The sequence below is a fragment of the Saccopteryx leptura genome, chromosome 3, assembly GCF_036850995.1.
Source record: "Saccopteryx leptura isolate mSacLep1 chromosome 3, mSacLep1_pri_phased_curated, whole genome shotgun sequence".
Taxonomy (NCBI): Eukaryota; Metazoa; Chordata; class Mammalia; order Chiroptera; family Emballonuridae; genus Saccopteryx; species Saccopteryx leptura.
Genome location: NC_089505.1, coordinates 301,182,446 through 301,326,624, shown reverse-complemented (window position 1 = coordinate 301,326,624; position 144,179 = coordinate 301,182,446).

Sequence of the window (144,179 nt, the reverse complement as noted above, 5' to 3'; positions counted from 1 at the left end):
CGAACCCAGGACTTCCACATGCTGGGCCAACGCTCTGCCACTGAGCCAACTAGCCAGGGCCATGAATTTTTAAATTCTCTCTTGGAAGAAGTTATTTAATTATAAATGGACAGCTGACAACACTTCCACAAGCATAATTTCTGCAAAAAAATTCAATCTGGAAGAGAAGGAAGACTTTTTTTTTAATCTTATTTTTTATTAATTTTAATGCAGCGACATTGATAAATCAGGGTACATATGTTCCGAGAAAACATCTCCAGATTATTTTGACCTTTGATTATGCTGCATACTCCTCACTCAAAGTCAAGTCATCCTCCGTCACCAAGAAGGAAGACTTTTGAATTATCATTCTGAAGAAAAATTTTATTTTCTCACTGAAAGCACAATCTCTTAAAACCTACCTTTTACTTTTTACTTTTTATTTTCCTCTAAAAGAAAATAATAATGAAACATCAATATCCCATTAATAGAAACATTTAACTAAGAAATCCAAGCATCATTCCCTATCTTCTGATTAATAATTATTTATAGTTAGGTAAGCCAGCTATTGAAGGCAGTGTTCAAATGATCTGGAAGCATTTGTCTGTAAAAATCCATGAAATCATATATAAAGTAGCGAATTTGAGGTAAAAAAAAAAAGAAATGTACAGTTCATTTCCTTCTGCTGTTTCACAGATTCTTATTCTATCTTTGTACCAATAGTTAATTAATTTTGTAGAAGGCAAACCTGTTGCTGAAATGTCAAGCACACCAGCTTTCACAGTGTGCGTCTGTGTCCCTTGTCTCTGTTAGTAACATGTTTATTGTGTAATTACTATGTAACAGGCATTGTCCTGGTCCCTACAAATACAGAAACGCTCTTTTTCGTCTTTGAGCTCTCATTATAATGACAGACTACAAACAATAAGTATATTTACAAAATATCTGAACTAGATAAGTAGAAAATATATAGTCCATGGAAAGTGTTCAAAACGTTTTTAAAAAACAAAGTTCAAAATTAAATTGACTTGGTCTAATTTTGAGAAGGAAGCTGTAGACCCCTAATTCACACTACAGTTTAGCGAACCTGGTGGCTAGTGACTTTCAATACATAACTCATTTTATTGCATATACTTCTTAAAACTGCATTGAAACTAAGTGACTGGCAGAGCTGAGGTGTGACATTATCACGAACACAATGGCAACAGCATTGCTCTGTGTTTCATCCCAGCCACTGGTGACTTCTGGCTGAGGGAGTGGTGTGTGCCTCCTCAGAACTGAATCATCTTTTGTCAAGCTGGGAAAGAAAGCGCGGGTGCCGCCAGGAGTTCCTCCAGGCAGACGTCATTTGGGTTCTCTAATTTAATAGGGTGCAAATAGATCCTAAAATTAAAAACCCAGTCCTCTGTTTATTTCTTCTGTTTGGGAAGCAGTCAGTAAACTCCACAAAACATGAGCTCTGTGCTGTGTTTCCAATGTCAGCGGCCCCTGTAGCCAACTTCTGCTTGCTATGAAAGGATTCCATTGACTTTGACCAACCGAAAACACAGAAGACGGACTATCCAGGAACCCTACTTTATTTTCAGTCATGGCTTCTTCTGTTTCCATATTTAAAAACAAAAAGGCTTTCTTACCTCTGGTTTTCCAGGTTAGCCAGGTCTTCAATTTTACTAACAATAATGTGTTTATATGGTGTATAACCCTAAGGAAGCCTAATTCCTTATATGAATATATACATAGCCTTTCCTGCTCCTTACCTTCCCATGCCACAAACCTATACACACAAATCACATCATTCATGAAATATGAACTCGCGGGTGGAGCATGCTTGCTACTGAAGCAGCATATAACCATATAACATTGAGTACAAGATTGACTTCACATAGGGCTGCTAAAAGACCAGCAGGCAAAACAAAACAAAACAAAAAACCCAAAAGAAATTGGAAATAGAACAAAGCAAAGAATTAAAAAGAAATATACATTTTCCAATTTAGTATTCAAAGAGAAAATTATTAGCTAAGGATTAAAGGTAGGAATGAAAAGAGGAAATCACCCTATTAATTGGCAAAAATAACAAAAATATACTTTATGATTGTGGAATGCAAATTTGTGAAAATTTGAGAAAAATAAAATAAAATTTGAGGAAGATACATTTTAATTCTCAACTATTTCCTGGACACTAGATTAAGTAGATAGAGTTTCCAGTGGCTGCCAGAGTAGTTTAATTAGATTCTGAGCAGAAGTTTAAAGATATGAAGGCGAGCAATTAATAAAAGGCAACAAAAATTTCACACAGCAAATTTTGATGGTAACAGGGAATTATATGGATTTCTAATTATAAAACTGATCTTGGATTTGTGTAGTGAAGAAATTGAAATAAACACAAGCCCTTCTGGCAATTTTAGTATTGAGAAAAATAATCCTTAAAAAGTTATAAGGCCACAAAAAGAAATCATTCCGGTGCACTTTCAGGTTCAACAACAAAAACAAAAATAAAATTCATCATCTACAATAGGAAAAAAAAGTGAAAAAATTATTTATATTTATCTTCCCTAAGTACTCTAGTTACATCATATGCTTGTCCAAAATGGCAGTGACTACTTGGTGTATATCAAAAAGAATAACACATTTTTATCCTAGTAATTAAGCTCTCTTAGATGACAGTATAATTTATTTTTCTTGTATTATCTCCCACACTTCTTGACATCCTTCATATTAAAAAAGAAGAGATCTTACCCTGCATGTCAGAAAACACAAATTCCACTCTCCTACTCAAACATTTTGTATTTAATAAGTTGCTCCATCTCATAATTCAGTTTTGCATCTGGTATTTATTTTTTTATACCTAATCTAAAACTTTTATTTATATTTTAACATTAACCTTTCAGAAAGCCACAGGCCCACAGCATCTTAGTTCTTAGATGCACACAGAGCTTAGAGGACACGACATTAAGTTCCTTATATTCAAGTCCAGAGAGGGCAAAGAACTTTTCCAAGTTCACATGGTAAATTAAGGCAACGGAATAATGACTAAACCCAGGTTTTCTGTCTTCCTATTCTGGGCTCTTTGCCAAACACACTGGATATGCCCACCAACCTTTCTTTTTATAGATGTTTGTTGAGAACCAAACAATAAAAGGACTACACCAATCCATAAATAGATATGCTGTAATTTATTAAGTATCCAGTGTAATGTAAACGCTTCTCTACATGGAAATTTATTTTCTCTGATCTGGATATAATGAAGAATTTTGTATATTTGATGAATGAGTATTTTTTCTTTTTTAGACTCATTTGTATTTTTTAGATTTTCTGTCACAGAACCATTATTACTTTTTTGATTTGAAAACATAGAAGATTTAAAATTATTTTTTTCTTTTTTTTTATAATATGGGAGAAATTGCCACTAAGGAACAGTAAAGTTTGTTTACTGATGAAAGAAATAAATTATTTTTAGACATTCTATTTAGTGTGGATATTTTCAAAATTTGTGTGTTCTTGGCTTTGGGTCATGCAGGGATTTTACAGTAGGCCAACAAAAATAGGGAAAGTAATCTGTTTCTCTAGCACAAGAGGAGACTCACATGGGGTCGGGGTTGACTCCCATAGAAATGGCACAAAGTCCCAATCATAATATGCATTGGACTCTGGCAAACTCCTGTTTGAACAGGGCTGAGATTGAGAACCACTGGTTCCTAATTTTGTTTAGGGCAGCAGGAGTTATAAGCTGTAGTGATACTAATAATCACAGTCAACAAAGTCCTGACTCCAGGCGAGTCTCTCTGGGTTAAAACAAGAACCTAAACCATTGATGTTCAAGGAGAGACAGGCAGAGGGAAGGAGGAAGGATAGAAAATGTGGATGGTATATGATAGAAAAAATAGAGTTGATTAGCACTTTTCTCGCTACCCTTTCCTTTCTCCTTAACTCAACCTCTCTATTAGTATAAATTAGGAGTTTAGGAAAGGTGTCCAACCCCAGAGGGCAGAGTAGCCCAGAGGTTTGGGCAGACATTGCGATGTTGGGGATAGAAAGGGATTTGGAGTCCTGCAACCCTGGAAGGAAAATCCAGGTCGGGGAGCCACACTAGCCTTGCCTGGTAGTAGAATTCAGTGCCAGACCTCACCTGTTGGACAGCATGCACTCTGAGTAATTTGGGTTTATGTCCTAAACAGAGCTTTGCCTGCAAGTTGAATAACTTCAATTCATGTATATTCACAAAAATGAGAAGCTAGAGGCCTACAAATACAATAGGACTGTTTCCTAAATGCAAAGACAGATTAGTCAGTTATATTTTTCACTATTATATACATAATAGTAGGACATTTGAGATGAAGGACCTTCCTTAAAGCTGTCCTTTATTTATGTTGTATCCATCTGTATAACTTATCATATACATACACATGTTTAAATTATAAATTCACCAAAAAGAACTTGTCACTAGCCAAATTTGTTTCTGTTTGAAGAGATAAAATAGTGTACTGAAAGTACTTTAATAATCTGGAAAAATCTTCCAGTCTGAGAAGTACTATACTCAAAATCATATTGAATATCACCAGCAAGTTTAAATAGCTAATATTTGTACTTTCCTAACATTTTTATACATGTTTGTACATATTAACTCATTTAATCTTTGCAGTAATCCTGAGGGTAATTATCAGTGTAGTCACTTCACAAGTGAGGAAGCTGAAATTTAAACTCGTTGTTCAAGATCACACAGCCAGTTTATCTTGCATTTTGAGGTTCAGCCAAGTTCTCCTGCTTTGAAATAACAGTTTAACATAAAAAAAAAAGATCTTTCTACAGCCCTCCCTAGCTAATGTCCTCTTTTCTATTCCAGTAAAGGAATCCATTAGAAATACAGTAGATGAAAACATTTTTGTATAAATATGTTACACATCTTTGCTCAGTTCCCAGAACTAAGTGGAAGACAAAATGAACCTAAATGTGCTTGAGTTTCACCAAACGTGGGTCCCTGTGAGTCTCTGGCCACAGAATTCCCTCTTGGCTACTTCTCCCATTTATACAGCTTCTAAGTCCTCAACCGCCATCAAAACATTTCTTAAGATGTCCCAGAAATATATTTATGAACAAAGCCCTGCAAATTTGGTGCTGAAATCCTCTGAGGAGGACATCTTGTGCTTTTGTAAATTTGAGCTGGAGTCTGAGCTCCATCCTAAAGCGGCATGTATGGTGAAAACAATATCACACTTGCAATCAGGATATCCAGGTAAATTTGCTGCACTTTCTTCCATGACATCTTAGGCAAGCTAGTTTATCTTTTTGAGCCTCAATCTATAATACTGGTATTGTAATAATGCTAATCAAAGGAGCTGATACAGAGATATATTGATAAAAGAGATAAATTTGAGACAATGTGGTCTACCCTATACTTTGAAGTAGGTTTATTGCAGTGGTTCCCAACCCCTAGGCCGCGGACTGGTACTGGTCCGTGGGCCATTTGGTACCGGTCCACAGAGAAAGAATAAATAACTTACATTATTTCTGTTTTATTTATATTTAAGTCTGAACAATGTTTTATTTTTTAAAAATGACCAGATTCCCTCTGTTACATCTGTCTAAGACTCACTCTTGACGCTTGTCTCAGTCACGTCATACATTTATTCGTCCCACCCTAAAGGCTGGTCCGTGAAAATATTTTCTGACATTAAACCAGTCTATGGCCCAATAAAGGTTAGGGACCACTGGTTTAATGCATTAGACGAGGGTCTTTTGTTTCCAAGCATTAGGAAACATTTTATTCTACCTGACATGAAAACAAATTGCATTGGAAGTTTCAGTGCAGTACGCCTGCTGCTGATGCTTGCCTTGACTTTGTTTCCCCATGTGTCTTGCCTCTTTTCCTGGCCCTGCTCTGTTGCTTCACATATGCTCTCTGCACACAGAGGACAATGTAATAGCCCACAGGCTCACAGTTTGAGATCTAAAAGGAAGAAAGATCTTTTACCCTCTGAAGGTGGTACACTTTAAGAAAAGATTGTAATTGGATCTAGTTGAGTCATGTGCCCATTTCTTTAATTTCTACACACAGCTTGGGTCACATGGTTATAGTTAAGGGAAGGTACATCCTATGGGTATGGTTCTGCTCTGAAAAGAGGGATGCTCATCAGAAGAGAGACAGCTGCCCACTACAACTCTGCAACTAGCAGATATTAAACCCACCTCCTCAAAAAATTAAGAATAGAACCACCATATGACCAGCAATTCCTCTACTGGGTATCTAAACAAAAAACTTGAAAACTGTATGGAAAGACACTTGCACCCCCATATTCAATGCAGCATTATTCACAGTGGTCAAGGCATGGAAACAACAAAAGTGTCCCTTGATAGAGGACTGGATAAGAAGATTTGGTACATATATACAGTGGAATACTACTCAACCATAAGAAATGATGGCTGTGTCCCTATGCTCAAGCTGGATGAGCCCGCACTCAAGCTGGTGACCTTGGGGTTTCGAATCTGAGTTCTCCGTGTTCCAGTCTGACACTCTATCCACTGTGCCACTGCCTGGTCAGGCCCATCTGATACTCTTTGCTACATGTTTTAGCCTTCTCCAATTTTGATTATCAAATTTTTTTTTTAATTTTAGTGAGAAGAGGGGAAGCAAAGCGACAGACTCTTGCATGTGCCCCGACCAAGATGCACCTGGAAAGCCCACTAAGGGGCGATACTCTGCCCATCTGGGGCTGTTGCTCTATTGTTCAGCAACCAAACCATTTTTTAGCACCTAAGGCAGAGGCCATGAAGCCATTCTCAGTCTCCAAGGCCAAGTCACTCAAACTAATCGAACTATGGCTGTAGGAGGAGAAGAAAGAAGAGTAGGGGGAAGGGGAGGGGTGGAGAAGCAGATGGACACTTCTCCTGTGTGCCCTGACAAGGAATCAAACCCAGTACTTCCACACACTAGGCTGCCACTCTACCACTGAGCCAACTGGTCAAGGTGTCAATTTCTTTTTTTTTTTTTTATAAATTTTTATTAATGTTAATGGGATGACATTAATAATTCAGGGTACATATATTCAAAGAAAACATGTCTAGGTTATCTTGTCATTAAATTATGTTGCATACCCCTCACCCAGTCAGATTGTCCTCCTTCACCCTCTATCTAGTTTTCTCTGTGCCCCTCCCTCTCCCCCTAACTCTCTCCCTCCCTCCCTCCCATGTCCTCCCTCCCCCCACCCCTGGTAACCACCACTCTCTTGTCCATGTCTCTTAGTATCGTTTTTATGTTCCACCAATGTATGGAATCATGTAGTTCTTGTTTTTTTCTGATTTACTTATTTCACTCCGTATAATGTTATCAAGATCCCACCATTTTGCTGTAAATGACCTGATGTCATCATTTCTTATGGCTGAGTAGTATTCCATAGTGTATATGTGCCACATCTTCTTTATCCAGTCTTCTATTGAAGGGCTTTTGGTTGTTTCCATGTCTTGGCCACTGTGAACAGTGCTGCAATGAACATGGGGCTACATGTGTCTTTATGTATCAATGATTCTGAGGTTTTGGGGTATATACCCAGTAGAGGGATTGCTGGGTCATAAGGTAGTTCTATTTGCAGTTTTTTGAGGAACCACCATACTTTCCTCCATAATGGTTGTACTACTTTACAGTCCCACCAACAGTGGATGAGAGTTCCCTTTTCTCCGCAGCCTCTCCAACATTTGCTATTACCCGTCTTGTTGATAATAGCTAATCTAACAGGGGTGAGGTGGTATCTCATTGTAGTTTTGATTTGCATTTCTCTAATAACTAATGAAGCTGAGCATCTTTTCATATATCTGTTGGCCATTTGTATTTCTTCCTGGGAGAAGTGTCTGTTCATGTCCTCTTCCCATTTTTTTATTGGATTGTTTGTTTGTTTGTTGTTGAGTTTTATGAGTTCTTTGTAAATTTTGGATATTAGGCCCTTATCTGAGCTGTTGTTTGAAAATATCAGTTCCCATTTAGTTGGCTGTCTGTTTATTTTGATATCAGTTTCTCTTGCTGAGCAAAAACTTTTTATTCTGATGTAGTCCCATTCATTTATCTTTGCCTTCACTTCTCTTGCCATTGGAGTCAAGTTCATAAAATGTTCTTTAAAACCCAGGTCCATGAGTTTAGTACCTATGTCTTCTTCTATGTACTTTATTGTTTCAGATCTTATATTTAGGTCTTTGATCCATTTTGAATTAATTTTAGTACACGGGGACAGGCTGTAGTCGAGTTTCATTCTTTTGCATGTGGCTTTCCAGTTTTCCCAACACCATTTGTTGAAGAGGCTTTCTTTTCTCCATTGTGTGTTGTTGGCCCCTTTATCAACGATTATTTGACCATATATATGTGGTTTTATTTCTGGGCTTTCTATTCTGTTCCATTGGTCTGAGTGTCTATTTTTCTGCCAATACCATGCAGTTTTGATTATTGTGGCCCTATAATATAGTTTAAAGTCAGGTATTGTAATGCCCCCAGCTTCATTCTTTTTCCTTAGGATTGCTTTGGCTATTCGGGGTTTTTTATAGTTCCATATAAATCTTATGATTTTTTGTTCCATTTCTTTAAAAAATGTCATAGGAATTTTGATGGGAATTGCATTAAATTTATATATTACTTTGGGTAATATGGCCATCTTGATTATATTTATTCTTCCTAACCAAGAACAAGGAATATTCTTCCATCTCATTATATCTTTTTCGATTTTCCTTAACAATGGTTTATAGTTTTCATTATATAAGTCCTTTACATTCTTTGTTATGTTTATTCCTAGGTATTTTTTTTTGTTGTTGCAATCGTGAAGGGGATTATTTTTTTGAGTTCGTTTTCTAATATTTTATTGTTGGCATATAGAAAGGCTATGGACTTTTGTATGTTAATTTTGTATCCTGCGACCTTACTGTATTGGTTTATTGTTTCTAGTAATCTTTTTGTGGAGTCCTTCGGGTTTTCGATGTATAGGATCATATCATCAGCAAAAAGTGATACCTTTACTTCTTCTTTTCCGATATGGATGCCTTTTATTTCTTTGTCTTGTCTGATTGCTCTGGCCAGAACTTCTAGCACCAAGTTAAATAAGAGTGGAGAGAGTGGACAACCCTGTCATGTTCCTGATTTAAGGTGGAAAGCCCTCAGTTTTACGCCATTTAATATGATGTTGGCTGATGGTTTATCATATATGGCCTTTATCATGTTGAGATATTTTCCTTCTATACCCATTTTGTTGAGAGTCTTAAACATAAAATTGTGTTGTATTTTATCGAAAGCCTTTTCTGCGTCTATCGATAAGATCATGTGGTTTTTGTTCTTTGTTTTGTTGATATGGTGTATTATGTTAACCGTTTTACGTATGTTGAACCATCCTTGAGATTCTGGGAAGAATCCCACTTGATCATGGTGTATTATTTTTTTAATATGTTGTTGTATTCGATTTGCCAGTATTTTGTTTAGTATTTTAGCATCTGTATTCATTAGAGATATTGGTCTGTAGTTTTCTTTCTTTGTGTCATCATTGCCAGGTTTTGGTATGAGGGTTATGTTGGCCTCATAAAATGTGTTTGGAAGTATTGCTTCTTCTTCAATTTTTTGGAAGACTTTGAGTAGAATAGGAACCAAGTCTTCTTTGAATGTTTGATAGAATTCACTAGTATAACCGTCTGGGCCTGGACTTTTATTTTTGGGGAGGTTTTTAATAGTTTTTTCTATTTCCTCCCTGCTGATTGGTCTGTTTAGGCTTTCTGCTTCTTCATGACTCAGTTTAGGAAGGTTGTATTGTTCTAGGAATTTATCCATTTCTTCTAGATTGTTGTATTTGGTGGCATATAGTTTTTCATAGTATTCTACAATAATTCTTTGTATATCTATGATGTCTGTGGTGATCTCTCCTTTTTCATTTTGGATTTTATTTATTTGAGTCCTTTGTCTTTTTTCCTTGGTGAGTCTTGCCAAGGGTTTGTCGATTTTGTTGATCTTTTCAGAGAACCAGCTCCTTGTTTTATTGATTTTTTCTATAGTTTTTCTGTTCTCTATTTCTGCTCTGATTTTTATTATCTCCTTTCTTCGGCTGGTTTTGGGTTGTCTTTGTTCTTCTTTTTCTAGTTCCTTAAGGTGTGAAGTTAAGTGGTTTACTTCGCCTCTCTCTTGTTTGTTCATATAGGCCTGAAGTGATATGAACTTTCCTCTTATTACTGCTTTTGCTGCATCCCAGAGATTCTGATATGTCGTATTTTCATTTTCATTTGTCTGTATATATCTTTTGATCTCTGCGCTTATTTCTTCTTTGACCCATTCATTTTTTAGAAGTATGTTGTTTAGTTTCCACAATTTTGTGGGTTTTCCCCCCTCTTTTTTACAGTTGAATTTGTTTCAAGGCTTTATGATCAGAGAATATGCTTGGTACAATTTCAATTTTTCTAAATTTGCTGATATTGTCTTTGTGGCCCAACATATGGTCAATTCTTGAGAATGTTCCCTGTACACTAGAGAAAAATGTATACTCTGTCGCTTTGGGATGAAGTGTCCTGTAGATGTCTATCATATCCAGGTGTTCTAGTATTTCGTTTAAGGCCACTATATCTTTATTGATTCTCTGTTTGGATGACCGATCTAGAGCCGTCAGCGGTGTATTGAGGTCTCCAAGTATGATTGTAATTTTGTCAGTTTTTGTTTTAAGGTCAATAAGTAGCTGTCTTATATATTTTGGTGCTCCTTGGTTTGGTGCATATATATTAAGGATTGTTATGTCTTCTTGATTCAGCGTCCCCTTAATCATTATGAATTGACCATTTTTGTCTCTGAGTACTTTTTCTGTCTTGTAGTCAGCATTATCAGATATGAGTATTGCTACACCTGCTTTTTTTTGGGTGTTGTTTGCTTGGAGTATTGTTTTCCAGCCTTTCACTTTGAATTTGTTTTTATCCTTGTTGCTTAGATGAGTTTCTTCTAGGCAGCATACAGTTGGATTTTCTTTTTTAATCCATTCTGCTACTCTGTGTCTTTTTATTGGTAAGTTTAATCCATTTACATTCAGTGTAATTATTGACACTTGTGGGTTCCCTATTGCCATTTTATAAATTGCTTTCTGTTAGTTTTGTATCTTGTTTGATTCTTCTCTTTTGTTTTTCTATCATTTGTTTTTGTTTGTTTGTATTCCATACTTCTTTCCTCTGTTGCTACCTTTTTTAAGTCAAGTGTTTTTGTGGTGGTTTTTTCAAGGGTGGTTACCATTAAGTAATGAAAAGGGTACCTACCATATTCATTGTAGTACCCTTTCTTATGAGTATTTCTGCGCTTCATCTTCCTTTGCTACTGTTAATCTCCATCTTTTCTCCCCTTTTTTTCTTTTGTTGTCACAGTTTAAGTTTGGTTTTATTGTTTTCTTGGTGGAGCTGTTACTTGTGGTTTTGTTTTCTTTTGTTCTTTGAATCTGGTTGGAAAACCCCCTTTAGTATTTCCTGGAGTGGGGGCTTTCTGATGATAAATTCTCTCATCTTCTCTGTATTTGTGAATGTTTTTATATCTCCTTCGTACTTGAAGGATAGCTTTTATGGGTATAGTATTCTTGGCTGAAAGTTCCTCTCTTTCAGGGCTTTAAATATTGGGGTCCACTCTCTTCTAGCTTGTAGAGTTTCTGCTGAGAAATCTGATGATAATCTAATAGGCCTTCCTTTATATGTTGTATTCTTCTTTTCCCTGGCTGCCTTGAGAATTTTTTCCTTGTCATTGGTTTGTGTCATCTTCATTATGATGTGCCTTGGAGTGGGTTTGTTGGGGTTAAGAAAACTCGGTGTTCTGTTTGCTTCTTGAATTTGAGGCTTTAGTTCTTTCCACAGGCTTGGGAAGTTCTCATCTATCATTTGTTTGAGTATATTCTCCATTCCCTTTTCTTTCTCTTCTTCCTCTGATATACCTATTATTCTTATGTTATTCTTTCTGATGGAGTCAGACAATTCCTGTAGGGCTTTCTCGTTTTTTATTATTTTTGAGTCTCTTTCTTCTTCTCTCTGTTGTGCCTCAAGTTGCTTGTCTTCTATTTTACTGATCCTATCTTCTATCTCGGCTGTTCTATTAGCTAAGCTTGTTACCTTGTTTTTCAGCTCTTGAATTGAGTTTTTCATTTCTGTTTGATTTGTTTTTATAGTTTCAATTTCCTTGGTAATATATTCTTTGTGATCATTGAGTTGTTTTCTGATTTCCCTAAATTGCCTTTCTGTGTTTCTTATATATCTCTGAGTATTTTTAAGATTTCTATTTTAAATTCTCTGTCATTTGGCTCCAAGGCTTCCAATATGTTAAATCTTTTCTCCATAGACTTTTCCACATCTGTTTGTGTTACCTCTCTATCTTTTGTATCCATAATATTCTATTTCCTTTTTCTTATTGGCATCTGAAGGTGGTCTTGTTGATAGTGTTAATTAGAATTAATAAAAAAAAGGAAAAAAAAAAAAAGGAAAACACTCCACACACAAAAAAAGTAATAATTTATTATTTCCCCCTTTTTTCTTTCTTCTCTTCACCTCCTCTCACCTCCTTAGGGAAATATCGTGATGACCTGTGAATTATATTATGCTAAATGGAACAAAAACTGCATATAATGGAGGGCCTGATTTGGGGTGAAGAGTTCAAGGGGCAAAAAAGGGAGTAGGGACCTACTAAATGCAAAAAAATAAATAAATAAAAAAAGGAGAAAATCTTAGACAAGCATAAAATGATTTGCTTGTAAGTGATGGTCGACTAAGAGATATAATGAGAGGGATAAGAGGGAAACAGAAAAAAGGAGAGAAAAAATAATAATATTTAAAGAAGAAAAAAATAAATATAATAAGTAAAAATCTGTTGTATTAAGTGGAGCGAAGACTAAATACAATGGAGACCTTGGGTTGGGAGGAATGCTAGTGAGTTAAAAAGCAATGTAAAAAGTACCCAAAATGCCACAAAAACAAACAAATAAAGGAAAACCAAGAACAAAAGCAGAAAAAAAAAAGAACAACAACAACAAAAAAACTTGAGTCCCAAATTAAATAATTTGTTCGTGATTGAGGATTAAATGGGAGGAAAAGTAAAAGGAGAAAAGAAGAAACGAATAGAAAGGAAAAAATAAGAAAAAGAGAGAAACGAAGGAAGAAAAAAAGGAAAGGAAAAAAAAACACAAAAAAACCCCCAAAAGGTGAGAGAGTGAGAGTTAAGGGTTTTGGAGTGTAACCCTAAAGGAGAGTAAGGATGAAGAAAAGAAATAAAATGTAACACTCATGGGTAGTGTAGTTCAAGAAAAGGGTAGCATAAGATGGGCAGAGAATAAAAGGACCGAGGTGGAGAAAATACAAATAATAATAAAGGCAAGAAGAAAGAAGAAAGAAACAACAACAAAGAATTAGTGGAACAAGTTATAAAGTCTGTGGATTTTTCTTGATTTTGAGAGGTTAACTTCTTCCTTTTTCTTTTCTCTCCCTCTTCCTGGTCAGTGACTCTGTACCCCAGGTTCTGCCCCTGTGTCATGCTTAGGTAGGGATTTGCAGTTGATGGGATTCTATGGCAATGTCATATAATTGGCTTTAGTCTCGCTGGTAGTCAAAGCTTGTTGGCGTTTGCAGAGTCCAACAATGAGAGAGTTTGCTTTCCTGGAGTCTCTCTCCTAGTCTCCACTTCCTGAACTAGCAGCCTGGTGATCCAGCTATGAGGCTGCCACTGCTTCTGTCTGGGGAGTAAGAGGCTCAAAGATCTGGGAAATCCCCACTCTATCCTCACTCAGCGCAAGGCTCTGGGTAAGGTTCTGGCAGTCAGAGCCTCCAGCGTAGTCAGGTAGGGCTGGGAGTCAATTGTTGTCAAGGTGACTGTTCAGCGCCTACCATTCAGTTGGACCACTCAACCCAGGCTTTCCACACTTTGTAGCCTGTTTTGGCTGGGAAGAAGATGCACTATTCACTGCTTGCTGTATAGATCTTAATATCTGCCAAGTCCCTCTTGTTAGGTATATCCCTGAATATGGAGGCTCTGTCAATCAGAAGTTGCCCCCACCCCTTTAGCGAAAGGCACTGAAAAATATCATGCCTCTTGTCTTGGATCGCTGAACTGGGAGAGATCTTATCAATTAGAGCCCTGTGGGTGCACAGATTTTGTGGGTTAAGCTAATTTCAGTGATTGGATCCGCAGCTGTGCTCCAGAAAGTATTTCAGGCTGCCTGCGCGCCCCTCCCCCAACGCTTGCCCCCACCCCTTTAGCGAAAGGCACTGAAAAATATCATGCCTCTTGTCTTGGATCGCTGAACTGGGAGAGATCTTATCAATTAGAGCCCTGTGGGTGCACAGATTTCGTGGGTTAAGCTAATTTCAGTGATTGGATCCGCAGCTGTGCTCCAGAAAGTATTTGAGGCTGCCTGCGCGCCCCTCCCCCAATGCTTGATTGTTAGCTTGAATGGCTGGGTGAGGTGCCCCGCCCACAGAGAGAATCTCCCGACTAGGAAAGACAGGCTTGGCGCCCCTCCCGGACCATGGCACGGGGCGCGCACGTGGTTTCTCAGTGCACGCCTGTGGCCGGGACTCTCCAGACCGTGGCACCTGGCGCGCGTGCGGTTTCTCAGGGCACACCGGCTGCCGCCAGTGCCCAGGCTGCCGCTCCCCGAGTGTGGGCGGGCAGTTGCACGTGTGGGTTGACTCACCACAGGCGTACTCCCTCCTCGGCAACAGTCCTTTCGCTTTCAGTGTGTGTGTGGAACTCTGGAATGCTCCGAGGATAAATTTTTCTGTTTCTAGTTGATAAATTTGTTGAGATTTTAGGGAGATCTGTTGGACGCGCTGCTCACGGCGCCATTTCCGTGACGTCACTCCATTCTCAATTTCTTGATAGTGATCACATCTTATAATTCTTCTGTACTATTGACAGGGCTCACACAGTGCTAACTACCTTATTGACTCTTGCTGTCTAACATATTTAATGTTGGTAAGTGTTCATTGTCATTACTGGACATCTGGAACAGTATTTTTTTTTTCCTTAGGAAAATGAGCTAATCACTAATCATTATGGGGTGGCTAGGAAACAGATTGTTTGTTTTCCTGGAGAGTTTTTCAGATTTCACCAAGTTTTTTATTTTTTTCACTCAAGGATTCTTTTTTTTTAAATTTATTATTAATTTTAATGGGGTGACATTGATAAATCAGGGTACATATGTTCAGAGAAAACATCTCCAGGTTATTTTGACATTTGATTATGTTGCATAATCATCACCCAAAGTCAAATTGTCTTCCGTCACCTTCTATCTGGTTTTCTTTGTGCTCTCCCCCCCCATAAGCACCACCCTCTTATTTATGTCTCTGAGTCTCATTTTTATGTCCCACCTATATATGGAATCATATAATTCTTAGTTTTTTTCTGATTTACTTATTTCACTCAGTATAATTCTTAATGTTACTCTAGTAGTGCCATTTTAACCAATTTATGAACCTTAATGCATGACAACTTCATGTGATGCCTCCTCTGAAACACTCCCTCAACTGAAAAAATAAAATCTGACTTTTGCCAACTGCTTTGGTCAAACTTTTGTTCAAAAAATTCTTAGCATAGGAAAATAACAACATATGGCTATAACATGGAAGTCATAATACTACCATGTCCAGGAAATACTGTCATGGGTAGCTTTATTTGCCCAGAAACCCTAATTAAATTCTTTCTTCACCCAACAACATATTCACATACATCAACTGTTGCTAATAATTTATAAGTCTATTAAACCACTTATCTCAAATTAATTCACATGCAAGACTTAGATGCAAGAAAGACAATCCCAATTTTGAGTGAGACCAGAGTCAGTTCTTTCTCTCTGTGCATGTTTACCTGTCTACACTTGTGTGGTACCATCAGCTATACTTGTACATAGGCTGACCAGAGTATTTATCTTTAATATATCAGATATTAGGAATATTTTTATATTTAATTATATCAGTTAACTCAACTCTCACCTGTGGTTGGAGAACCACAGATAAATTCTCTGTGAATGTGGTATAACTGTCACTTATTTATTTGTTTCTGATTCGGATGGGAGAAGAGAATGAGCAGTGGTGACATGCCACCTCTGGAAATGTTAGGCAGCACTCTGCATTGTCCCAGTCACTTCATCATCCCACTGCTGGTCCTGTGCATATTTTCTGTGCACTCATTTTTCATACAAAGAAATGTGGACAGTCGTATTCATTGACTCCAAGAAGTCATTGGTAGCAATATCTTTCTTTGAAATAATTTAGTTCAATTGTATCCAAGATATTTTGGGAAAAGTTGAAGGAAGTTGTAAAGCCAGTACCGGCAGCCACCATCATAGCCGCCTGGCCTGTGCAGGTTCGCATTGGATTTGGACAGATGGTAATGAGCCAAGAACTGGTGGGCCATCATCTTTAATTCTAACTTGCACCTGGTGGGCAAGTAAAAATACACACTGGGCTCCAAAACCCATTCATTCAGTGCTCACAAAGCTACTGACTTATCTGAGATTCCTAGAATCAAAGGTTTCTAGCTCACCAGACTTACTCACCTCTGTTCCCCATCACCTTCCTCCTCCCTGCACAAACTCTGCACAAACTAGTTTCTCCCTCAGCATTCCACCATCTTGGCTGCTTCTCCTGGCCTCCTCTATGTGGCCTTTCTCTGCTCTCTCCTCTAATGTTAATCTCAGGAACTGAGAGAGAGCAAGCTCCCGGTCTGCCCCACTTTATAGTGTAGAAATCTAAACCTTTAACCCAATATACAAACAAGGAAATCTCTGATACAAAGTCACTTATCTGAGGCATAATGGGATTCCTCATGAGAGTGCACCAGCCCACATCAAAAAGGGTGGGAAAGGCCCTGGCCGGTTGACTCAGTGGTAGAGTATCAGCCTGGCGTGCAGGAGTCCCGGGTTCGATTCCCAGCAAGGGCACACAGGAGAAGCACCCATCTGCTTCTCCACCCCCCCTCCTTCCTCTCTGTCTCTCTCTTCCTCTCCCGCAGCCAAGGCTCCATTGGAGCAAAGTTGGCCTAGGCGCTGAGGATGGCTCTATGGCCTCTGCCTCAGGCACTAGAATGGCTCTGGTTGCAACAGAGCAATGGCCCAGATGGGCAGAGCATCGCCCCCTGGTGGTCCTGCCGAGTGTCATGTCAGGCGCATGCGGGAGTCTGACTGCCTCCTCCTTTCCAACTTCAGTAGAAAAAAAAAAAAAAAGGGTGGGAAAGGCTTAGTCCCAAAACCAAGCCCCAGGCTACAAGGATCCTGCCTGCCCACAGCCCGCCCCCAACACACATTAATATAATTACACCCATTCCAAGCAAGAAGGGCAATCAATACCATCACCTGGGCAATGGGCTTCCATGTGGGCAGCACCATCTTTAACAAAGTGAGCATAATATATTTTATCTGTCCAACAGAGGTCCTTGTTGGTATTTTTTTCTTTTTGTATTTTAAGAAGTGAGAAGCAGGGGGCAGCAGACAGACAGACTCCCACATGTGCCCGACTGGGATCCACCCAGCATGCCCACCAGGGGGCGATGCTTGGCCCATCTGGGGTGTTGCTCCACTGCAACCCAAGCTATTCTAATGCCTGAGGCAGAGGCCATGGAGCCATCTTCAGCACCCAGGGCCAACTTTGCTCCCATGGACCCTTGGCTGCAGGAGGGGAAGTGAGAGATAGAGAGAAAGGAGAGGGGGAGGGTGGAGAAACAGATAGACACTTCTCCTGTGTGCCCTGGCTAAGAATTGAACCTGTGACTTTCACATGGGCCGACGCTCTAACACTGAGCCAACCGGCCAGGGCCAGGAGGTTCTTGTTTTTTAACTTATATTTTCCCTCTGAGACAATTATGGGTCCGGTGGTCCTTCCTTGGCAGGTGTGTAGAAATAGAAATACATTGATCTGTATGGCATGAGCACAAGGGAACCCACAACAATAAAACGGAATGTCCTTAATAAAACAAAACAAAAAACATAAAAGACAGAGTGCACATGACCTCAAGACAGGACAAGCCAAAGGAGAAGTTCTGAGTCAAAGGGATGTGGAGGCCTTGAATAGGAACATAGAAGAGGGACAGAGTTCAGTGCCCTGAGGCAAAAGCCACAGTGGCTTTACTGACAAAAGTACTGAATGCAGTACTGTGCTGAATGCAGTACAATAGGAATAGAATTAGCAATTTTGAACAATCAATAGGTGGGGACATTTGAGCTACTTCACTTGCCATTTAATCTGGTTTAAAGAAGTTTTCCTTCCTGACTTCCTCATTCTCTTCTCCTCATTCTCTTCTCTGCTTCTTGACTTCTTCATTCTCCTTCCTGCTTCTATTTAGTGTGTATCAATAAATACCCATGAGGACTGGGGATCAAGGCCGTCTCATGAAACCTGTATAGGGGATTGTTAGGTCATCTCCCCTAGGTCCCTTGATGCACACCATGTGACCAAGTAGTCATTGTGTCAACGACAAGGGGACAGCCTCAGGCTAAGGTTTTTAGGTTGCCGAGGGTGTGTTCCTGAATCAAGAAGGTGTTGGGAATACTCTGGCAGCATAGAATGTTTCATGAATTGTGTGAGGTCAGGTTCCTTCACATTGATGAATGTTTTTAATATACTGGGGACCATTCTCAAGACAGGAGGCCTCTTCCCACCACTGTTCCGTTGGGCTAGGCTTATTCCTCTATGATAGGCAGGGGACCAGCTATGGAACCAGAGGATGGTTTACAGAGCTGTTGGGAAGATAAAATGTATTATGCTCACTTTGTTAAAGATGATGCTGCCCACGAGGCCGTCGCCCAGGTGATATTAATGTGTGTTGGGGTGGGCTAAAGGCAGGCAGAATCCTTGTAGCCCGGGGCTTGGTTTTGGGATTAAGCCTTTCCTACCCTTTTTTGATGTGGGGCGGTACAATCCAATCATGCCTCAGAGAAGTGACTTTGTAGTAGAGACTTCCCTATTTTGTATATTGGTTTTGGTCAAATAAGTTTGTAAATATGATATATATGTTTGCTCGCTTGTGACTTATATTGGGTGTGGGGGACAGGCTGTAAGCAGGCCAGGTCGTTGTAGCCTAAGGTTTGGTTTTGGGACTAAGCTTTTCCCCACACCCTTGACTGATTGTATGATCTGGGTGGTGCACTCTCATGAGGAATCCAATTATGCCTTGGATAAGTGGCTTTGTATCAGAGACTTCCTTGTTTGTATATTGGATTAAGGGATTTTGGTTTTCTACACTATAAAGTGGGACAGACCAGGAGCTTGGACACACAGTTCCTGCTATCACAATTGCAGGGGCTTCCCTGATCCCTGGCCCTTCATGGGAAGAGCTGGTTTTCTGCTTTTCCCTTGTCTTCTTTTGTGGTTTTCCTGTCTTGGTGAGACACCAATAAATAGGATGGCCCTCCATCCTCTGACTCCGCCATTTCTTTATCGTCTGCCCGAATCCAATGGGAACCTGCATGTGAATGGCCACGATGGCGGCTCCTGGCCTTACAATTGGATTAAAGGTTATGAATCTACACTATAAAATGGGGGCAGAACAGGAGTTTACGCTCTTGGTTCCTGAGATTATCATTAGAGGAGAGAGCAGAGCAGAGAGCAGAGAAAGGCCACGTGGAGTAGGCCAGGAGAAGCAGCCAAGATGGCGGAGTGCTGAGTGAGATGCCAGTTTGTGCAGTTTATGCAGGGAGAAGGAAGGAGATGGGGAACTGAGGAGAATAAGGCTGGTGAGCTAGAAACCTTTGATTCTAGGAAACTCGGATAAATCAGTAGCTTTGTGAGTACTGAATGTGAGTGGGTTTTGGAGCCCAGTGTATGTTTTACTTGCCCGCCGGGTGCAAGCTAGAATTAAAGACTATGGCCCACCAGTTTTTGGCTCCATTGTTTCTTTACCGACTGTCCGAATCCAATGCTAACTTGCATGGGTCAGGTGGCTGTGATTGTGGCCATGGCTACTGGCTTTACACCCTTTGACTACATACAGGTTGGGGGAGGCATGACAGCATGACACAATTATTAACAAGATTATAACATTTGTCTAGGGGAATTACAAAGAACGTTAAAACTTTCAAGGTAACACAATCAAAGACATTCATAAATCCTTTTAGTATCTATCTTTTCTCCTTTGCCTAGAGATACTTGTTAATCTCAGATTCCAGGAAGGGAAGGAGAGCTAAGATCAGTGTAGGGTGGTATGTAAATTTTGCCTCTTATTGAAAGCAAAAGGGAGTTTATCAGATAACTTTAATTCTTTCAGAGAACTTAAAACCAAATGACCCTAGTCATCCTTGTAAGTCAGGAGACTTCTATATTATTTTTCCTCCATTTTGCAAAGAAAGGACAGGAATGCCTGATACTTTTCCTCCTAGAATATCAATATTAATTTTGCAGCTTTTTGGTACCTTACAACAGAATGGAAGTTGAGGAAGTCTGAAAACAATGGGAGAATGACCTCATTAAAATGAAAAGGCTCTGGGAGCCATTGTCCTCCATCTCACAGGTCAGATTATCCAGATAATATACTGACGGTCAGATGGTACCTTCCACCTAGATGTCTTTTCATTGGCCTTGTACCAGTCAATGTGTTTATTTTATGGTGTTTGAACCCTCCTTTACCTATTTTACAAAAATAATTCTGAGCAGCCTACTTTTTGCTTGGGAACTGATTAGCAGTCAGTATTTTAGGGCTCTAGGAAAAATTGCATGGAGTAGAAACACTAAGTCTGATGAAACAGGGATATTAGATAGAGAAGGACAGACAGTAAGGCAAGACTAGATAGGTGAAGTAGTTCTGCTATTAATAGAGATGTTTGTTCTGCACAGGGATGGTGTTAGGCTGATAAGTTACTTTATGCTCACTCTTATTATTAAAGATGGCTGCTGCTCTCATGTGGTGATGCTCTCACATGATACAGCTGATTGCCTTTCATGTTGGGAAGGGGCTTGGTTATGCTAATGTGTGGTGGAGGAGGAGCTTTCATGCCAAAAGGTTTTAAAAGGTAGAGCTAGGAGGCCATTTTGAGAAAGAAACCATGTTCTTGTAGAGAGAGGAGGAGCCCATGTTGTAGCAAGACAGAGAGGCCACATAGAGGAGAGGAGGCAGTCAAAATGGCGGAATGCTGAAGAAGAAACCAGTTTGTGCAGGAGAAGGAGATGGGGAGCAGAAGTGAATAAGACTGAGTGAGGCTATTAGGCCTTTGATTCTAGGAAAACCAGAAAAATTTCCCTGGTTGTGGGACTGGAGAAATATGTCAGTAGGGCAGTGGTTCTCAAAGTGTATGCCAGGGTGCCTTGGTGCACCCTTGAAGATTTCCAGGTGCACCCTATGGTATTCCCGAGAAATATGTATCTGTTGGGGACCAAAAAACCAACAGGGTTATGGGAGTTTAGATATTTGGAGGACAAAGCTGTGGGAAATTTGCTGTAAACTAACAATCTGCCCAACCCCCCACCTCAATTGCCTGATTAGGTTGCAAAAGGCTGTTAAGCTGTGGCGCTGAATTGTTTACACTACCCCCCATGTTCCCTGGAAAGACTGGAGGCAAGTTTCTTCTATCCTGAGTTTGGTGTAAAGTTAAGATGATATATATGGTGTGGGTTTTCTGCACTCAACATAATTAAGAGTAAAAAGAGAGGAATTCTTCAATGTACTCACAAGAAAATGAGAGTTTCCCTTTCAAATATATGCCCAAACATTGAAGAAATTGTTAGGACACATCAGGCTCATGTTTCTCATAAACACAAGAATGAAAAAACTTATCACATTTGTGTCAGGACCTGCTGAATTTACTAAATCTTACTAAGAATGTATCTATATATATATATAAAGATTTGTCATTTTTTAATTTTCTAACCCCTCCTTTTTTATGAATTCTAAAAAGCATAACTCAAAAAATGTAACATAAAAATATTTTAGTGTCAGAATACATTTAATTTTGTCGTATTTTGTTTAATTACCATAAAAGCACACTTGGACTTTGTATTTTTTTCTTTAATATTTGACGTAATTATTATAACATATTTCTCAGAAACTTGTATATAGTATGCCTACAGTTATTTGTAGGATTTTAAATGCACCCGGACTTCAAAAAGTTTGAGAACACTGGAGTAGGGTTTGGGTGCCCCGTGTGTTTGTTTTTCATTCTTTGGCTGGTACGAGTCTAGAATAAAGGAAAATGGCCCACCAGTTTTTGGCTCCACTGTTTCTTTACAATCTGTCCGGATTAAATGCGAATCTGCACTGGCCACGTGGCTTTGATGGTGGCCGCGGCTACTGGCCTTACAGATGGAGTTCTCTTTTTAGAGATTTGTGTTTGTATTGTGGGTTGTGGAATGTGGAGATAAACTTGAAAAATATGAACTTCCTCCAAATGCAGGAACCTATTGAGACCCAGGGTTGGGGAAATGATGATTGTAGGAATGGTGAGTGTCCTAGATAGGGACTGTGTGAGTTTATAGTAGCTTCTTAGGCGTGGCTCATGTACCTTCACTTACATTTGTGCCTTGGCTGGAAGCTTGGAAAGGAAATGTGCCTGCTTTGGGAGCATAGAGGCACTGGGTTCTTGGAACAAATTTAATTGCAGTCTTCCTCACATAAACATATAACAGTTCTTGGCACATAAACATTTGTTGAATTCTATTAAAATAAAACTGAAACCCAGACATTTTACTCTTAACCTTATGTTTATTCCAACACTGCTTCTAGAGGCTTAAATGATGCTTTTAATCACTCTTTCCAGCCACTTCTATGAAACTCTTTGTAAAGTGGCCTAATGTTTTCTTATTATCTTATAGCTGGGTAAAATATCAGCAAGCATCTCCAGGCTTGTGCCTTTCAACATACTGGCCTCATGAGAAAGAGACCCTTCTCTGCTATCTCTAGTGGAAATTTTCTGAGAAGACCACTGTTTGAATAGACTTGGTCAATGGCCATTTCTGGGACAATCATACCCTGAGTGGCCAGACTTAGGTAACCTGCCCATTGCCATGGTTCCTGGAGATTGGTAGGCATGTTACTGTGAATGGCAACTCTATTTAAACATCATGGGATGCTGGAGGATTTCTCCAAAAGAAAGAGGTTATTTTCAGTTCAAGGGGAATGATGTGGCATCCTGAGTAGATAAAACAAAGCTACCACAGTCTACTACAAATATATCCTTAAAACTGGAAAATTTATATTTAGAACTAAGAAAAGGAGGTTCTCAATTTCTCTTTATGAAAAATTCTAGTATAAGCTAATTTACTAGTGTGATATACCATTTAACAATAGAGCTATGTTCAGAGAAATGCATTATTAGGTGATTTCGCCATTGTGTGAACCTCACAGAGTGCTGTACACAAACCTAGACGGTTGAGCCGACTGCTCACACCTAGGCTCTGTGGTACAGCCTGTTCCTACTAGGCTACAAACCTGCTCATCATGTTACTTGACTGAGTACTAGAGGCAATTTAACACAATATGTGTATCTAAGCATACCTAAATGGAGAAAAGATACAGTAAAAATTGTGGTATAAAAGATACATATGGTACACCTGTATAGGGCCCTTACCATGCAGGACTGGAAGTTGTTTTGGGTGAATCAGTGAGTGAGTGGTGAGTGAATGTGAAGGCCTAGATGATTAGTGTGCACTGATGTGGACTTTATAGACTCTAAACACTTAGGTTGCACTAAATTTATAAAACAACATGAGATTAAATCAAGCACAAGAGAAAAAAATGATGCAATCGAGAGACTCAGTAAACATGTATGAGGCTGCTGCCCACATCACACGACACACTGTTTTACAGCAGAATATTTTCCTTTTGTAAGTAGAAAGCATCCACTAAAATAATGATGGAAAGTATAGTATAGTAACTACACAAACAAGTAATATAGTTGTTTGTTATCACAGTCAATTATTATGTATTGTACATAATTGTATATGCTATACTGTTATATGACTGGCAGTGCAGCAAGTTTGTTTACACTAGCATCACAAACACGTGAGCAACGCCTTTGTGTAGGATGTTAGGATGGATGCAACATCACTAGGAGATAGGAATTTTGCAGCTCCATTATAATGTTATGGGACCACTGTTGTATATGTGGTTCGTTGTTGACTAGAAAGTCAGTATATGATTCCTGATTGTACTATTTATTTCATCCCAGACATTATAGGCAATCAGCAGTTAATATTTTTCAAGGTGATTTTAATTGGACTAGAAAAAAATACAAAAGTAAAAAATTATAGGGATATGGATAAGGTTAATGAAATAATGGAAGGTAAACTCAGACTTTGCAACTGTACCATATAAAGACCCAGGATCTGGTGCCTCGGGAGATACAAGAAAAGAGATGGGAATCAGGATATAAAGCATAGTGAGCAGCTGGACGGTGATGGCAAGAGAGTGACCATTTTGTGTCTAATGTTTTCCTAGGTCAAGGCCAAAGTATGTCTTGCCTCGATGATGTAAATGGAGTTCTAAATAGTCTCCTTGCCTCCAGGTTGTCCCCATCCAATCTGTTTGCCATTGTTTCAATGACAATTTAGCAATGATATTATGAGCAATGACAATTGCTCAAATACAAATTTATGATCATTATAATGTCTTGAAAGTCTATGGGTTGGAAATACTAACCACAGTGGGGAATAGCAAACTGATGTGTCCTAGAACTGGCTCTGTGTTAGAGGAGTGCTATAAGAGAGGTCTACAGTCAGGCAGAACATGAAATTGAGATGATTGGGCTGAGATGTCTTTCTAAGGCAACTAAATGAAATTAGGCAGGGCCATAAGAGCCAGCAGTGTGCCCCAATAATGAAAAAGATGAAGATACTAATAAGATATTGAAACAGGAATACAGTATTAAAAAAGTGTGGCAGCAGATGTCAGGTATAATCATGTGGTAAGGTGAGTGTTACAGTAAATGCCTTAAGCAGGGTTCATAATCCATAGAGGTTCATAAAGAGACATGAGGGGCCAGGAAAAGTGATAGGCAGAATTTACTGGATAGGTGGCCCATAGCTTCATCAGTTTTTTTATGCTCCATACAAGACCTCAAATATTCACACTGAAACCAAATCTTCCTTATTCTATTTGCTTTTAATGAACAGCACTTACTCACTTTATTTATGGAATATTTAGAAAAAGGTACCATTCAAATTATAAACATAATATTTGTTCAATATTTATATGTGATTTTTACCTCAGAATATATTTTGGAAATTTTATGTTCTAGTTTCAGTAACAATGATAATTTAATACCATAAGTGTCTATATTCTCTAATTTTGACTTATTTGGAAAAAATAAGCATTTTATAAAAATGCATAATTAATCATTCCATTTGGAATGATTTTATTTAAAAATTTTTTGTCATCTTAAAACAGAGACATTCTAGAAGAAACACTTCTTATGGTTACAGTATTATCATATAGAAAAATGCAGCTTTAAAAGTTTTTAACCTTAAATTTATTCACAGTGCCGGTTGTTTTGTGGAGGCTGGGATAATACACTCATCTTTATGCTTTCACAGTCCAGTGTTGGCCTGCAGTGCTGTTCAATAAATATTTGTTGGACTGAATTGAAATGAATCAATTTGTTAATATTTTCTGTTCACATGAGTGAAATTAAGAAATATACAACTTCTCTTCATTGAGTTTAGAAGCTATTCTGAAACTAATAATTAAACATTTGCCTTTGGACCAGATTTGAAATTTTAGTTGAGATCACTAACCACACAAACCTATTTTATTTCTGGAATATATGATGAAAAATTTCAACTCCTTGCCACTTCATTTTTTTTGGAAGAGAAATGTCAGATTAATAAATGTAGAGAAAGCAATAATGTACCCGTTCTGAAACAGATTCTTCATTAAAATTGTTGCATATTAAAATTTATCAGTATTTAACTCATTCATTATAGTGATATGTGGCACTATGTAGAAGACATAGGATTCTTAAAATCAAAATGTGTGGCCTTGACAGGCTGTGGCACAGGGAATAGAGTGTTGGACTGGAATGCAGAGGACTCTGGTTCGAGACCCGGAGGACGCCAGCTTGAACGCAGGCTCATCTGGTTTGAGCAAGGCTCACCAGCTTGAGTCCAAGGTTGCTGGCTCAAACAATAGGTTACTCCATCTGCTGAAGGCCCATGGTCAAGGCACATATGAGAAAGCAATCAATGAACAACTAAAGTGTTGCAACAAAAAACTAATGATTGATGCTTCTCATCTCTCTCCATTCCTGTCTGTCTGTCCCTATATATCCCTCTCTCTAACTCTCTCTCTGTCCCTGTAAAAAAAAAAAAAAAATCAAAATGTGTGCTACAGTGGATCAAAAATCATTTGCCCTAAGGAACAAAACACACCCCAGGTGTGTTCAGTCTTATTTGTTCAAATTCTGTAGTCAACAAGCAGCCTTAAGTTTACTCATTTTGTTCCTCTCTTTTTTTCTCTCTTTTTTTTAAATGAAAGGAACAAAGGTAGATAGACTCCTGCATGTACCCTAACCAGGATCCTTCAGACAATCCCCTGTCTGGGGCAGTGCTCTAGTTAACCAAGCCATCCTCAGCGCCCGGGGCCAATGCTTGAACCAATGAAGCCACTGGCTGCAGTAGGGAAAGAGAGAGAGATGGTGAAAGGGAGGGGGAAGAGAAGCAGATGGTCACTTCTTATATATGCCCTGACCAGAGATCAATCCTGGGACATCTGCATGCCCAATCAATGCCCTATCCACTGAGCCAGCCAGTCAAGACCTCATTTTGTTTCTTAGGCATTTAATTGATGCTGGGAAGAGCTATCTATTACTATAGTAATCAATATTCTTATCATTAGTATGGCATTATAAATGAGGAAGTTAATATTCTGTCATTTTATTAGTTTACTGTTATATGGTATATATAGAAGTCTGGTCCCCTGAACTGAGTTCTCTTATTCAGGATAAGAGATGAAATCTATAAAGCTGAGGATCAGATCTTAGAACAGTAGTTAGACTCTGAGACAAAATAACTAGGAGAAACAGAACTCGAAGTGGCTTATGTTCTCTCCTGATACTCTGAATTACAAGTTTTTTCTTATAGAATAATTTCTACCAAAATCTGAAAGTTAATAAGGCCAGTTATTAGTGATGCATTCTTCTTCACAGGTGTCAATACTTAGGTTGGTGAGTTTGGGATGAGGCTTTCTCTTGTGAAATTTTGGAAAGGTAATGCCAAAATCTTAGCCTATCTTGTCATCAGTGACACAGTTTTAGATTAAAAAAAACTTAATCACAACCTTTCAAAAGAGCACTCCAAGCTTTAACCTGTCTATTCCAAGAACATAAATAGTTGTATAGTCTGAGCTGAGTGCTTATCCAATTCCGTCTCTGAACTTAATATACCTCACATGTGAAAAAACTCATTTGTTTACATGTGGAAAAAGTGTAAAGCAACCTAATACAAAATTATAGAATGGAAACCTTGTAAAAGGCTGGGCTTTATGCTCCGCCATGTTGGCATGAGGTCAGCCTCGCTTATTATGACTGGCGCAGACCATAGACCGGTGAGTTAGCCTAGTGAGACGGGAGTAAATCTAGCTGTTTACATCATTAAATTTTGAATGATGGCATATTTTTACTTTCTTCTGCCAACTTTACCTTTGATAAATAATTCTTAGGATCAATAATTCGTTAGCTGTGACAATCAGGAATGAATCCAGAAAAACTAATCCCATATTATTTATTTAATACCAAGTTCTCAAGCTCTCCTAAGGGGATGCTGAGTTATTAGTGTGTGTTAAGAGCAGAAACTGAATACAGTCGAGTTCCAGTGAGCCCTGAGCTCACTCCAAAAGCTTATATAAACGTTCTCATTAAGCTGCGTGTAGCTCTACACTCCATTAGAGAGCTGTTTTCTTCTATTCTAGCCCAGCCCTTCCAATGGTTGGTATATCAATCCCCAGACTAAGGCCTTACGGACAATTTTACACCTTTAAAAGCATATAAAAAAGATAAAATAAATCCCTCCCCCCACCTCCAAAAATTACTCCTTTAAACAATCACTCCTACGCAATTTGGATTGTTTTGGTACCACAGGGTGAGTTTACAAAAGAAAGAACTGAAAAATCTCCTAAATTTCTTAAGCCTGCCTGGAAAAATATTGTTGACATGAAAATCTGATAAATGGAGGTCTGAATGCTAGCCCTGCTACTCCTTGGCCCTGTGATTTTGAGCCTCAGTTTTCACTTCCCGGTATTGTTCTGAGTATAAGTGAAAGGGAGGGTGCAACTGACTAATAAACAGCATGGTGTAGTGTAGATACTTCACTGTGGCTACTGTCTGTTCTATCCTGTGGTAATATAGATTACTTGAGGATGGAAATTTTCATCTTTTTAGATAAATGCTGCAACAATGCCAGGAATGTTTCACCACATAAGAGTGCTCAGTATATGTTGAAGAGAGTAAGTCTTAATTTCTTCATTGCTAAAATGGAAGGAGGAAATAATTTGTTACATATATTCTAATTTAAAGCTGTATCATAATTATCTTTATTACAGGCCATTTCAGTTTTAGGATATGTGTGTGTGCATGTGCATATTTTGTGATGTAAAGTTTTAAATTCTATTGCAGATGATTACCTAAACATAAATAATTATTGCATCAGAATGAAATAATATTTTAAAGCTCTCAATACAAAATAAGGCACTTAATAACAAAAATATATTTCCAAGTGTATTGTATCAGTTTATGCCCTCAAAATAGTGCATGAGAATATCTGTTTAACTACATTCTTATCATATATGAGTATTTTATTTATTTATTTATTTATTTTTGGTGACAGAGACAGAGAGAGTCAGAGAGAGGGACATATAGGGACAGACAGACAGGAAGTGAGAAAGATGAGAAGCATTGATTCTTCATTGCGGCACTTTAGTTCTTCATTGATTGCTTTCTCATGTGTGCCTTGACTGGGGGCTACAGTGTGGACAAGGCCCACCAGGGGTGAGGACGACGGAGATGCAGAGACCTGACTCTGGAGACCAGGTTCACTGACGCAGATCCACTTTATTCAGGAAGTAAGCTAGCTTATATACACAGGTTCAGCCTATAGGGTGTTACAGTGTGTTCTTCAAAGCCAATGGCTAAAAAGATCAGGGAGCTGCCTGGTTGGCACTGAGTCACTTCCTTATAGCGGGTGAGCTACCTCCTGGGTGTGCCTAGGAGGGTTTCTGGCACTGGAGTGTTCTCACAGCATTGCATCAGCCACAGCTGCTAGGAATGCGCTCTGCACTCTACCTACATTTCCCCTTTCTCTCTTTCTCTCTTTTTTTTTTTTTTTTTACAGAGACAGAGAGAGAGTCAGAGAGAGGGATAGATAGGGACAGACAGACAGGAATGGAGAGAGATGAGAAGCATTAATCATCAGTTTTTCGTTGTGACACCTTAGTTGTTCATTGATTGCTTTCTCATATGTGCCTTGACTGTGGGGCTACAGCAGACTGAGTAACCCCTTGCTCGAACCAAAGACCTTGAGTCCAAACTGGTGAGCTTTTGCTCAAACCGGATGAGCCTGCACTCAAGCTGGTGACCTTGGGGTCTCGAACCTGGGTCCTCCGCATCCCAGCCCAATGCTCTATCCACTGTGCCACTGCCTCGTCAGGCTCCCCCTTCTCTTTTAATTAGGGCCAGTTGGACTTGATGAATGATAGTTTGAGGTTGTTGTTTCTATGGGCAGGATAATGCCAGGGTGGGGAAAAGCAGCCCAGATGTGGGGGTCTGCCTGCGTCTGGGAGTTAGCGGTTATTATAGCACACATAAGTAGGAACAGAGTACCAGGGCCTGAAGCCTTGTCAGGGGCATTCTCTGGGCTTGCTCCTTTAAAGCCTTCATATTCCCCTAGGTGATGGGGTGTGCACATTGGCCACAAGGTCTTCTCCTGGAGTGCTGAGGACCTCCTCCAGGCAGCCGTTCATCAAGGGCGAGGCTCACCATCTCCTGGGTCAGGAGGCTCATTGGAGGCGTCATGTTGGGACACTGGAATTGATTGGATATTCCATCCCTTGATCCAAATGGGCTGTGGGCTGTTTTCTGGACAGATACATAACCTCTCCCTTGCATTAGAAGAGGGTGTGATCCCTGCCACTGAGCCAGGGCTGGGTCCCTCCAGTGCACCAACGGCAATGGGGTCGGCTGGCCACAAAGGCCTCCCCAATGCTTGCAAGCGGGAGCCATGCCACCAGCATCAAAAGTTAAATAACTGAGAGCGAATACAGCACTGATGAGCACCTCTCCATGTAAGGAGCTCCCTCTCCATCTGTGTTTTGACCTGGGCCACATACCGAAAATGGAGTTAACTTTTAAAATTTTCAGTTCATGGCAGTTTGGCGGCAGAGCTGACAGCACAGTTATTAATTCAGTTGGTTCCATTTCTACGTGATTGGCCGCAATTTTATCAAACTCAGAGGCCCAATTACCTTCGTCCTCTGCAGGGGGAGGCAAATATGGGGATAGGGGCTCCTCCGAAAGAGGAGTAGCCTGTAGGACCTTAGGGACCGGTGGAGGGTCCTCAGCAGGAGCACCGGTCAGGCAGGCATGTATTGCTAATAGGGCAGGAGTGAGGCCAAGAGGGAAGGTTTGTCCTTCATGTACTTCGGCCGAACGAACACGTCGAAGAACTCAGGCCGAAGTGTCCGGGTCCCAGAGAGGCATGTCCCCAAGCCAAGGATTGAAACCAGAGAGGATCTCCCAGTAAGTACAAAGATCCTTTTCACTAACTCTAACTCACCTACTCTGCAATAGGGCATGGAGGGCTCAAGCTTGCAGGTCTCAGGAGTGAAGGAGAAGGTTTCCCATTGCAGAGGGTCACTCATCCATCCTTTGAATGCTGGTTGGGTCCCTGTCCAGGTGCCAGCTGTGGACAAGGCCCACCAGGGGTGAGGACGATGGAGACGCAGAGACCCAACTCTGGAGACCAGGTTCAGTGACACGGACTTGCTTTATTCAGGAAGTAAGCTAGCTTATATACACAGGTTTAGCCTATAGGGTGTTATAGCGTGTTCTTCAAAGCCAATGGCTAAAAAGATCAGGAAGCTGCCTGGTTGGTGCTGAGTCACTTCCTTACAGCGGGTGAGCTCCCTCTTGGGTGTGCCTAGTAGGGTTTCCGGTGCTGGAGTGGTCTCACAGCATTGCATCAGCCACAGCTGCTAGGAATGTGCTCTGTGCTCTTCCTACACTACAGCAAAACCAGTGACCTCTGGCTCAAGCCAGTGACCTTGGACTCAAGCCAGTGACCTTGGGATTCAAGCCAGCGGCCTTTGGGCTCAAGCCAGTGACCATGGAGTCAGGTCTCTGATCCCATGCTCAAGCCAGAGACCCCTCACTCAAGCTGGTGAGCCTGTGCTCAAGCCAGATGAGCTCACACTTAAGCCAGCAACCTCGGGGTTTTGAACCTGGGTCCTCTGAGTCCCGGTCTGATGCTCTATCCACTGCGCTACTGCCTGGTTAGGCAGAAATGAGTATTTTCATTTTCATTTAAAAAGTTTTGCTAATGTTAAAGACAACTTAATTTTGATTAAAAATATTTTGCAAATGTTAAAGACAATTTAATTCAATTGTCTCTGGCTACCTTTGATTAAATAAAATAACTATGCAGTCTGATGACGAAGTTTGCTGAGCTAACTCACAAGTTTTGACCACTAGTAATTAAAAAGGCCTAAATATTCAATCAGTGCTCAGTAGAAAGGGTCTGGATGGGTGAGTGAATGAAGTTCTGGATCTCATGTCAGCAACTATAAAACATTGTGTTTTCCAGACCTAATCTTCTCCAAATAGAGTTGTTACATCCCTTGCATTATAAGTATTATGTATTGTTAGTATTTTACTCATCTACTTAATGAGCATTTTTCACAAAAGTGGGATATGATAAGTAGGAATTAATGAGCTATGGGAGAAAAGAAAAACCTGGCAGGAAGGAAATATGGGCTTTGATTTGGATCTTGAAATAAGATTGCAGTGGTAAAAATGTTCACTAGTAGAGAAAAGGAATTCACTGTAAGATAAAAAATAAAAAAAGGGTATCAGATTAGGAGCAAGTTATAAAAGATTTATTATTAGACTACATGTGTAGTTTTTTTTTAAAAAAAACAGTGACTGGTCATCCAAGTTATTTCATCACTATGTGGATTTTATCAGTTACGGTTTGCCAAAGCTAACTGGCAGCAATGCGTAGGAAGACGCAGAGCTAATAACTGTTTATAAGATAGAGCCCGAACATGTAGGTAAAATAGAGGAGATAGATATAGCTTTTTAACTGAAGTTAGAAAAGCCTTTTCTATCTTAAAACAACCCTCTCTTTATTCCTGTGACAACATAAAAAAAGAGGCTACTGGTGAAGAATAGCTGCTTTTAATCTGCAGGATTATTTATAAGCAATACATAAATATTTAACTCGTATCACTTTGCTATGAAGTTAAAGAGTATCCTGGATTTGCACAAGAGTCAAAGTATAGAAAAATAAATGATTTAAGCTATCACAAACTCTGTATTTCTGACAGATTAAAATTTTCCTGAGAACTCTATTTTTTCCTTTGATAACAAACAAACAAACAAAACCCTTCAACGAGTCAAAGTGTTCATAGCATTTATATAATATAAGGGGTTGTGTGGAGCACTTTCTTACATTTTACCATTCACAGCAAGACATCACTTTAATAAAATCTTCTAAGTTCAAAGTCCTTATCATTTTGTCCTGTGCTTTCTCTGTGTCTTGTCCAAGTAGGTTTTATGTGTTCAACTGTCTGTGTAGTTAAAAGTATATAATTAAGGAGGAGTAAATTTCAACAAGTTGTCATTTGTAGGGCGATCATTTCTGAGCAAGCCAACTGTACATGACCACGTAAACATAAGCAGGATCCATGCTGCTGGACAAAACATGTTTTGTTAGCTTGTAGGGTGACCACACAGGTTGGCCTGCCTTAAATGTCTGGGAAAGAAAGCCTTCTTGTTTTAACCTGATCTACCATGGTTCAGGGTAATAAACTCAGTAGTAGTATTAAAAACCAGAATAAGCTTTACAGTCCACCACCTAACTTGATTTCGAGTTTTCTCTGTTCCTTGATTTTAATCTCTTTAATCTCTTGGGAAGGTGTCTTTGCCCTTGCTGACATTGAAGACCCTCAGTCTCAAAGAGATGTGAATAAGGACATTTCTGTACTGCCCTTCAAGTAAGGATTCCCATGAGTCACATGTGAAGTACTCACAGGCATCCTTTATAGAACAGGAAATGCAAGCAAACGGAGAGGTTAAGGAAATTACTCAAGGACATTCAGCAAGCTGGACTACAAGCCAGGAATAGTAAACAGGCCTTCTGACTCCAAGTCCTTGGCACAACTGCCAGATTTCAGTCTTTCTGATGGAGAGCGAATAAGCCATCCTGGCATTATGCCTTTCAATCAATCTTTCAGTTAAGAAAGCAACTGTGTAACAACATGCTTTAAAAGGAAATATGGTGTTCATCTGAAACTAATATAATGGTATATGTTGATTATACCTCAATAACAAAAATAAAATGGCATATAAAAAATACACAAACACAAAGAAAATGAAGAAAAGAAAAAGAAATCCAGAGTAGAAGATCCTTGAGTTAAACTATTAAACCTAAACTTAATTCTTACCCTTTTTAATCTCCTCTTCTGTTCTCAATAGTCTGTAACAAGGAAAAAAAGGTGGAAAGTTAGATCAAGGGCCAATTTGGAATGGCGCAGGTGAGATGGCAGTAATAGTACAGCATCGATATTATTATTCACTTTCTTCAATTCGTTTCAACACGCATGCCTGAAAGATTTACCCAGGGACTGCGTGAAACCTGCAAACATTATTTTGACATTGTCCTTATCTTCGAGGAGATGACAGTGTCTTAGGAGAGATAGACATATAAACACATACGTGTCAATAAAATCAATGAAGTGTTGACATCAAGGAGTATATAGAGCATTATAGAAAGCTCCAAGAAGGGGTTCCAAATTTAAAATAAGCTGTGGGTTCAGAGAAAGGTCTCCTAGGAAAAGGATGCTTGGATTGAAGTTTGAAGGATTCTAGTGTTAGCCAAAGAAAATGTCAGAAAGGCATCCCAAGCAAAAGGAATAATATTCATGAATGCAAAGAAATGTGAGTTACAAATGTCATGCCAGGGAGTTGTGCTTGCTGAAACAAGAGAGGAGGAAAGAGAGTACAGAAGACTTTGCTAAACATCTTGCTACAATATTTTTCAGGACTGGGAGCGAGAGGAGGCGTCAAATAGCCATATTTTATAATTTGCTCTTTAGATAGATTATCCTGGTTGCAGGGTGGAAGAAGAGTTTAAAGAGGGCAAAATTTATTGGGTACTGCAATAGTGCAGAGAGTGCTGATGAGCCATGACTAAGAAAATTGTAATCAGGATGGAGAGGAGAAGACAGATTGAAAAGAGATACAAGGAATCTAGACAAAGATCTTATACTCTTCACAAGAACTAACTCAAATGGATTATAGATCTATGTGTAAAATGCAAAACTATAAAACTCTTAAGAAGATAATATAAGAGAAAAATCTAGGTAACCTTAAATATGGTGATAATATTTTAAATCCGACACCAAAGATACAACCCATGAAAGAATAATAAGCTAGATTTTATGAAAATTAAAAACTTCTGCTCTGTGTAAGACAATGTTAAGAATGAGGAGATAAGCCATAGATTGGGAAAAAAATATCTGCAAAAGGCACATCTGATAAAGACTGTTATCCAAAATGAACTCTTAAAATCCAACAATAAGAAAATGAGCAACCTAATTAAAAAATGGGCTAAAGATCTGAACAGACATTTGTGCCAAGGAGCTATGCAGATGGCAGCTAAGAATTTGAAAAGCTGCTCCACACCATATGTCATCAGGGAGTTGTAATTAAAACAGTGAGATACCACTATATGCCTATTGGATTGCCCAAAATCCAGAACACCGACCACACTAAATGCTAGCAAGAATGTGGAGTAATAGGAGCTAACATTCATTGTTGGTGGGAAAGAAAATGATGCATCCAGTTTGAGAGACAGTTTGATGGTTTCTTATAAAACTAATATACTCTTAGCAGACATATCAGCAGTTATGCCTCCTGGTATTTACCCAAAGGCATTGAAAACTTATGTCCACAAAAAATACTTGTCATTAAATTGTTTTCATCTTTTTAAATTGTTTCTACTTGTTTTATAAATTACTTACCCAAATCGTTTTCCTTAGTATGAAGATTTGCATATCTAACTCTTTATTGAATCTCTTCATCTGAAATTTCATAAATCTTTTCTCTAGATTTTCATCTCTTTCGATGGCAATACTGTTAACCAGTCACCAAAGTTAAAAACTAAGAAATTAACATTGGCGTTCCGTTCCCCTCAGTTCCCGCATTCAGTCAGTCAGCAAAGCCTATCACTTTTCCTTCCTACCTTTCAAGGTTTTCCACTGTTTCCATTCTATCAATGCCTTCAGGTTAGAACTCCATCTTTCTTCCATAAACTGTTATAAAACCAACTCCTTATTCTGCTGTTAATCATTCCCCTTCTTTAGTCCACTGGCAACACTGCAGAGAAAGTGAAGCCCTGTCATTTCCCCCTGCTATCAACCTCCCACTTTTCACCCTGTGTCCTCAGGATCAGTTCTAATGCTCTTTTGGGCATATATGGTTCTTCAAGATTTGGCTAGTCTTACTTCTAAATGCATAAATAATCTTATCTGTATTTTTTAATTTTTTATTGAATTTATCAGGGTAACATTGATTAGTAAAATTATATAGGTTTCAGGTGTACAATTCTATATTACATCATCAGAATATTGTATTGTGTGTATACTTCTTACCCCTCTCCCCTTCTCTCTTGTAATCACCATATTGTTGTCTGTGCCTGTGAGTTTTTCTTTGTTCAATCCCTTCAACTCTTTTACCCATGTCTCTACCTTATGAGGCATCTGCCGGTCACTGAACAAATACGTTTTTGTCCTTGGCTTGCCACTCTATTTCCTTGTCACACTTCTAGTTTCTTCTCTTTTGTGATTTCCATCACATACACACACTTCAGTGGGTAGGCATCCTGGTGCTCCTTCCAGATATTGTCTCTGACAGTGTTCAGTGATACAGCTTCTCATGTGTCTCTCCATCTCAGACCATTTCCAGGCAGCCCAATCTAGGATGCAGTTCGTCTTTGCATGTCAAGTTAGGAAGTCCTCAGTGATGAACCAAGACTTATGAGTGATCCCATTTGAGAATTTATAAATAACTGTATCTGGTATTTATCAACTATTATATAATTGTCTTATTTATTATCCCATAAACAACTCAAGGACAGATTTCATCTTTAATTGTAGTATTCCTTGTGGGTAGCCCTGAGACACGCAATAATTTTTTTTTAATAAATGAATAATATGCCCAAAGCCATTTAAATATTTGGTGACTTAAAGTGCCTGAAATCCAAGTCTGTTGAGAAAAATTCCCACTGTACTACCCGGCAAACTACACAGCACTCATGGGTTGCTCACTGATCTATAGGCAGGAGAGCACTGGGAAGTGCTTGTTGCAGCACTGACACACCTTATCAGATGCAAGTGCCTAACCTTATCAGGTGTGGCTGAATTCTTGGACAGAGATCTCAATTCTTGAAAAGAGAATAGAGGCCCTGGCTGGTTGGCTCAACGGTAGAGCGTCGGCCTGGCGTGCGGGGGACCCGGGTTCGATTCCTGGCCAGGGCACATAGGAGAAGCGCCCATTTGCTTCTCCACCCCCCCTGCCTTCCTTCCTCTCTGTCTCTCTCTTCCCCTCCCGCAGCCAAGGCTCCATTGGAGCAAAGATGGCCCGGGCATTGGGGATGGCTCCTTGGCCTCTGCCCCAGGCGCTAGAGTGGCTCTGGTCACAACAGAGCAAAGCCCCAGATGGGCAGAGCATCGCCCCCTGGTGGGCATGCTGGGTGGATCCCGGTCGGGCGCATGCGGGAGTCTGTCTGACTGCCTCCCCGTTTCCAGCTTCAGAAAAATACAAAAAAAAAAAAAAAAAAAGAAAAGAGAATAGAAATATACATATATAATTAAACATTGGAAAGATTATACTAGTGATCTTTCCTCTTTTAAAAAACTAATAGAATGATACTAATTAATTAAAGAGGCAAATCATAGGTAGTATAAAAAGTATATTATCATTATATAATGTTATCATCTAGTCCTGTGCACAAAGAAATTGGAAGAGATTTATTTTTAATAAATATATACTTTTAAGCCTTATCCAAAATTGAATCTAAGCATGCTTTAGGATTTTCTTTTACTTTATATGTACGTATACATAAATAGTTACTTTTTAAAAATTTATTGATTGATTGATTTGAGAAAGAGAGAGAAAGAGAGAGAGAGAGAGAGAGAGAGAGAGAGAGAGAAACTTTGACTTGTTCCACTTAGTTGTGCACCCATTGGTTGCTTCTTGTATGTGCTCTGACCGGGGATCAAACCTGCAAACTTGGCCTATCTGGATGACATTCTAAGCAACTGAACTACCCAGCCAGGGCCATAAACAGTTACTTTTAACTCAGGTTGTTTATCTACAATCTTACACATCAATGACAATAAAAAGTTAAATTCAAAGTTCTATGTTTTGTATCTGTCGGCCACAAAATTATCACTACATTAAAAAATTTTTTTGTTAGGTTTGCTGCATGAAAAATTAAAACAATCAGATACAAGAAAATGGCATGTGAAAATAAAAGTATTCAAATAGAAATAATGAATATGTGGACGAATGTTCTAAAAATAATGTAGCAATTTAAATTAGGGAAAGGCCAACAAACGTGACTGCTATTAAAAGTAACATCATTATTTTCAGTTGTTTGTTCTATATAAAGTTTTTGTATTCAAAGTTTATATCTTTGATAATTCCTTATATGTATGTGATATTGCCTGACAATTTTAATCACTGAAATAATATTACATGTGAGAAAAAATACATGTTTTCATTTTACTTTTGACTATAGTTGCTGTTTTTCTAGCCAGTTGCTATTTCTAGTTCTATTTATTTTCTCAGTCTCTCTTAGTTTAACATGCTGGTTGCTCCTTCTTTTAGCGTTTCTTAGAAACTGAGGCTCATCACCATGCTCTGTGACTGAAATGATGCCTTAGCTTAGGAATCACGTGCATATATCAGTGTTCTGACATACCAGACTTGGTAGACCAGTCTCCTGCATTGTTTTTCACCCTCAGCAAACCCATTTTAAATAATTTTCAGGAAGTTTTAGAGGTAGATTGAGAAATGTGATAATAACACCGACTTCTTATTTCATGATTCAGTGCAGTTAGACTATTATAAAAAATGCTGGACATTCCCTCTGTGGTAGTCCATTTTTAGAAACACTTGCAGAAATATAGAATCTTTTTAAGTTAAAGCTTGACTACATCTTGGCAATGATCTTCTTGCCCACTGTCTAAGGACATGTAGATCTTCTCATTTCCACTTTGGATGGTATATTTTAGCTCTCCTTTTAATTGTCACTTGTCTAATATTGTTTCAAGTATATATGACTAGACTAAAAGTGATTTTTTCAAAAAGTGGTTCTTTTCATGGTTGAATTTGTGCTTGGCTTAATTTATCTGCATAAGTCAGTAGTTGCTTAAAATATACTTGTTGGCTACAATATGGCTCATCAATTCCTCTACTGGGTATCTAGCCAAAAAATCTAAAACACTGGTATGTAAAGACACACGGACACCTATGTTCATTGCAGCATTATTCACGGTGGCCAAGACATGGAAACAACTGAAGTGTCCTTTGATAGAGGACTAGATAAAGAAGATGTGGTACATATATACAATGGAATACTACTCAGTCATAAGAAATGAGGACATATTGCCATTTCTGACGATATGGACAGACCTTGAGAATATTATGCTAAGTGAAACAAGTAAGTCAGAAAAAGCTAAGAGTTATATGATTTTACACATAGGCGTGATATTAAACTAAGACTCATGACATAGATAAAAATGAAGTGGTTATCAGAGAGAAATGGGGGGATGGAAGGGAGTAAAGAGGGACAAATATATGGTGATGAAAAATGATTTGACTTTGGGTGATGGGCACCCAATGCAATCAACAGATCAAATGCTATAGAGACGTTTACCTGAAACCTATGTGTTCTTATTGACTAATGTCATCCCATTAAATTTAATTTCTAAATAAAAAATAAAATAAAACTAATACAAATTTTTAAGAAATACACTTATTGGAATAATACATAAATAGTCCTTTATTAGTCAGCATCATGATTAAAAAATAGTTGACATACTTAAGCTGTGGATGTGATGAAAATGGAAGTTAAATTGTCCATGATTTTCCGGTAATATGACAAAGCAGCAGTTCTCAAAGCTTCAGTCTCAGACCAGCAAACGTATCCTTTACATTCAATAAAATATATCAACTTTAAGACCAATGTTTTGACAAATGTATACAGTTGTGGGAATCACTGCCACAATCAAGATACAGGATATTTCTATCATTCAATGAATCTGCTGTGCTCTTTGGCATGTGGTTTCCTCTACTGCATGAACCTCTGAAACCACTGCTCTTTCTGTCACTATAGTTTACTTTCTCTAGAATTTCTTATCATTGGAACTAAATAGCATGTAATCTTTCTGTGTCTCGCTTCTTTCACTTTGCATAATGCTCTCAAGACTCCTTCATGGCTGCACGTATTAGGGTTTCCTTTCTTTTAATTGTTGAGCAGTATTTTATTGTATGAAAATACCACCATTTCATTTATCCATTCACTAGTTCACAAACATTTGGTTTATTTTATGTTTTGGCTATTAAGAAAAAAGTTGATATGAATATTTGCATATACTTTGTGTGAAGATGTTTTAATATTTTCTGGTCAAATACCTAGAAATATAATGGCCAGTTTACATACTAGATATATATTTAACATTTTAAGAAAATGCCCAAAATCCCCCAAATCAGCTGTACTTACTATATTTTATTTTCACCAGCAACACCTGAGAGTTTCTGCTGTTTCACATCCTCACCAACACTTGTTCATTTTAGCCATTTTACTGAATGTAGCAGGAACTTCAATTTCCCTGTTGGTATTCTATTCCTTCTCATGTGCTTATTGGCCATTTGTAATCTTTTTTTGGTGAAGTATCCAATTCCTTAGTCCATTTTTTATTGGATTGTCTTTTTACTGTTGTATTCTAATAGTTCTTTATAGATTTGGGGGGAAAGTCTTTATCAGATACGTATTGAGCAAAATTTTTTCTCTCAGTTGGAAGTTTATCTTTAAATCTTCTTCAGGGTGTTTTTCAAAGAGCAGATTTTAAACATTTTGCCAATCCCAGCCATAGCTGAGGTGGGTCGGAATTTGTTGATTTGGTTGCTATGGGAGCCCACACACTCAGACTCCTCTAGGGGTGGCCTGAAGCCACGTTGCCCTCAGTGTGAAGGCTGACATGCTGGAGTGTCTCAGTGTTCCCTACACCCACACCTTTAAGTAGGCTCTGCCTGTTCCACACGGGGTCTGTGTCACCTTGCCCCACCCCAGTTGACAGCCAGCTGTTGCTTGTTCTTTGGCGTTAAGACTTAGGATGGGTGCCGTGTGTATTTTGTGTGCCTACAGGATGCTTTGCCCTGTGTCAGGCAGCTGATGGGCGCGGGGCAGGGGGTAGAAGGGGAGGTTTTCTATCATTTTCTTCCATAGAGGCAGAGGACTTTCCCCCGGGATTGGGGGCAGGAGTACTTCCTGTCCTTCTCCCAGTGGTGGAAGCTAGGTCCGACAGTGGACCAGTTTTTTGCTCTTCCTCCGGAGCTGGTGACTTTCCTTTGGGTCCAAGAAGTGTCCGCCCTGCAGGCAGCTTTCAAGCCTGTGGGCTAGTGGCCTCTGCTCTCCCCTTGGAAGTCTCATGGCCAAGGACTTAAATGGCTTCTCTCAGTCCACCTGCACCACAGACTCTCTCCAGCAGTCCACCTTGACCCCAACCATCCTCCCAGGTACCTCTGGGAGCTGTGGGAGCTGGGTGGTATAGTGTGGACTCCCCTTGGCTCTTGGGCTCTCTGGGTTTCCAAACCGTCATGAGTGCCAACACTCAGCCTTTAAGAAACTGTTTAAACTTGTAGATTTTTCTTCTTACTTTAATGGTTGACTTTTTTTTCCTTTCTCTTCTGTTCTGTTAAGGTGAAATAGTTTATATGCCCCATCTCTCCATGAAGGGACTTGTCATATAAATACTTTGGAATTGGAGTCACTTCTTTGATTTGTGACCTCAGGTCTCTGACAGGTCCTCAAATTACGATTTTGGTGTCTATATACATTTTTCCTTAGGGTCGGAGGGACATTCTTTATGACTGTTTACATCATAAGTCCCATTTGCTTGTACACAAGTGTCTCCTTATAAAAAAAGGAAGAGTATTCTCCAATTCTTCTATCTTATAACTAGTGACCTATATTACTTGTCCCCTCACAGCCATATTTAAAAAAAAAATATGTGTGCCCTGGCCGGTTGGCTCAGCAGTAGAGTGTTGGCCTGGCGTGCAGGAGTCCTAGGTTCAATTCCCAGCCAGGGCACACAGAAGTGCCCATCTGCTTCTCCACCCCTCCCCCTCTCCTTCCTCTCTGTCTCTCTCTTCCCCTCCCACAGCTGATGCTCCATTGGAGCAAAGATGGCCCGGGCGCTGAGGATGGCTCTGTGGCCTCTGCCTCAGGCGCTAGAATGGCTCTGGATGTGACAGAGTGACTCCCCAGATGGGCAGAGCATCGCCCCCTGGTGGGCATGCCAGGTGGATCCCGGTCGGGCGCATGCGGGAGTCTGTCTGACTGCCTCCCCATTTCCAGCTTCAGAAAAATGAAATAAATAAATAAATAAATAAATAAATAAATAAATAAATAAATAAATAAAAATATTTGTGCAGATTAAATGAAAAAAAATGTTTGTAAAACCTTGCAATTAATGTAGGTTTCATAGCACTGTCAAGTATTAGACTGACTATGTGTAAACAACGCTAACTTCTTACATGGTCTTCCTATTTCAACACATGAAATCATTCTTGTTAAATAAAACATTTTTTAGTACTTCCATAGATCACTAGATTGAAATGTAGCAGTCCAGGAGAAATTAAGATAAAATGTATATGATTATACTTGATCTTTACAATAAGGTCATCAGGGTTTGTTGAGTAAATATTAACATTAGAAAAATATATGGGCTTCAATATTCTCATTGATAAAAGAGGTACATGTTTTAAGAAAAAGTTTACTCATATGTCTCAGAACATAAGGAACATACCTCAAAGAAACACTGGAAAAATTTGCACAACTAAATATTTGCTGAAATAAAATATTTTTTTGAATTAAAAATGATCAGACTATCTCCAGTAACAATGCTCAATATGAACTATTAAATGCAAATTTTATAGCTATAATCCATTCAAGATTTGGAGGTTTGGTTTGGGGCATATTCAAGTGTTTAATTAGGAAAGAAAATTTTTAAACATTAGCTCTTTGTGTTTTAATAACCATTTCTATTTCATTTGGCAACATAGAGCATACTTTCCTTTTTACCAAGCAGCTAAATCTGGTTTCCAAACTTTATTCCAAAGAATTATTTTAGGCATAAATTCCTGTAACTTTTTCATTTTTTTTAATGAAAAAGTCTCAATTCAAAATTTAACGAAAACTTTTTAGATTTAGTTTTTGCATGTAAATCTTAATGATTATCGCTAAGCTTTGGAATTGCCAATCAGTATTCCATAGCTCATAGTTTAGAGATGGTTGTCTTCTTTTATGGACATGATTGTGTTTCTCAAACTTGAATGAAATTATAGTTTGCTAATTTATCGAAATAAAAAAGTAATTCAACATATATATATATAATTTACCAGCAGGTTGTAAGAAGTATTCAAGTTCATCATCTTTCTACAATGTCAAAGTAAAACTATATTTTAAACCAGATGCAGTTCTAAAGTGAATTTAAAGAAAAGAGAGTTTGTGTATGTATGGCTTCTCATAAACTCTTCTTTCTACTTATTTTAAATTGTTAGAGGTTAAGCATTATGCCCCAAATAAAGTCTTACATATTGAATTAAACAGTTTTTTCTTTCATTATAGAGCTTTTGTAATGTTTATGAAATAGATTTTAAAGGGTTCTTTATTTATTTATTTTTTCTTGTTGCCTTCTTTAAAACAATAAATCCATATTTCATCTTAAATTCTCAATCAGTTGTAACAGAATTGATATTGGAACGAAACATTATCTTTGATATTCATTAGGTTTGTCACTATTATTCATTCATTATAGGAAAATTTGACCTTAAAGTTTCTTAGGGGCCTTGGAGGGTTGGCTCAGTGGTAGAGTGTCACTGGTTGTGTGGATGTCCTCTTATTTTTCAGTGAGTGACCTCTTGCTCAAGCCAGTGACCTTAGGCTCCTGTTCGACTTCCAGTCAGGGCACACAGGAGAAACATCCATCTGGTTCTTCACTCTTCCCCCTTTCTCTTCTTTCTCTCGTTCACCCCCTCCCACAGCTGTGGCTTGATTGGTTCCAGCAAGTTGGTTTCAGGAGCTGAGAACAGATCCTGTGGCCTCTACCTCAGGTGCTAAAAATATCTTGGTTGCCAAGCAACAGAGCAATGCCCCATATTACACCATAGGGGGCTTGCAGGGTTAGATCCTGGTGGGGCAAATGTAGGAGTCTATCTCTCTGCCTCCTCTCCTCTCACTTAATTAAAAAAAAAGTTTCTTAGGTAGGATTCTTATTTTCTTTATCTAATTAGAATTCCTAATATTGTTAGCCTTTTTATTTTTGTGACAGAAACAGAGAGAGATAGAGAGAGGAATATAGGTAGGGACAGAAAGACAGGAAGAGAGAGAGATGAGAAGCATCAGTTCTTTGTTGCAGCACTTTAATTGTTCATTGATTGCTTTCTCATATGTGCCTTGACTGGGAGGCTACAGCAGAGTGAGTGACCTCTTGCTCAAGCCAGTGACCTTAGGCTCAAGCTGGTGAGCCTTGCTCAAACCGGATGAGCCTGAGCTCAAGCTAGTGACCTCGGGGTTTCGAACCTGGGTCCTCCACGTCCCAGTTTGATGCTCTATCCACTGTGCCACCGCCTGGTCAGGGTAGCCTCCTTATTTTATTTACTCTTATTTTTCAGTACAGTTTTTGACAGTAAATTAATCATATATATAGGATGTTAATATAAGACAATGCTGTATAATAGAGAGACAGAGACAGAGAGATCCAGTTACATCAAAATATTCTTTGTAGTCATATGCACAACTAGTTCTATTTCTGATTGTTTAGAACTAAAATGCTTTTTAAATTTATTTTGACTGTCATTTAAGTCTCAGTTCACTTGATATTCAGGGATTTTTAAACATAAGATATATATTTTTACAGGTTCATCCATATTGTGGCAAATAGTAGAATTTTTTTCTATTTAAAGGCTGAGTAATATTTCATTGTATGTCTGTGCCACATTTTCTTGATGCATTCAATTGTTGATGGATCTAGAAAACATTATGCTAAATAAATTAAGTCAGTCACAAAACAAATATTGCATGTTTCTTGTTATATGAGGTGTCTAAATAAAGAATCAAGATTTAGCCTGACCAGGCGGTGGCACAGTGGATAGAGCCTCAGACTGGGAAGCAGAAGACCCAGGTTCAAAACCCTGAGGTTGCGAGCACCAGCTTGAGCTCAGAATCTCTGGCTTGAGCGTGGGATCATAGATATGACCCCATGGTCGCTGGCTTGAGCCCAAAGGTCTCTGGCTTGAAGCCCAAGATTGCTGGCTTGAGCCCAAGGTTGCTGGCTTGTGCAAGGGGTCACTGTGGCTCAGCTAGAGCTCCCCAACCCCCGGTCAAGGCACATATGAGAAAGCAATCAATGAAGAACTAAGGTGTTGCAACGAAGAATTGATGTTTCTCATTATGTCTCTCCTTTCCTGCTTGTCTGACCTTATCTGTCCCTTTCTCTGTTTCTATCACAAAAAATAAAATAAAATAAAAGATTTAGAAGAGAGTAGACCAGGGGTCCCCAAACTGCAGCCCCCTGAGGCCATTTATCCGCCCCCACCGCACTTCCGGAAGGGGCACCTCTTTCATCGGTGGTCAGTGAGAAGAGCATAGTTCCCATTGAAATACTGGTCAGTTTGTTGATTTAAATTTAGTTGTTCTTTATTTTAAATATTGTATTTGTTCCCATTTTGGTTTTTTACTTTAAAATAAGATATGTGCAGTGTGCATAGGGATTTGTTCATAGTTTTTTTTTATAGTTCGACCCTCCAACGATCTGAGAGACAGTGAACCGGCCTCATGTGTAAAAAGTTTGAGGACCCCTGGATTAGACAGTAGAAACGTTTTTAGCAAAGGTGGAATAGGAGGGTATGGGGAGTTGTTCAATGGGTGTAAAGTTGCAATTACACAAAGTGAATAAGCCCCAGAGATCTGCTGTGCAACATGATACCTAGAGTTAACAATAACATATTATGTACTTAAAAATTTACTAAGAGGATAGGTCTCATGTTGTGTTCTTATCACAAAGGACCAACAAAAAACAACAGAAACACAAAGAAACTTTTGGAAGTGATGGACATGTGTATTACCTGGATTGTGGTGATGGTAAACTCAGTGTATAAGCATGTCCTAACTCACCAGTAGTATACATTAGTTGTACCCAGTGTTTGGTATACCATTTATATCTTATAAAGCTGGAAAAAAGTGTTACTTTTGCTCATATTCTGAAATACCCAATGGTTGCCTACACTAATGTAAATTTTGGACAAGAGGCTTTGAGATTTGTTACTCTTTTCAATTTCTCAGAAACATATTAATGCAACTTTATAATTAAGGGTTTTATAAGCAAAGCAAGTCATTGGCTATCATTTATTCAATGAGCATGTATTAATTACTTGCAATGGGCTGGAGGCTTAGGCATGGATCTGATGTCCTGAAATATTAGGTATTTATAAAAAAAAGCAGTTAGCCTGACCTGTGCTGGCGCAGTGGATAAAGCGTCGACCTGGAAATGCTGAGGTCACCGGTTCGAAACCCTGGGCTTGCCTGGTCAAGGCACATATGGGAGTTGATACTTCCAGCTCCTCCCCCCTTCTCTCTCTCTCTCTCCTCTCTGTCTCTCTCTCTCCCTTTCTTTCTCCTCTCTAAAATGAATAAATAAAATTTTAAAAAAAGCAGTTAATCAGTAGCTGGATTACTTTTCTCATCCATGAATTGACCTTTGATGAAATAAAGTCTCTTTCTGGTCCTGGACTACCTAAATTAAGTCAAATCAGTCTCTTTCAGTGGACTGAAGCTTCTGTTATACATCATTCATTTTTACACAAAGTTTCTGAACCGTTTCTGTACTGGGTTTCTTATACCTGACTTTTGAATGTACTATAGCAAGGCTAGGACTCCAGTCTGGATAATAATTCCCATTATGACCTCTTCCCTGTGACTTCCTCAGCCTTCCAGGATAGTGGAGGAACCCTGGACTAAGAGTCTATTCCCTTACATAATGACAGTTTTATTTTCCTTTTCATAATGAGAAATAAGCAGATCTTAAGGTAAATGATACTACTGACTAGAATCAGGGCCAGCAGCTAGTGCAGAGAGGGGCTCGGTGACGCGGAAGCACATGTCCTCTGACCTGGGTGCGCATTCCCAAGGGGCTCGTCCATTTCCCAGCAGGTTGCTAGATGTGTTCTTACTACAAAGTAGTTAAATTGATACAAAATTCTATGTTTTACAGTTTCATTTGCTTATTGAATAAGCTTTATAAGCCATCACTCAGGTTTCACCACACCATGACTATTTTTTGGGTCATTTTCATATATATATTATATATATATTGCTTTTTGTTAAGCAAAAGTTAGCCTGCAAAGGAAAACCGGAATAGTCTGGCCTCACCTCTGCCACCCACAGAACTGGAAAACATTTGAATATTTTCTTTATTTTTTTCTTCTTCAGAGCTTCTAATGTGGTTGCTCCGTCTTTGACCTAAATCTTAAGTAATTTTTAGAGCAGAGTTCCTTTGTGAAGTCCTGATTTGAGGGAAAGAAAAAGCCCTGTCATTTCAGTAGTTATTAAATTTTATGTAATACTTCTATATGTTAAAACTTGAAACAGAATGTTCTAGGTAACAGAGTACAGAAACATTAACAATTAATTCATTCATTAAAAATACTTATCCAATATTTACTGAGTATTTTTATGTGCTAGACAGGGGCAAACCTGGCTTTGTGGAGCTTAAGGCTCCTGCTATTTGGGTTGCCTCCACTAGATAAGGGGTACAGAAATAGGACTGCTAAGTTAAATATAGGAGTAAAGGTTTTATTTAGAATAAAAAATATTAAAATAAAGCCAAAAGCCTACAAATGCCACAAATATTACAAAATCCAAAATATAATTTATTAATTAATTAAATAACACTATATATATATATATATATATATATATATATATATATATATATATATATATATATATATATATTGGATGAGAGGAGGGGAGATAGAGAGACAGACTTGCATGGGCGTGACCTGAATCCGTCCGTATCCATTTGGAAAACTCATCTGGAGCTGATGCTCAAATCACCGGAGCTATCCCTCAGTGCCTGGGGCTAACACTCAGACCAATCAAGCCATTGGCTGAGGGAGGGGAAGAGGGAGAGAAGAGGAGAGGGAGAAGAAGAAAAGTAGCTAGTCAGTTCTCATGTGTGTCCTGAGTGGGAGTTGAACCCAAGGTGTCCATACGCTGGGCTGACACTTTATCCACTGAGCCAACCAGCCAGGGCCTATAATATTTCTTATACATTTTTTTTACTAAGTTCGAAGCAGGAAGACAGTCAGACAGACTCTCACATGCTCCCGACCAGGATCCACCTGGAATGTGAACCAGGGAGCAATGCTCTGCCCATCTGGGGTGTTGCTCCGTTGTGGCTGGAGCCATTCTAGTCCCTGAGGTGGAGGCCATGGAGCCATTCTCAGTGCCTGGGGCCAACTTTGCTCCCATGGAGCCTTGGCTGTGGGATAGAAAGAGAGAGATAGAGAGAAAAGAGAGGAGGAAGGGTGGAGAAGCAGATGGGCACTTCTCCTGTGTGCCCTGGCTGGGAATCCAGCCCTAGACTTTCAAATGCCAGGCCAACACTCTACCGCTGAGCCAATCGGCCAGGGCCTCTTATATATATATATTTTTAACTGCATGCACTTTGATAGCCTTTTATATAACAATTATTTTATAATATTTTCAGGAGAGAAAAAATATAATTCTATTTTTCTTCTAGCCCAGTGGAGCAATTTTAAAAAATATTACCCTTGCCCTGGCCAGTTGGCTCAGTGGTAGAGCGTTGGCCTGGCGTGCAGAAGTCCCAGGTTCGATTTCTGGCCAGGGCACACAGGAAAAGCGCCCATCTGCTTCTCCGCCCCTCCCCCTCTCCTTCCTCTCTCTCTCTCTCTCTTCCCCTCCCGCAGCCGAGGCTCCATTGGAGCAAAGATGGCCCGGGCGCTGGGGATGGCTTCTTGGCCTCTGCCCCAGGCGCTAGAGTGGCTCTGGTCGCAACAGAGCGACGCCCGGGAGGGGCAGAGCACCGCCCCCTGGTAGGCAGAGCGTAGCCCCTGGTGGGCGTGCCGGGTGGATCCCGGTCGGGCGCATGCGGGAGTCTGTCTGACTACCTCTCCCTGTTTTCAGCTTCAGAAAAATACAAAAAAAAAAACAAAAAACATATATATATATTACCCTTTATCATTTAGAAAGTTTTATTTGAGCCTCACAAATAATGTTTAATAATTTCATAGAAAATCCTATAATTGTTGCCAACTTTGAGAAACCCCAATTAAGTTTATTTTACATCTCTCCTACTAAAGCCAGTCTAAATGTCTTTGCAATTCAAATTCCTATTAGGAGAATTTAAAAAACATAGCCACTCTATCACACCCTGATAGAAGAAGTGTGACAGAGAAGTTAAACTGGGAAGACAGTACTCTTAGCCAAATGTAGTTGAAGTATCTTAGTTTTGCAAATTTTACCAAAAAAAAATGACTGTGGCCTTTCCCATTGTTAGGGCCTTTCCCATCATGCCCAGGTGCAGTGGCTACTCTGTGGGGAAGAGGGCAGCACCCTTGTCTTGTTCCAAATTAAAGAGGAAGAGTTGACCTTTCCCCAGCACATTACCTTAGTTATAGCATTTTCTGTAGACGCCATTTGTCAGATTAAGGAAGCTCCCTTCCATTTCTAGTTTGTGGATCATTTTTATCATAAGTGGGTGTTGAATTTGGTTAACTGCTCTATCTGTATCTCTTGCAATGGTAGTATGTTTTTTTTTCTTTCTTTTTTTCTTTTTTTATTAAGTTGATCTGATTCAGGATAAATCTTGCTTAGTCATGAAGTATTAAACATTTTATACATTTTTTGGATTCATTTTGATAATATGTGGCCTTTTTCCCTATGTTCATGGGGGACTTATCGGTAATACTCTTTTTTTATTATATGTTTGTATAAAAGTATATTTGGTAATTTCTGTGTCAGGTTTTGCTATGAAGGTTATACTAGCCAGCTAAAATAAAACTAAAATAAAATTGTTTCTTTCTAAATGAATTTTGCAACATTGCTGTTGGATTGTTTTTAATATAAATAATTAGTTACCATGTCAGGGGACTCTTTCTTAAACAGGAGTAGCAGTAGAAGCACCGCAGAGAGAATGGAAGTTTCACAAGTAAAGTTTTTTTCTCTTACTCTCTGTCTCTTCTCTCATTTTCTTCTTTCATCCCTCCTTCCATCTCTCTCTAATTCTTTGATTTATTAAACATCTGGAACAAAGCATTTGTCTAGGAATGTTTCATTAAAGCAAGTGAAGCTATTCAACACTTAGCCTTATGTATTCATGAGACTTTAGATTCTATGCCCAACCAGGAGAGTATTTTGAGATACTTAAATCATACATATACTAATTATCTCTGTAGAAAGAGGTGTTTGTTAAACATGCACATTTCTGTTTAACAATCCCTTCTACTCTGACCTGAGTCTCTGATCTGGTGGAAAATCATGTCAACTTGCTCACAACTTACTGAAAGAATGAAAGAAATATAGACATCATAATGCTCACCAATTTCCATACTAGCTCTCTAATCTCCAGGAAACTTTATGTCTTCACTGGAGAAAAGCTAATTTGCATTCTTAGATGGGCTAGTAATACTAATATTAATAGCAGCTAATATTTACTAAATTTTTGGGGTTTTTTTTTCTGACATTGACATATAGTAATTTTCTTCTCATAATAAATCTGTTAAGTAATACCATCTCTATTTTTTAAAGAGAAAACAGAAGTATAGAGAAATTAGATAACCTATTCACATAGCCACAGTGACAGAATTTCTTAGACAATAACTTGTTGTTAAGGAAACAATAGTAATGAGAATCTGACTTAATGTTAACACACTAACTTTGAGAAGAGTTATAAAATTTGGAAGAAAATTATTATATTTTATTTTATTAGTTCCTCCCAATTTTTTAGTAAGATTTTTTTTCAAGTGATGGAAACTCAATTCAAATTAACTTAAGCGATATAATACATTTGTTGGTCATGAAACTTGGAAAAAGCCAGAGAGGTTTGTCACAGAATCAACAATGAAATGATTCCTGGGAGAATGATGGTGTCAGGAACAAGTCTTGGTTTGAGAGTTACTGGATTTTTTTCTCTCTTCTTTCCTCTACCCTTTCCTCTTCATCTCTCCACTTGTCTCTTCTACATTTAAATGTGAGATTCACTATTTTCTATTATGAATAAAAATCTCATGTGATGACTGCATAGCCGCAAGGATTTCTAACTCTGGAGGAAAAGAAGAACTTGACCTTCCCACAATGCAGACCGTTCTGAGAAAAGCTCACATGTTGTTTGTCTTACTAAAAATTCAGCAGATTAAAATGATACAGATTTATTGTTTCTGGTTCTGCAGGTCAAGAATCCAGGCCTGGCTTAGTTGACCTTTCGCTTCACAGTACTTCACAAGGTTGCACTTCAGGTGTCAGTCGAGCCATGCTGTCATCTGACAGGTCAGCTGGGGAGGGCTCTGCTTTGAAGCTCACAGGGTGGTGTGCTGGCTGTAAGTCTCGGAACTCTGTAGGACTGAGGGCCTCCATTTCTTGCCGTCTATCTGAAAGAGACTGCCTCATTTTCTTGCCACGTGGGCCTGGCAGTATGATGGCTTACTTCCTTAAAGCTAGCAAGGAAGGGAGTTAACAGAGGTTCCTAGCAAGATAGGAGTTGCAATCATATGCAATGTAATCACGCAAATGACATCCTATCACCATTGCCATATTCTTTTGGTTAGAAGTAAGGCACAGTTCCTTTTCAATCTTAAGGGAAGGAAATAACCCAGATACTTTAATGCCAGGAATGGGGATGATTTGTTGCCACCTATTGGACAATTATAACCATCTCTGAAGATAAGAGAAAATATGGTCTATGACTACATAAGCTTGAGTCAATCATTCTACTTCTGGATCCACGGCCAGCATGTGTTATCAAAGAAAGATAAGTAAGGCCCTGGATGGTTTGCTCAGTAGTAGAGCATCAGCCTGATGTGTGGATGTCCTAGGTTAGATTCCTGGTCAGGACACATAGGAGAAACACCCATCTGCTTCTCCACCCCTACCCCTCTTGCTTCTCTCTCTCTTCTCTTCCCCTCCTGCAGCCATGGCTTGATAGGAGTGAGGTGGCCCTGGGTGCTGAGGATGGCTCCATGACCTCCGCCTCAGGTGCTAAAAAATGACTCCAGTTGCAATGAAGCAAGGGTCCCAGATGGGCAGAGGATCGCCCCCTAGTGGGCTTGCTGGATGGATCCTGGTCAGGGTGCATGAGGGAGTCTGTCTCTGCCTCCCCATCTTTTCACTGAATAAAGAAAGAAAAGAAGGAAGGAAGGAAGGAAGGAAGGAAGGAAGGAAGGAAGGAAGGAAGGAAGGAAGGAAAGAAGGGAGGAAGGAAGGAAGGAAGGAAGGAAGGAAGGAAGGAAGGAAGGAAGGAAGGGAGAGAGGGAGGGAGGGAGGAGGGAGGGAGGAAGGGAGGGAGGAAGGAAGGGAAAGAAGGAAGGAATGAAGGAAGGAAGGAAGGAAGGAAGGAAGGAAGGAAGGGAAAGAAGGAAGGAAGGAATGAAGGAAGGAAGGAAGGAAGGAAGGAAGGAAGGGAAAGAAGGAAGGAAGGAAGGAAGGAAGGGAAAGAAGGAAGGAAGGAAGGGAAATAAGGAAGGAAGGAAGGAAGGAAGGAAGGAAGGAAGGAAGGAAGGAAGGAAGGAAGGAAGGAAAGAAGGAAGGAAGGAAGGAAAGGAGGGAGGGAGGAAGGAAGGAAGGAAGGAAGGAAGGAAGGAAGGAAGGGAGAGAGGGAGGGAGGGAGGAGGGAGGGAGGAAGGGAGGGAGGAAGGAAGGGAAAGAAGGAAGGAATGAAGGAAGGAAGGAAGGAAGGAAGGAAGGAAGGAAGGAAGGAAGGGAAAGAAGGAAGGAAGGAATGAAGGAAGGAAGGAAGGAAGGAAGGAAGGAAGGGAAAGAAGGAAGGAAGGAAGGAAGGAAGGGAAAGAAGGAAGGAAGGAAGGGAAATAAGGAAGGAAGGAAGGAAGGAAGGAAGGAAGGAAGGAAGGAAGGAAGGAAGGAAAGAAGGAAGGAAGGAAGGAAAGGAGGGAGGGAGGGAAAGAAGGAAGGAAGGAAGGAAGGAAGGAAGGAAGGAAGGAAGGAAGGAAGGAAGGAAGGAAAGAAGGAAGGGAGGATGAGTAAAAAATAGTCTGTGGATTCAAGTCCAAAATTAGGTCTTATCTATTTCCTTTCAAAACTAATTTTAATTATATCATTTTTTATAAATCCTTTTTAAAGTTTATATATGAAGTTATTACTTAGAGATTTTTCATCCTGAGTTTTTACAATTGGAAAAGCATCCCATTGATTTGTCCTAAAATGATTCAGTTGATCAAAGTAACTTGGTTATAACTATATAGTTGTATCATTTATAGAGAAAAGCTGTCTCTAGGCCAAGAGTTTGCTTGCAAAATGGATAGAGTTGTCAGTTAAGGCATCATATCATGTAATAATAAATTCTTGTTTCTACTTAAACATTTTAAATAACATCTGAGGATCTGTTGTATTCTATGATTTTGTGGTAGGGGCCCATCTGTATAATATCTCTTTTATTTCTTACCACAACCCTGGAAAACAAATGGAGTGGTTGCCATTTTATAAAAACAGGAACTGTGGTTAAGGCACCATGGATCTGCATTAGGCAGCAAAGATGACTTAGAGGGAAGTATCAGAAATAGAGGGAGGAAACCAAAGAAGTAAGATATCCCAGAAGGAGTGATGAACTGTACAATGCATAGGTTTAGAGCTGTCATAACATGCAGACAAAAATATTTCCATAAAGTTAAGCAATACCAGAGGTCACTGGTGATTTAGCAAGAAGATGAAGTCAGTGGAGTGATGGAGATAGAAGCCAGTAAAGATTGTGTTGAGAAATTACAGGTGGTGAAAAGGTTGGATAGGGCACATAGTTACTTCAGAAAATTTGGTTCTAAAGGAAGGAAGCAGACAAAGCATGGTTATTGGGAGAAGAGAATTGTATTTCGATCCAATTATTTTTGATAAGTTCATGATTTTCAGATTTGAGAAGGTTGATAAAATTAACTGTTGTTTGGAAGGAGCAGGTAAGCATTGCAAAATAAAAGATACAGGAGAAAATTTAGCCAAAGAAACCCAAAAGTAGTCTGAAAGAATACATGCACCCATATGTTCATTGCGGCATTCTTGACGATAGCCAAGGTATGGAAGCAGTCCTAGTGACCGCCAATAGCTGAGTGGATAAAAACGTTGTGGTATGTATATACAATGGAATATTAGTCAGTCTTAAAAAATATATAATCTTACCATTTGCCACAGCGTGCATGACCCTGGAGGGTATTATGCTCAATGGAATAAGTCAGTCAGAGAAAGACAAATATCATGTTGTTTTATTTATATGTGGAATCTAAAGAACAACAAAAAAAAATGAATGAATAAAATTGAAACAGGCTTATAAACACAGAAAGCAGACTAATGGTTGCCAAGAGAAAGGGAGTTTGGGAAACTGGCAGAAAGAGGTGAAGGGATTAGAAGTACTAATTGGTAGTTACAAAATAGTCATGGGGATGTAAAGACATAGGGAATAGAGTCAATAATATTGTAATAACTATGTATGGTGCCAGGTGGGTACTGGAACTATCAGCAGGAACACTTTATATATATATATATATATGATTATCTAGCTACTATGTTGTACACTTTAAACCAATAAAATATTAAACAGAAACTATAATTGAAAAATAAAACAAAAAAATTAAAAAGACATAAAGATGCAGGAAATAAATTTCCCTTTTATTCTGAAAAGATATTGGGATATAATTTAGAGCACAGGTGGATTAATTGGTCACAAACACCAAATTTTTAAGTTTTGAGGCCAAGACTTGCACAGGTCTTAATCAGAAAAAGGAAAAATTCTTTCCTAGAGGATGACGAGCATTTTCACACTTTCCTCCTCTTTCCATAGACATGGCCAGAAATATTTCTGAGCTAGTTCATTGATTATTTCCCCAGAGGCTCTTTTAATGAACTAAAAAGCTGAATGGAATATGGATAAATATGGGGAAAATCGTGTTGTTGGTGAGTTAACAGTTCTGCTTGAATAGAGACTAGATATTAAGGGAGGAAATTCAAGAAGGTGATAATTATTGAGGAGCAGTTCCAAATCCATCCTAGTTGCAGAGTCCTAATTTTAGACAGAAAATCTGAACAGCAGAAGTGAGAGACAAGTCAGGGATCATAACAGGATTACCGTTAAAGCTTGGATTATTTTAACCAGTCTGAACATCACTAAATTTCTCTGTCAAAACAGTATGCAGGTGGTGTTAGAAAGTGTTACCAGAAAAAGAGCTTACACTTTCAGTGATGATTTAATCATTATTCACTCCCAGGCAATGAAGTTTCCTGTCTCCATTTAGTATTTCATGATTGTTTATATTTTTATTAAAGGTTATAACATTTTAAATGCAATCAAACCACATTCAGTAATGATTTGTTATACCTATAATCATTTTGTCATCTCAACAAGTCACACTATTGCTCTGAACTTCAGATTTTTGATCCACTAAAATAAAAAATGTATATTATCATCTCTAAGTTTCCCTTGACATAATAAAATTGCTTGTTTCTAAGTTAATAATGAAATCTGTTTATAGGAATAGCGATACACCTATGAGACTCAATGGTAAAATCTTTTGTAGGCAGGGTGTCTTGGTGACAGTTGGGGGCAATGAGAAGACTGGGCATTAGCTACATCAGAAGCAGCAGGAGTTCAGTTCTGAGACACTCCATGAATATGTGCATAGTACAAAAGAGCGAGGCCAAGGAGGGGATCACTAACAAGCTGCCCAATGAGAGACCAACAGCAGATTCAGAGAACAAAGGTATGAAGAACTGAGGGAAAAATCCCAAAGCCATAGTCAAGGAGAGAAGTGAGTGGTGAATAGACTCTGGACATGATCTGGGACATAATTGTTGTCTTTGCTTGTATTTTATCTGTTTATTAAGGCATCTTGTGCAGAAGGATTCCAGTGTTTATGGTAGATTTGGCCCTGCCCAGTTGGCTCAGTGTTAGAACATTGCCCCAGCATGTGGTTATCCTGTGTTAGATTCCTGGTCAAGCGCCCACCTGCTTCTCCACTCCTTCCACTCTCACTTTACTTTCTCTCTCTCTCTCTTCCCTTCCAGCAGCCATGGCTTGATTGGAGCAAGTTGGTCCCAGGTACAGATGGTTCCTTGGTCTCAGCCTCAGGAGCTAAAGAACTCGGTGCTGAACAATGGAGCAATACCCCAGATGGGCATTGCACCCCGGTAGTGCCTTACAAAGCTTAGGTTCCAGAATACACACCAGATTGTGGACCATTCAAGAGTGTGATATTTAATAACCAAAAGGAAATGCTATATGTATTAGTTTAGAATCTCTTTTAGAAGTAAACAGCAGAAAAATAAATTCAAACTGACTTTAAAAAGTGAAATTATTGGTATATGTAACTAAAAGCTCAGGATACGGACAGGTTTTAGACAGAGCATAAATTAGAGGCTTTAAAATAATGTCATTTGGGTCTTTTTAGCCCTTGTCACCTTCCCCAATATGACAGTTGGTGAGGGAACAAGTAACCACTCAAAACAAATTGGCTTCCTGTCAATGAAAGAGGGAAAATGAAGGCTTTGGGACTAAACAACCAATTATTTCCTCCATGATGATGAATGTTGGTGTCTGTTCCCCTCCTATACCCACTCAGGGTGCTTTAGAGTGTCTCAGTTCCCCAGTATATAAACACAAAAATGCCCTCCTCCTTACCTCACTTGATGCCCAGTGGCACCCTCTAGGTTCAGGCATACATAGAAAAGGAAGGTATGCCCACAGACTGCCCATCTAGTTAAGAGGGTAGAGACTTGAAGCTGGTAAGATGCTACTTCTGCATGCAGAATTTTAGGCCAGTCGGTGGCCTAAGCTGTAAGGCATATGGAAAACAATATTTATCTTGCTCCATTGGCTGGTGGTCCAGGTGACTTGTCCTCCAATCCGTTGAGCTGGAGTTGGCTCTGTGCCCCACTATGGCTTGTCTTCAGACCTTGTTCTGGTTCCTGGACTGGAACTTCTGGACACAGGATGTCATTTGTGGTGATATTCCCAGGGTGGGCTCCTAGTTTCTGAACCTCAAGATTTAGCAACAGTCTCCATTCCTCTCTCCTAGTATACATCCCTGGAAACCTTTTCCAAACAGAAACTTCAAACTGTAAGTACTTCCATGCCACTGGAACCAAAAAGAATTGACCTTGAAACTCTTTCCACCCAATGCTTTTTTTCAAAGTGAAACTACATTATTCTATCCAACTTAAATGTTTTAAAACTAAATACAAATTTAATCTCAAGTAGGAATATATACCCAAATGAGAAAAATAAAACAAGTAAATTCCAGACCAATAAATTTTGAGGCTAATATGAAATTATGAAACATACCTATGCCCATTTTTCCTCAACAAACATCAACTCACTAGAGGAAGGTCGGAGAGTAAACCTTGGTGATTAAGACAATTGACTTGAATGTTAGACAAATTTAGAGATAACAGTTTTTCATAAAGTTTATTTTTTTTTGTTTTTATTTGTTGTTTTGTGGTTTTTAAATAAAATATTTACAAATCACTAATTCTGTTTTGGAGGCCCAGTAAATTATTAACTAATGATACATGTGATGTTGGTGATGAAATATTGCCAAAATAGGCTATGTTCCTTGGCTAAGTAATCCATGAAAGCTTATTCAGTCCACTAAGGAAGGATGATGCTGCTGCAAAAGTACGACGTGGAATTTCAGCCCTCTCTACTTCTCCATCTCTTGGAATTTTTAGAAATACATTTCTATACTGGAAACCTTATGCCTCATGTAAAGAGCTGATCTGAATATTCACATGGTCTCATGAAAACACACACGCTTAAAAGGCAGGGAAAGTGAGTAGTGGAAGTGATTTCATTTGCAAAGTGGGATAGTTTAATTGCTACCCTTCACTCTCTTCCCTTCTGAGTCACACTTTATTGACATGCACTTGTCCTGTATCCTAAGTTCACCCTTTGCTAATTTTTTGGTGCCTGAAAGGAAGATCAGCTGGAAATAAGGAAGTTGAGGCCAGTGGCTCAGTGGATAGAGCGTTGTCCCGGCATATGGATGTCCAGGTTTGATTCCCAGTCAGGGCACACAGGAGAAGTGACCATCTGCTTCCCACCACTCTTTCTCTCTCTCTTCCCCTCCCACAACCAGTGACTCGATTGATTCAAGTGTTGGCCATGGGTGCTGAGAATAGCTCTGTTGGTCCCAGCATCAGTCTCAGGTGCAAAAAATAGCTCAGTATTTGAGCATTGGCCTTAGATGTCATTGTGGGGTGGATCCTGGCCAGCATGCATGTGAAAGTCTGTCTCACTATATCCCCTCCTCTCACAAAAAAAATAAATAAATAAGAAAGTTGAGATAAAAAAAGAAAGAAATACTGTATCTTGAGGGTCTACCTGTACTTCCAGATATGGCTAAGAAGACTGTGAAATTGCATATGCCACGCCAATGTCCAACACTTCTACCACCTTCAAAATAATCTTTTCCTTTTACTAACAATAAAGAAAGTATGAGGGTGAGGGAAATAATATCTTTACTTACTTACTATGTTTCAGGCACCAATTAGGATAATTTACATATGTTGTTTCATTTAATCCCCAAAGAAATTAAATACTGTAATTTTATCACTATTTAATTTTATAACATCTTAAAAGGTGTTACTGAAACCTATTAATTCTCACAACAAGCCTATGAAGTAGGCATTTTTCATACTCTTATTTTAATAATAAAAACTAAGAGTCAATTTAATTATTAGGTTATTTTGGACAATGATGCTACTCTGGAGTCGTGGCTTATTAGTTTTACAACAGGACCAACCTTCACCAGAGTGATAGAGCCTAAATGGGAGGTGCGGCTGGATCCTTTACCTGTGCAGTGACTGTACTCAAGAAGAGTTCCCTCTGATTTTTCAGTGATAGCAAATGGTTTGCTCAACACCACACAGCCAGAAAGTGGTAGGATTTAAACTCAAAGCACTTCTTGAAACTTCAAACTCTTTCCACAATACTCTTCCTCTTGAGTGAAAGGACCAGCATTCAGAATGCCAGTGTCTTCACCTGCTGAATGTGATCGCAGATGTACACACATCACTCCCTGTGATTCCTCTTATGGGTCTTTGCACATCTCAGTCCTGTAATTTTTAGGCAATCATTTAGATACCTCTTGTGTTAGCAGAATAATAGCCTTCCAAAGATGTCCACATCCTAATTTTTTAAACCTGCGAATATGTTACCTTACATGGCAAAGGAGACTTTGGAGATAAGAATAAGGACCTTGAGTTGGGAAGTTTCTCCTGGACGATCTAGGGAGAAGCCCAGTGTAATCATAAGGGTTCAGCCCAGTGTAATCATAAGGGTTCTTATAGAGGCAGGAGTGTCAGACTTAGAGAAGGAGAAGTGGTGACAGAGCAGAGACTGGAGTGATGGGACCACCAGCCAAGGACTTTAGGAAGCCTCTAGAAGCCAGTAAAAGGCAAGGAGGAAGATTTTCCACGAGAAGCTCTAGAACAGGGGTCGAGGAGAACCTATGGCTCACGAACCAGATGTGGCTCTTTTGATGGCTGCATCTGGCTTGCAGACACATTTTTAATAAAAAAATAATAACATTAAAAATATAAAACATTCTCATGTATTACAATCCATTCATTTCCTACCACTCATGTTCATGGTTGCAGGTGGCTGGAGCCAATCACAGCTGTTCTCCAGGACAACACCAAATTTTTATTGGATAATGCCTAACGTACACGGGTTGTTGTATGGCTCTCACAGAATTACATTTTAAAATATGTGGTGTTCATGATTCTCTCAGCCCTGCTCTAGAAGGAATACAGCTATGCTGCCACCTTGATTTTGGACTTCTTGCCTCCAGAAGAGTTAAGTTCTAGATTTGTGTTGTTTTGAGCCACTAAGCTTGTGATAATTGGTTACAGCAGCAAGAGGAAACAAATATACCTCTCTTCTTCTCTTTTTTTCATTTTTTGACCATACTTCTCCTTACTAATCTACTCAAATGCCTTGGTATTACAGACCAGGTAATTATTAATATTTCTAATAATAGCAAACATTTATTTTTAATTATTTTCTTGTGTTATCCCACTTGATATTCATTAAAATTCTAAATTTTTTTTTACCTGAATAGAATAGTGGTTGCCAGAGGCCAGGGGTTCAGGGTAATTGGAAAATGTTGGCCAAAGGGTACAAACTTCTAGTTATATAATGAATAAATTCTGGGGATCTCATGCACAGCATGGTGATCACAGTTAACAAAGCTGTAGGATACACTTGAATTGCTGAGAATAGGTCTTAAATGTTCTCACCATACAGAAACATGGCAACTAGGTGAGGTGTTATGTGTATTAACTGCTGTAATTTTGGTTATCCTTTCATAGTATATACCTGTATCAAATCGACGTGTTACACCTTAAACATACACAGCGTTTCAAGTCAATTATACCTCTATGAAACTGGGGGATATTTTCACTCCCTGTGGCTACAGTTCTTTTTTCTATGCATAATGTCAAACTAAATGTGAGCCACAGCTTCCATCTGTTCCTACTCACTAACTATTTGGTTTATCCAGAAAGTAAATTAGTAATAACATGGGGTCCTTTGCATAGCTGAGCTTTCCCCAAAGTGAGAGTAAACAGATTGGGTTGATGGCTATAAGCCACCAGTGTATTAATTATTTCAATTAATATTAATACATATTATATAATTAATATTAATTAATTAATATTAGTCTGCTGCTTAGAAAATGCCTCTGCTTTCTGGGTCTCCATTACCTCCTCATATTAATGGACTCTGTGTCTCTTCCTGGACTTCTGCCCCTTTTACTAGTCTGTCCACTAAAAAAAATTGTTTTTTTTCTCATCTAGAGTTTTGTCAAAGCTTTCTTACAACCCCCTACAGGGAAAGTGGTTTGGTTTGAAACTCTCTGTGCAAAGAGAGTGTTAGTTTGAAGGAGTGTCTCAAAATGAGAGTAATGGAAGTGTTTTTATAGGGCTCTGAAGGTTGGGCTATTAGTCACTGACTGGACAGTGGCAGGGCAGAAGTTAGGGAGAAAGGTCTTATAAACTAGGACACTTGCTGGACCAGCCAGTGGTCTTATTTTTGGAACATGTGTGTCCTCATAGGGTTTCTGTTAAATCAATTTGTTTTTAAAAATGCTTAAGCTTTTTTTTTTTTTTTTTTTTAGCGAGAAAGAGAGAGAGACAGACAGGAAGGGAGAGAGATGAGAAGCATTAATTCTTTGTAGCATCACCTTAATTTTTCATTGATTGCTTTCTCATATGTGCTTTGATTGAGGGGCTCCAGCTAAGCCAGTGACCCCTTGCTCAAGCCAGTGACCTTAGACTCAAGCCAGTGACCGTGGTCATGTCTATGATCCCACGGTCAGGTCAGCGACCCACACTCAAGCTGGATGAGCCTGCACTAAAGCTGGCGACCTCTGAGTTTCAAACCTGGGTCCTCATCATCCCAGACCTATGCTCTATCCACTGCTCTACTATCTGGTCAGGTGAAACAAGGTTTGAGGATTTAACTCTCTACTTTGAACCATTTCAAGGTCAACTTTGTTAACCCAAACATGCTTCTGGGGACTTTTTCAAACTAAGAGCACCTCCCTTTGTTTCTGCACACTTTATTGATGGGAAGCATTTCCAGAGGCTTTGTAATTACAGCCTTTTCTTAAATAATTAAATTCTTAGAAATGATATCCTTCTCCTCTAGGCTCTGTTAGGGATATAAAAATTATGGCACCCTAGTAGAAATTAGAATCAAAGGGGTAAGATTCTTTTGTTTAAGATCACGTATTTTCCTTTAGGTGATATTATGAAGTGGGGTTTATTCTGTTTATTATTCTCAACTTTTAGTTGAGGAAACTGATGCTTAAGGATGATAAGTAACTTGTGTAAAGTGTGACAATGGGTTGTGATATCTCTGCTATTTGAGCTATGACCTGTTGAAAACTTCCTATGAGAAGCCTACAATGTGCAAACACCTTGCACACTCTGTTTCCTCATTTCTCTATGCTTTGAAACTTTTTCTGTTGATAAATCATATTATGTATTTTTGTTCATGTCTTTGTTAGGGAAAAATGCAATTAAGAATAATTCTAAAGTGTGAAAGTCTTCAGTATAAAATGCTTCTGAGAGGGAAGCCTCCTACATTTTGCCATGGGGACAGCTGAAGTCAACTGTGGTATGTTCTGTTTGTAAGGAGTGATGAGAAATCTTGAGGACAACTTCTCATACATCCACTCTCCTCATCCTCACTCCCACCGAGGATCTGTCTCTGCCACACCCCAGCACATAGGAAGAAACTCAGACTCGCCCCAGGGTCTATAACAGGGGTGCCCAAACTTTTTACACAGGGGTCCATCCAGTTCACTGTCCCTCAGACTGTTGGAGGGCTGAACTATAAAAAAACTATGAACAAATCCCTATGAACACTGCACATATCTTATTTTAAAGTAAAAAAAAAAGGAAACAAAAACAATATTTAAAATAAAGAACAAGTAAATTTATATCAACAAACTGGCCAGTATTTCAATGGGAACTATGCTTCTCTCTCACTGACCACCAATGAAAGAGATGCCCCTTCCAGAAGTGTGGCAGGGACCGGATAAATGGCCTCAGGGGGCCAGATGCGGCCCACGAGCCGTAGTTTGGGGACCCCTGGTCTATAAGGTCAACTGCAATGTGACTACTTTACCAAAGGTTGACATTGTGACTGGCACGCTCCTGGAACTGGGGCTCTTGACCTGTGTCCCCACCAGATCTGAGCAAATGTGTGGGTGCAAATACATCATCAGAGAGGACATGGCCATCTAGCTTATTAGGAATATACTTGGAGTCCAGTGATTGTCTGAGAATTTTGTTATTGTTCTGGTAAGATAGCCCCCAGACCTACTTGGTGCTAAGATGGGTATCTAGATGTCCATTGTGTGTGTGTCAGGGAGAGATGATAGATAGATAGATGATAGATAGATAGATAGATAGATAGATAGATAGATGATAGATAGATAGATAGATAGATAGATAGATAGATAGATAGATAGATAGATAGATGATAGATAGATAGATAGATACTGATTTTGGTTGCTGATACAGGGAAAATGATTATCTCTTTATTACGGGAGGAAAATGGGAGTCTGCCACGTGCGAGGCATCTTTGTTCCTAACACTGATCACTTCTCCTGGTGTCACATCAGCCAACCAGGGTTGAGGATGATGTGAACAGTGTGCAGCACAGGGCTCCTGTTCTACTACACCTATGTAGGAGCAATCACAGTTACTCCTTACAACACTCCCATGAGCAAGCTATGTTAATAATCATCTCACTAATGAGGGCACTTCCAAGAGAACAATTTATTTGTCAGAGATGATACAACTAAAGTTTGGCTTTGGGAGTTGTATTCAGTTAGGTTAAGTAGGTTGGCCAAAGTTGGTATGCCAGGGTTGACTTTGGAATCAACTTGGTTCAGTGTCAATCCAACACCAGGTTGAAGTCCATTATAATCTCTGCCTCTGCTGTGTATTTTAAGACAGGTGACCACAAGGTTTCTTTCACACCACTGTACTTATTGAAATACAAGTGTTTTAGGGCTTGTTTTCTCTATAATATTTAGTAATGACTCATATTAACCTAGCAATTATATGAAAATATAAGCATCAGGAGCCCCAAATTAATAGAAGTAAATGTTTATCAGATAAATTCATATTTGTCTACTAATTTTCTTTTATGTAAGACAACCCTCTTCTGTGCTGATTTTCCTGGGTTGTAATGACCAGTATTATCTTGTATCATACTTTTCATTTCTCTGGAAGTTCACACATGTCCAAATCTGTTTAGAAGATAATGAGTCAGATTTACAGACCACAGAGAAAGGGAGGAAGGTATTCTGGTCTCACTGAAGGTCTGAATCCATTCCTGTTACAGAGCAGATAGAAACTTAAATGGATTATTTAAATCAATATATAAAATTAATCATCATCTTAAAAACCCTGTTAACACTCTCGAGACCGAATGAAAGGCTGCTGTCTTCAGTCGTGTTTGAAGGTGGTTTTTCTTGTTTGAAAAGTCAGGAAGATAATATTGTTTCTGAAGCTAAAATTTAGTCCCTCATGAGTGGAATTTACCATGTAAATTATGTAGGTCGTGTAAACATTGTTTCTGGCTTTCAAAAAATATCGAGGACTTCACTATTTCCAATTGGAAAACAAAGTCAAGCGAATGGGAATTGGTAAAAAGGACTATGAAAAACACAGTGTTCCCTTTGGCTGGCTTCTCTCTCTCTGCTTACTCATTACAGCCATTATGTTTGCAGGACAATTAAAGTGAGGAAAATGATCATCAGGAAACCTCCTAGACACTCTCACAGCGTCTCATTGAATCCAGGAGATGCAGTTATTACTGTCATTACTTAAGAGACAGAACAGCCTGAAGCTTACATGTTTTGATAAAATTATGGCTTACTTTACTTAGTAAATCCAGAATTAAGTATTATTTTCTAGTAAATACAGAAATATGTCATTAACAAGTTAACCAGCATTTTCTGCCCACCTCCATCAGAACAATCAGGGCACTTACTTCAGGCCTATGTCCTTTGTCCCATGTTTCTCCACTAAACCTAGCTAAAGCAAAGCCCACAGGACCTTGCCCTAGGGCAGGGGTCCCCAAACGTTTTTACACAGGGGGCCAGTTCACTGTCCCTCAGACCATTGGAGGGCCAGACTATAAAAAAAACTATGAACAAATCCCTATGCACACTGCACAGATCTTATTTTAAAGTAAAAGAAACAAAACGGGAACAAATACAATATTTAAAATAAAGAACAAGTAAATTTAAATCAACCAACTGACCAGTATTTCAATGGGAACTATGCTCCTCTCACTGACCACCAATGAAAGAGGTGCCCCTTCTGGAAGTGCGGCGGGGGCCGGATAAATGGCTTCAGGGGGCCGCATGTGGCCCGCGGGCCGTAGTTTGGGGACTCCTGCCCTAGAGGGTCTGATCAGTGAGCTCGAGTCTGGGCCTGAGCATCGGCAATCTGCTTTTTCTAAAAAATCCCAAGTATTGCTGGCACTACTGATCTGGGGTCCACACTTGGGTAATCATAGTCTTAAACCATAAGGAAACTTTTAGAAAATAAACCAGCATTTAAAAATAAACAGTAATTTTGGGGAGAAGTAGTACTGTTTCAACATTTTCTAACTGCTACTCTGTTTTCCACAGTGTCCTTATCCAGGTAGGGTATAGAAGACTTTCCAGACCTTCTCAAATTTATACCAGAAATTTTCACACCTAGAGGGGCCATTTAACCTGAGGAAGAGAGAGGGTTATGGAGAAACAGGGCTTTCAAATATCCGTCAGATAGCACACAGAAAAAAGAGTAGACTGTTGTGTGTCCCATATGCAGAACTAAGGTGAATAAAAAGAAATTATAAGAGGAGTTGGATTTTGGCATACCCAAACTGTCTGACATCATGTGATGGGTTTTCTGTCAGTCAGTAGAAATAAATCAACCAGCCCCTCAATGACTGCCCACCTTGCAGAAAAGTCACTGAGAGGATGCTTATGCTAACCTCTGCTTACTTTTAAATCTTAGAGTCTATACTTTTTGATAATTATTAATATGGAATTTTTGAAGATATGGTTGAGTGGTTTAGCATTTAGAGGAATAAAGCCCTAATATACTCAAACCCCATTTCCATGAAGCATTTAGCCACTCAGGTGTCCTATATGGTGAGGTTTTCTGGCCCCTCTTCAACCTGTTCCTCTGTTTTTCCTGAGAAGAGGGCTCTTCAGCCAGATGGTTTCTCAGCTTCTGTGGTGACTCGGTGTGGCCACATGTGGCACTGGGGCCGAGTTCTGACCAAGAGGATATAATTGCAAGTACACGTATCCGTGTCCACCTCATGTAACAAAAGGCTCCTGCAGTGTAGCGACTGTCCTTCCTCATGGCTGGAGCAGTCGGCCTCTGGGACACCCACGGGAGCCGCGGGTGGATTTCTCTGAGTTTGAGGAGCCAGAGTCGTCTCCTCCTCATCCCTGTCCTTCATGGAGAGGGGAGCCAGCAGACTTGTTTAAATGGTTCCTGCAGAGTTTTTCTCCCTGCCGGTGCACTACAGGTTAGGAGTTTGGAGAGATAGTTACTGCGTTAATCAAGGGGAAAAAAAACAACTTCATTTAGTAAGCTGCCGCAATGGGGTGACAGTGATCTGTTGCACTGTTGACATGGAAAGCACGCTACTTACTTACATTCTGTCAAATGCACTCTGGGTAAAAAGCAATATGTGTGTGAGGAGTGGGCCTGAGGTGGGTTTTACATCACCTCAGCCCAATTACAGCTTCCATCCCATGAGGATACTGTAAGAAAGATAAAAGCCTCTAACCAGGCTGTTTTAAAAAGTTTGTACACTAGATTTCTCATTTCTATATTAGGTGATTATAAACAACGTGTACATTTTACAATTCTAAATAATACAGGAAACATTTAGTTAATTCAGTGGAAATTTTAGCGTAAAACTTAAGAATTTAATAATTTATTCTTATATACAATGCCAATTTATAAAACTTTCTGTGTGCCGACACAAAATTGTCCCACCTTACCTTCATTATCTCTATTATTATTGCATTTACCTAAGAGGAGCTTGAGATGCAGAACTGTCTTTGTGAAGTTGCATGCCCAGTGAGGGGTAGAGCCTTCCGTTTGACCCTGGCACATAGACGGCTCAGTTTTCTTCAGATTTTCACTAATCTCACCACATGAGCGACCTTAGTTGGTGTGAGTGCTAGGTTGTTGCAGTGATGGTCCCCCGTAGATAATAACTGCACTGACGTAGCCCCTCTCTCATCCATCCGGGCTTGCCTATGTGGCTGGCTTTGGTCAATGAACCTTAGCCAGTGAGATGCCAGTAGACATGTGAAAGTCATTCTGAGTGGGGACTTGTGCTGTCTTTTAAGTCACCAACTTTTGGGGTGGTTGATTCACAGCAATAGATAACTGAGACAGCTTGCAATTCAAGGCGATGATGGTATGTTATGTAATCTGGCTAGTTTTCCATGACTTTAGGATATGGTCATCTCTTGGTAAAATTTCAATCTCATTTCTTGTAGTTTTTCTGTTTCCTCTGAGGGTCTACTCAGTATATTATGAGTTTTATTGTTGGCCTCCCTTACAAGATAGCCAGCGTCTGGTTGGAAGGCATGTTATTATTTTAGCCTAAGGATGGTTCACTTACTTATTTTCCAACTTGAGGAAGAAGATGCAACCAAACTGGTTCTTGACTGAGAGTAAGGAATCTCTGACTATTAATTCTCCTAACAGGAAATTGTGTAGATGGTAACATTGCCCCTCCTCCACCAATGCCATGCTGTCTTTGGCATATATCAATATATCACAGGACCTTGATTACTGTATGAACCCTAAAATGCATGTGGGGCTGAGGGAGATGGTATGTTGCAAAGTTTACAGATCAACATGGTTTTAATTTAATGTCTATTTATTTATTTTTTAAGAAAATTATATGCTACATAACAGTGATAAAAAGTTTAGTAGGGTGTGGGGTTGATTTGGGGAACCCAGCTCATGAGGACTCTTACTTCAAATGTCCTTGCAGGTCTGTTGATGTACAGTAAAAATGGCACAAAAGTATTGGATCAGGGGTCCCCAAACTACGGCCTGCAGGCTGCATGCGGTCCCCTGAGGCCTTTTATCTGGCCCCGGCCGCACTTCTGGAAGGGGCACCTCTTTCATTGGTGGTCAGTGAGAGGAGCACATTGACCATCTCATTAGCCAAAAGCAGGCTCATAGTTCCCATTGAAATACTGGTCAGTTTGTTGATTTAAATTTACTTGTTCTTTAGGCCCTGGCCGGTTGGCTCAGTGGTAGAGTGTCGGCCTGGCGTGCGGGGGACCAGGGTTCTATTCCCGGCCAGGGCACATAGGAGAAGCGCCCATTTGCTTCTCCACCACCCCACCCCCCGCCTTCCTCTCTGTCTCTCTCTTCCCCTCCCGCAGCCAAGGCTCCATTGGAACAAAGATGGCCCGGGCGCTGGGATGGCTCCTTGGCTTCTGCCCCAGGTGCTAGAATGGCTCTGGTCGCGGCAGAGCTACGCCCCGGAGGGGCAGAGCATCGCCCCCTGGTGGGCAGAGCTAGCCCCTGGTGGGCGTGCCAGGTGGATCCCGGTCGGGCGCATGCGAGAGTCTGTCTGACTGTCTCTCCCCGTTTCCAGCTTCAGAAAAATACAAAAATAAATAAATAAATAAATAAATAAATAAATAAATTTACTTGTTCTTTATTTTAAATATTGTATTTGTTTCTGTTTTGTTTTTTTACTTTAAAATAAGATATGTGCAGTGTGCATAGGGATTTGTTCATAGTATTTTTTATAGTCCGGCCCTCCAACGGTCTGAGGGACAGTGAACTGGCCCCCTGTGTAAAAATTTTGGGGACCCCTGTATTGGATAGTTGATTTTAGTTTAAAGTCAAAGAAGGTCAGTGTCTACCCACGTTCTGCATGGTAGGCATGTCCTAAAGATAGCTGAGTCTTTTTACAGAGTATCTCTACAATAATATGTCATTTGATTCATAAATGTAAAAATAAATGTCTAAGTGAAATGTGCCTTAATCTTATTTCTTTGTCTTTGGGTTGCTTTTCCTTGCATTACTCTCCATTATTCCAATTTTTAGTGTCTATGGTTACACTAAGAACTGTTTTAAAAACAGACCATATTATTTGAAGACAAACTTTCTGCAGAATAATAACCGAAATTTTAATAGCATGATCTTCAGATTGCAACACTCTTTTGCATCTGTGACAATTAATCTGTACCCTGTCATCTCTAGATTATTTGTAATACCTAATACAATGTTAATGTTATGTAAGTAGTTGTTATACTGTATTATTTAGGGCATAATGATAAGAAAAAAATGTCCGTGCATGCACAGATGCAAGCATTGTTGGCCCAACTACTGGGTGCACATCAGACATCAAATTATCTGCCTGTTGTTGGTGCAGAACCACAGATACAGAACTCTGGATAGTGAGGGCCAACTGTATATCACATACATACATATATAACACATATACATGTTTATAAATGAAATATATCCTACTAAATAGCAGCTAATTAATTGTCTCAAAAATTGTTATTATGCACCCTCATTATTAAAATATTTTGGGGACTTTTCTGCTACCAAGGTTCCCAGGAGCTACAACAATATTTTTTTCTCTGTTTACAACTATTACACACCAATAAAATAGAAACAGATCACCTAACACCAACTGAGTAGGAGTGTCATCTTGAGCAAGTCATGCATTGTTTTTAGTCCTTATGTCTTTCTCTAGAAATTTCTCTCATAATGTGATTTGTATCCTGCTCAGTGCGAAGATTCGTAATTCTTTCCATTGCTACTAAAATATAGGATTATATTTATTGGATAGTTTTTAATAGACACAGACAACATATGGATTGGAGTTTGTATATTAGGCCTCAATAATATGAAAGACTAACGTGAAGCAAGAGGGAAATTTCATATGCTCTAATTTCAACTGACAAAATAAATGAACGCATTTCTCTTTAGGAACAAAGATAACTTCTTTAATTCATAATAATAAAGCTATCATGTGCAGCACTGCTATCTGTGCTGGGACCCAGGGTGTTCAAGACAGCACAGATAATAAAGTAATGCTGCACAGGACCCTGTCTGTCCTTTCACCCTAAACGTGACAAAGGAATGGGGTAGGTAAGGGATGGGAATAGAATGGCTGTGGCTAATGTGCTTAGGCAGGGAAGTATATGGGAGGGACCTCAAAGACACTGATTAGCCAAGGAAGTATTAGTCATTAGAGTGACCAGCACGAAGTTAGCTCAGGGCATGGGTAATGGTGGGCAAAGCTCAAGACTCTCTGCACCTGCATCTAGGGAGTAGAGTTAGAAAACTTGGTTCATTTGATTATTTTTATGGCGTAGAGTGATTGAAGTGAAAGGTGAGGAGGTTGCCGACCCAGGGGAGGGTGCTGGAATGAAGAACGGTGTAACCCTTGATAACAGGGCAGGGTGTTCGAGTGGAAGGTGGCTTTATAATTTGCTGATTTGTTTCTGTGTTCAACTCCCACTGCAGTCAGCGGCCATGAGGGGCCCCTCTGGTGTTCTGAATCAAGAAGAGAATGAAGCTCATTCAGGCTTCACTACAGATAACCTGAACATTTTGAACTTGGTTCCTGGCAAGAGAAATGTGTACTTTTGGTTTATTTATTTTTAAAAATTGTGGTGGTATGTTGGCAGAGTTGATCTCCTTTAAGACTTGGGAATTTATCTGTGATGTAGTGCCTGGATTTAAAAAAAGCTTAAATCCATCTACCTATGGAAGGAACTTACTTCATTTGGAAAAAAGAAAAAATGGCATCTTTGAACAATGGCTACTTAATAAGAAAATAGCTTTTGTCAAGTAATAGAAATTTTGGGATATTGATTGAAGCATCCTCTTAGCTTCATCCTGATCTACTTGGATTGGACTTGTCACTTGAATTTAAAGTCATTAGTAAACAATCAGGAGAAAGAGAAAATGTATGTCTTTTGTATGTGAAGTAATCGCTTTTTCTTTAATTTTTCTATTGATGTGTGACACTTAATATATTAATATACAATATGTACAATATCCTGTGTGTAGCTCAATTAATTTTTACATAATAGTTCCACCTTTGTAACCATGAGCCAGATCAAGATGTACACTATTATTAGAATCTTCCCTTGTACTCTAACCCTTACTTTCCCCTCCAAACCCTGAAAGAAAACAACTATTTTAACTTACATCACACAGATTGCTTTTGCCTGTTTGGACATTTATATAAAGGTACTCATATAGTCAATGTTTTTTGTGTCTAGCTTCTTTCACTCAGTGCTACGTCTGTGAGTCTATTAATGTTGCTGCTTGTAGAAGTAGATTACTTATATTTGTGGCTGTGTAATATTTGATTCTATCAATATTCTAAAATTGCATTTTTTTATTTGTAGATATTTGGGTTGTTTATGGTTTTTCACAAAATAAAATAATGACATTGTTATTTTTTGTAGATAATCTTTCAGTGCACATCTCTACACATTTTGGACATCTAGTGTATTTGCTGTGTGTTGGTATTGGGCAGATAAAATGTATTATGCTCACTTTGTTAAAGATGGCGTTGCCCAGGTGAAATTAATGTGTGTCTCTGTGGGCAGGCAGGATCTTTGTAGCCTGGGGCTTGGTTTTGGGATTAAGCCTTTCCCACCCTTTTTGATGTGGGGTGGTACAATCCCATCATGACTCAGAGAAGTTACTTTGTATTAGAGACTTCCCTATTTTGTATATTGGATTAAAGGTTGTGAAGCTACACTATAAAATAGGGGCAGAATAGGAGCTTGCGCTCTTGGTTCCTGAGATTATCATTAGAGGAGAGAGCAGAGCAGAGAGCAGAAGGAGGCCATGTGGAGTAGACCAGGAAAAGCAGCCAAGATGGCGGAGTGCTGAGTGAGATGCCAGTTTGTGTAGAGAAAACGAAGGAGATGGGGAACAGAGGAGAATAAGGCTGGTGAGCTAGAAACCTTTGATTCTAGGAAACTCAGATAAGTCAGTAGCTTTGTGAGCACTGAATGTGAGTGGATTTTGGAGCCCAGTGTGTGTTTTTACTTGCCCGCCGGGTGCAAGCTAGAATTAAAGAAAATGACCTATCAGTTTTTGGCTCCGTTGTTTCTTTACAGACTGTCCGAATCCAATGCAAACCTGCATGGACCAGTCTGCTGTGATAGTGGCCCTGGCCTTGCCTTCTGGCTTTACAATTGGTTAAATAAGTTTGTAAATATGATGTATATGTTTGCTCGGTTATCATTTGCATTGCGGGCTGGGCAATGCCAGATATAGTGATATAGTGGTCTGTGAGGTTGCACGTTGCCTTCCTGATTGGGAGGGGCCATTGTCTTGCTAATGTTTACTGGAAGAGAGATTCTGCCCCCACCACCAAGAGTAGCAGAAGGATTTCTTCTCTCTGTCCTCCCTGATCCCTTGTCCTCCAAGGGAAAAGCAGGTTTTCTGCTTTTTCCTTGGCTTTTCTTGTGGCTTGCCTGTCTTGCAGCGGCCCCTGGCCTTTCAACTGGAGTAGTTTGCGTCAGGATTCCGATCAGATCAGTATGGAGCCGCCACCCTTGAGGGGTGGGGTAGAGGACTGGTTGCTGTTTTGGTTTCCCATGGTTGTCCTTTTAGTAGCCGTGGGCTGGGTGTTTTATACTCAAGAGGAAACCAGGAGTTCTGTGCGAGAAGCCCCCGGAGGTCAAAAGCTCCAGGATGAATTGCAAATCAAATGGCAGAAAAGGCTGGAATTGGAGCGAGCACTGGAAAAGGAATTATGGGTTCGTGAGTTGCAGTTTGCCCTGGAAGCTGAACATTTGTACCGGCAGTTGTTGGATAAACAACTGCGGGTTCAAGAGCTTGAGTCTCAGTTTCTGGCCAGAGGCCAGCAGCCACAGGAGCCTAAACGGTCGCCAAAGGAGCAGCAGCATCTGTGCTGGTGAACTGGCTTTGAGTCAGCGGGAACAAGCACTTCTAACTTCTCTGCTGAGGATGAGAAAGCTCAGGCTAAAGCTGCCATGCACACATTCAGAGCTTGACCAGTGGTCTCCAAGAAGGTAAAAACCCAGCAACAAAGAGTCCCTCAGGGGTAGCCATAGCCTCCTGCCCAGGTAATAGAACACTCTATGGTTTGGCCCTATACCCAGGCAGAGCTGATGGAGTTGGGGGCACAATTTAGGCAAAACCCTACTGAATCTCTGGTAGCCTGGTTACTATGCTTATGGGACATAGGGGTGGATGGCATCATGCTTTCCAGAACAGAGATGGAGAAATTGGCCGCCATTACCACACATTCCTCCTTGAGGCAGCGTCTTCAGAACTGCCATGACAACCCAGGAAACCATACCCTATTAGAATGGGTGATGGCTGCCATTTGTATGGTCTGGCAGAATGCTGGAGAATTGCCAGGAATAGTGAGTTGGTGGCAGTGCTACAGTAAGTTAGTAAAGCTCCTTCAGGAACTAGTTGTGAAGAATGCAGCTTTCCATCCTGGGTTCCGTGGGCCAGACGAGGAAGTATTTATGGTGAAAATGAAGGACTTTATCCTTGCTAGCACCTTGTCAGCCCTATTTGGGTCACTTGTGGCTATCTTGGGCCCCTATGTGTGCCAGTCCATCAATGAGGTTACACAGATGGTAGCAATGAGGTTACACAGCTGGAGCAGATAAGGGGAAATTAGATGGCCAGTCTAATAAAATTCTTTTGGAGCTCTGGTGGCAACTTAAACCAGAACAGAAGTTCCAGCCGCTGAGAAGAAAGGCCCCAATAGCTACCAATAAAACGTTTGGAGGCCCTGGCCATTTGGCTCAGTGGTAGAGCGTTGGCCTGGCGTGCAGGAGTCCTGGGTTTGATTCCTGGCCAGGGCACACAGGAGAAGCACCCATCTGCTTCTCCACCCCTCCCCCCTCTCCTTCCTCTCTGTCTCTCTTTTCCCCTCCTGCAGCCAAGGCTCCATTGGAGCAAAATTGGCTTGGGCGCTGAGGATGGCTCCATGGCCTCTGCCTCAGGCACTAGAATGGCTCTGGTTGCAATAGAGCAACACCCCAGATGGGCAGAGCGTCGCCCCCTGGTGGGCATGCTGGGTGGATCCCGGTCGGGCACATGCGGGGAGTCTGTCTGACTGCTTCCCCATTTCCAACTTCAGAAAAATACAAAAACAAAACCAAAAACAAAAGAGAACAAAAGTTGGGTGCGCAGGCAATTTGGTTACAAGATTATATGATGGAGACAGCCAAGGGAGAGGAGAACTCCCAAGACCCATTGTACCAGTTCGAATAGGAAAATGGCCAAGGGTCCCATCTAACAAGGATGGGCAGGGACTGATGGCCACATGTGGAATTGGCTATCCAATGATCCCCTTCCAACAATGTACAACGGGTGTTGGACTTGGTGGATACAGATGCAGAATGTTTCCTCCTCTATGGCAGGGGTTGGGAACCTATGGCTTGCAAGCCAGATGTGGTTTTTTGATGTTGCATCTGGCTCGCAGACAAATCTTTAATAAAAAAATAATTACGTTAAAAATATAAAACATTCTCATGTATTACAATCCATTCATTTCCTACTGTTCATGTTCATGGTTGCGGGTGGCTGGAGCCAATCACAGCTGTAGTCCGGGACAACACCAAATTTTTATTGGATAATGTGTAATGTACACAGGTCATTGTGAGGTCAAGAAGTAAACTTTCCTCCTTTTAATCAAGTTGTCAGCTAGCTAATTGCAGAAACCCTTTTGACAAAGAAGATGGCTAAAAGAAAGAAAGATGAAGAGTATCGTACTTTTCAGCAGGAATGGACAGAGGAATTCACTTTTGTGGAGAGAGCAGGTTCTTCAGTGTGTCTAATATGCAATGATAAAATTGCGTTGATGAAACAGCCAAATATAAAGTGGCACTTCGACACATGCCATACTACATTTGGATCGAAATATCCAGTGGGGGGACAGCAGGAAGAAAGCATGTCAAGAGCTACTGTGCAGAGTGCAAGCTAGTCAGCAACAACTCCATGTTTGGACCTAACAAGGTGACTGGAATTCAGCTAGCTTTGCTGGTGCTTTAGCAATTGTGAGAAACAGAACCATTCACAGATGGGGAGTATGCCAAAACATTCATGCTTGATGTTGCCAGTGAATCTTTTGACGACTTTTTGGATAAAGACAAAATAATCAAATGAATAAAAGACATGCCTCTGTTGGCAAGAACTGTTCATGATCATACCATCATGATGGCAAATCAAATTGAGGCAACACAAGTGAAGGACATAAATGCAGCACCATTCTTTTCTCTCACTTTGGATGAGTCAACAGATGTAAGCCATTTATCCCAGTTCAGCGTGATTGCGAGGTATGCTGCTGGTGACATACTACATGAAGAAAGTCTTGCTGTTTTGTCTATGAAAGAGACAAGAGGGAAGGATTTATTCAAGTCTTTCACTGAGTTCGCTAAGGAAAACAAAATCTACCGATGGATAAACATTTCGGTGTGTACTGATGGTGCTCCATGCATGGTGGGGAAAAACAAAGGATTCATAGCGCTTCTTCATGAACATGAAAAGAGACCCATCTTAAGTTTTCACTGCAACTTACATCAGGAGGCACTTTGCGCTCAGATGTGTGGCAAGCAGCTTGATGAGGTGATGTCGCTGGTCATTCCGGTGGTCAACTTTATTGTTGCCTGAGCTTAAATGATCGCCGTTTAAAACACTGCTGGATGAAGTTGGGAATAATTATCCTGGTCTGCTTCTGCACAGCAATGTGCGTTGATTGTCAAGAGGGAAGGTGCTCAGCTATTTAGCGGCTTGTCTGAGTGAAATCCAGACTTTTCTTGAAATGAAAAACATTGAGCATCCCGAGTTAGCTAACACTGAGTGGCTCCTGAAGTTTTACTATCTCGTAGACATGACTGAATATCTGAACCAGCTCAATGTAAAAATGCAAGGTATTGGAAATACAGTCTTATCCCTTCAACAAGCAGTGTTTGCATTTGAAAACAAGCTGGAACTCTTCATCACCGACATTGAAACAGGTCATTTACTACACTTTGAAAAACTGGGAGAGTTTGAAGATGCATGCACAGCAGTAACCCTGCTCAATATCTTGATCTCCAGCAGCTAGTGGGCTTCACATCTAATCTCCTGCAGTCATTCAAAGAGTGCTTTGGAGAATTTTGTGAGTGTACTCATCTTTTTAAGTTCATCACCCATCCACACGAGTGTGCAGTGGACAGCACCTACCTGAGATACATCCCTGATGTCTCCGTCAAAGATTTTGAGCTACAAGCTGCTGACCTGAAGGCCTCAGACATGAGGGTGAATAAGTTCAAGTCACTGAATGAAGATTTGGAAAGACTTGCGTGACAGCAAGCAGAGTTGGTGAGCAAACACAAGTGGGGAGAAATGAAAAATCTTCAACCTATGGACCATCTGATTGTCAAAACTTGGAACGCACTTCCCATCACATACCACACACTGCAGCGTGTGAGTATTGCTGTACTGAAAATGTTTGGCTCTACATATGCATGTGAGCAGTCTTTCTCACATCTAAAGAATGTTAAGACCAACCTACGATCACATTTAATGATGGAAGTCTCAACGCCTGAATGAAGCTTAACCTCACCATGTATCAACCAGACTACAAAGCCATCAGCAAAACCATGCAGCACCAGAAGTCTCATTAATGGTAAGAAGTACTTTATTCATCATTGGTTAGCAACAGCATAACAACGTTATTAAAAAGAATTCAGAGACTAATTGTACTTTAAAAGTGTTGGTCTTACATAAAATGCATACATTTACTTGTATTTAGTGGTAAACATATTGTATGGCTCTCACAGAATTACATTTTAAAATATGTGGCGTCTATGGCTCTCTCAGCGAAAATGGTTCCCGACCCCTGCTCTATGGGAACTCAAAGCGGTTTGCTGGGACCCCAGTGGCCATTGATGGTTATGGGGGCCAAATTGTTCCAGTGAAGCCAATAACTATTTCATTGGGGATAGAAAGACTGCCTCCTAAGGCATATAAAATGTGTATGTATCTCCTATTTCTGAATATACTTTGGGGATAGATGTCTTGCAAGGACTGTGGTTAGAAACTACAGCCAGAGAGTTCTGGCTATGGATCAGGGTTGTGAAGGCAGTGTTGCAGGGACATGCATCACATTTCCTTTTGCAATTACCTATTCCTCGGCGTGTAATTAACGCCAAGCAGTGCTACCTGCCAGGTGGTTATGAAGAAATCACAGGGACAATCCTCGAACTAGAAAAGGTAGGGATCATCCAGCCAGCGCACAGTCCTTATAGCTCCCCGGTATGACCTGTGTGCAAACCAGACAGAACCTGGAGAATGACAGTAGATTGTAGAGAACTTAATAAAGTTGTTCCCCCTTTGCACGCTGCTGTTCCCTCAATAGCTAACATGATGTATCTACTAAGCCATGAGTTGGGGACATACCACTTGTGGCAGACTTGGCCAATGCCTTTTTCTCTATTGATACAGCTGCAGAGAGTCAAGACCAATTTGCCTTCAGTTGGGAAGGCAAACAATGGACCTTTACAGTGTTACCCAGTGCTATTTGCATAGCCCTACATTGTGTCGTGGGCTGGTGGCTGCTGACCTGGCTAAACCAAAGCAGCCAGAGGCAGTTCACATGTACTATTGAATTGATGATATTATGCTAATTTGACTTTCTTCCAGAATTGGAACAAGCAGTCCCTATCATGTTATCACATTTGAAAGCTTGTGGCTGGGCAGTCAATGAGAACAAATTACAAGGACCTGGGTTATCTGTTAAGTTCTTGGGAGTTGTCTGGTCAGGTAAGACAGGTTATCGGTGGTGCAGTTATAGATAAGATTGAAGCATACCCCATACCCACTACGATAAAACAGTTATAGGAATTTTTTAGGGTTTTTGGGGGGGGGTATTGGCAAGCATTTATACTCCATTTGGCTCAATTACTACGCCCCTTGTACAACCTTATTCGGAAGGGGGTTTGTTGGGATTGGACTGAGCAGGCACAAGGTTCATTTGCAGCAGCTAAGAGAGCTGTCAAGGTGGCACAAGCCTTGAGTATATTTGATCCTGCCAGGTCCTGTGAGCTGTATGTCCATATAACCTCAGAGGGGTTTAGATGGGGCTTGTGGCAACTGACAGAGTGCTTCCAGCAACCTATTGGGTTTTGGTCCCAATTATAGAAAGGTGCTGAAGTCCATTACTCATTAGTGGAGAAGCAGTTGGCAGCTGTGTATGCTGCCCTCCTGGCAACTGAGAGTATTACAACCACAACACCAGTTCCAGTCAAGACAACATACCCTATTGCAGAATGGGTGAGAGATTGGGCAACCAAACTACATAGTGGTATGGCCCAAACCTCCACCCTGGCCAAATGGGGTGCCTACCTCAACAACTCTGTGCTCTTAGCACCAACCCATTAAGGGCAGAACTGCAGGAAGTCTTGGGTCCAGTCACCTATGCGACCTTAGAGTCAGGTGCAGCTGAGGCCCAGGAGGCAGAACCTAAAGTCAGTCCCTAACAGGAGGGGTGACACCCATCCCTGAAGATACATATTATACTGATGGTTCCAGCGGGGGCCAACCTGCCAAGTGGATGGCCATAGCCTTTCATCCAGCCACTGAAACTCTTTGGATAGACACAGGTACAGGCCAGAGCAGCCAATGGGCAGAATTAAGAGCTGTTTGGCTAGTTGCTCATAATGAACCTTCACCTCTGGTGTTCTGCACTGACAGCTGGGCTGTCTATCGTGGACTGACCCTTTGAATTGCTACTTGGCACACTAACCAGTGGATGGTAATGCACCACCCACTACAGGGCCAGGCCATGTGGCAGGACTTATGGGAAATAGGACACCAGAAGCAGGTGACAATATATCATGTCATGGGGCATGTCCCTCTAGCCCATCCTGGGAATGATGAGGCAGATACATTGGCAAGGGTGTGATAGTTGGAGACTGCACCTGCAGGTGATGTGGCACAGTGGCTCTACTGGTGCCTCCTCCATGCGGGACAGAAAACTATATGGGCTATGGTTAAGGTGTGGAACTTGCCTATGAGCAATGTGCAATATGTTCCAAGGAGCACCCTCGGAGACCACTGGTGTCACCTGGACAGATCCAGAGGGGACATGTTCCACAGACACGATGGCAGATAAACATCATTGGACCCTTACCAAAGTCAGAAGGGTACCAGTATGCAGTCACCTGTGTAGATACTGCCACCAATTTGCTTGCTGCTTACCCCGCTCATAACCCTGACCAGCCCTGACCAGAGGGCAGCCATATAGGCTCTGGACCACCTGAGTGCTGCATATGGTTGGCCGCTGGTCCTTGAAATTGACAATGGTACCCATTTCACTGGTTCAATGGTGAGGCAATGGGCTCAAGAGCTGGGGGTGGACTGGAAGTACCATGTTCCCTACCACCCCCAGGCTGCTGGTATTACTGAGCGATATAATGGACTCTTAAAGCAGGGACTGTGACAGGAGGGGGGCATCAGCTCCCATACTGGATGGACATTCTGCTTATGGACAGTACTCCGGATTTTGAATGGGAGACCTCAACGAGGGAGCCTACCTCCATTGGAAGCCCTGCTGCACTGGGCAGCTGCCCCCATTCAGTTGCAGATATGCACCAAGGACATTTTACTCAAGCCAGGTTTTGGACAGCAGAGCAGCGTGCTCTTGCCTGCTCCAACAGCCCTCCTTAAAGGCCAATGGCTTCAATGGACTTGGCCCTGGACCATACAGGCCCCCCATCTGAGATGGCTGTCCTTGTTGACACCGTGGGGAAAGGGGCTAGAAGTGGACTTCCAGTTAACTCCTTGGGCAACCAGCACCTGGCCACCTAAGGTAGAAGTATATTATCCCTTGAGTGCTCAGGGAGACAGCATTATAAAGGGCACTTTTGTAATTTCTTTAAGGCCAATAATGAGTTCTCCTATTTTACTACATATAGAACCAACAGATCCTGGTGTATTGGCCAATAAATTTTGGTATGCCAGCTCAGGGCGGCTTATAGTACCAGCTACTGTGCTGTCTGCAGACAAAACTCTGGCCTGTATTCTGCCAAAGGGAAAGATTTGCCTCTCTTTGTGCCACTGACAGCTCTCTCATTTTGCCGATAGCTTATGATTTGGTAATTCTATTGCTGTAGTTTGTACTGTTTCTCTTTATGCAGTGACCTCACTCCTCGCACATTGACCATCATGGAAGATAACCTGTGGCGTAGATTGTAAAGTGAGAAAAAGGGTAAAATATCGGTCAAATAAATTTGTAAATATGATGTATATGTTTGCTCACTTATAGTTTGCAGTGGGGGCTGGGCAATGTCAGATATAGTGGTCTGTGAGTTGCAGGTTGCCTTCCTGATTGGGAGGGGCTATCGTCTTGCTAAGGTTTATTGGAAGAGAGATTCTGCTTCCACCACTGAGAGGGGCAGGAAGATTTCTTCTCTCTGTCCTCCTTGATCCCTTGCCCTCCATGGGAAAAACAGGTTTTCTGCTTTTCCCTAGGCTTTTCTTGAGGCTTGCCTCTCTTGTTGAGACATTAAGAAACAGAATGGCCCACCATCCTCCGACTCTGCCGTTTCTTTACCATCTGCCCGAATTTAATGAAATGTGAATGACCATGATGGTGGCGACGGCCCCTGGCCTTACACATTGTCATAAAGGTATTTGCATGTATTGCTTTAGGAAACACTATCACACAGTTTTCCAAAGAGATTTGCCAGTTTGTACACTTTCCGGCAGATCCTCCCCCAGCATTTCTGCGGGAGTGTAGTGCAACACTGTGTATGCGTTTCATTTCATCTTTTTTTTTTTAAGACTGTAATTTGCTTAGAGGAGTTTTAGGTTCACAGCAAATAAGAGGAAGTACAAAGATTTTCCATATACCCCCTTGCTCCTACACATGAATAAACTCCTCATTATCAACATCTTCCACTAGAATCAGAGGCAGATTTAACGGTGGGCACACTTGGCGCACGCCCTGGGCCCCAACTTCTGAAGGGCCCGCAAAAGCCCAACTTTACACTTTTTTCTAATGACACCAAGCTTTGTTTCATATATGCAATTTTAACATTAATAGTACATAATATTTTTTATTTATTTAAAAATATGGTTGGCCCTGGCCGGTTGGCTCAGCGGTAGAGCCTTGGCTTGGCGTGCGGGGGACCCGGGTTCGATTCCCGGCCAGGGCACATAGGAGAAGCGCCCATTTGCTTCTCCACCCCCCCCTTCCTCTCTGTCTCTCTCTTCCCCTCCCGCAGCCAAAGCTCCATTGGAGCAAAGATGGCCCGGGCGCTGGGGATGGCTCCTTGGCCTCTGCCCCAGGCGCTAGAGTGGCTCTGGTCGCGGCAGAGCGACGCCCTAGAGGGGCAGAGCATCGCCCCCTGGTGGGCAGAGCGTCGCCCCTGGTGGGCGTGCCGGGTGGATCCTGGTCGGGCGCATGCGGGAGTCTGTCTGACTGTCTCTCCCCGTTTCCAGCTTCAGAAAAATACAAAAAAATATATATATATATATATGGTTAATATGGCCTGACCAGGTGGTGGTGCAGTGGATAGAGTGTCAGACTGGGATGCAGAAGACCCAGGTTCGAGACCCTGAGGTTGCCAGTTTGAGCGCGGGCTCATCTGGCTTGAGCAAAAAGTTCGCCAGCTTGGATCCAAGGTCGCTGGCTCGAACAAGGGTTATTCGGTCTGCTGAAGGCCCACGGTCAAGGCACATATGAGAAAGCAATCAATGAACAACTAAGGTGTCGCAGTGCGCAACGAAAAACTAATGATTGATGCTTCTCATCTCTCCATTCCTGTCTGTCTGTCCCTGTCTATCACTCACTCTGACTCTCTCTCTGTCTCTGTAAAATAAATAAATAAATAAATAAATAAATAAATAAATATGGTTAATATTTATTTTTATTTTTCCTGTTTCTCTCTTTTTTTTAAGGAAACCTATATTTTCTTCTGCGCCTGAGGCCTCAACCGACCTTAATCTGCCTCTGACCAGATTTTTACATTTATCCCTAACTGGAGGCCTGTATTAACATGTCATAATCACTCAAAGGCCACAATTTACATTAAGGTTCACTCTTAGTGTTTTGCATGCTGTGGGTTTAGGGAAGTGTATAATGGCATGTATCCATTGTTGCCTCTGTTTTCTGCCTGTTTTTCCCTACCCCATCTCCTGGTAACCAGTGATTTTACAGTCTCCACAGTTTGCCTAGGCTAGAATGTCATCTTATTGAAAACATACAGTATGTAGCCTATTCAGATTGCCTTCTTTTACTTAGTAATATGCATTTAAGTTTTCTCCATGTTTTCATGGTTTGATTGGTCATTTCTTGTTAGCACTGAAATTCTATTGTTTGGAAGTATCACAGATTACACTGGGGAACAAAAATTTGTTGTATCCACAAATACACTTGTTCTTACCTAATGCAAGTGTGCTGATCTCAAATCTGACATTAGTTTTTCTCTGTAAGCTACAGTTTTTTGCAATTCAAGATTTTAGGTTTTCATCTTATTGTAAAATTTTCAATATTTAGTTTAACATAATGGAGTAGAATGTCTTCTTGAACATCATCTTTTTGAAGGTATAATAACATAATGCAGTAAATGCACTAATACACTAAAAGATATGATTGCATCCGAATTTGTCTACAATTTCAAAATAGTACATATTAAAACACTTATTTTAATCATAAAATTTGCGCAAAACTTACTTAAATTCCATGCAGGCAAAAATTTGCGTTTGTAGCTCTTGTGATTGTGTACTTCTTGAGGACAATCTCGTTTGATGCTCCAGCAGTAGTCTGCTCATCACTAACACCTCTAAGATTTTCGGGAAACTTATTAAGGTGACTGTTCAAGAAGTGAATGTTAACGCTCATGTTACATCCAATGTCACAGAAACCAACAGCTTCCTTTTGAACCAGAACTTCATAGTTTTCTGCTTTTTTGTTGCCAAGGAAGTTCTTTGTAACTGCCGCAAAAGACTGCCATGCTGCTTTCTCCTCCTTATTCATCTTCCTGGCAAATTCTTCATCACATATGAGGGTTTGAATTTGAGGTCCATCAAATAAACCTGCTTTTATCTTCTTGAAAAACAAGGCAGGAAAAGCAGAAATAATATGTTGAAAGCATTCACTTTCTCTATTCAAAGGCTGAAAAAACTGCTTCATTAAGCCAGGTTTGATGTGAAGTGGGGGAAAATGATCCTGTCTTAATTAACTACAGGTTTATTCACAATATTTTGCATCCCTACTTCCAGAGCTTCACGTTTTGACCACTCCTTCTGTGTCCAGTGTTTCTCTCGAGCTCGGCTGTCCCACAAACACAGAAAGCAAAGATACTTTGTGAAACCTCTCTGTTGTCCTAGCAGGAAATTTACCATTTACAGATCCACACAAATGATCCAGTTATGCTCCCCATACTTCAGAAAGTCAAGAACAATTTTTATGTCATTATAATCTTCCCACAGATGGTTGAATAACCAATTGGAACTGCTGCATAAACATTACTGTGTGTAGGAGAACATATTTCAGACTCCGTTTAGAGCTGTCAAGAAATAGCCACCATTTTGTTGGACTGTAAGTGGTAACACCTAGCTGGCTGAGAAGACTACTGATATCATGACAATAAACAAAGTGTTTGTCTTTGGGAAAAAAGTCCACAAAAATTTGTTCACACTTCCTGAAATGGGATACTTTAGCTCAGTGGTCCCCAACTTTTGGGGGCCATGGACTAGTTTAATGTCAGAAAAAATTTTCATGGACTGTCCTTTAGGGTGGGATGGATAAATGTATCACATGACAGAGACAAGCATTAAGAGTGAGTCTTAGATGAATGTAACAGAGAGAATCTGGTCATTTTTAAAAAATAAAACATCACTCAGATTTAAATAGAAATAAAACGGAAATAATGTAAGTTATTCCTTCTCTGAAGACCAGTACCAAATGGCCCACAGACCGGTACTGGTCCGTGGCCTGGGGGTTGGGGACCACTGCTTCAGCTGACCGGTGAAATACATTCTTTTCTTGAAGCCTGGAGGCTAATAACTCAGCTGTTTTCTTTGATAGGCCCAAATCTCTTACTAAGTCATTCAATTCAGGTTGGCTAAACTTCTGAGGGGTTAATGACTGCTTGGCATCAGAAGAAGACCCTTCAGATTTTATAACCATTTCCTCATGCATCTTATCAAAAAACACTTGATCACCATGTTCACTTTCTTCGTCCTTAGAAGAAATAAAACCATTGAAAACTGGACCCAGGAGTGTCTCAGAGTGTGGGGTAGGTCGTATTGCTGAAGGAATATTAAGATATGCAATTATATGCCGTTTTTTCTTGTCAGTGCCCTTTGTATGCATCAGACAAAAATAAAAGTCACTACTGTGGTCCTTAGGTTCACGCCAAACCATGGGAATACCAAAAGGCATTCCTTTGCGTTTTCCTTTTGTCTAGTCACAAAGTATTTCCTCACAATTATGACATACAATATGAGGAGCCCAATTCTTGTCTTGATCGCCAAGGGGAATGTGAAAATAGGCAATATATGCACGTGTCACAAATGATGAAATATTGCGCCTTTGATGTTGAAGTGTGTAACAGCCACATATATAACAGAAAGTGCCAGGACTATTTTTACATTTAAGCCTACTTAAAGAAGCCATGATTCAATCTTAAAACAAAATAAGAGGGTGTTTTTATCAGATAATAATTTTTTACATTTAAAAACAACTACAATTATGTAAAAGTGATGTTTGTAAAACATTAATTGCCTTGTGGTTATGTTCAATCCAAGAGTTGTTGCCCTGTAACTCCAATTTAAAAACCAATGCATACCATTAACTGTAACAAAAAAAAATTAAAATTGCATAAAAACTAGACTATGCACCAAAAAACAGATTTCAGATTTGGAATCAGCAATGCAGAAATATATAGAAACATTTCTAAAACCTCATGCAACAGAAAATGAAAAAAATATTGTTCCCCCGTGTTATCAGCCTATTCACCTACTGAAGGAAGTATTGGTTGCTTCAAATTTTGGCAATTCTGGAAAAGCTACTGTAAACATCTGTGAATAGGCTTTGGTGTGGACATAAGTTCGCAACTTCTTTGGGTAATTACTAAAGAGTGTGAATGCTGGATCATATGGTAAGAGTATGTTAGTTTCATAAAAAACCACCAAACGGTCTTCCAAAGTGTCTGCGCCATTTTGCATTCCCTCTAGCAATGAATCAGAGTTCCTGTTGCTCCACATCCTCGCTAGCATTTGGTGTTGTCAGTGGTTCAGATTTTGGCCATACTCATAGGTGTGTAGTTTTACTTTTCTCTGATAACATATGATATCAATCATCTTTTCATATAGTTCCTGTCTGTATATCTATCTTCTTTGTAGCGGTGTCTGTTCAGATGTTGGAGCCCATTTTTAATCAGTGGTTTATTTTCTTAATGTTGGGATTTAAAAGCTCATATTTAGAACTGCATTCATCTGGAATCATTTCTGGTGTGTTAAGATTCATTGGTATTACCTTTTCTCCACTGCAATGCAGTGTTACCTTTATTAATAAGCCGATGGCTGTATACATGACTGTTTTGGGACCTTATGTCATTAGTCAGTTTTTTCATTCTTGTGCAAATCATAAAGTTTTAATTATTGTGATTTTTTTTAAAGTCTTGATATTTGGTAATGTACATACCCGACTTTGTTCTTGTTTAAGATTGCCTGGTGTCATCTTGATGATTTTGCATTTCCATATGAGTTTTAAAATAAATTTATAAATTCTTTTTTCTCTTTTTTGACAGAGACAGAGAGAGAGAGAGAGACAGAAAGAGGGACCGATAGGGACAGATCGATAAGAAGGGAGAGAGACGAGAGCATCAATTATTTGTTGTGGCACCTTAGTTGTTCATTGATTGCTTTCTCATATGTGCCTTGACCTGGGGCTGCAGCAGAGCAAGTGACCCCTTGCTCAATTCAGCGACCTTAGGTTCAAGCTGATGAGCTGTGCTCCAACCAGATGAGCCCACGTTCAAACCGGCCACCTCAGGGTTTCAAACCTGGGTTCTCTGTGTCCTAGTCCAACGCTCTATACACTGCACCACCACCTGGTCAGGCATTATAAATTTTTAATAAAAAGAACCTGTGATTAATTGAAATTGCATTGAATCTATATATAATTGGGGAAAGAATTGATATCTTTACAAACTTTAGCAAATTCCTCTAATTATTTAGGTCTTTAATTTTTCTTAGTATTTTTAAATTTTATGTACAAAGATTTTTCACAGTTGTTATTAGATATATAACTAGGAATGTGATGTGCTTGATGCTAAAATTAATGCTTTGTTTTAAAATTGTTTTTACCTAGCAGTGATGTTAAATGTACTTATTGATTCAAACACATTACAAATGCTTTTGGATTTTTTGTGTGCACAATCATTTCATTTGCAAATAATGTCCATTCATTTATTCATTTCCAAGCTTATACTTTTAATTTCTTTTTATAATATATTGTACAGGTTAGGACATAGGGCATCCAGTACAAAATTGAATAGAAGTGATGATATCAGACTTGTTTTTCATCTTGTTTCCAGTCTTGATAGAAAATTTTTGATATGTCTTTACTAAATATATTTGTTATATTTTTTTGTAGATATCCTGAATCAGATTAAGAATTTTATCCTCTATTCTTAATGAGCTAAGGGTTTTTATCATGAAAGAATATTAGATTTTTCTCAAAGCTTTTCTTGCATCTACTGAGATACGTATTCCATTTTTCTCTTTAATTCTGTCAATGCTATGAATTAGACTGATTCTTTCTGAAAGTTAAAATTTTCTTATGGACCTAAAAGAAACCCTACTTAATGTTGTTGTATTATCTGTTTTATGATTTGATTTCCATCCAATTTATTTAGAAATTTTCAAATATGTTCCTGAAATAAATTGTCTGTAATTTTCTTTTCTCATAATATGCTTTTAAAATTTTAGAATAGATGCTATGCGGACCCCATAGGGTAAGCTTGGAATTATTTCTTGTCTTTCTCTTCTCTGAAAGTGTGTGTGAAATTATTATTTCTTCCTAAATGTGTAGAAGAATCCAATAGTGAAGTCATCAGGACCAGGGTTTTCCTTTTTAAAGGAAAGTTTTAATAATATATTCAATTGTTTTGGTAGGTAATAGGATAATCTAAATTTCTAGTTATTTTTTCTGTGAATTTTAATATATTTTATCATTATTTCCCCATGAGGAATATTATTTCCTTTTATTTAAATTAAAGAAAAAATAGGTAAGACCTTATTTAATTACATAAAGCAAGAAAACTTCTATACATTTTATCAATTGCATGAAATACATTAAATTTTATATAATATTAAAAGCATATTTTACCAAGAGGTGAACATTTTTATACTACTTGGATCAAATATCTGTTTTCCAGTGAGATACTAGGTTAATCAAAATAAGGTGTTTCTGATTACTATTATAGGTAACCCATGTTCTCCGCATTTCAAAAACTATAAAAGCTACACATTTCTAACAAAGGCAAGTATTTCTGTTTGGCATTAGATAATCTTAAGAGTTTATTTCTATCTACTTGATCATGCTTCTTTTTAAGGGTAAAGTGCTTGTTATCATGAAAGGCTTCCTAAGAGTTGAAAGATGAATTGTTTATAAAATTCATAGTTTTATTGCCTTTTAATATATCATAAAATATGCTATATCTACTGCTTATATCCTAGCCACTATCTAGAATTTCAGATAGTTTTATTGAATGTGAATTTATTTTTTCTCATACATTTAGATTAAAATTAAAGTGCACACACAAAAGTTACAAATTTGGTTCAGTATTTTCAAGAGAATTAATACAGATTCCAGTGTCTCCAGAAATATCACCCTAGGTTGTAAAATCCCTTCAGCACTATTTACCTTTCTTTCCTTAGAAAGGGGTTCAGAGTAGAGCAAACCACAGGTAAACTCATACGGTTTCAGTAGGGATGGTGACATGAAGTGAGGAATAGTGAGGGCAACGTTCAGGATCTAGGTCAAGCATATTAGTGAGAGCCCCACCAATTCAAATTTAGGGTAACTTGTATGAGGTCCAGAGGCAAGGACTACACAGGCTGCCTTTATGAGGAGTTTGGTTATACAAGCACTGGGTCAGCTCCCGTTCTTTGTGGCTATGCAGGCAAGCCATCTCACCTATTTAGCTGGCCGGGTGGACCTAGGAGAGCAATGACAACTGGGTGCTTTTCATTGCTAATCCTGGCCTTGACTCATGCCGTGACCTCTCTTGGTGTGTTTCTTCAGCTGGAAAGTGACGATAATAATAATGACCTATTTAACAAGGGCTGTTGTGTGGATTAACAGTTAATAACATGTTTCACAAGAAAAGGCAGCATTGAGTTTGCAAATACTAAGAGAAAGTTTCTCCATACTACAAAGTAAATTGGTGCTTCTCTTGAAGAAAACCCAATGTACCAAAAAATGAACATACAAAGCAGTTGAAATAAGGTGAAGTTTTACTTGACAGAAGTAATTTCATTTTCTAAAATAATACTTCCCAGTTTTCCTTTTGATAGTTGGTTCACCCGTGTGTATTTAAAAGTTATTTTAAAATTCATACATGCTTATTTATTATTTGAGTGTATAGTATTCTGAATATATTTTTCATTATGCTTGAATATTATTTTTTTTTCCAAAAAATTCCATAAAGAATAAACATTTAGCTTGTCATCTGTATATAATTGTAAGGTTTCTCTACAGTCAACTAAATTTATGTAGGCCTTGTTGTTACTTTGGTTGCTTCATCATGAAGGATTCTTGTATTACTTGGAGTAATTATGTTAAACTTAATGATTTTGAATTTATGCATAGCTTTCTAGGACTTGATAACATATTATCATATCAGGTAATTTACTTCCAATCATTTAGCCTTAAGTCAGCTGTTTGCAGGAAAAATTAAATATATCTACCAAATTAATTCTACACTCAATGCATTCTATTTCCTTTATGTCTACTTTTGTTATTCACAATGATGAAGAAAGTCACACATATAAATGTAAAAGAAGTATGAGTTACTTTATTGAAAGAAAATCATAGATAATAATTTCTGTGTTTGTTTGTTTTTTTTGTTGTTGTTTTTTAAGTGAGAGAGCGACAGACAGACAGCCAGGAAGGGAGAGAGATGAAAAGCATCAATTCTTCCTTGCAGCACCTTAGTTGTTCATTGATTACTTTCTTGTATGTGCCTTGACTGGGGGCTCCAGCTAAGCCAGTGACCTTTTGGCTCAAGCCAGAGATGTTGGATCATGTCTATGATCTATGTTCAAATCAGAGACCCTGTGCTTAAGCTGATGAGCCCATTCTCAAGCTGGATGAGCTTGTGTTCAAGCTGGCGACCTCAGGGTTTCGAATTTGGGTCCTCTGCATCCCAGGCTAATGCTCCATCCACTGTGCCACCACCTGGTCAGATGATAATGATAATTTCTAATCACAAAAAAGGACTTACTGAATTTTGGAACTGTTGCTGAGATTACCAAGGTGAAGTCAAATACAAAGACAGCAATTGTACTGGTAAATAAATCTAAAAATAAAAAATTGAATCTTGTGTTTAGTAAATGTTGTTAAAATAATTTGAAAAATATGAAAAGGAATGACTCAGCATGTAGTTGAAATTTTGCCCAGGATATGGCCTAGTTTTTTTCTCACAATGTTATTAACAATTGTCTTTTTTGTACATTTATGGATATTTTGATGAAGATTTGAGAGGATTTATATACAACACATCTCACTGAATCTTTTCAGATGAACTACTTCTGAATACTTTAGTTCACTTTGTTAATTTCTTGAGCAATGTGTACAATACATATACTCTTTTTCTTTCTGTAGGAGGAAAGAGACTTTTAACAGTTTGTTCAGTTATTCATCTATTCATTTTTCCATAAAATGTTTATGAAGCCTTACCCATAGTCACACAATTAGTTTAAAATGATACTCTCATAATTTATACTAAAATTATCTTTGAAATATTAGTCAAGTCCTCCTCCTATGACATTTTGCTTCAATTTTTATCACCTATATTTAGATTGTCTTCTCTCATTCTTCAATCCTTCTGTTCAACTCACTTGCTTCTACTCCATATGTATATAGATGAGAGTTTTCTTACTATTGAGATAGTAAGAAAATACTTCTTTATTTTTTGTTGTCTGTTCATTAAAACATCACACTTATCAGCAGATATCAATTTTCTAAAACAACATAAGTTAAGGTAAATCACAACATTATGGGAACTCAAATCTTGTCACCATGTACAAAAATTAGTCTTTGCAAATGAAAGAGTTTTAGGGTCAGATCTTTACATAAAATTCCTACCAGAGCCTGTAACTACCACAGATATAATTTTGAAATTATTTAAATTTTTAATAAAAGTAATATTCCACTGTTATTAGACATTAAACACAATAGAATAGAGACTTGGTCTTATTCACAACCACTATTCTAATAGTCCAATGTTTTCAACTTTATTTTGGAATGAGTCCTTATAAAATTAAGGAGCTAAGGACTATTAGCAAAAGGCCTTTCTCAAGGAACACCACACATATTTCATCACTCTGATCCTGGGCATTGTGGCTGGGAACCATAGGCATTCCACATTTTAAAGTGCGACCCCTGACGTAAAGGAATTCTGATTCAAATGTCAATAGTGCCAAAGACAGTAGTTGAGCAACTCTGGTCTAGAATGGAAGAGACACCAATACTGTTTTATTGATTAATTAAATATATTTTTTAAGATAATAAATATCTTTCATAAACAAAACATTTTTCCAGATAACCTGATTATCTGATGTTTGTATTTGTTTCTATTATAACTACAACCATATGATTTTAGGTATTTGAGGTAGTTTTAGTTATAAGGTCACAAGTTGGCAAATGTCATATTTTGTTGTCTTTAACTGGTGGTCATTTTTTTTTTTTTTTTTTTTGCTTTGCTTTGATGGTTGGCATATTGTAGCACTAAAAAATTTGGTAGGAGAGCTTCAAGATGGTGGTGGAATAGGTGGTTGTTACACTAACTGGAGTTACAACTAAATTTAAGAACAATCATCCTCTAAAATCTAATCAAGACTAAATGAAGAAGAGTTTTATAACCAAGAATTCACAAAAGAAGCCACATTGAGACTGGTTGGAAGGCGCTGATGTTCTGGAGCGATATCTCAGCTGTGCTGGTGGGGTTAACGCTGAGAAAGGAGGGCCCTAAACCCCATGCTGGCCTTCCTAGTCCAGAGTACCAGAGCCAGTAAAATCAACCCTAAGAGGGAAATTTATAACATTACAGGCCTAGCTCAAGAAACAAGAAAAATCTGAAATGAACAATCTAACCTTACACTTAATGAAACTTGATAAAGAAAAACAAATCTCAAAGTGAAAGGAAGGAAAGATGTAATAAAGATAAAAGAAGAAATAAACAAAATAGAGACTAAAAAGACAATGAAAAAGATCAATGAAAACAAGAGCTAGTTCTTTGAAAAGATGAACATGATTGACAAATGTTTAACCAGACTCATTATGAAATAAAGAGAGAAAACCCAAATAAATAAAATCAAGTATGAAAGAGAAGAAGTAACAACAGACACCAAGGAAATACAAAGCATTGTAAGAAAATATCATAAGCAATTATATGCCAACAAATTGGTCAATCTGGATGAAATGGATAAATTCATAGAAACACAATCTTCAAAAAACTGAATAAGGAAGAATCAGAGAATCTGAAAAGATACACTACACATTACAGTTATTCAAATTGAAGCAGTCATCAAAAAACTTACAACAAAAGTCCTGGACTGGATGACTTCACTGGTGAATTTTACCAAACATTCAAAAAAGAATTAACATCTATTCTCAAACTATTCCAAAAAATTGAAGAGGAGGAAAGACTCCCAAGATCATTTTATGAGTCTGACATTATCCTAATTTCAAAACCAGATAAAGACACTACGAGGAAAGAAAATTATAGGCCAATATATCTGATAAATATAGATACTAACACCCTCAACAATATATTAGCAAACCAGAAATTCAACACAATTTCTATTGAGATACCAATGGTGTATTTCACAGAACTAGAAAAAAACACTTCAAAAATTTATAAAGAACAACAAAAGACCCCAAATAGAAATAGCAATCTTGAGACAGAACAAAGTTGGAGGAATCACACTACTTGATATTAGTCTATATATTACAAAGCTATAGTAACTAAAACAGTATGGTATTGGCATAAAATAGACATATAAATCAATGGAACTGAATAGAGAATCCAGAAATCAACTCATGGCTATATGGCAATTAATATTTGACAAAGGAGGCAAAAACATACGATGGGGTAAATATAGTCTATTCAGTAAGTGGTGTTGGGAAAATTGGACAGATAACATGCAAAACAAAACAAAACAAAACAAAAACTAGATCACCTTTTTTTTTTTTTTTCTTGAAGTATGTGCAAGAGACAGACAGACAGGGACAAACATACAGAAAGGGAGATGAGAAGCATCAACTTATAGTTGTATCACCTTAGTTATTCATTGATTGCTTTCTCATACATGCCTTAACCTGGGGGCTCTAGCCAAGTAGTTAGCCGTTGCTCAAGCCAGCAACCTTGGACTCAAGCCAGCAACCTTGAACTTCAAGGCAACAATTTTTAGGCTCAAGCCAGTGACCATGGGGCATGTCTATAAACCCACACTCAAGCCGGCATTGCTGCACTAAAGCTGATGAGTCCACGCTCAAGTCAGCAACTTAGGGTTTTTAAATCTGGGTCCTCAGCATCCCAGGTTAACCCTCTAATCCACTGTACCACTGCCTGGTCAGGCTAGACCACCTTGTTACACCATACAAAAGAATAAACTCAAAATGAATTAAAGACTTAAATATTAGAAACAATCTATGAAAATCCTATGAGAAAACATAGGCAGTAAAATCTTGGACATTTCTCATAGCAATATTTTTTTAGATACATTTCCTCAGGGAAGGAAAACAAGAGACAAGATAAACAAATGGGACTACATCAAATTAAAAAGTTTTTGCAAAACAAAAAAATTAACAAAATGAAAAGACAACCCACTGAATGGGTGAACATATTCACTGATACATCTGATAAGGGATTAATATCCAAAATTTATAAAGAACTTATAAAACTCAATACCAAAAATCAAACAATCCAACTTAAAAATGGGCAAAAGACCTGAATAAACATTTCTCTAAAAAGAACATAAAGGTGACCCACAGACATATAAAAAGATGCTTCTAAATGAGATATCATCTCACACTTATCAGAATGGCTGTCATCAATAAATCAATAAATAACTGGTGAAGGTGTGAGAAAAAATAACCCTGATACACTGTTGGAAGGAATACAAATTGGTACAGCCACTGTGGATAGCAGTATGGAGTTATCTTAAATAATTAAAAATGGAACTGCCTTTTGACCCAGCGATCCTACTTCTGGGAATATATCCTAAGAATTCCTAAATGCTAATTTGAAAGAATATATGCACCCCTATATTCACTGCAGCATTACTCACAATAGCCATGATTTGGAAGCAACCCAAGTGCCCATCAATAGATGAGTGGATAAAAAATGCAGTGATACATTTATACCATGGAACTACTTAGTCATAAAAAAGAGGAAATCTTACCTTAGCAACAGCATGGATAGACCTGGAGAGCATTATGCCAAGTGTAATAAGCCAGTCAGAGAAAGACAAGTACCATATTATTTCTCTCATATGTGAAATGTAATGAAGAAAATGAACTAGCAAGCAAAACAAAGACAGACTCATACATAGGGAGCAGGCTGACAGCTGTCAGTGAGTGACTGTTGGGTGAGGGAGATGGAGGGAAAGAACAAAAAAGGACAAAAAAAGAGAAAAAACTCATGGACATGGACAACAGTGTAGTGATTGCCAATGGGTTGGTGAGCTAGAGGAGGAAATGGAGGGATAAATGGTGATGGACAAAAACTTGACTTAAGGCCCTGGCCGGTTGGCTCAGTGGTAGAGAGTCGGCCTGGCGTGCAGGAGTCCCGGGTTCAATTCCCGGGTTCGATTCCCGACCAGGGCACACAGGAGAAGCACCTATCTGCTTCTCCACCCCTCCCCCTCTCCTTCTTCTCTGTCTCTCTCTTCCCTCCTGCAGTCAAGGCTCCACTGGAGCAAAACTTTACCTGGGCGTTGAGGATGGCTCTGCCTCAGGCACTAGAATGGCTCTGATTGTAGCAGAGTGACATCCCAAGATGGGCAGAGCATCACCCCCTGGTGGGCATGCCAGGTGGATCCCGGTCAGGCGCATGTGGGAGTCTGTCTGACTGCCTCCCTGTTTCCAGCTTCGGAAAAATACAAAAACAAACAAACAAACAAAAACTTGACTTAGGGAGGTGAACACACAATATGGTGTACAGAGATGTATTGTAGAATTGGGTACCTGAAACCTGTATAATTTTGTTAACCAGTGTCACCAAAAAAGAATTTGTTAGTACACACTCCAGCACAGCATCATGTCTGAAGATTACAGTTATCATGTCTCCCACACTTACCAGCAGAGCAGCAGCATGGCTAACATAGCTTTTTATGCTTCGATTATTTCTGTAAAGTGGATATAGCACCTCGACTATAGCATGCTTAAGTGTTAGAGGTAACAGAAGTAAAGAGCAAAGTGCATTGACATACAATATGCACCTAAAATATATTACCCATTATTATGATTTGTTATATACTGTATTTCCTCATGTATAAGGTGCTCCCATGTATAAGACGCACCTTAATTTTGGGGCCTGTATGGCCAGTAGTCATAGCCATTACAGCCAGGCAGGTGCAGGTTCACATTAGATTCGGACGGATGGTAGAGAAACAGTGGAGCTGAAAACTAGTGGGCCATTTCTTTATTCTAGCCTCGCACCCATCTGGCAAGTAAACATAAACACACGGGGCACCAAAACCCACTCACATGTTCTCCAGTTACACAACCAGGAGAATCTTTTCCAGTTGTTTCTAGAATCAAAGGCCACACCAGCTCAGTCCCCTCTCATTCCCCATCTCCTCCTTTCTGCACAAACTGGCTTCTCCTTCAGTACCTCGCTATCTTGGCTGTTTCTCCTTCTTCACTCTGCAAAAAAATGGCTTCCTTCTTCCTCCTGCTTCTTCACAAACTTCTTGGCGTGAAAACCCTTCCTCCAGCACATATTGGCATAACAATGGCCCTTCCCAAGCAAGAAGGTAATTAGCCATTTCACCTGGCAGCATCATTCATGTGCTGCCATTTTTAACAAAGTGATCATAAAAGTCACATTTTACAAACTTATTTGCCCAACAGGGCCTAAAATTTGAAAAAAAAAAAGTATTACATAAAGTTATTGAACTCAAGTTTTATTCCTCATAAAATTCATACAACTCCTCAACAAGTATGAAAAAGTAGGACATGCAAGTAAAAAAATGGACAACCACTGTATAAGACACACTCAGTTTTTAGAACTCAAAGTTTTCGAGAAAAAAAAAGGTGCATCTTATACATGGGAAAATACGGTGAGTTCTACAGTGTGCCCGTAAAGTCATGGTGCACTTTTGACCAGTCATAGAAAAGCAACAAAAGACGATAGAAATGTGAAATCTGCACCAAATAAAAGGAAAACCCTGCCAGTTTCTGTAGGATGATGTGGCAGCATTTGCGCATGCACAGATGATGATGTAACACCGTGTACACAGCGGAGCAGCCCATGGCCATGCCAGTCGAGATGTGGACGGTACAGAGGAAAGTTTAGTGTGTTCTGTGGCTCGCTAAATTCGAATCCGTGACCAAAGTGCAATATGAATATCGGCACATTTATAACAAAGCACCACCACATAGGAATAACATTACCCTGTGGGATAAACAGTTGAAGGAAACTGGCAGTTTGGTGGAGAAACCCCGTTCTGTTAGGCCATCAGGCATCCCCAAACTACGGCCCGCGGGCCGCATGTGGGCCTCTGAGGCCATTTATCCAGCCCCCGCCACACTTCCGGAAGAGGCACCTCTTTCATTGGTGGTCAATGAGAGGAGCACTGTATGTGGCAGCCCTCCCACGGTCTGAGGGACAGTGAACTGGCTCCCTGTGTAAAAAGTTTGGGGACCCCTGCTAGAGGCTATACGGGATAGCTACCTAAGGAGCCCTAAAAAATCTGTGCGTGAGCCCACATTGAACTGCACTGAATAGGTATGAAACTGGGAGAGTTTCCCTTTTATTTGGTGCAGATTTCCATTTCTATCATCTTTTGTTGCTTTCCTGTGACCAGTCAAAAGTACACCATGACTTTGCAGACACACTTTATTTTTCTGTTGTTAGTATTTTACCTGAGATTTACCCAGATGTTAATGGTATTTTATTAGGACACACAAATCTCAGAAAAACTGATAGGAATATACTAGGGATACAACAATCCATCTGATCAAAAAACCATTTACCATGTATCAGAAATGAAAAATTGTCATGTTTTCTGTTACATTGTATTCCTTGTATTAGTATAGTACCTGCCTGCTTCATCACTTACTGGGTTTCTAAGGACCATGTATCTGCAGTTTATGCAATTGGAGCACTAGATGGCACCCTTTCATCCTTGATTAAATGAATACAATTACCCTTTTCATTGTTTTTCAAACAAATTAGAGCCAGGGTTCAAAGCTTAAATCAACTGGATATCAATCCAGTCAACTTAGGGTGTCACTTGTACTTCTGACCTACAGTCTATAAATCAGGGTTCCCATGACTCCCTCCTTTGGTTCAATAATTTGCTAGAATAGCTCATAGTTCTTGAGAAACATTTTATTTGTTAGATTACTGGTTTATTAAAAGAGGAAACAATTCAAGAATGGCCAGATGAAAGAGATAAATATGGCATGATAAAGTGCAAGAGGGTGGAGCTTACATAATCCTTGGGCATGCCATTCTTCCCCCATCTCTGCATGGTCATTAGCCCGGAAGTTCTTCAAACTTATACTTTTGGGATTTTATGGAGGCTTCATCATATAAACGTGATTGATTATTAACTCCATTTCCACCCCTCTCTCTTCTCTGAAGAATTGGGGTGGAGTCAACTGAAAATCCCAAGCTTCTGATCAGGCTTGGTCTTTCTGGTACCAGCCCCCCATCCAGGAGCCTGCCTACAGTTGCCTCATTAGAACAAAAGGCACTTCTATCTTGCAGGAAATTGCAAGGGATTTAAGAGCTAGGTAGCAGGCACCAGGGTCAAAGACCAAACCTTCGAACAAAAGATGCTCCTAGCTCTTATCATATAAAAAAATACAAGAGATTTGGGGCTCTGCCAGGAACCTGGGGCAGAAGCCAATATACCTATATATTTTCTGTTATCTCACAAGAGTCTACACATAATAGACGCATGTACATAAATTTAAAATTTTAAATGGGTATTGAAATGGCAGAGTAGATTAAACATTTTCTATTTGCAGTTGCTTTTTTAAAAAAAATAAATCAGTGTTATCTCACATATTTCTAATGATTAAATCATTTGGAATATTTGGGTCTTTCAAATGATTGTGTTGTAAAACTGGGTCCACTGCATAAACAAAAGCGTTGCTTTTTTCTTTCTTTTTTGGCATCTAGACCAAGTCAACATATCACGTGTTCTTATATGTATAACACTGAAATTACATTGTTTAAAAAACATAGACTTCATAAAAGGTCTTATATTTGTAAACATCAAATAACACATTTTCTTTAACTTTCATTCAGCAATTTATAGAAATTTTTAAATGTTAAGTGTGCTGTGTTCAAACATACACAAATTGAGGAACAATGTGCATAATCTTGTTCTTGTCAAACCTTTTTGACCTTGAACTGTACAACATTAAAGCTTTGAAATTTTTTAAGTATGAAGTATATAACTTTAGATAGTGTAGAACTGTAATTTTAATCTTAACAGATCGAGTCTGATTAACTTGGTTTGAGTTGTATTTTTTAGTTTTGTGATTCTTTTACTTTGAATTTACCTAAACTTTAAACTACCAGGATCTGCTTGATATTCAAAGGTGCATTATTACTGGTGCCTCTTTAAAGAAGTTGGAGTGATTTTTTTCCCCTCAGCATCTGACTTGTCAATCACTCAACAGGCCTTTTTCCCCAGTTCCTCCGTGCCAAAATCCACTACTCCTAGGTTGTCTGGCTCTCCATTAGCCCTCACAAACTGAAATTTTACCCTGAATAAACCATCAATATTTATGTTATAAAGTCTCCTGCTTTTATATCAGAAAGGTGGATTATGCAGTGCTCAGTGAAATCTCAAAAGCATGCATGAAATACCAATGACTCAAACTGACACAAGATGCATTTTTCTAAATGGCACACTTCAAATGGCCTTAAACCTTAGAGTTTTCAGGTTCAATGCTTCTGAACTTCTTTGTCCACTCAGAGAGCCAAGAAGTGCTAGTCTATGACACATCCATCAGCGGCACTTAGCTACCACGTGAGCTCCAAATGGGCCAGAGAGGAACACATCAACCATGGCCCTGAATCTCCCTGAGCCCAGAAGTTCATGGAGCCTTTGTCCTGCAGTGTTCTGGAGCGTGTTATCCCCACAAAGCCAAAGTATGTGAACAAGCCCACTTTACTGGGCTTCACTAGCTGATCTGGGGTTAGTTTCCCTTACTGCATCATTTCCAAAAGGCACACATTGAAACCCCATGAAATTGAATGAAATGTTTTGTTCAATTTTGGTTGAAAAGAGGTGGTTTACTTTAGGCAAGTGAACTAACTCTAGCTAGATCTTAGAAGGATGTAAATGTACATTAACACCAGACTTGCCTGGAGGTGAAATCTTAGCTTTTCAGTGTGTGTGTGTGTGTGTGTGTGTGTGTGTGTGTGTGTGTGTGTGTGTATAAATCTTGGTTCTGCCAGGTTAAAAGTAATTAACTGTTAATTTGCTACTGACTCAAATCATAATTTTATTAAAGTATTTATATTTAACCTTCAGTTCAATTGTTACTTTATATAGTACCTTATAGATATTTTCTTGTAGGGATAATAAGGATCTTGAGCATAATGATAGTTTTGTAAAGAATTTATATTTCTAAACTGAACTAATAAACATAAATTTGTCCTTATCAATTGCATCAATAACATAGACCTTGGAAATATGCCAGCATAAAGATCACATTTTCCATTAAATTTTATTTATACTATTACCTATTCCTTGGAAAACCTATTTTTATATTGTCTACCTATTCCCTCTGTGTGCAATATATAATGTGTTTTATTTTATAAATGTAAATTTATATTTGATTTCTAAAGGTTGGGTAGCTTGTCTAAAATTGTGTGAATGTCAAGAATTTCTCTGCTTCTGCTGACAAAGTAGAAAGAGCACTCAGGACGAGGGACGTTTTTTTCTCAATCTCAGTTTTGCTGCAAAGTAGTTGTCGACCTATAGACATTCATATCTCAGGATGACCATCACCAGTATACCTTTGCTTAGGGTCGTTCTCTGACTGAACCGCCCTTCACATATGTCATTATAGGTGAAAATTGTACCCGCCTTTGGTTTTACAGAACCTACTGCTGCTTTGATGATTTTTCCAACTTCTGAGCCAAACTTATTTCTTATTCTCCCTTGTACAAATTGGTAGAATCATAACATGTCCATGTTAGAAATGTCTTACAAAATAGCACCGGACAGCTTCCAAGTTAAAAGTCATCCCTCCAACCACCTCCACAAGAGCTAATCAGATTCTACTTGAATACTAGCATTGATAAGTTCAGTGAATCAGGAGAAATCCATTCTAATCTCAAGAAAGCTCAACTAGCAGAAATTCATACTCAAGATGCCCAAATTCTGCAGCAGATCTGAAACAAAAGTCAATGTACTGCCTAAGTGGAAACATGCTAATACTCAAGCCAAATGTATTTTTCTTTACATTAACCCACTTCACTCTCCCCAGACAATGTTTACCTCCAGACCTCAAATATACACCCCTTGTCTGAGAGTGCAGAATATATTTGGCTGGTAACCAAATAGGATCTTTGCACTCTAAGGAGGCATTTCCTACCATCCAGAGTGAGAGGGAGCAGTGAGGGAAGCAGGGCACCTATTTACACAAATACACACATACTGACACACACTAACACACCCTTACACACATTCTGACACACACCCTTACAGTGATACACACTGATGTATGCAAATATACATATACACACAGACACGCTACACACAGACTGGTGCACACCTTTCATACACACACTGACACACACAGATACAAACCTTCTTATACATACTTATACATTGACACAATACCCTACACATCCTCACACACATACACACTGACACAAAACTTTACACACTGACATACCCACACTGACATTTATATACACACTGACATATATCCCTACTCAAACATCTACACATAAAATTATACACACACCCTATACACAACACACATACACACACCCTGCTTTAACTTTGCCACGCCAGTTCACATTGTTAAAAGGGATGTGGGGGTTAACCTATACAATCTGATTTTTTTAAATATATATTTAAAAAATTATTTATTGAGAAATAAGATAAAAAATGGAAAACAAATCTTAATTCATGACAGAATTTCTCAGTGCTCAAGAATGTCCCAACATCTTTTATAAGATGACAGAATTTCTCAATAAGTGATAATGAATGCCCCAACATCTTGTATTAGTTAAATCAAGCTTACCGAATAACCCATGGTATAGAACAGCTTATGTTTTAGTGGTAAATCCAAAGTGCTACATTTCTCCATTTCTCAGACACAGTGGGATAAAATAGGAAGTCTTCACGTGAGAAGATGAGAAGAAGGCTCATCATGTAACAGCCAGCCATTGTGAAAAATTCTCTTAAATATGACATTATTCTTTTGGTATAATTGAGTGCTATTAAAAATTTCAAAATATATTTTAAAACTCTTGACTAAGGGATTTCTATTTGTCTAATTTTAGTAATTTTAATTGTTTTGTTTTCACAAATCTTTATAAAAATGCCATTTTTTTCCCTGGTAAATTGGGAGATATTTTCTCCAAAAGAAAATCTGTCTTTGATTTTTATGAGTAAGCATTTTCTTAAGACTTTGAAAAGGGACTTCAGCAATATAACAGAACTACTTTTTAAGGAAAAGTGAACATATTGGCAAATGAAATCATTACTTTAAAATGCTGAGGGAAAAGTTATGCTATTTTATTACTCATTTTATCTTATTATCTTATTAGAAAGATTTGCCTCTGTGATGTAGAAGCAAAAAGAGGAAGGCATGTCCAAAAATTTTAATGATCTATAAAAATAGTTTATCCTAGAGGATTTTTATTGTTAAAAATATAGTGCAAGATGAAAAATAATTTGTAATCATCTAGCTCAGTAAGAAAAAGTTCATGTGTTTGCAGCCCTGAATTTGTATTTCTAGAAAAACTCAGATATATGCACAAAAAGATACATACAAAAAATGTTTATTGCAGCATTACTGGTAAGCACACAAAAAAAGAATGGTTGCAACTAAATGTTCATCAATAGGGGATTGAGAAATTATGTTATATTTATAAAATGGAATATGGCCTATCAGTTAAAATGAATAAACTACACTGAATGTATCAAAGATAAATTTCAAAACACAATAATAAAATAATTTTAAAATGATAGCATGATATAAAAATGTATGGTACAATTTATTGATTTTTATAACAGAATACAAAACTACTATATGCTGTTCAAGAATACTCATAGATGTCTATGCAAATGTGTTAAAAAGATTGCAAGTATATGTACTAAGTCCATAATAATATTTACCTCAAAAGAAGAGAAACTAACTAGATATAGAAGTAGGGAGTTCAAATATACTTATAATATATGCTAGTGATTATATAAAATCTGGTAAAATAGGTATGGCCAAATTTGACAGCTTTAAATTCTGATTGATGGGTAAATGGTTATGTATTATATTTTCTTTTAATATTTTTTTATTTTAGAATTTCCCAGCAATAACCACAAGAAAACCCAGGAAATGAATTTAGTAAAATATTAGTTATTTAAGTAGAGCTCATGATTCCTATTATTGATGATTTGGTGTATTTAATATTAGGCAGCCTGTGTAGCAAGATTTGAAGCTATTCTTTCAGCCTATGTGCATTCAGGATCAGAGAACTTTTCAAGCCACTTCATCCAAGACTTCTAGACCTGAATTCATTTATGAGCATGCTGAGTTTTGGGATGAAACCAGAGCTAAACCTCAGGATTCTTTGAAATAAATGCTAGCTCAAGTAAGACAATATCATGAGGATTCATTTACAACCCAAATTCTTTGACCTCGATTCTGGGAGCTGAGTAAGTTTCTGTCTGAAATTACTCAGAGTTGCTATCTGTTGCTTGCAACCAAAAGATCTGATCTACTAAACATTCAAAGAATATGAAACCCCCTAAAAATATAAAAACAAAAGCCTATTTATGAACATTTTAAACAAAAATGTAGAGAAAAGTGAAAATTTCACATTGAAATAGAATCTTAGATACATATTGTATCTATGTTTAAACTAACAGGCATATAGGTGTCAAAAGTTTTTATTATTATTATTATTTAATGCACAAGAAGGAATTCATATATTACCAAGAATGGTAAACTACATCAAAAAAATTTTTTCCATCTTCCTCTTTGCTAAATAGCCAGCAAGTTTCTCACGCTAGACTTAAGATATGAGAGAGCTGTGAAGGGAAAGCATGGGGCTGGTTTCTGTGTCACTCAGATGTCATCACTTGGATAGGAAACCTATTAAATCATTGTGGCTAATGCTGTCTTAAAAAATGAAAATTAAGGGCCCTGGCCAGTTGGCTTAGCAGTAGAGTGTCAGCTGTCATGTGGAAGTCTGGGGTTTGATTTTTAGTCAGGGCACACAGGAGAGGTGACCATCGGCTTCTCCACCCTTCCCCCACCCTCTTCTATTTGTCTCTCTCTCTCTCTCTCTCTCTCTCTCTCTCTTTTCTTCTCCCACAGTCATGGCTCCATTGGTTTGCAATTTGGCCCTGGGCACTGGGGATGGCTCCATGGCTTTGCCTTAGGTACTAAAATAGCTCAGTTGCTGAGCAATAGAGCAGAGGCCCCAGATGAGCAGAGCATTGCCAGATAGGGGACTGGCTGGGTGAATCCTGGTCAAGGTGCATGTAAGAATCTGTCTCTCTACTTCCATGCCTCTCACTTCATTAAAAAAACAAAAAGAAAGAAAAAGAAAATTATAAAAACACATATTAATCTCTCAATATTAGAGCAATTAGAAATTTAATAACTAAATATATAGTAGCTCCTGAAAGAACGAAACATATTCTTGCCCTCAGAGTCCACAGCTAACACAGTTAAGTCTCTGAATTTTTCTATCTCAGTATCACTTGGACTAAATCATCTCTAAATCTTAGAGAAAGCACAAATGTTAGGCAGGTTGATATTCCAGTTTTAGTGGTGTTGCTAGTTGTTATGGGTTGGATTGCATCTCCCCAAATTTTTATTTGGAAACTGTAACCCCTAGTACCTCAGAATGTGACTGTATTAGAGATAGGGTCCTTAAGGAGATGATGAAGTTAGAATGAGGCCATTAGTGTGAATCCTAATTCAACCAGACTGGTTTCCTTTTGAGAAGAGATTCAGACACACAGAGACATTGACAAAGCAGCCATCTGCAAGCCAAGGAGAGAGAGCTTAGGAGAAACCAGCCCTACAGACACTTTTTCTGACTTACTTCCAGCCTCCAGTACTGTGACAAACGCCTTTCTCTTGACTAAGCCACCCAGTCTGCGCTGTTTCCTCATGGCAGTTCAGGCAAACTAAGGCATCAGTGCGACTGGGGTTTCAATGACTAATAAATTCCTGAAGCAAATGTGATTCAAATTACTCTTTGTATCTGCTACAGAATAGAGATCCCCACACTCAATTAAAAAAAACAAACAAACACAAAAAAACAAAAATAAACCCAAATGTCAAAAGTTTTTATTATTATAAAAACTCTTATTATTATTATTATTATTTAATGCACAAGAAGGAATTCATTTATCACCAAAAATGGTAAACTACATAAAAAAAATTTTCCCATCTTCCTCTTTGCTAAATAGCTACCAAGTTTCTCATGCTAGACTTAAGATATGAGAGAGCTATGAAGAGAAATATACCTTCACAGGTATATTTAATAAAATGGTGATATGATAAAATGTTATGCTATGGTCTTGTTGCCTTTGTATTTATGTTCACATACCATCGTTTTTTCCTTGCTTTTTGATTCTTGGATATGTTGGTGTATGGTGGCCAGTTGTTCTTTTAGGGAAAGGACAAGCTTCTATTAGGGAATTATGCCCTTTCTATGTTTTTGATATATTAAAATGTCAGTAATTTTGTAATGTGTTAATTTTTGGATGCTACACATTTTGTTCTTTTATTGATATTAATTTCCTTTACTTAGAAAAACAAGTTTATAACCCTCTGACAGGATTAGCAAGAGAAATTTAACCATTTAGATAACAAGAACTAAATTAATTCTCTACAGAAATTGGCTGTAAAAAAAAACCCAAAAAACAAAAACCCCAAACAAGAACAAAAACAAAACAAAGTAAAGCAAAAGCAATAATAAAACTTAGTGGATTCATTTGGGTAACAACAACCACAAAAAGGAAGCATAGCTCCCTCCTCCACTCAGCGGGGATACAAGAGAGAACCTGCATATTGGCAGTAAAATGCTAGGCAAAAAGTTTTCAGGAAGGAAAAACGTGTTATAAGGTAGAATGGTATAAGGTAGATCATTCTGATTTCATAGTTCATGGAATTACTGTACTTTGACGTAGAATTACTTAATTTTAATTAATTTTAAAAGATGCTATGTAGTAAGTCAATTGGTTCAGTGTCTTGTGTATAATAGACACTCAATAAATGCTAGTCATTTCTTCCTTCCCTTAGGTAAACATTAAGGAAACATAAAACTTTTAAAAATTCATTAGTGGGAAGAAGAAAAATGTTTTTAAAATCTATGCTTAAGTAATATGAATAGGGTCATTTTAAGAATTTGGACATATTGAACAACAAAGGGAGGTATGTGAAGAGGATAGATGAGTGATCTCAGGTTATATTTATGTGCAGATAATGGCTCTTTGAACATGTCTATGAATAATTTGAATTTCATATGCAAAGAAATAGTGTCTTTCAAGGATGTGAAAAGGGAAGTGATGTGGGCAAAGTGGTGCATTTGAGAGATGATTTTGGCAGAGGAGTCTGGCAGTGTGTTATGGAAACGATGTGTGGGGGAGAAGGGGAGGTGAGACTCCATCTGTTGGAGCTCAGAGGCGAGGCACGGCTGCCCAAATGAGCAGGGAGGCCCTGCAGACACAGAGGAAAGGACACGCTGATAGAATTTTTCCAGTTGGGGTCCAAAGTGATAGCAAGTGGTTACTCATAGGATGAGGGGTCTTTCAATGAAAACACAGGGGTACAAACATAAAGAACCAGAGGGCAGAAAGATTCAAAGGCCAACATTTGGTAACATAAAAGAAATATTTTGGGTAAAGTAAGTAACTTATTTACCTTGTAGAAAATTTGAAAATTAAACATGAGAAAAATATTATTTATTTGTCATTCTTCAATGCAAGATTATTTATTTTTTGGCATGAAATTCACACACACACATCCATGTAACTTTTTATAAAATGTACATACATTTTTATTATGTATGTTTTAATGAACTACCGTATTTTTCGCTCCATAAGACACACCTTTTTTCTCCCAAAACGGAGGAGAAAATGCCCGTGCATCTTATGAAGGAAACGTTTATTTTTTTTTTAGCTGCTGCGGGGCGCTGTGGAGTGGAGGGGGTAAACATATGTAGAATGAGCTCCAGCAGGAGCGTAATCGTACCCGCCACCAGCAGCGTGCAGCACCCCGGCATCTGCTGACTGATCTCTTCCTTCCAGTTTCCACAGTTGCGTGCAGCGCAGGAGGGAAGGCGAGCCATGTTGTGTGGGCACATTGATCTGGCATCATGGAGGGCAGATGTGAGAGGCGCCCTGCAGCTGCTGGAGCTCTGTGGGAAGTGCTGACGTCACTTGTTACCAGCCTAATAGCATTTCATTGGCTGGCTGGCTGGCAGATAAGAGAGGGGCCAAGGTCGTGAGGCACGTGCATCGAGCTGGGAAGCCAGTGTGAGCACAGGCAAAGCAGCAGCAGACAGAGCAGGCTATGCTGCTCATCTCCATCAGTTTATTCCAGCTGTAATCCAGGTAGTTTACCTATGTAGTGACATTAGAGTAAAAAATAACTGGACTTTCCCTAATGCAGCAGTGGGGGGGGGGGGGGGGATATCCTGAATTAAAGAAGAACAACAACCTGAATGGCTGGTCCCGGAGTCTAAAAGATCCAAGGGCCAGCAGATTTACTATCCCCTACATCGCCCATAAACATTCGCCTTTTCCGGGGGTTTCACCCCGCATCTTTGCAGTTAATTCGTGCTCCCTCCTGAGCCCGGCCATTCAGATAGGCTGGATGCTGGAGCATGCAGCAAACCACAGTGGTTCCAGGGATGTGGCTATTCCCTCCAAATACTGGAGCTCTTCCTGATAAAGGGTCTTATGCCATTCATAATATGCATGGCATAAAGCGCTGATTGGACCAGAGCCCACGCATGTGCCATGGGAACATGGGAAAGGTATGTTTTATGATCAATCCAGGGGGTTTCATATGGTGGGGTATCCTAAATTGGGATGCCCCAAGGAAATGGACTAAAACCCAGTATTTTGGTCCACTTTAAGTCGCCCCCTTGTGGCATTGGTCCTCCGTACTATCAGGAATTGCTGATACCTACCGTACCTCTTCTGGAAGTGTTCTATAGCAGCCACAGAGCAGTCCAGCAGGCTTGCAGGGTGCACAGTAATGTGCACAGCTGTACAGCGAGCATGATAAACTACTTGCGGCATACAGGGCACAAATAGCAAAGTGGCAAGTATCAGCGGCCCCGTTTCCAGCGGTACGGAGGGCCAATGTACACAGGGGCATCCCAATTTGGGACGTCCCCTGCTGTGGACCAATGGGAAAGTCCAGTCATTTTTGACTGGATATCATCTTTAAAGCAAACCAACACCAATTTGTAAGAAAATGGGTCTTAGTACCTGTGCACTAGGCTCGGGGGGCATCCCGTTTGCAAGGAACCACCCTCCTCAAAGGCTAGTTTCACTTACCTGCACCATGCTCCCCCGTGGAAACTGCACCTGCACACCTGCAGTTAGCCTGACTGCCATCGCCCAATTACAGATGACGGTATTTCAGGGGGCAAAGTGCAAGTAAGCCTAGTACGCAAGTACCAACACCCATTTTCCTAAAAAGCATAATTCTGGGACACACAGAGGCCTCACGCATGTACCATTAATATAAAAAAACAATGCTTGTAGATGAAAAAATAGGATGGAACTATAGACTGCGCTTCCCAAGCCCACCGCTGCGTTTCAAGTTCCCTCTGCAGCTGGTGATCCGGATTTTGCCGGACTGGCGCTACAACTTGCCACACCTCTCCAGCCCTTGACACAAACCCCTCACCTAATCCCCCTCCCTAGCTTCTGACATTAACCCCCTCACCTAACCCCAGCCACTGACTAGAACCACTCATATAGCTCCCCTCCCCAGTCTATATATGGCGCTCTGTATATTAATGTTTGGGTCAGGAGATAGGATTCAGTGGTGCTCTTTATATTATAGTTTGGGTCCGGAAACAGGATCTGCTGATGCCCTCCTAAGGGTCCATTCACACCACCATATCCTTGCGAATCCGAATCCGAAAAATGCACTGATGACTTCTGTGTTGCGTCCATTTTTTTTTTCAAGACCGAATGACTGTGGAAATAAAATATGGTCGTGTGAATGGAGCCTAAGAAAGTGTCCTGCAATAACGTGTCCCCTATAAGAGTATAACCATAATGGTGTCCCCCATAACAATGCATCAGCAACTAGTCCATCTGCATAACAGTGCATCAGTAGTAGTTCCACTCCATAACAGTGTGCTATCACTATACTTTCTTGCAGGAAAATACAGTCTTTTGCTACCTACACAAATGTCAAAGCAGAAAAGGCTAGCGTATAAAATTCCTTTTAAACTAGAGATAGTAAAATATGCTAAGAAACATAGAAACAGAGCAGCGGAGAGACATTTTGGGCCACCTCCTACTGAAAAAATGATAAGGGAGTGGATGAAACTGGAGGATCAGCTGCAGAAAGCAGATAAAAGTATGCATACTCTTCGTGGGCATGCTGCAAAGTGGCCGGAGTTAGACATGGACATGAAAGAATGGATCACATGTCACAGGAATAATGGTTTCTCAGTCTCTACAAAAATGATAATATATGAAGTCAAATGCATAGCTGTAGAGAAGGGCATTCGGGATTGTACTGGGCCACCATCATGGTGCTACAGATGTATGAAGCGATGTAGCCTTGCCATGTGTACCAAAACTAGAATTGCACAAAAATGCCAAAAGAATATGAGTCAAAGATTCTGTCTTTTCACAAATTTGTCATTGATGCTAGGAAAAAAAATGACTTTGAAATTGGCCAGATTGGGAATATGGATGAAATCCCGCTAATCTTTGGTGTGCCATCTAACAGGGCTGTTTATCTGTAAGGTGCCAAACCCATAACTGTGAAGATGTCAGGACATGAGAAAACCCATTACACGGTTGTATTGTCCTGCTATGCAGATGACACGAAACTGCCACCGATGTTAATATTCAAGAGGAAAAACATGCCAAGAGAAGTGATGCCATGAGGTGCTGTGCATGTTCACGAGAAAGGATGGATGGACGAAAATAGAATGAGAGCATGGATTGAAAAAGTTTGGTCCAAATGTCCTAGAGGCCTTCTGAAAAAATCTGCCCTATTACCGGTAGTGCTTGACCAGTTTGGAGCACATATTAGCGAAACCACAAAAAAAAAAAAAAAAAAAAAAAAAAAAAAAAACAAAAAAAAACAAAAAAAAACGGTTGCAACCTCTCGACGTTTCCATGAACAAATCATTAAAAGTGTTTAAAGTGTTTATGCAAGAAGAGTAGAACAAATGGACAGCTGCTGGTAATCATGATCTGACACCAACTGGACGAATGAAGAGACCCACTATCACTCAAGTCTGTGAATGGGCGAAAACATCATTGCAGTCAGTGAAGAATGAAACTGTGGAACGATCATTCAAAACATGTGGCATTAGCAATGCCTTAGATGGCACTGAAGATAGTATCATATATGAAAATAGTGAAGAAAATGATACCAGTGATTGTGAACAACTGAGCTTCTTAAATTCTGACACTAGTGATGATGAGTTCCAGGGGTTCCTGGACAACTAGAAGAGTATCTGAACATTAAAGTCTCTTCTCATTTGTTAATAACAGTGCTAATGGTTGTTAATACTGCTGTTGAGTTTACATTGTTGAAATATTATTGTGGTATATTTTATTAAATATTTTAACACACCATTTGTTTCAGAATATTTTTTTTCTTATTTTTCTCCTTAAAACCCTAGGTGCGTCTTATGGTCAGGTACGTCTTAAGGAATAAAAAATGTGGTATATGGTATATTTTAAATCTGCATAACATTAAATATTCTATAATATTTTTTATTATACATTATTCTGTTAACCCTAGGTCCACAAACTCCTAATAAATTATCTATGAAAATCAGGTCAAATTAAATTTGGAAGCATTCTATACCATATCTATTGCATCCTTTTATGCGGAGAAACACACAAGGTGTTAAAATATTAACATATCTGAGAATTAACGAGAGCTAACTTTCAATAATTTTATAGATTTTACATAATTTTTTCCATAGACTGTATTCCAAGGACTAGTGTTTCTGAATACAAGTTCGATAACTATTATTTTATTTTAATGTCAATATTTTATTCTATTTAATAGATACAGTATATTGAATCAACCAAATATTAGTAGAGTTGGAGAGTGTTTGAATTGTTTTATTTACAAAGAGTTAAGATGTGATATCCTTGTATTTATTATAACTTTAGGCACTTATTTGATTATTTCCTTCAGAGCTTTTGTATAAGTGGATTTGTCAGAGAAAGTGTACACCAATAACAATAGCTTTAAAGGTATATATCATCTTTCAGAGAGTTTATACTAATTTACTTTCTTATTAGCATTTTTGCATATATGCAAATTTTAGTCATTTACAAATGATTTTTAGAAAAAGAGCATTTATCTAAGCTATATTTATGGGACAGGTGTGTATCTCTTTATTCGAAAATTTTTACTCTAACATTAAATTATTTTTTATTTTAATAAATAAAAATTGGGGGAAATATCTTTACACTTGAAATTAGAGCTGGAAAAGTTTTCCCCAAAGTCACACAGTCAGTGAGGAATGGCACTGGATCTATAGCACAAGTCTCCTTAGTCCCTGTCCTGATCGTTAAACCACTAAACCACACTACCTCAAGGAAAAGTTTCCCAGGCTCAGACTCAAAATGCACCAGAACAGCGAAAGGGCCAGATCTTAATCATCACACCAGAACAGGCAAGAAATCCGGGTTTTCCTTCCAGCTCTGCCATTCCCAAATTGTAGGAAGTTGGAACCTCAATTTATGGGAAAGTTTGTCTCCTTTTGTGTAAAATGGAGTGGGTTTTAACAGTACAAACATTCCATTATAGTGAATGTGAGTAAGAATATTATACCTCGGCCCTGGCCGGTTTGCTCAGTGGTAGAGCGTTGGCCTGGCATGCAGGAGTCCCAGGTTCGATTCCCGGCCAGGGCACACAGGAGAGGCGCCCATCTGCTTCTCCACCCTTCCCCCTCTCCTTCCTCTCTGTCTCTCTCTTCCCCTCCCACAGCCAAGGCTCCATTGGAGCAAAGTTGGCCCAGGCGCTGAGGATGGCTCTGTGACCTCTGCCTCAGGCGCTAGAGTGGCTCTGGTTGCAACAGAGCAATGCCCCGGATGGGCAGAGCATTGCCCCCTGGTGGGCGTGCCAGGTGGATCCTGGTCGGGCGCATGCAGGAGTCTGTCTGACTGCCTCCCCGTTTCTAACTTCAGAAAAATACACACACACACAAAAAGAATATTATACCTCATTAGATATAAATTTCTTTAAATTATTTTTGACATCATTTCTGCTTTTCAATAGCCTTTCTCTTTTTAAAATTTGGGACTAAAGGACTGTCTTATTGTATTTACTATAAATAATGTTTACCTCTTTATTGCAGACTGTTAATAGACATTTTCTACTAAACAAAATCAAGAATGAAAGGAAAACTAGAAAAAATACATTTTGAAGAAATGTAGATAATTATTGGTGGAAAATGAACTAGTGTAGTTCTGAGAAAATTCACTTTTATGAGCTACTGAAATCCATCATTATTTATTTATTTTGCATAATAATATCTGATAACATCAATAAATTGCGAGAATAGTACATAGAATTCTTGGGCACATTTCACCTAGATTCCACAAATCTTAACATACCATATTTGCTTCATTGCTTCAGCATTTTTTCTTAGGTAAATAGTAGAAAGCTACATAAAATTTTTTTCTCTGAACTATTTAGAAGTAAGTTTTACAATATCCTTTTATCAAAAATACTTTGTATTTATTTTCCAAGAACATAACCACAGTATAGTTTTCAAAAAAGAAAATTCCTATTAATGCAAGGCTTTATTGTGATTTCGTCAATGTTTACATTAGTGACCTTTAAGCAAAAGAAAATTATAATCATGTTTTGTATTCAGTTGTTACATCACTTCATTATCCTTTAATTGGGAATAATTTATGATTTTTTTTTTTTTTTTTTTTTTTTTGCATTTTAGGGCATTGACATTTTGGATAAATATGTAGAAGGTAGTTATCTCATAATGTTCCTCCATTAGAGTTTGTCTGGTGTTTTCTCATGATTGTATTGAGGATATGCACTTTGGGTAGAGTAAATACTATAGAACTGATGTAAAACTCTTAGGATATTGTACTTGCTGTCAATTGTCTCATTACTGGTCATTGTTAACTGGATCATTTGATGAAGGTGATTTCTGTCAAATTTCTTCCTGTAAGTAACTATTTTGCATTTTGTGATTATTAAATATCTAGTGACGAGATATGTCAGGATATTGTAAATATCTTGTTACTCTTGATGAATGGATTAGTAGCATCCACTGATGATAAATGACTGAATCAATTATAATGAAAAATATTATTATCAATATGATTAGCAACTGGTGATTTCAAATGGCATTATTCTTGTACATTTATTAGCATGTTACCAAAAAGAAGTAATTTCTCTTTTCCTCAGTTATTCCTTCATTTATTTATGTCATTGTGAATTTTAGAATCCTATTTTATTGACTATAATCTTTTATATTAATTATTTTGATATTGAAGTTGTAATGCTAGTGAGAGCTCCTTCAAGTTGGCTCTTGGTCCTTTTGACATTCCTCCATCATTATTTGCGTGTTTTCTTACATTCTGGCTCAGAATTATTTTAGGGTTATCTTGCAGTTTCCATCTCCCAGTTTTGGAACCAGCCATTTTTATAAGGATTCTTGGTCCCTTTAAGAGGATTGTGGTAGTTAGCTTTCAAAATCTAATTATTAGATGTACTCATTGCTACTGTAGAGTCATTGTGTATATACATTTTTAGGGTACAGAAAATTATAATTTACACACTCAATCCAAAGCCACAGGTCTCATTCTATCTTCTTGATTTCCATATTTTTTCCCTCCCTTCTGAGTGAGAAATCTGTCTCCATTTCTAGAGAATTTGCTTATGTGTTCAGTCCTAGAAAGTACAGAAACTGATTTTAGAACTGCTTATTTATGCTTTTATCATAAAAGCTTTCTACTTGGTTTTAAACCTACTTTGAGTGTTTTAGAAGTATATATATATTTGCCTTTAACTTGAGGGCATATAGTCTAACTACTGTGTTAAAGTGACTTGTTTTTTATTTCAACCATACCCTGTTTAAGCTGTAATGTTGTTCATTTTAATACATTACAGTGGTTCTGTTTGTATTCAGTTTTAGAGTTCTGTGGATTATATTCAATTTTTCTGAGTATATGAAACATTATCATGACTATTAAAGTCAGATGTGTACAAAAAGGAATATTCAGAGAATATACCAATATACCATTTCTGCTCATTCTCTGAAAGTAACCAAACTCATTAGTATCTCGTTTATCTTTTTTATGTTTCTTTGTGCTTAAACAAGTAAATACATGCATATATTTTATTTTTGTCTTTGTCTTACACAAAAGGTAACATAGTAAATAGACTTTATAGTACTTAGCTTTTTCCACTTTACAATGTATATCAGGGATCCCCAAATTTTTTACACAGGGGGCCAGTTCACTGTCCCTAGACAATTGGAGGTCTGAACTATAAAAAAAACTATGAACAAATCCCTATGCATACTGCACATATCTTATTTTAAAATGAAAAAACAAAATGGGAACAAATACAATATTTAAAATAAAGAACAAGTAAATTTAAATCAACAAACTGACCAGTATTTCAATGGGAACTATGCTCCTCTTACTGACCACCAATGAAAGAGGTGCCCCTTCCAGAAGTGTGGCAGGGGCCGGATAAATGGCCTCAGGGGGCCTCATGTGGCCCGCAGGCCGTAGTTTGGGGACCCCTGATGTATATTCTGGAAGTTACATTAAATCAATGTTTCCTCATTTGTTGTTATACTTGCATAGTACTTTATCAAATATAAAGTACAGATGTCACTCTACGTATGGCTATTTATATTGTGTCCAGTATTTTTCAATAACAAATAATGTTACACTAAATATCCTTGAGTAGTCTATAAAATATATTAGAATGATTTAGCCATGTATCTGTGATATGTGTTGAAAATATATCTCCCAGTGTATTAGTTGTATGTTAATTTTATTTATGGTGTTTTTGTTGTGCCAATTAAATTTTTTTATACAGGGTGGGGAAAAATTAGGTTTACAGTTGTGAGTATGCAAAGCAGTTTATTCTTGTATTATTATTTATTAGTTATTGTATTATTTTCCATACAAATAACTTTAAACCTATTTTTCCCTACTCTGTATAGTCACTTAATTATTTTCTTTCATTGCCTCTATTTTTTAGTCACAATTAGAAAGCTTTTTCCTATAACCCTAAAGATGAGTTACCCATACTTTCTTTTTCACTTGTTAAATAAAAATCTTCACTTTATATTAATCAATATCATCTTATTTTTACTAAAGCATTTTTTCTCATTTGAGCTGCTAGATTTTTAAGTATACTTTCACCTTATTAGTACATTTGATACTAGTTAATTTACTGTTATGTAATAGTGTATCATCTTGCTGGAGAGGTAAGTATTGACTATTAATATAATAAATTCTCACTATACAATATCAATATTTTAAAAATTTAAGAGCAGTTTATGGAGCTAAATGGTGCCATGTTAATAAGTTCATGCTGAGTTAAATGTTTTGAGTTTTTTAAATTAAAAATGGCAATAACCTTGGCCAGTTGGCTCAGTGGTAGAGCATCAGCCCAGCATGTGGAAGTCCCAGGTTCAATTCCCAGCCAGGGCACACAGGAGAAGTGCCCATCTGCTTCTTCACCCTTCTCCCTCTCCTTTCTCTCTATCTCTCTCTTCTCCTCCTGCAGCCAAAGCTCCACTGAAGCAAAAAGTTGGCCCGGGCACTGAGGACGGCTCCATGGCCTCTGCCTCAGGCACTGGAATGGCTCCAGTTGCAACGGAGCAATGGCCCAAATGGGCAGACCATCAACCCCTGTGGGCATGCCCGGTGGATCCCAGTCAGGCACATGCAGGAGTCTGTCTGTCTGCCTTCCTGCTTCTCACTTCAGAAAAAAAAAAAAAGGTAATAAATGAATCTAGAGAAACATCAGGCACCAAATTATTTAAGATGTTATAAGATATCCTACTTAATTTGGATTTATTCCTAAGAGAAGATAGAATGTTTGTAGGCTTTTATTTATTATTTTTACTCATTTTAGAGAGTAGAGAGAAAGAGAAGGGGGGGTGGAACAGGAAGAACCAACTCCCATATGTGCCTTGACCAGGCAAGCCCAGGGTTTTGAACCCGCAACCTCAGTGTTCCAGGTCGACACTTTATTTACTGCACCACCACAATTTAGTCATCCTTAGGCTTTTAATTACTGAAATGGCAAGATCATTGTTTTAGGAGATTTTTGCTTAACGTGAGTAATGGACTAAAGAATGTATAAAAGCTTGAAAAACCGAATCAAATTAAGATGTGAAATGTGATGCAAGCTGTTCAAAGGAACTAATATTTTTGAGAGAAGTGGATAGATTTAAGACATATTTGGAAGATAAACTCAACATAATTTCACAGTGGATGTATATTGGTATGAGTGTTAAGGAGTAGTGCACGATACAGCTCGGTTTTTGTTTAGGTCAACTGTACACATAGTTATAACATTCATTTAGGTTTCAAAAAAACAAAAAAGCTATGTTGGGGAGAGACCGAAGAAGGTGGGAAGAGATGGCAAGTTGAGTTTTTAAAATGCTGAGTTTTAGATGACTGTGGGACCTGAGAGCAGAGGATCGATAAGTCGTTGGGTAAATGGATCTGATTCCCATGAGACTCTTTGTGGCTCAGGTTCATGATTTAGATAGCTTTAAGACAGATGAGTTTTCTTCAGTAAATGGTGAAAGTACTGTAACCATCATTACTAATGTTGACATTGTAAGAGGGAAAAGGTACAAATATTGAAAGAATAGTTTCCTTCTTTATATTATATATACAGATGCATTTCAATGAACCTATTCATTTAGACAGAAACTCTGGGGATGTTGAGCTTGGAAAGAAAGCTTCAAACAGTTTGTGGGGAGGTGTAGCTTGAGGCCAGATTTTCTGGTCAACCAACTATGACAATTATAGATGCAAAGGCCTCCTTTACAGACGGCTTTTCTCAAACGAGGCCAATAGGCCACAGGGTTTTCACTAAACAGAGGCAATTCTTAATATGCCTTCCCCTGAAACCTTACAAAGCAACAATGGGCATAGGGAGAAGGATGGGAGCAGATGTATCTAAACTCACACAGGATAGATATTGATGCTAACGTAAGGGTGTGTGGCAATGCAGAGCTCGTGTTTTTAAAACCCGTATCTACTGAACCTTTGTGAACTTTGGAAACATGATGCAGGAATGTATTTGAAAGAGTTAATGAAGGAAGTCAAGAGCAATAAAAGATCACAAGACAAGGAGGTCAGTCTAGCCAAAGAAAATGGTGATAAATTGTAACCAGGTGTCTTTATTTCCTGATGCCTCAAGCACTGCACACTCAGCTTTCTCTGCTAGAAAGGGCAGCTTGTGAAATTCCATACAGCCTTTGTCAGCTTCAATAGTTCCTTGCAAGATCTCAGAATTATTTGCTTAATCCCACTGACCTAGGAGGCAGAAGAGATAACACCATTTGAAAATTATATATGTAGTAAACATAAAATCGAATGTTCAGCATGGTGTAGGAAATTCATAGGAATCCCTTGTTGGTGCCCTGATGTTTGTCTACTATAATCAATAAGAACAGAGTAGGTTCAATGGTGGCATTGCTCAAGCGCACAGGTCAAAAGCCAAGTTGTGAAGCATTCTGAAAATCATATGCTGACTTTTCTAACACAAATGCCCCAGGTCCTCTGGCTGTATTTCACACATTATTTACACTCTCTCTGAGTTTCTTCACAAGGCCAACCATTCTTTAATAGCACACTGCACTATGTGTGGTAATGTTTTTGTAGCATTATTTGTTTTATTTATTTGTTTCTGTAGATGATACAGCAAGAAAAGCATTCACAGAATTCTTCGATCTGAGAGGAGATGATGAGGCAGAGCCTGAGATAAGGAATAAGGAAGCCGCCTGTGGGGAGGCAGGCAGAGCACGAGAACATTTTCTAGTATTGAATCTAGAGAACAGACTGGCCAGAATGAGGCAAGAAACAGGCCCTTGTTACCAGAAGGAATAAGAGATAGGATTCCAACCTCTTATCTCAAGTTTGAAGAAAGGGATATAATAATAGAAAAATCAATTTTATTCAAAATATCAGCGCAGGAGAAGAAAGAACATTTCTCTCCTGTCCTGCAAGGAGATGTACCTTTTCAAATGACTGTTTTCATGGGGATGTTCATCAAAATTTGACTCCCAAAGTTGCTTTCTTCTAGGTGTTTCAGTGTTTGGACATGGAGCCTTAGAGAATGTATTACACAGAATGTTTGGTATTTCTTCCTGGAAAGCTGGATATTTTATAGGAACATTTCAAACCATGCATTGCTTTAAAGACAGGAATACAAGGCAGGTCCATCTGCTTGATGAGCCCTATCTCAAGAATAAAAAACTACGGGTCAGGCTATGTTGTGTTAATTTTAGAAAGGAAAACTGATCATTTTCCAACAACCATCAAGTAGGAAGTTTATAATTTTAGCAACTTGTTTCTACTTAATTTTGTGAAGGTTTGTCTTTTTTTCTTTTAGTGATTAGCAGTAAAGTCCACTGGCTTGCTTATTTTTAGAGGCAACAAAGAAAATAATAAACAAGGGAAGCAGCATCCTCGTTTCACTTCAAGCTAGGGGAAAGAGAAATCCCCCAAAAGATAGATTGATTAGTTACAATCACTAATGCAGAAATAAAGAGTAATTAGTCCATTTGGCAAGGCGGAGAAGAAAAAGGGGAGAGGTGGGTGCAATGGGGTTGAGGAAGGGCGCAGGGCAGCGCACGTGCAAACCTTCTAGCATCTGTGTGAGAATTTATCATGTCATTGTCAAATAACATCAGCATCTTATAGACATTGGGAAGAAAATAAAACTCTGTTTGTTTTTCTTGATGAGGCTACTAGAAAGAAGCAGCTGAGTGCAAGCGAGAACAAATTTTAAAATAGACTGTTGTTTATTATTTAGATAAGGATTATTTCCAATAATTACTGTAATTTGTCACTGGTCAGGTGAAATGTGCAGTTGAACCTCTCACTACTTTTTTTTTTTTTTTTTTTTTAGCTGCACAGAAAAATAGGATATATTGGTACTAAACGACATCTCATTAACTTCTTTGCCTCAGCTATTGACATGACAAGTTGTTTTTATCTTGAAACTGTGCTAAAATATACTTGGCTTTGCCAAGCCTCTCAAATGGCTCACTGTTTTCTTGCCAGAAAACAAGAAACTAGCAATTTTTAAAACGGGTAATAATTTATGTTCTGATGACCTACACCTACCTCATTTGGGATAATATAATGCTGTTTCATTTACATGTTTTAATGTATTCAAACAATTCATTACTAATAAAGACTTCTCAGTTGCCATTCAGAAAACTGGGCTCCTTTGTAGGCACACAGCAGGGTAGGACTGGGTGCTGTGGAGTGCCCTCCCTGGCACACAATATGCTGACCTTGTATTTGATGGGGTGGAAATCTCCAGCCTCAGAACTGGGTGTCATTTTTTTTTCAAGTTTTACTATATTGGTTTCGAAGGCCAATTTCATCCTAGTTATTATAATGATTTTATTTGATTATTGGGGAAGACGGTAATAATAATAGTCAACAATCAGATAACTTACTTGCTCATTGCACATAATTCAATCCAGATAACATGAGTTAAGGGGCATGAGCCAAACAGAAATAAAAACTTAAAGGACAAGGAACTTTCAGGTAGCAGAAAACAATGACTGTCTACATCAGCATCTTTTCGTATATCCTCCTCAAACAATTCAAAACAGTATAAACAGAAAAGCAGCTATAAAATGGCAATGATAACAGCAAAACGACTATAGCAAAAAGTGTCTGAAGCATGACTTGAAGATAAAAAATGATCAAACTTCCAAATAACAGTAAATTTAAAAAAAAATTGAATCCCAGGAAGCAATCATCATTTGATAGCACCGCGGCCTGCTTTTGCGGTGAGCAGGGACGGGCCAAGGAAAGCCGCAGAGGAAGGAAGGGAGAGGGGAATTGGAGGAGCAGTTGGATAATAAAGGGGAAAGCTTAAGATCTTTCCAGACAAAGAGAGACGAATGTCAGAGACACATGACCTTTAGCCCAACCACACCCACATACACCCCCACACAGGGAAATAAAAAACCTCACCAAAGTTCTTGATTTGGTTGATTTTCATATACTGACAAAGTAGGATGCCATTGAATTAGAAATTCTGTAAAGAACCTGAAGTTCACACCAACAAACAAAAGAAATTTCAATAAATCTACATAGAATTAGTATAAAAATCAGAAAACAAAATTTAATGAACTTTGATGAAACTATCTCTCCAAAAAAAAAATAAAGAAAAACATGTAGCATAAAACAACTGTAAGACAACATTTAAACAAAATTAAAAATACTCATAACAAGCATTTGAGGATATGAAAAAAAAGACCCTTGAATACAAATGTAAAAATTAAGAGCAGTCTGACCTGTAGTGGTGCAGTGGATACAGCGTTGACCTGGAACACCGAGGTCACTGGTTCAAATCCCTGGGTTTGCTCGATCAAGGCACATACACAGAGCAACTACTACAAATTGACACTTCCTGTTTCTCCCCCCTCTTTCCTTCTCTCTCTCTCTCTCCCCCTCTCTCTAAAAATGAATAAATAAAGAAAAATTTTAAAAAATGGACGTTTCCTGACCAGGCAGTGGCACAGTGGATAGAGCATTGGACTGGGATGTAGAGGACCCAGGTTAGAGACCCTGAGGTTGCCAGATTGAGCATGGGCTCATCTGGTGTGAGCAAAAGCTCACACCAGCTTGAGCCCAAGGTCACTGGCTTGAGCAAGGGGTCACTCGCTTTGCTGTAGCTCCCTGGTCAAGGCACATATGTGAAATCAATCAATGAACAACTAAGGAGCTACAACAAAGAATTGGTGTTTCTCATCTCTCTCCCTTCCTGTCTGTCTGTCCTTATCTGTCCCTCTCTCTGACTCTCTCTGTCTCTGCCACAAAAAACAAATAAATAAATAAATAAATAAATAAAGAGCAGAAAAAAGAAAGAAATGAAGAAATGTGGATTAAATTTATTAAAGAAATGGAAAAGACTGAAAAATTATCTCAGAAATTAAAACAAATCAATGATGCCTAAGAAAGAATAAAATAAAAAAATCTCATAATAATTTTGGAAGGCAGGAGAAAATTAAGAATAAAAATTTAAAGTGAAAAGAGCCAAGAGGAACATGGTAGAAATACAACATAGACAAAGAAAAAATAATGTATAATTGGAATCACTAAAGACTAAAACAACTGATCTGCATAAATTAATTAACATAATCTAATTAATGTAAATTAATATTTATAATTACCTTGTATTTGATGGGGTGGAAATCTCCAGCCTCAGAACTGGGTGTCATTTTTTTTTTCAAGTTTTACTATATTAGTTATAAGGCAGATTTCATTCTAGTGACTATAATGATTTTATTTGATTATTGGGAAGACGGTAATAATAATAGTAAACAATCAGATAACTTACTTGCTCATTGCACATAATTCAATCCAGATAACATGAGTTAAGGGGCATGAGCCAAACAGAAATAAAAACTTAAAGGACAAGGAACTTTCAAAACAATAACTGTGATTGAAGAAAAACTAACAGAAATGGCCTACTGGGAAAATGAGGAAATTGTCTGGAACTGTCCACCTGAGAAATATGCTAGTAATACTATTAACAATAAAAAAAATGATTAGCAAGGATTGCACAAATAAGATCAAATAAATTTCAAAAAGCAATAGTGATTTTGTAAGCAGAATTTTAAGAATCACAATACAAAGCCTTTCTCTCCTTTCCTTTTTGAGTGTTCTTGAGTTTGTTTGGGAAAATTTCCAGGAATATTTTGGAGATAAGTTAACTTTAGTGACCATTGAATGTGAATTATGAAATTGACTAAATTGGCTAAAATTTTCTGAAATAAACACAAGAAAAGTGTAATTGATGACAGCATTGGGCAGCTTGTGTTTAGAAAATTTAAAACACCAATAACGGAGGACTGGTCAAAGGATATAAACTGCTGTCAGGAAACAGGCTTGCTCAGTTTCCTTTGTTTCTTCCCAGTCCTCTGACAAAACCATGTCTCCTAACATGCGGTGACTACCCCTGAGCTCCCCCTAACCCGCCATTGATGAGAGAGAGAGAGAGAGAGAGAGAGAGAGAGAGAGAGAAAGCCTGGGAAGAGGGGAGAGAAGCATCAACTCATTCTTCTTCTTTTTTTTTTTTTTTTTTTTTTTTTATATTTTTCTGAAGTGAGAAGTGGAAAGGCAGAGAGACAGACTACTGCATGGACCCAACTGGGACCCTCTGGGCATGCCCACCAGGGGGCAATGCTCTACCCCTCTGGGCCACTGCTCCTTTGCAACTGGATCTATTCTTTTTTTTTGTTTTTGTTTTTGTTTTTAATTATAATTTTATTTTTTTAATGGGGCGACATCAATAAATCAGGTTACATATATTCAAAGATCAACAAGTCCAGGTTATCTTGTCTTTCAATTATGTTGCATATCCATCACCCAAAGTCAGATTGTCCTCTGTCACCTTCTATCTAGTTTTCTTTGTGCCCCTCCCCCTCCCCCTTTCCCTCTCCCATTCCCCCCTCCCCCCGTAACCACCACACTCTTATCAATGTCTCTTAGTTTCACTTTTATGTCCCACCTACGTATGGAATAATGCAGTTCCTGTTTTTTTCTGATTTACTTATTTCACTTCTTATAATGTTATCAAGATCCCACCATTTTGCTGTAAATGATCCGATGTCATCATTTCTTATGGCTGAGTAGTATTCCATAGTGTATATGTGCCACATCTTCTTTATCCAGTCGTCTATTGATGGGCTTTTTGGTTGTTTCCATGTCCTGGCCACTGTGAACAATGCTGCAATGAACATGGGGCTGCATGTGTCTTTACGTATCAATGTTTCTGAGTTTTGGGGGTATATACCCAGTAGAGGGATTGCTGGGTCATAAGGTAGTTCTATTTTCAGTTTTTTGAGGAACCACCATACTTTCTTCCATAATGGTTGTACTACTTTACATTCCCACCAACAGTGGATGAGGGTTCCTTTTTCTCCACAGCCTCTCCAACATTTGCTATTACCTGTCTTGTTAATAATAGCTAATCTAACAGGTGTGAGGTGGTATCTCATTGCAGTTTTGATTTGCATTTCTCTAATAACTAAAGAAGATGAGCATCTTTTCATATATCTGTTGGCCATTTGTACTTCCTCCTGGGAGAAGTGTCTGTTCATGTCCTCTTCCCATTTTTTTATTGGATTGTTTGTTTGTTTGTTGTTGAGTTTTATGAGTTCTTTGTATATTTTGGATATTAGGCCCTTATCTGAGCTGTTGTTTGAAAATATCATTTCCCATTTAGTTGGCTTTCTGTTTATTTTGTTATCAGTTTCTCTTGCTGAGCAAAAACTTCTTAGTCTGATGTAGTCCCATTCATTAATTTTTGCCTTCACTTTTCTTGCCTTTGGAGTCAAATTCATAAAATGCTCTTTAAAACCCAGATACATGAGTTTAGTACCTATGTCTTTTTTTATGTACTTTATTGTTTCAGGTCTTATGTTTAGATCTTTGATCCATTTTGAGTTAATTTTAGTACAGGGGGACAAACTGTAGTCCAGTTTCATTCTTTTGCATGTGGCTTTCCAGTTTTCCCAGCACCATTTATTGAAGAGGCTTTCTTTTCTCCATTGTATGTTCTTGGCCCCTTTATCAAAAATTATTTGACTATATATATGTGGTTTTATTTCTGGACTTTCTATTCTGTTCCATTGGTCTGAGTGTCTATTTTTCTGCCAATACCATGCTGTTTTGATTGTCGTGGCCCTATAATAGAGTTTGAAGTCAGGTATTGTAATACCCCCAGCTTCATTCTTTTTCTTTAGGATTGCTTTGGCTATTCGTGGTTTTTAATAGTTCCATATAAATCTGATGATTTTTTGCTCTATTTCTTTAAAAAATGTCATTGGAATTTTGATGGGAATTGTATTAAATTTGTATATTGCTTTGGGTAATATAGCCATCTTGATTATATATATTCTTCCTAACCAAGAACAAGGAATATTCTTCCATCTCATTATATCTTTCTCAATTTCTCTTAACAATGGTTTATAGTTTTCATTATATAAGTCCTTTACATTCTTTGTTATGTTTATTCCTAAGTATTTTATTTTTTTTGTTGCAATTGTGAAGGGGATTATTCTTTTGAGTTCATTCTCAATTGTTTCATTGTTGGCATATAGAAAGGCTATTGACTTCTGTATGTTAATTTTGTATCCTGCGACCTTACTGTATTGGCTTATTGTTTCTAGTAGTCTTTTTGTGGATTCTTTGGGGTTTTCGATGTATAGGATCATATCATCTGCAAAAAGTGATACCTTTACTTCTTCTTTTCCGATATGGATGCCTTTTATTTCTTTGTCTTGTCTGATTGCTCTGGCTAGAACCTCTAGTACCACATTAAATAAGAGTGGAGAAAGTGGACAACCCTGTCTTGTTCCTGATTTAAGGGGGAAAGCCTTCAGTTTTGTGACATTTAATATGATGTTAGCTGATGGTTTATCATATATGGCCTTTATCATGTTGAGATATTTTTCTTCTATACCCATTTTGTTGAGAGTCTTAAACATAAAATTGTGTTGTATTTTATCGAAAGCCTTTTCTGCGTCTATTGATAAGATCATGTGGTTTTTGTTCTTTGTTTTGTTGATATGGTGTATTATGTTAACCGTTTTACATATGTTGAATCATCCTTGAGATTCTGGGATGAATCCCACTTGATCATGATGTATTATTTTTTTAATATGTTGTTGTATTCGATTTGCTAGTATTTTGTTTAGTATTTTAGCATCTGTATTCATTAGAGATATTGGTCTGTAGTTTTCTTTTTTTGTGCCATCCTTGCCTGGTTTTGGTATGAGGGTTATGTTGGCCTTGTAAAATGTGTTTGGAAGTATTGCTTCTTCTTCAATTTTTTGGAAGACTTTGAGTAGAATAGGAACCAAGTCTTCTTTGAATGTTTGATAAAATTCGCTGGTATAGCTGTCAGGTCCTGGACTTTTATTTTTGGGGAGGTTTTTAATGTTTTTTTCTATTTCTTCTCTACTAATAGGTCTGTTTAGGCTTTCTGCTTCTTCTTGACTCAGTCTAGGAAGGTTGTATTGTTCTAGGAATTTATCCATTTCTTCTAGATTGTTGAATTTAGTGGCATAAAGTTTTTCATAGTATTCTACAATAATTCTTTGTATATCTACGGTGTCCGTGGTGATTTCTCCTCTTTCATTTTGGATTTTGTTTATATGAATTCTTTCTCTTTTTTCCTTGGTAAGTGTTGCCAAGCATTTGTCAATTTTATTGATCTTTTCAAAGAACCAGCTCCTTGTTCTATTAATTTTTTCTATAGTTTTTCTGTTCTCTATTTCATTTATTTCTGCTCTGATTTTTATTATCTCCTTTCTTCGGCTAGTTTTATGTTGTTTTTGTTCTTCTTTTTCTAGTTCCTTAAGGTGTGAAGTTAAGTGGTTCACTTGGGCTGTCTCTTGTTTGTTCATATATACCTGAAGTGATATGAACTTCCCTCTTATCACTGCTTTTGCTGCATCCCATAGATTCTGATATGTCATATTGTCATTTTCATTAGTCTGTATATATCTTTGATCTCTGCACTTATTTCTTCTTTGACCCATTCATTTTTTAAAAGTATGTTGTTTAGTTTCCACATTTTTGTGGGATTTTTTCCTCCTTTTTGCAGTTGAATTCTAGTTTCAAGGCTTTATGATCAGAAAATATGCTTGGTACAACTTCGATTTTTCTGAATTTGCTGATGTTGTTTTTGTGGCCCAACATATGGTCAATTCTTGAGAATGATCCATGTACACTGGAGAAAAATGTATACTCAGTCACTTTGGGATGAAATGTCCTGTAGATGTCTATCATATCCAGGTGCTCTAGTGTTTTGTTTAAGGCCACTATATCTTTGTTGATTCTCTGTTTGGATGACCGATCTAGAGCCGTCAGCGGTGTATTGAGGTCTCCAAGTATGATTGTATTTTTGTCAGTTTTTGTTTTAAGGTCAATAAGTAGCTGTCTTATATATTTTGGTGCTCCTTGGTTTGGTGCATATATATTAAGAATTGTTATGTCTTCTTGATTCAGTGTCCCCTTAGCCATTATGAAATGGCCATTTTTGTCTCTGAGTACTTTTGTTGTCTTGTAGTCAGCATTATCAGATATGAGTATTGCTATGCCTGCTTTTTTTTGGATGTTATTTGCTTGGAGTATTGTTTTCCAGCCTTTCACTTTGAGTTTGTTTTTATCCTTGTTACTTAGATGAGTTTCCTGTAGGCAGCATACAGTTGGATTTTTTTTTTAATCCATTCTGCTACTCTGTGTCTTTTTATTGGTGAGTTTAATCCGTTTACATTTAGTGTAATTATTGACACTTGTGAGTTCCCTATTGCCATTTTATAGATTGCTTTCTGTTAGTTTTGTGTCTTGTTTGATCCTTCTCTTTCGTTTTTTTATCTTTTGTTTTTATTTGGTTGTATTCCATACATCTTTCCACTGTTGCTATCTTTTTTATCTCATGTGCTTCTGTGGTGGTTTTTTCAATGGTGGTTACCTTTAGGTAATGAAAAGGGTTCCTACCCTGTTCATTGTAGTGCACTATTTTGTGAGTACTTTTGCACTCCATCGTCCTTTGCTACTGTTAATCTCCATCCTCTCCCCCCTTTCTTTTTGTTGTTGTCACAGTTTAAATTTGGTTTTATTGTGTTCTTCTTGGAGCTTTTACTTGTGGCTTTACTTTTTTTTGTTCTTTGTATCTGATTGGAGAACCCCCTTTAGTAATTCCTGGAGTGGGGGTTTTCTGATGATAAATTCCCTCATCTTTTCTGTATCTGTGAATGTTTTTATTTCTCCTTCATATTTGAAGGATAGCTTTGATGGGTATAGTATTCTTGGCTGAAAGTTCCTCTCTTTCAGGACTTTAAATATTAGAGTCCACTCTCTTCTAGCTTGTAGAGTTTCTGCTGAGAAATCTGATGATAATCTAATGGGCCTTCCTTTATATGTTGTATTCTTCTTTTCCCTGGCTGCCTTGAGAATTTTTTCTTTGCCATTGGTTTGTGCCAATTTCATTATGATGTGCCTTGGAGTAGGTTTGTTGGGGTTAAGAAAACTCGGAGTTCTGTTTGCTTCATGAATTTGAGGCTTTAGTTCTTTCCACAGGCTTGGGAAGTTCTCATCTATTATTTGTTTGAGTATGTTCTCCATTCCATTTTCTCTCTCTTCTCCCTCTGATATACCTATTATTCTTATGTTATTCTTTCTGATGGAGTCAGATAATTCTTGTAGGGCTATCTCATTTTTTTTAATTTTTGAGTCTCTTTCTTTCTCTCTCTGTTGTGCCTCAAGTTGCTTGTCTTCTATTTCACTAATCCTCTCTTCTATCTGGCCTGTTCTATTAGCCAAGCTTGTTACCTCATTTTTCAGCTCGTGAATTGAGTTTTTCATCTCTGTTTGATTTGTTTTTATAGTTTCAATTTCCTTTTACATATATTCTTTGTGTTCATTGAGTTGTTTTCTGAGCTCCCTAAATTGCCTTTCTGTGTTTTCTTTTATATTTCTGAGTATTTTTAGGATTTCTATCTTGAATTCTCTGTCATTTAACTCCAAGGTTTCTAATATATTAAATTTTTTCTACATAGATTTTTCCTCTTCTATGTGTGTTACCTCTCTTTCTTTTGTATCCATGATATTCGATTTTCTCTTCCTTAATGGTATCTGAGGGTGGTTTTGTTGATAGTATTAATGAGATTTAATAAAAAATAAAAAGTTAAAAAAAATAAAAAATTGAAAAAAGTTGTTTTTTTTAAAAAAAAATTAATAATGAAATAAAGAAAAATAAAATAAAATAAAAATTTTAAAAAAGGAAATTATTCTCCCCTCCTTTTTTTCTCTCCTCTCCTCTTCCCTCTTTCTTGAGAAAATCTTGTGGTGAACTGTGAATTATATTGTATTTAATAGAACAAACAATGCCTGTAATGGAGGGCCTGAATTGGGGAAAAGTAATAAAGGGGCAAGAAAAAATAAATAAATAAAAGGGGGTGGGGGTATGGACCCACAAAAAGCAAATAATGAAAAAATTTGGATCAAGAATAAAATGATTTGCGTTTAGGTGTTGGTTGACTAAGAGTTATGATGAGAGGAGTAAGAGGGAAACAGGAAAATGTGGGGACAAATTAAAAAATTACTATTGTATTTAGTGGAACAAGAGCTTGATAAAATGGAGAGCCAGGGATGGGAGCACTGCTAGTGAGTTAAAAAGGTGAAGTAAAAACCCCCCAAAATGCCACAAACATAAGTTTGAGTCCCAGATAAAATAATTTGTTTGTTATTGAGGTTTGAATGAGAGGAGATGTAAAGGAAAAAGGAAGAAACTAATATAGAGGGAGAAAAAGAGAGAGAGAGAGAGAAAAAAGAGGGAACCACTAAAAGAAGAAAAAAGAAAAAAGAGGAGAGAGAGAGAGAGAGTTAAGGGTTTTGGAGTGCAACCCTCATAGAGAGAAAGGAAGAGGAAAGAAAAGATAATGGGAGATGTAACACTTATGGGTAGTGTAGTTCAAGACTGGTAGGGAATTAAACGACCAAATTGGAGGAGGAAAAAAAAAAGAAAAAAGAAAAAAAAAATCAAGGATGAAGATAAGAGAAACAAATGAACAAATATAATAAAATGGGATAGGTTATAAAGTCTGCGGATTATTCTGATTTTGAGAGGTTATCTTCTTGCTTTTTCTTTTCTCTCCCTCTTCCTGGTCGGCGACTCTGTACCCCGGGTTCTGCCCCTTTGGCACGCTCAGGTAGAGGTTTGCAGTTGATAAGTCTCTATGGTGATGTCATGTATTGTGCTTCAGTCTCGTTGGCAGTCGAGGCTCATTAGCGTTTATAGGCTCCGACAGTGAAAGAGTCCGTGTTCCAGGATCCTCTCTCCTAGTCTTTCCTTCCTCAACCAGCAGCCTGAGAATCCAGCTATGGGGTTGCTGCTGCCTCTGCCTGGATAGTAAGAGGCTCAAAGAGTGGGCAACTCCCCACTCTTATTTCCACTCAGCACAGGGCTCTGGGTAAGGCTCAGTCAGTCAGAGCTGCTAGCATAATCAGCCGGGGCTTTCGCCTACTCAAAGACCTCTGGCTCTGTCACTCTGTCCGGTAACATGGGCGGGTCTGCGCACGCAGACCAGGATGTTAGACCGGAAGTCTCGCCCTCTGAGTGAAACCCCCCGCCCGCACTGAAAAGTTCCAATGTTGGAATTGGCTCTCGCTCGTTCCCGTGTGCTGCTCTTTCAAGGTGCTGGGGCAGCCCGTGACTCCGCCCTCGGCCCACACAAAGGCCCCCGACTCTGCCCCTCCGTGGGACAACACGGGCTCCCACTCCCGAGGTGCTGGGAGGAGTCTCCTGCCCACTCTCTGTGCACGCAAACCAGGATGTGAGGTCGGAGTCTCGGCCTCTGAGTGAAACCTCCCACCCGCACTGAAAAGTTCCAGTGTTGGTTAGCTCCCGCTTCCTCCCCGTGTGCGGCTCTCCCCGGGTGCTGGGGCAGCCCGGAGGCTTTCGGCCCACACAAAGGCCTCTGACTCTGCCTCTCTGTGGAGTAACACGGGCGCACCCTCCGGGGGCTTTGGAAGGAATCTCTAGCCCACTATGCGCCTACCAGGGGATCAGGTAAAATGGCTGCCCCGCTTGTCTTTCTTTGTCTGGGTTTGGCGCGAGTGTTAGCTGTATTGCCCAGGTTGTCACAGGAACAGTTTTTCCTTGGCTTGGATCTCCGTGCCACAGCCTGGTTAGGCCGTTTTGCCGCGGCCTGGATCTATTCACCCCCTTTGCCCGCCTTAGTTTCTATATTCTCAGTTTCCAGTGAAAATCGCCCTGTTTAGGTTAGTGAGGAAGGCGGAGCATTTCTTACTCCCTATTTCCTTCGGGGTTTGGTTATATATTTAGCCAATTTTTCGCTCGATCATACCTTTGGGTGTATTGCGAAACCTCTGGAGGCTCCAAGGATAGGTTTTTCTGTTTCTGGTTGAAGATCTTGTTGAGGTTTGGGGGAGATTTATCGGTATCTCTTCCTACTCCGCCATTACTCTGACGTCATCTCCTGCAACCGGACCTATTCTAACACCTGAAGCAGAGGCCATGGAGCAATCCTCAGCATCTGGGCCAACTTTACTCCAATGGAGCCTTGGCTGCTGGAGGGGAAGAGAGAGAGAGAAAGGAAAAGGGGAAGGGTGGAGAAGCAGATGGGTGCTTTTGTGTGCCCTGACCGGTTATCAAGCCCAGGACATCCGCATACTGGGCTGATGCTCTACTACTGAACCAACACTGGCCAGGGCCCTCAACTTATTCTTTCATATACAAATATTGATTGACTTATGACCTATGCAACTTACGACCATTCGACTTTACGACCACAATCGCTAGCCACGACTGCTCAGCATCTGGCAGTGCAAGTGGGCATACGACACTGTGGACCAGCTGGGCATACGACAGTGTGGACCAGCTTCTGGCAGCACTACCATCTCTGCGTGCACCATTTCAAATGTTATCTCAGACTCGGTACAGTAATTTGTGTTTTGTGTCTTGGATATTTTTCATCAAACCCCTCCCAAGATGTCTATCAAGAGAAAATCATCTTTGCAAATATTAAACCAGTTGTACTGGTAATGTAATATTTTACTTAGACCTGATGAATGTAAAAATAAGAAACAAAATGGTGTAGAGATGATACAAATGGCAGAAAATGAACAAAGAAAATTATGATATATAACAATAATGAAAGAAAATTATGATAAAATATGACTTAAAGATTTTTATAACATCATTTCACAGTACTGTATTTACTACCAAATTGTATTACGACCGGTTTGTTGGAACCAATCATGGTCCTATGTCGAGTATTAGCTGTATTGTAGTTGTGTACTCATTGATTGTTTCTTGCACATGCCCTGACCGAGGGTGGAACCCAGGACCCCCGACTTAGTGGTTTCACGTTTTAATCACTGAGCTGCTCAGCCAGGGCTGTCCCTGAGCTTTTACTCTTCACTGGGGCAATTCCTCTGTTATTTCATACTTGGAACCATGTATCTGAGGACCCAGACGATGGTCACTGTGATGAATTGAAAACTGGTTTCTACAACCAAAAATCCCGTCAATAGATGACTGGATAAAGAAGATGTGGCACATATACACTATGGAATACTACTCAGCCATAAGAAATGATGACATCGGAACATTTACAGCAAAATGGTGGGATCTTGATAACATGATACGAAGCGAAATAAGTAAATCAGAAAAAAACCAGGAACTGCATTATTCCATTCGTAGGTGGGACATAAAAGTGAAACTAAGAGACATTGATAAGAGTGTGGTGGTTACGGGGGGGAGGGGGGAATGGGAGAGGGAAAGGGGGAGGGGGAGGGGCACAAAGAAAACAAGATAGAAGGTGACAGAGGACAATCTGACTTTGGGTGATGGGTATGCAACATAATTGAAAGACAAGATAACTTGGACTTGTTATCTTTGAATATATGTATCCTGATTTATTGATGTCACCCCATTAAAAAAATAAAATTATTAAAAAAAAAAAAAGAAAACTGGTTTCTAATGTTGCAAAAAGGAATTATAGAGTTGATTCATCTCCCTTTCAGGTAACTTAGATAATTGTAAGTGACTTTTTCGTTAAATTTTATTTTTTCAGTAATTATTATCTGAGCCAAAGAAGCATCTCTAAATCAGTGAATTTACAGATTAGGAGCTGGGAGGACTTTGCTTTAGAAGTTGGGAAAAATTTGTTTACTAAAGTGTGAAGAATTATTTTTGTAACTTCTCAAATCACTTTCCTCTGGGAAGTGTAATTGTTTTTATCACTTGAAAGTGAAATGTCAATGAGAAAAATGGATATATAGATTCTTATCTGGTAAAAGTATTTTGTATTTTAAATATTCTTTGAGCAGTTCTGCCTTTTAGCATTTCTTACTCTTATAAATTATTTTTTTAAATAAAACTTCTCAAATCCCAAGTATATTAGTTATAAAAGGAACTATGTGAATTGTATTGTTTATATATATATTTACATAATTTGAAATAAATAATTTGACTTTATACACTAACATAAATCATTTCAACAGAACAATAAGAAATATAATTTTAAAAACTCTGTCATTGCTTCTTTTCCTTTTCTCCTTTTTCCTTTCCTTCTTTCTGGAATAATTTAGACTAATATCTACTCAGTAGGGCTGAGTAAGGGAGGTCTGCCCACAGGTAGAGGGAGGGGCCCAGTGCAGGATGTCGTCATCCAAGCAGCTGGAAAGATCGTCTGTGTGGGGATAAGAAGGGCCTCACTGGGAATGCTTAGTTTGGGGTACCGAAGCCGTGTGAAGTGGGGGAGCGCCTGTGTGAGGTGTGGATGCAGCAGTCATCCCGCAGAGTGTGGAAGCTGAGGAGGGATGGAGAAAGTACCCACAGTGAGTAACAGTGGCACTCACATGAGGTTGTTTACATTTAGAGGAGATGGATCAAATTTTTTAAAAAATTGAAAACAATTGGAACCAGATTTTTTACTCAACTCCAAGGCTCAGGAGACTCACAGAAGGGTCCTCTTACCTGCAACTCAACCTGGAGGCCCCCACATTGCCAAGGCACCCACAGGTTGACTATCAAAGACAAGAATACCAGATAGGTGAAGGGAGAAGACAGGAACTGACCCTATAAATGTGTAGATATTGCACAATGCTGGGTGGTATTCGGTGTGAAGGACACAATGTCACTTTACTAAAATTGCCACCTAAACATGTAAAATGTGAATCTAATCACACGGACACATCAGATGAACCCAAATGCTAGAAAATAACTGACCTGTAATCTTCTCAAGTCAATATCATGAAAGTCAAGAAAAAACTGACAATGGCTTCATGGCAACTCACTGGGAACGTGATCCTAGGCAGGGCAATTCCAGGGCATCACTGGTAACACTGACTGGGCTCAGTAGATTAGAGGTAGCATTGTATCAGTGCTGGGCGTGCTGTGATTACATGAGATATTATTCTTCCTGGTAGTAACTATGCATTGCAGAATTTAGAATATGGGGTCATTATACATACTGGTAGCTTACTCTCAAATGATTCAGGAAATAAAGGTGGGTTTTTTTGTACTACTTGTGCAAGTTTTTAAATAAATTTAAAATTACTTCAAAATAAAGTCACACAGTATAAAATGTTTTTAAATATATTTAAGAAGGAACTGAGTAATTTTTAAAAACCTACTACAAACAATGATTATTTATATAGCTGACAAATCATTTAAGAAAGAAGCTAAATTTTGGATGAATGTTAAGGTAGAGAGATTCTTCACAAGTATTTAAAAATAATAAATACAGATTCCTGACCTCCATTGATTAAATACACTGAGCTCTGTCAATGAAGCATCCAATGACTTGTCTTTTGTGATGGTGATCCTCACGGTTGTCAACTGTGACTCATTTTCTTGTGCTTTTGCCTCTTTCCCCTGATAACAACTTCTTCCCTCCGAAGTTTGGTTCCTAAGTCCCTTCTTCATAGACTGGCCACTTGGCTCAATGAACTTTTGAGACCCATACTTCTTTTTTTTTTTTTGTATTTTTCTGAAGTTGAAAATGGGGAGGCAATCAGACAGACTCCCACATGCGCCCAACTGGGATCCACCTGGAATGCCCACCAGGGGGCGACGCTCCGCCCATCTGGGGCGTTGCTCTGCTGCAACCAGAGCCATTCTAGCACCTGAGGCAGAGGCCATGGAGCCATCCCCAGCGCCCGGGCCAACTTTGTTCCAATGGAGCCTTGGCTGCGGGAGGGGAAGAGAGAGACAGAGAGGAAGGAAAGGGAGAGGGGTGGAGAAGCAGATGGGCGCTTCTCCTGTGTGCCCTGGCTGGGAATCAAACCCGGGACTCCTGCACGACAGGCCGACGCTCTAGAGACCCATAGTTCTTTAATGCCTATAATTCCCCTGCTGTGTAGAACATTTAGCTATCATTTCGCATGGAGTAATGTAAGTGGGAATATCTTTCCTGAATCCTCCAGAGTCTGGCAAGGGGCTTCTTTACATTAGGAAGAAGTTAAGACTACCTATCAATTGTTGACAAACCAGGACCACACAAAGGAGATTGTGAACTGCACAATGCCCTATTCTGGAGGTCCTCTCAGGGCTACAGATCAGACTGGATGCTAAAGTCCAGATTTGTCTGATGTCTTAACATTTTCATTTCACTGAGTTCTGCTGGTTATGTAAGTTACTTGTCCCTTGTGTTGGAACTAAACGTTTTCACGTGGTACCGGTGAGGACTCTCCTCCTGGCTTGCAGACCGCAGCCTCCTGGCTGTAGCCTCACCCGGTTGTTCCCATGTGTTCATGCATCCTTGCTGCTGCTTCTTCTTTCTGGAAGGACACCAGTCCTATCAGAGTATGGCCCTGCTCTTAGGACCTCACTGTAATCTTTATGACTTTCTTCTAGGCCTTATCTCCAAATAGAATCACATTGGGAGTTATGGCTTCAAGATATGAATTTTGAGGGAGCAGAATTCAGTACACAAATGAACAAATTCATAATTCAAATCAGCATTCATGATCAACTTGGTTATAGGGAACACTAACTTTGATCCCTAATTAAGCAAAATGTTATCCCCTCAAGAAAAAAAATTGTATTTTTCTGTCAATACACTTAATTACAAAAAAAAGGTGTACTTAATTATTATTTTTATAGTTTGAATTTTGTCAATGATATTATCATGGAATTAGTTTTCTCTTGTTATAAAAGTATCTACATTATATTGTTCATTTTGCCTCTTAGCCTGCAAAGTCAAAATCCTCACTACCTTTTCCCTGACAGAGAATGCAGGGCTTACTCATTGTTTTCTAGTCCTCAAGCCTTTGTCTAAATTCTAAACATCTGCCCAGCAAAACACTTGCTGCTTCTGGCTGTAAGTTTGTGCTAGAATTTTCTATTCTGCTTTAGCTCTCTCTCCACAGAGCCCCATCTCTCCCATTAGCTTACTTTACAGACTTTCCCAAGCTGTTTTAACAAGCAAAGCATTAGCTTGTCTAAGGTTCAGTGCTGTCTTACATGTTTTAGGATTAAAGAGGTGTTACTTTAAAAAAAAATCCACAGGCTCAATTTATTAAGGGAATTTTCTCACAGTTAGCTCTAGGGGCCTCAGATTCCTAAACGCCTTCAGTACCAGGAACGTTTAATCCAGATCTGGGTGCCAGGCGCACAGGGGAGGGCCTGGGGCAGGCTGTTCTTTTTTCCTGCATTCACCTGAATTTTTCTAGACTTTTGTCAATTCACCATAATAGAAGGAATTGTTGTGGCTTTTGTATACAAATTCAATATTCTGGTTAACTTTTTGTTCTGAAAAATATATCCAGAAAATCTTGCACCAAAAGCTTCCTTGATTTCATAGTGTAGTGTACCTTTGCCTTAAGAAATATACTTGAACAATAATAATAACAGCTGAAATTTACTTAGCATTTACTATGTGCTAGCATTTCTCTTTATAATACGTTTATGATGCATATATTCATATTAGCCTTACTATACCAGTGAGAAAAGTTAGTCTTAGGAGATAAATCTCTAACTTTTTCAAAGTCTCACAGAGTCATCAATTGGGAGTTAATCTGGGTTTCAATTATTGTATTTGATTCCTTCATCACACACTTTTCATATCAAAGCTGTTCTAAGCAAAAAATAGCAAACAAGTCTTGCTGCTCCTCTGTGTAGTAATATCACTATGCACTGGTGGTTCCTTGGTACAAATTAGAATCACTGTATACAATGTCTGAACTCCCTAGCAGTGAGCATCAGAGCTGTCCTTCCTGAGAAAGAGCAAAGGGATTTTTCTTCCTGCATTGTGTCTATTCAAACCATGTTTCATATATTGGAGGCAGCATTGCTGCCTCTATACCTGATCCACACAGTCCTTTGTCATTCACAGCAGAAGTACCACAGGCTGTCTGGTTGGGATAGGCTCAGGTATCATTCAGACCCAGCAGTGTGCAAGGATAGCATTGACTGTAGTTTATGGTGACTTTTCTCCCAGAGATCCTGGTCTCTTCTTTAAATCTGACCTCGGTTGGGCTGTCGGGTTTATTCCTGGATCTCAGCGCTGGGAGGTGCACTTACTTTTTGATCACTGGGTATCACACACCGTGAATAAATATGGATGTACAACAATGTATGAGGGAGAGGGTTTGCCTCGCCCCTCATCAGCACCAGGACTAATTCATACTCATCCAATGCAGCCTGTTATGTAAACATAAAGGAAGATATTTTAATGTGTGTTTAAACTATTATCATGGGCCTACAAAAGAAATAAAAGAGACAGCTTGTGATTAGTGTCTTTAAGTATAATTATTCATTCTAATTGGGAGTATAGAAATATATTTAATTGTCATATCTCCTGTGCTTAGAAACAAGTAAATATACTGTCATTTATGGTTGGCAAGATGAACTCACATGTTTATGCCTGCTCTCTCCCAGAATGGCAATATGATGATAATAAAACATGATGATGATAAAGTTATTTTTAATGTTTTAAACTAAAAAAAAAAAAAAAAGAAAGAAAGAAAGAAAGAAAGGGAAGTATGTAAGCTTGAAAACTCTGAACTAATAATTAATTAGCAGACTAAGAAACTGCTGAATATTTAACCCCCAGGCAGAAGACAACAAGTTGTTTCTTAGGGAAATTTAACCAGAACAAAAAACACAGCAAAATAAACAAACCTAAACATATGTGGAAGAGTCTCCAAAGAATCAGCCCAACTAGTTTATCCTACAGTGGAATTCAAAGTCGGAAAGTTTTATAAAAATACACAAAGCTTCTAAACAGTTTTTATAGTGCCCCATTCTTAGATATGAGCACATAATCAAAGCTCACCAAATACTTGAGGAAAGTCTCTTATATGGAAAGAAAATAATAAAAACAAATTTGGAATAAAGAGAAACCATGTAAGAAATGAAAACAAAAGTTAAGAAAAGGTACAATTGTCTCAGAAATATAAGGGAGAAAAAATGCATCCATAGAAATGACCAAAATGTTATAAGTGGTTAAAAGAAAAAGGAAAGAGCGCTGGCCGGTTGGCTTAGCGATAGAGCGTCGGCCTGGCGTGTGGAAGTCCCAGGTTGGATTTCCGGCCAGGGCACACAGGAGAAGCGCCCATCTGCTTCTCCACCCCTCCCCCTCTCCTTCCTCTCTGTCTCTCTTTCCCCTCCCACAGCCGAGGCTCCATTGGAGTAGGATTGGCCAGGCACTGAGGATGGCTCCATGGCCTCCGCCTCAGGCATTGAAGTGGCTCTGGGGCAATGGAGCAACGCCCCAGATGGGCAAAGTATAGCAAAAAAAAAAATAAGAGATGGAAAGTAATGTGAGGAAATACATAAAATAGATATAATTAAAAACTGAGTAAAATTTGAAGTATAAAAACATTGAAAGAAACCACTACAGAGTTCCTATATCTAAATAATTTAAGTCACAAAAAGAAATAAATCTAGAAAATTGAAGTAAAAAAATTATCAAAAATAATTCAAGAAAAATTTTAGTACTGGCATATATATTTTCAGAGAGGAAATGGTTACTAACTGTGAAACAAAATGGATAAAAACCTACAACCGAGATATATCAGTATGAAAACCCAGATGCTGCACACAATGAAAAGATGCTATCAGTGTCCAGAAAAGAGAAGAACATGATCAAGTATCAGAATAATATACCTTCTCATCAGTTACACTGCAAACTAGAATACAATTTTCCTTTTTTATCTGATAAGTGATATTCAACCTGGAATTCTATAATGAGTTAAACTATTAGTCTAGTGTGAGAGTAAAGAAAAAAAAATCTAGGCAAGAAAGAGCACACATAATTCCTAGGGACTTCTTTAAGAAAGAAAATCCCATCAAAATAAGAGAATAGGCCAAGAAAGAGACAGACTGGACTCTAGAAACAGGAAGTATAACCAAAAGGAGAGACCTAAGAAGCAACCAGTCCGATTGGAGCATTAGGTCGGAAGATTTTGAAAGATATTTGTCATGATGATTAAATTGATTCAATCAAAGAGAATATGGGATTTATAAACTTATACAGAGCTTTCCAACAGCTTTCCAAACAAGAAAGAGAGAGAGAGAGAGAGAGAGAGAGAGAGAGAAAAGGGAGGAAGGGAGGGAAGGAAGAAAGAAGAAGGGAAGAAAGGATCAAATTAGAGAAAATCAAACAAAGAATAGAAAAGGAAAAATTCTTATAATGTCACTTATGATTTAACTGTAAAGTGTATTTTACAACAATAACATGCCCATTATATTTTTAAATATGAATTTAACCAGGGTTTTGATACAATGCTATTGGGAGAATGAGGGAATCAGAAGGAGGTCTGGTAGAGAGGCTGGGGACAGAGAGGTGAGAGAGAATCTAACCCTCATCACACACACTGAAAGGCAGCAGAAAAGTTAAAATTGCAAGGAGTAGCCATACAAACCTTTAGTAGAAATATGGAGGAAATCATGAAGAGAAGTGGCAAAAGTATTGAAATAAATTGCTGTTTGAACATCAGTTATGGGAGGAGTAAATAGTACACTGCTCTTTTACGAGACTTGTAAAACTGCATTATTGTCTCAGTTGTTCATGCATCACCTAGATAAGTAACAATTACATTGGAAACATGTGAGGGTTGTATTAAAATACCGTGGCCCATGCAGACTTCCAGTGGTCTACTCCGAGTACTCCCTATATAATAAGGAAGCCCACATAATGCTGTTGAACAGGTAGGTGATTTTTAGTTGTGTTTTATTGACTGCATCCAAATTCACATCCATCCGCATCTTAAATACAGGTTTGAGGTGATAGAACAGAGGAACTTAATCTAATTTGAAAGATGATGAAGGGTTGTTCTAAAGAATATGTACTTTATCTTGGTGTTGAAGGATGACAAATATTAAGCAGCAAAGAGAGAGAGAATAGCATATGAGAGGCATCTAAAGAGAAAGAAACTTAGAACCAAGTTCCCCAGCCATGGGATGAGGTGTGGGGGGAAGCAGAGTCAGGATTGCTGAGATGTAGGGACTCAAGGGCCAAATGACTCAAATTAGGCTGGAGAGGTAGCAGGGGCAAGATCAGGGAGGGCACGGGGTCCTGTTAAGAACTTAAGTTCAGAAAATTTTAGATGTTCTTTAAGAAGACAAACTTGGCACAACCAAGAAGAATATAGATAAAAACAACAACAACAACAAAAAAAAAAAAAAAAAAAAAGGAAGGAAAGAAGAGGAGAGAGAGAGGAAACAGACCAATTATTAATACCAAAGCAAACAAAATGAAGCACAGACAAGGTATTTGACTTAGCAAAGAAGTAACTTTATGGTAATAACATAAGCACAATTTTGATTCAACTCTTGTTGGGGAGATTGAAGAAGACAGGTAGCACAGTTTAAAGAGCAGAGCAATATTTTTACCATTTTTCTCATGTGGGTTTCTTATGGAGTGAAGCTGGAAAACTGGAAGGGAAAGTTCATTGTGAAACATTGATTTCTATGAATACGCAACAGCCAGAAGTGGCATTATTTAACATTTTGAGAGGGAAGTTTTACCAAGGGGAATAACCATTGTTACCCAGTTATATACAGTTTTCTATCTTACAATCTTTTCATTGTTCTGTTCTCTACATATGACACTTCCCATGGTGGTAGAGAGAATAGGATCAAGTTTGCTTTAGAAAAGCAAGCCAACTTATAATGTGAGAGGAGTTTTCTTAATTATCAAACATTATACTTGGATTCTTTTGCAGAAAAGTAGCTTTGGGTAACAAAATATTTAAGAATATATTCATTTCTATAAATTCTGTCAGGTTGGAAAGTTTTATATTAACTTTATGTGAGAGGAGAGGAGATAGTGAGGCAGACTCCTGCATGGGCCTCCAGCCGGGATTCACCTGGCAACCCCATCTAGGGCCTGTGCTTGAATACCAAGCTATTTTTAGTTCCAGAGGCTGTTGCACTCTGATGGAACTATCCTCAGTGCCTGGGGCCACTCTTAAATCAATCTCTTTGGCTCAGTGGTAGAGCATCGGACCAACATGTGAAAGTCCCAGGTTCAATTTCAGGCCAGAGCACACAGGAGAAGCGCCCACCTGCTTCTCCACCCTTACTCCTCTCCTTTCTCTCTCTCTCTTCCCCTCCTGCAGCCAAGGCTACATTGGAGCAAAGTTGTCCCAGGCACTAAGGATGGCTCCATGGTCTCTGCCTCAGGTGCTAGAATGGCTCCAGTGGCAATGGAGCAATGGCCCAAATAGGTAGAGCACCACCCTCTAGTGGGCTTGCTCAGTAGATCTTGGTTGGGTGCATGCAGGAGTTTGCCTCTTTACCTCCCCGCTTCTCACTTCAGAAAAATACAAAAGAAAAAAAAAGAAAATCTTACTTAACATAGGCATTGAAAGCCCGGTCTCAACTAGAATGTCTGTGTTGGTCCCGTGAGTAGTAAATGGCATTGTTGCCCATGCGAGGCAGCCTGGATTAGGTATTTAATATATTTCCTGTAAGTTTAAAAAAATAGGGTGGATTTTCTTTGTCCAACCTTTTAGATTCAACTGATAAATGCAATAGGTCAAAAAGCTGTGCCAAATAAGAAAGGATATATATTCTTTAGTATTTTTAAAATTGAATTTGTTAGGGTAATAGTAGTTGACATAATTATACAGGTTTCAGGTGCCCAATTCTACAACATATCTCTGTACACCATATTGTGTGTTCACACCCCCAAGTCCAGTCTTTGTCCATCCCATTTATCCCCTGTGTCCTCCTCCATTTTCCCCTTCCTGGCAATCTCCATACACTTGTTCATATCCATGATTTTTTTTGTTTTGTTTTGTGTTTTTCCTTTTCTACTTTGTCCCTCCTAAGAAAGAATAGTTTTAAAGTACTTCTTAGTGGACAATTACAATGTTAAGGTCTTTTGCAATTGAGAAAAATCAAGACTGGAAAACATCAGAAATGTAGTAAGTGGAATAGAGATCTAAGAGCAAAAACACTGCTACAGAAGATTAGCCAAATTTTGCCTCATGAAACTTGCTGAAGAAGAAAACTCATCCCAGCAGCCTGATCCAGGAAATTCTTAGAAGATGCTTTAAACAGGCTAGTGCACACTTTGGAAATATGAAAAACTTTAATGTCACATTCATACAGACTTTCTCTGATTTAAGTTCCTTACAGGAAGAAAAAGTAATCCTTGCTAATTGTAGTTTCAGATTAAATTCTGGACTTCAGTCACAAATGTAAATTGTGAGGAGAAAGCAGAGGCAAAGAAAACATGAGTAAATGAGAGAATGTCAGGAAGGAAGGGAGGGAAGGAAGGGGTGAGGGAAAAGAGGAAGGGAAGAAGAAAAGAGGATGATGATGATGATGGCGGTGATGGTGATGATGACGGTTTTGGTGATGGTGATGATAGCGATGGTGATAGTGGTGATGATGGTGATGATTGATGATGAAACTTCAGATGAACTTAAAGAACCAGGGACATCTGATAATCTCAGACCTTTCCCAAGAGCCCATGTTATGTCCTTGTTGTCTGACAGAAGGCATTTCAATGCAGTCATATAATGGAGATGTATCTTGGTGTCAGGTGTCATATGCCAGGGTAGACAAGTCTAGTTTTTTGGGGTTATTTTTACTGCAGTCTATTATTTATAACTCAGAGACAGAGGTCAAGGCAAAAATGCTATAAAGCAACATCCTAAAGGGTGAGTGAGGCAGGCCTGTTGCTAAGAGAGAGTGAAGACCGGGCCCAGATTTTAAAATTATGATCTGACACTTTTCCTAGTGTTGGCTACTAATAGAGTCCCTTCAAATAAGGATCATGGATGGACAGTTATCTTAAAGGACTCATGGATTTTTTTTTATTATGCTTGATTTCAAAATGCTGAGGAGAAAGCCATGTTTGCTGATGCCCAGAAGCAATTTCCAGTGCAGCCCGCAAGCAGGAAGTACTCTGCTCCTACTGTGCAAAGCACAGTTGCAGAAACTGCTGGGGAAAATAAGCCCCTCTAATAGGTAGGATATGTGATCCACTGGGATGTGGGGCATTTCGTGATTGTTGACTACTGCACATTGGTTCCCTTTTTTACTTTTGCTAAAATGAAAAGTTATGCTTTCTTTATATCTTCAACATCATTCGATGTCAGGCACTTCACGTGTGTTGGGAGTAATTAGAGTTGCTTTTAATCACACAGATTTGCAGAGTCACAGCCAAATGTAATAATTGAAAGAAATAAAAATCATTAAGAAATCTCAAGTTTGGAGCTAAAGGAAACAGCGAGATGCAAATTTCAGTTGCCAAACTTTTTCTTTGTTAATAAAACCAGATTTTGGTAGAAGGCAGCCGTCTTCCCAGCTAGAGAACTAATTTCAGGCTTTCTTTGTAAACCTCATTATCCATGTGTTACAGTTTGGGGCAACAAAAAAAAAAGCTGAAATTTGATAGTTATTTTTATGAATATTTTGCTTTTCTGATAATTGATTGCACCCTCCCACTTTTCTACTTTTTTTCTTTTCCCTAATAGCATTGTGGCTGTAAGTCTAAAGATGTACAAGCCGTTTTATAGATTCAAGAGATTCAGTTTACACACATAACAGAATGAAAGCAACAAGTTTAAAGATGATACAGAGGTTTATAGAAAGAACCTAGGACATTGATGGATGGCATCACGGAGATGATATATTAGCACTGAATTGTCTAACTTTGGAGTCTCACTGTGTGAGATAAATAACCCACCATTATTTGGGTAAACATTTATTAATTGATTTTTTTCTTGTGTGTGTAACAGAAGTAGAGAGACAGAGAGATTGACAGATAGGGACAGACAGACATACAGGAAGGGAGAGAGATGAGAAGCATCAGTACTTCATTGCAGCACCTTAGTTGTTCAATGATTGCTTTTTCATATGTGCCTGGATGGGTGGGGGGGGGGGGTTTCCAGCAGACCCAGTGACACCCTTGCTCAAGCCAGCGACCCTGGGCTCAAGCTGGTGAGCCTTGCTCAAACCAGATGAGCTTATGCTCAAGCCAGCAACCTCGGGGTTTCGAACTTGGGTCCTCTGCGTCCCAGTCCAATGCTCTATTCACTGTGCCACCGCCTGGTTAGGCTATTAATCAATTTTGTTAAAGCCGTGACCTTATTGGAATTGTGAAAAGGTCCAGGGCGTAGGTATAGTGCTTGAGAAAGTGTCTGGAGTGTATTCTGGGAGCCAAAGGTTGACTGTAGCACACATTGTTATTTTTTGTCCACATCCTCACTTCTCCTTTGAAGAATAGCCTCTCCCTTTTGAGACATTACTATTGTTCCCACCATCACACATCCTACTTCAAAACTTCTGAACCCACCATTTCTTAAATAATTTGCTTGTATGTTCATAGTGATTAGTGAAGTCATGAGCTGTGGAAGGATATAGTTACAGCCATAATACCACTAGCCACAAGAGAATCAAGTGGAGCGATCACAATGCCCTCCTGAGAATTTTCAAATTAGAGTTGAGAGAAGGAAGAGCCATTTCCTTCCTTGTCAGAAGTTTGATGATATGAACTTGGAACTTGTATAATCCTACGAGGAGGGGATACTGAATTTAACCAAGTGAGAGAACCAAAGATGAGAGACATTGAAAATTCTACTGCAAGTGAGTCCATGAAACCATTTCTTTGCTCTTATTGTGGCTACATGAGCCGACAGATCCTGTGTGTTTAAATTAAATCAAGCTAGATGTACTTCACTTGCAGTCAAAGAGTATAATGCTATAAGGTAGAGGCATTGGGTTTTATTTCTAACTATTTTAAAACAGACTAATTAAAAATTTGTGATATTTATACTTATTAACCTAAGTGTTAGTATAATTAAATGGCCTCTCATTAATTGATTTCTTACCCTTTGACAGAAATGTGTGAAGTATAATCATTACTTCATTTTAAAATGCCCCATGATTGAAATCATAGCCAGGTAGTTAACAGATTTAAATTCATTAGAGAACTCAGACACAGTTATGACTAATAGTACTTTCTGTAAAATTAGAACTCATATTAAGTAACCATGGTGACTTTGAAAATTAATTTTTCCTTCTACCATTTGGGTTTCTATTTAACAGTTCAGGGTTTTGAATAGCCAGTCTAGTTATATTAAATAAACTTACTTAATTAAGTTCCCCCAAATAGTTTGTGCTCAAAAACATTTTTCTTTTGAATAAAATTAGGAATATAGTTCTTAAAAAAGACTGTGTTTTCCCATTATTGTTGTTAGAAATCAGTGTTTCTTAAATTTCAACAACAACAAAAACAAGCAAAGACCTTGAAAATGAAACACCTTTGGATACCCAGTACTAGACAGAATATTTTTATATGTACATAATATTATAATGACCTACACATTAATATACACAAGTTTTGTTCCATTACACAATTAAGGTCAACAAAATTTATAACATTTGAATAATTATATTTAAAGAACAAATGTGGAGGACGTATACTACCTGATTTCAGGACTTACTATTAAAGCTGCTGCAGTCAACTACGCTATATTGGTATAAACATACCTCAGTGGGTCACTGGAACCAGAGTTTAGAAGGAGACTAAATTGCCTTCATTCTTAAAGAGTACTGTTTATTACATATAAAATTTTGATTAATGTTTATTTTATTTCAGCACTCTAAAGAGATCGCTCCACTGTTTTCTACCCTTTATGATTTTTGAAGGGAAGGTGGCCGGTATTCAGCTTCTTGTTCCTCTTCTTGTAATTAATGTCATTTTTCTTTGACTGCTTTCAAGATTTTTGGCAGGTTAACTGTAATGATCCTAGGTACAGTTTTCTTCGATTTTATCCTATTTGGGTTTACCAAATTTAACAAATATGTAAATGCATGTCTTCCATTAAATTTTGGCAGTTTTCAGACACTATTTTTTCCGATATATTTTTCTTCCCACTTCTTTTTCCTTGTTATCTTGTACTTCATTGCTTGTAATTGGCTTTTTGAAACTCTCCCACAGATCTCTGAGGGTCTGCTTATTTATTTTGTTCAATCTCTTTTCTTCTTCTGATTGCATAATTTTGATTGGGCTATGCTCATTAACTCTTCCCTCTATCAATCCCATTTTGCAGTGAGACTATCCAGTAATTTACTATTAGATAATGTACATTTAAGTCTAGAATTTTTATTTGAATATTTTTAGTAATTCACATATTTTTGCTGAGACTTTTTGTTTTGTTTTTCATTCATAATGAGCACACTTGCTTTTACCTTACTAAGCAGGGATAAAATAACTGTTTTAGAATATTTGTCATATAATTTTCAGCATCTCTATTACCTTTGGGTTGGCTTATTTTATCTTTTCCCTTGATATTGGGTCCTATAAGGCCAGTGGCCACTGCTATGGTCATCATCATGACCATGCAGTTTCATATTGGATTTGGGCAGACAGTAAAGGAACTATGGAGCTAGAGATGGTGGCCATTCCGTTTACTGCTTCCCTCTCCTCGGGGTTTTCAAGCCCGTTCTCTGGACTCTCCCTCTGGACTCTTAGGCCCCCACCAACTTCCGCACTCTCTAGCAAAACAAGCCTTGTGGAAATACCCCTTCTCCAGCAAACAATCACCCCTCTCCACTGCTGCAGGCAGTCTGCCATCTGCAATCTGCTGCCCTGAGGGCAAGCACCCCCCACCTTCCATAGACTATACACACATGGTGCTGCCCCAATACAAGTGAGCAAACCTGAACACTCTTGAAACACATTGTTTTGCCGAACAGGTCCCATTTTCCTGGTTCAGTTTTGCTGAGTAATTTTCTTGTTTGTCTTGAACATTGTAATGATGACATATGTAGTGTG